Here is a 144179-nt window from a genome sequence, read left to right as displayed (position 1 = left end):
TCTCTGTTTAAAGTAGTGGTCAGATCACTGATGCTTAGAGTTTAACATTTAGTGTGTGTGAGAGGAGGGCTGACTCCTGTTGATCTGTGCAAGAGCATAGAATTCTTTTTGTTCGCTTCTGTACATTATTGCTGCTGCATGAAAAGCATAGTCCTTGCAAAGAAAACTCAAACAGTTCAAAGACTGATCGGGAGACTCCTTTCAAAATATGTCACTTTTTGAAGGAGTCAGCATAGTGAAGAGTCCAGTGGCAACTAATATAAAAGTTCTTTCTTCTGACAGCTTTATTTTTTAGCCACCTGTGTCTCCATCGCTTGAGCAATTCAAAATATTCTACAGAAAAGCAACATCCATACGGAGCTTATTTGCTTAGCCAGTTGGAAAGAAAAATTTAAAAAGTACCTTTTAAATTACTCTGATGGTGATGAATCTTAAGAGGAGTGCTAAAATTTAGCCTTGACTAAAGATTATCTGATTTTTTATAAATCAGAAGTTGTGGGGCAAAATCAGTACTTTTTCATAACTTTAAGCTTTTTGCTTTTGTTCCAAATAGTAAAAGATCATTCACTGTTTCATGAACAGAGAAGCTGTGGCTGAACTAGAAAACCATTCCAGTGTACATTGTGTTGGGTTTTTTTCTGAATCTTGGGAGATATTTGAGAGTTGAATATGTCTTTGGGGGGCAAACTCTCATTTTATTAAGTAGGGCTGAGTGAGTAACGAAAGCAAGAGATAATTATACATTTGAAAGGGAAGTGCTGTCTCTGTGGGGAGAATATTTTTTTTCTTAGAAACAAGATAGGGAGGCAAAAGCAAATGAGAATATAAATGTAATATAGCCAGTTCTCAGGTGAAAGGAAATTAAGTTATAGCTTTTCTACTGGCAGAGCAGGTGATCAGAACAAATCAATGCTGAGCATATGGCAAAGTAACAACAATTACTCTTTGTTATAATCAGTGTCTCCACATAGTTGCAGTCCCTATACTTGAGGCTGAAAGGGCCACAGAAGGCTTAGGTTTGACCTGAACTATGCAATTTCCACTTTGGGAACATATACCTACAATATCCATTGCAGTCTCATTAAGGACAAAATGTTACCATTTTTAGTATTTTAGTTCAGCTAAAGCTAAAATAACTGTAGGAGGGAGATGCTGAGGAAATCCCTTCCTGGAATCTGAAAGGCTCAAGTGACAGATATCCAGTGATGCCAATGAAGACTTCAGAACATTTCCAATAGACAAAATAGGTGTTGCAAAGCTTCAGTAAAATGACATAAAAAAAGGAATCTTCAGATGGGTTCTGAATTTTAGAAAAGTGCTTTAAGACCAGAGTTGCAAATGTTGAAATGGAGCAGAAGAATTCCACATCAGCAACACCAAGCCTTGAGAATGGGCAGTTCTATCAAGCTCTCTAAATACAGCAACAGTAGCACTCAGGGCCCTATAGCCTCCAGGCAGCATCAGTTTTCAGAACTTAAAATTACATTAAAAAAAAATCAAAGTCTTTTGTTCTGTTTGCCCTCTGAGTACAAGTAATTGCAGACAAAATAGGAACTGGCCCTGCCTATAGTTTTACAGAAGTCAAGTTATCCTCAAAAGAAAATAAAAAATATCAATACAGCAGTGTTGTGCTAGGCCCTGATTTAATTAACTGCCTCTGTCTTATGGGGAAAACTGGGATATATGTGACTGAGACAACAAACAGGGCAAAGTTTGCAGTAAATTCTTTATTGATTTCTCTTTTATATCTCTTTAGCGTGTTCACGTAGCTCATGTGACTTCTATACTGTAAGTGCAAAGAATATCTATCTTTTGGGCTGTTATTTTGTTTTCATGTTCCTACAACTGCATTAGTTTTTGTTTAGACATCATAAAAGTGGTGTCTTAATACAGCAGAATAAAAGCAACATAAAGAAAAAAAACTAATGAGAGTGGTGGCTTTAATAAACTCAATTTTTCAGAGTATAAAGTGAAAAGAATAGATATTCCCTTTATGTAAAAGATGCATGGTATAATTCTCAATCATATTTTTTTGTAATTATATGAAAATTTAAATGAAAAAGGTAATTATTATACTCAAACCAACCTAGCTTCTGTGATTATAGAAAAAGGATAGTTGTATACTTGAGTGAATTGAATTGTGCATGGAAATCAACAGTAGATGATATTCAAAATTCACACTGAATTCTTGAAGGGTACAGAGAGTGTCCATGGTAGATCAGATTTTATCTTTACAAGAAATTGTAGAAATTTATGAATGTCTACTATTTTACAGCTTGTTAAAGGGCTTATACTTGTTTCTTTTGTCTTGGAAATACTTAAAAAGTAGTGCAGAGTACACAATTATAACTAAGGAAGAGTGGAAAAGAACTGACTTATTCCAAAAATGGTCTTGACAGCTAACTCTGGTGCTACTGTTTCCAATGCCATGTGTTTTACTGTAAGAGATAGAGGGTATAGATTGAGAAGCAGAAATGTAATTCATAGAATTAAATGTTTCCCAAATAAATCCACAAAAACATTTTCTTGGTGTTCTGTTGTTGAGTTGATAAGGACTGAAGACTTCTGCCTTCTAAGGGAGGGCCCACTTGGGGTGTTAGAAAAGCAATTCCTGCTGACCTTGCTTCCAGCTATCAGATGCTTTTTCATCTTCGTTTTCAGCACTACTTCTGCCATTGCTTGTGTGATACTTTTTTAATAACAAAACAACAAAAGGGGCCAGAGGAGGCTGATCTTTGCAGAAGTTGTGACCAGAGGCAGGAAGGGAACATGAAGGCAGCAGGTAAGCAGCAATCATAACGAATGGAGTTCAGCGCATGGGTGAACAGACAGGAGTTTATTGGAAATCTGGAAGTATCTAACAGAGGTGATGGCAGAAAGTAAAGGTGAGGGAAAAGTGAAGGCTGAGTACTCTGCACAGTAAAAAAGACAGTTTCTTTCTTTTTTCTTTTTTTTTTTTTTTTTTTTTTTTTAACACAGGCATCTTTTATTTCAGAACAGAAGCAGGAAGCTACATATAAAGAAAGTAGTGTTACTGTGAACTCTAAGAGCAACAGCAACTGCTGCAGTTGGAGGATTTGTGACATTTATGTCTTTAAGGAAGACACTCAGACTACTGAGAAAACAGCAATACCATTCCAGATAGGGAAGTGATGAAATTACTTGAACACAGCTATGATTAAAAAAAAAAATTAAAAAAAATCAAACTTTAATGACTACATAGTGGCAAGTGATGCTTGAAGAGCTATAAGCCAAATCTTGGCTGCATTATAAGCTATGTGATCTCAGTGTTTTCATGCTTATGTAGAGGAGTCCATATTAATTTTGTAATTATATTTTCAGAGGACTGAATGATTGATTGCATTAACAGCTTATATCTTCTCTTTTTACTAACAGTTCTCTCCATCACTCATTAGTCTTTTTAAAGCAAATAGATCTTTGGTGATTTGGTAGATGGAAATGTGTCACTCTGTGTCAATATTGAATCAGTCTCTCCATAGGATGACATGGTATCTGAATCTGGTTAATGACATGGCACACAAGCAATACTTAATTAATAAAAAATAATGGTGTGCAGTGACAATGTGCTGATGCAGAGGAGCTCAGATGAGATGTATGGAATTGACATCTTGCATTCTGTTAGACAAATCCTTGAGTTTGCCAACTGAAATATAGGCACTAATCTATTCTCCCCCAGATTTCAGGGACACTTGTAATTTTTTTCTGCTGTTAGAGGTACCACAAGTTCAAAAGCCTGGACCTAAATGTCTTTGAACTATTTAATCCCCTTTTCATTTTCTTTGCATACTTTTAAAATGGAGATGAAGAGTGTTTAGCCAATGCTAAGATTATATTTCAAAATTTTCTCACAATGTGTTTAATGGAGTCTTAAAAAGACACATATTGAAGTGATTACTGAAGCATTAGAGGAATTTATAGTAGCTTTAATAGACTTTAGTTTCAGCTGCATTCCCTAATTTATTTTCCAGTTTCTGAATATTGTTTTAGAAAGAGGAGTGTTGCCCTTATGTTTCCTGTTGTGCTGTAATGCTTTCTATGTGTGTACTTTGACTTTCTACACTCAGAAAGCATCTCTGGGTATTTTTTAATCCATGCATTTGATTTGCCACTCTGAACCCCCTTCTTGTTGATGTCAGTCTTCTGGAGAGAAGAACACTCATTAGCTCTGCTATGAGTATCAAGGCTCTGCAAAAAGGGCAATGTTGTGTAGTGAAGAACTTTTTTAATATTTCAAACAATTTTTAATATTTTATCTATTTTTAATAGTTTTAGAACTATTTAAGCTTGAAAGAAGCAACAAATTTTCCTTACTTTAGATCCAGTGAAAAAGTGCATATTGGTTTTGGCATGATGAAAACAAGCATTGGTTTTGGCATGATGAAAACAAACAAGTGCCAGGCAGGACACTCCATGTTGCCTTGACTGATGGCTAGCAATTCTACTGAAGAACATTTGAAGTATAAGGGTTTGTTCAGGGCTAATCCCAAGGGAGGTTTCTGGAGTTAAAGATAGCTGACCTTTAATACAGGTCATCTCCTTAGCAGTCAAACCAAATAGCCTCAGTGACAATAGAGTGACTTAAAATTTAAAGCTCATATAAAAAGATAGATTTGAATTGGAAGTATATTCATGAAGAGGAGCTGACACATCCTTTGATGTTTGACTGTGCTTACTTTTAATGGCCTTAGTGTGAAACCCAGAGAAGACCTTCCTTGAATTTCTACGAGGTTAATTTACTTGTAACATGGGATGAAATTTAGTCTGCTTCTTTCATTTAAATAGAAGGCCTTTCGTTGTGTTGCTGTGGGTAATTGATTGGTAACATTGAGATGGAAAACTCCCAAACAGGTACTACAATACAAAGAGTACTGCAGCAAACAGCTCTGTCAGTGTGCCTATGTGACTCCCCACATACACACAGTAGATGTTTTCATGAATTGTGCAGAGGCAAAACCAATGTAGGCTTTCAGAATTTGATGATGTTGCTTTTTGAAGCATGTATGTGCTGCTGTTATGAAATGCAAGCCCTGATAAATGGGAAGGTTAACGATCAGGAAAACTATGTTTTCAGATTACTGATTTCCTGCCTTACTTTCTGGACTATTTTTTCTTCCTCTATTCTGCAGCTTTTGCAGAAGTGTATAGTAGCTTAGGTATGAGCTGCTAATAGTGAAATATGGTACTATTCATCAGAGGAACAAATTCCTCTGGACTGGTGATATATTTGCTCTTGACTTGTGTAGAGTTATAGTCACAATGTTTTTATGCAAAGGGTCATTGCACCGCCTTGTAAATATGATGTGTCTGTATCTGATGCTAAATACATATATATTTGAATGTAAAGTGTCTGTGAAGCATATATATCTTGGATAAATATTTACATTCCCTTCATTAGTCTCCCTTTTCATCTGTTATTCATGATACTAAAGTTAGCCTGAATGGGTACTTGTTTATTGGATTATTATTTACAGAGCTGACTAAATGAACTTACATTTAGGCAACAGATAGTGCAACTGAAATCTCTCTTACTACTAAATTTTCTGGATAATACTTTATATAAGTTCAAGTTACCAACTAGTATCAATATTCATGTAAGTAGTGACAGATATGAACAATTCATACTAAATTTTATAATCTTGCCCTAGACATGATTTTTCATCTAATGCAAAATTTAGACTCACATTTCTTATTTGCCAAATATCCTTAAATATTAAATAAATACCCGTGTCTCAGATGGTGTGAGCAAACTAGTATTGAAGATTTTTCGACTGAGGAAAGGAAATAAAGAAGTTTATTTTTTGCTTTTTAAATTTAAACTCTACTCACTAGACAGCTAGAAGGCATTAATTATAGTATCAAAACATACCAAAGTAGTTATTGATACTGAAAATCATTTTGTCACCAGAAGAGGATGCTTATATAGCTATGCAGGTGATAAACTAGTACCTGCACAATAATAAAGTGATTACTGTGAAGAGACATTTTTAATTTTAAGAAAATTAATACCTTTTCTGTTGCTTTTTGTAATTCCTAACTTGTTACTTGCTGGTGTGGTATGTACATACAGAAAACACGTGCCTGTAAAAGATGCAGACCCACGCTTTTAAGACAATGTGAGCATAGGTGACTTCTGCCAGTGTGGTCATCGGTGTTGTGTTCCTGACAATACATTTTTTTCATTTTGCCCTGGCATTTTGCCAGATTGAGTTAAGCTGAAGAAATGACTCTTGTCTGTTTTATCAGCACAGTTTGTAAGTGCTGCATTGCTCTGAAAGTCTTTGTTGCTACAGACCTGATCTAATTCACAGAGGAGTTTATAATATTTGTATTAATAATAGAAGGTATATGGGAAGGTATTAATTTCTACTTTTCAGCCCTTGAAAAACAAATAAAAAATGTAAATGCAAAATTTTGAGAGAGCTCATCTTAATGAATCTAATTATGTACCAGATACATCTTACGCATGTGTTAATAACATTTTAATATCTGGCAGTATTTAAGACTTTATTCAATGAGGCATAAATGTGACTTTGATTCAAAGAGCTGCCCTATCATGCTAATAAGTAAAATTATGGTCTGTGTAAATATAGTCCCTGAGCAATACAGATAGTCTTAACAGAGATGCTGTAGTTAAAATTTATCTGATACTTGAACCAGTAGCTGCATTCAGAGGTAGGAAAAAAACCCACCTGAGTGCATTCTTGATGCACAATTCCCCATTGTTTGGCTACAGAAAAAAAAAAATCTGTTACTTGGGGTTCAGACTGCTTTCCCTTCATGGTTTATTTTGTGCTTTATTTAATTTTGCTCCATGACTGTGGGGTTGTATTGTTGGTGTGGTTTTTTTTCCTCTCATATATATTTCTTCTGTTCCTCTGTGACTTGAACTTCTTTGTCTGTATTTCTGAACCTGTCTAACCAGTATCCTGTTGCTGGATTCAGTGATACTTTCATAAGGAGGGGAAGCAGTGATGTACTTTTTACATGTTCTCTTTAGCCCCAAAGCCCATAATATTTCTTGGTTAGTTCAGTTTTATAGTGAGTTGATTACCAAGGAGAAATTTTTCTTTAAAGATTTTTGAGTTTATTTGGGATCTGGGAGAGAAACACTATTTTATTCTTACATACAAAAATAGGAACTGTACTCTCTAACTCATAACTCTCGCCTCAAAGTGTATGGCATTCATTTTTAAGAGCTTGCTCCTAACTTTAGTGACTTCAAGAGATGCTATACAGTACAACTACTTATTTTAAGTCACTTCAAGGAATATTTCTGGCTTTTGCAAACCATGATCTTGATGCTGTTTCTCATCAAACAGGTTAATTTGAATAGATCTGTTATATGAGAATTTTAATTTTCGTTGTCTTGACTCTCCTGGCAAGGTAATCAATGATGATACTCTCCATGCAGACAGTGACAAAATGAAGTATATACTCAGATAAATTAAGATCTTGCACATTATGAAATCTAGTTCAGCCTAAGCTCCAAGTTAGAAGAGTCACAGGTTTGCTTTCTTACTTGAGCATCTTGTTCCTCAATTTTTATTTAATTTGTCCATTTCGAAATATCTAGGTTTAAAAGATCTAAATTCAAAGCATGCTGAAATCAATGGAAGTTTGTATCAATTTTTTTGGTGTCTCTCTTCAATTTTATTTACTCTGAATTCAAGTTTAGTGGGGTTGCTTCCTATGGTTTTGATTTTACTTGAATCAAATTTCTTTTGTGGTGCATCTTCAATTCCCTTGAAGGTGGGATGCTTTTTAAAAACTATGGAGTTGGACTCAACTGCTAAATCATACTGAATGGGAGAGAGAGAGAATTAATGGAATTTTATTCTGCTGTGTACAGATATTCACCTGAAATGTTTGCTGCTGACAAGCTTCGAAACTACTGAAACATAACTGCTGTCTATTCCTCTTTCCTTTTCCCCCCTCTTATTCTGTCTCATAAAGCAATCAAATCCTGTTTTTGGAGTCTACCTTGACATGCCAAGTGCGACGCCTTCTCTTTGCTGTATCTTCTGCCATTACTCTGTGACATAATCTTCACATTCAAACACTTAAAGACTGAGAGAAACTGAAAAACTTTGTTCTAGTCTGCCTAAAAACTGATAAAAATGCACTGTACAGGTTTTCTATCCCTTCTGTGATTGTGTGGTGGTTGGTGTTTCCCCCAAAGAGGATGATGAATATGAACTCTAGTTCTCTGTTTTGTGGTTGGTTTTATGGATGGTTTTGGCTCTGCTAGCCACAGTTTCCAGTTTGTAAGATAGCAATATATTCACTTAGTTAACTCTCATTTGTATTTTAATATATAAGATTATACGTGCAAATAATGCTGATAGTTTTAGAAAAAAAAAAAAACAGAAGAAAAATGAGTTACTGTGATTTCAGAGCAGGGAATGTGTGGAACAGTGGATTGAACCCACAGTATGAAGTGCAGTAATTGCTGCTGGTTTCATTTGCATATTCTGTGAGGTAGGATGACAATATGCAGCCATGCAAGTGATGCAACTTAATTCTTATGGTCTGTCCCATGAGTGTAGAAGGGAATAAAAAAATGAGGTGTATTGGTGTATTCCATTTTTTTGCAGCAAAGTGTCTCCTAAGTTTCATGGTTCTACTAAATTACTGCTGAACTACTGTTACACTAGGATAGATCCTCAGAACTATTTTGTCAGCTGCTACAAAAAAAATCATGCTGGATAGGTTGAGAAATAGATCTACAGAGAAGTAGTGAAGTTCAGGTACTTGGAATTCTCTCAAAGTTTGGGAATGGAATGAACTTGGGAGAGAATGGGCTCTTCATTAGTTTCCTTCCAGGGAGGGTTGGATTTTTAAAATTCCTGTCTTTCAATCTGAGACATTGCTCTCATGCATTTTCCTGAGTACAAGATTGCTTACCAGCTTTTAGCTAGAGCTAGTCCTGCCTTTCCCATGTCCTTAATTTAATCCTTCTGCCAGAAGGCACACCTTTTCTCTGTTTTTCTCTTTTTTTTTTTTTTTTTTTTTTTTTTTTTTTTTTGCCAGCAACAGCTTTAACTCCAGTTATCCCTGCAGGGAATCTTTAGTCCTTTTCCCAGCTTTCTCTAGATTTGTCTTTATCTCAGCCTTAATTCTCAGTTGCACTTACCCCATTACTAAAGCTGTGCCAGGGATGATCTTTGCTCTTCCAAGCCCCTTGATTTGTAGGCAAGATGAGAACCTTCCAAAGCTCCTTCTGTTTCTTTGCAGTACTAAAATGCAGGGAAGATTAACACCAAGTCAAATGCCACAGAACTGCTCACACATATTGGATCACTATGACTGAAGACAATCATGGGTGAGGGGGCACTGATGCACTGGAAGGGCTGAATTGATTAATTGACTGTCCTGTTTGGGTTTTTTTAGAGCTTAAAGTGCAAAAACTGATATTATCAGTGATTTACTCCATCACATTTCCTTGTAGGATGTATTTATTTCTTTCCTTGCTTCCTTATGAGATCAAAGCCAGCTCATGTCTCATGTTTTCAGATATATTGGTGTGTTCATGAGCAGTGCTTTCCACATTGTCTAGTGTATTCCTCAAGGTTTGCTTCCCCATTGACACAGCCCAAGCCTATGTGAATTCTTTGAAATACATGACACTCTGTAGGCCACCTTTGAAAAATTTTTATTGCATGCTTTCTTGCGTTTGCAAGGGTCATATGCTTATCTTCAAATTTTATTTTTTTTTTAAATATCATCATAATATAGTTGAACTTTTTAATCTCTTCTGTTATGGTCAACATTGATAGACATAAAAATGCAGTTTCTTCTGATGTAGAGACTGTTGGGTTCTCAGTCAATCTTCAATTTTCCGTATTTTTAAGAAGTTATTTACTAACTTCCTGAAATTCTGATGACAAATTAAATGGAACATAAATCTATTTTCTGACTTTCAGACTTCACATAACATTAAGGAGCTCCCCAAAGAACACTAAAAAGTTTACTGATAAATCAAGATTTATTTCCACTCTCTTCTTATTGACTTTACATTTTTTGTTTTTAAGAGCCAGTGCAGAATTCAATATCATAGACTGCAAATTTTCACATTATTGATTCATAAGCTGGAGATGCATCTCTTATACTTAAATGGCTGAGCTTTGATGAAAGAACTAATTTTCTTCAATCACTATTCTTTTCAATATAATCCATGTATATTTTTTGCTTTTAAGACCACTGCTATTGGTTGATCAAATTTTTCAGGAAGATAAAGAATTTTACATCATGGTAAATAGCACTGATGCTGTATTAATAATCCTATCATTAATATACCTTCTAAATATTAATCAGTAAGTACACTAACAATGCATATCTTTATGTTTTAATAGCTGCTAAGTTTTTGGACTTCATTTTGGTGCATAGGTCAAAAAACACAAAGAGATTCAGATGCTGCTCATTTGCAATTCTTTCCTCCAAGAGATTTCTCATATATGTGGGTATGTTCCAACACACTTTCCAAAACAATCAGATATTGTAATTGTAAATGCTCAAATATAGGTTTTTCTTCCACCCCCCTATCATTGAGAAGAGCTTACTCACTGTGATTTTGCTTTTTCTTTTCCTTTTTATTAAGCAAAGGGTGGATAAAATTCTCACATTTCATTGTTAAATGAAAGTAGAGAAGGTCTGTAGTGATTAACAGCTTAAGGAAAAATAATAATTACTAAAAATCTGTGAATGGATAATCTGTAATGAAAATAAATTATTTTTGAAATTTATAAAGTAAATGGTTCTACTCCATTTTAGCATTAAGATTAGCTTTTAAGATATTGCAGTAAACATAATGCAAAGTTTTAACTTACTGCTCACTTGAAATGGACTGGGTTTTTTTAAAAAATTATACTTAAAAAACCTCAACACCTGCCTAAAACTGTTTATTTTGGTATCCTGAGTATGGTTGGAGTATTTGACATATCAGACTTTATAACAAAACATCTACTAAATGCCATTGCACTTTCTAATGATCCATGAAGACCATGAGGAGACTGCTATAAATCATACAGGAAGGAAAACCAATGTTGTTCATATGGATGGAGAAAACAAGGGTTTGAATCCAACTATGTGATGCCCCCACATAACTCTTCATCTTCTGATTCCTTCTGGTAAAACATGCTGTTTTGAAAACTTCACCTTGACTGAAATCTTAAAAAACAAATAAATGGAATTATGATTTGCTGACTTTTGCCCAAAATGCTTGTAAAAATACCTGAGGTATAAACATGTTCTTACAGAAGGAAAGGAAAATGCACAGTTCTTATGAGAGCTCCCTGAGGATTTTGTGTTAGCCTTTGGATTCACACTGAGCATTGAACCAAGCCCAGCAATGGGCTAAGTTTAGAATGGCTGCAGCTGTTGGCAGACTCCAGCCAGGGAGTAATTTGCTCACAGTCTTTTACATTCAGTGTGCCTTCTCTGTGTCTGTGTTCCTGTAAGCCTGTTTCCTGGAGATTTACAGCTCCTGTGCTACCTGAGCTTAGTGTGAACTACCCAGGGTAACAGCTGCATGTGCTTCTCTTAATGGTTTAGACTCTAACATGTGAGTAAAGAGGAAAAGTATTACACAGCCAATTTCTTGGAATTACTAGGTCCTTATATTTATTGTTGCATAAGCTACAAATGACTGAATAATGGATATTAGATGATAAATAAATAAAAAATTCTAGTAAAAGGATTTTAATAATATTTAAAGTTATTCTCACTGTGTTTTGGACATGGGACCAAGACCTGCTTTACATGAATTTCCATGTGAAGTTTACTTACTTAATTTCACTGGGAGATCTCCTCATAACAACACAAGTCAGCCTAATCAAGGGGCAGAAAGTAGTTTACAGTTCCTTGCCCTTCTAATGCATACCAAAATTCTCAACATTTTCTGTAGTTGACTGCAAAAGACAAATAGCTAGGTATTGGCAAACTGTTTTTAGATACCTCTGAGGGCAGGTTTAAGGCTTTTTAAGATCTTTCCAGCTGTATGAGTGCACCTTTAGATTCTGGAACAGGACTTTGGATTCTGTGCTCATGTTTTATAAGCTGTTAATAATGTTATAACTTTCTGGTTTTTAGCATGGCCCAATGGAAAGTAATACACTTAAATTAATCATATATTTTCTTTCCTTCTGTTGTCTCCACCAAAAATTGCTGAAAAACTTGCTCACAGTATTTAAAGAGATTTCAGTTACATAGATATCTAAATATAACAAGCCCCTTTAAAAGTACTCTGAAATTGTTGAGAAGTTGTGTTATTTGCAGTTCTGTGATTTGATTCAACTGCCTGTATCTGGAGAAGCAACTTGGGATAATGATCTGGAGAATACTACATATAAGAATTGTAAATCAGCCCTTGTGCTGGTCCATGCAGCAGAAGGTTGGGGAAGGTGGGACTCTGAGATCAGAGGGTCTGATGTTTGCAAGCAGTTTAAAGGGTATCCAAGAGAAAAAATGTCAGCAGCTATTTTCTGAGTAGTTTTTAGACAAGTAAAAAGTCAAAAGCACCTTGTGGTTTTTACTTCTGCCCTCTGAAGTGCTAAGGCTTTGTTCTTAGGAGTTGACCTGGTATGTCTAGAAAGTCGGAACTTAAATGTTGGTATGAGGTTTTGAATGAGCCAGAGTGCATTATGTGTGGACACAGCATAATTTAAAGTTTTTTTTTTTTTTAATTGGAAAGTTAGAAACACTATCGGAGAGAAAGGGCCTTGCTTACTCAGTGGAAGAAAGTGGTCATCATAGATTATGTGACTGAAGTATATATATCCATTTTGTAACCATCACAATGCCATTCACTGAGCAGGTGAAATACTGACCTTTGACACTATTGATAAAACTTTTCTAACTCAAAGTATCATTAGCATGGACTGCTCCCTGAAAGGAAAGATAGCTAAGAGGAGATGAAAATGCCTGTATTGTGCTCAAGCCATGCTAACAGATATACAATGTTAATTAGTGCCCACTAAGATGCTGGTGCAGTGAATTGAATAACATGCAGCTAATTTCTCCAGTTGGAGAGCTGATTTATGCTGGAAGCTAGTGCTGATCTGCCATATTCCTGAAGCACTGGGATCTGTGCTGCTAGCTGCCCTTATAGAGATGATGATGAATTACAAGGGAAGAGAGAACTATGGCTAACTCCAGTCTCTGTCGCTTACCCACACTCTTGTCCTTTCCATGTTCTCTGCCTCCTGTAAGCAGAGAGATTTCAAGAGATTTTGTAAAAAAAGCAACTTACTACACTGGTGCTCTACCAAGGTTAGTAAATATTTTAATTAAGATTAAATTGTTGAAAGTGAATAAAAATATATCCATGATAATTTGTTGGGTATGCCAGAGACCAGAGATAAAATGAGAGCAGATCTTGGAGATAAGATGGGATGAAAAGACATAACCTAGGTGGAAAGGCAAAGTCCAAAACATGCAGGTGGAAGGCAGGAGGCGCTGGTGTCTGAATCTTGCATGACTGGGCAAAAATAGAGGCCTCTGATATGAAGGAACCAGGATGAAACCAAGGCTTTTTCATTAAAAGCTTTGCTTGAAGGTGGCTGCTTTTTACTTGCTGACCTCATACTGAAAATGAGCAAACCTGTCTAATGACACCACACAATATGGGATTATTCAGCTATATCATAACAGCTTCCTATCTCTTGCTTCATCTGCTACTCAAGGTTGCCCATTTATTTTAGAGTCTTAATGTCCTAGGTAGGGCTATTACAAACTTTCAGGCTTATCTGAGAGCCTAATATGCCCTGCAACAACTTTGTGAGACATAATATGTGACACTGAAAGAACTCAACATGAAAAAAATTGGATTTCATATGAACATCCAGTAGTAGCCAATAAGCTTGTTTCCTACCTATTCCATTTTAGCAAGTCATCCTAAACCCACCTAGATTTTTGTCAAGATGCTAAGCTAACTTAACTTTCCTGTAATTTTTTTTTAATTTAAAAGAAAAGTTTATTTGCCTTTAAAATTCAATGTGTGTGTTCATTTTGGGGGTCAATGGATCCGAATGGGTTTGCAAATATATTCCTTCTAAATGTGGATTTTGAAATAGAAACAGTGGGTTTTTCATCAGACTGAAAAAAAATACATTTCATTTAATTTTAAAAGGAATTTTAGATATACTGTTACCATCGTTATGGTAATTTTCATAACTGAAACTGTTGGCCAGGAAGATTGACTCTGTAAAAATAATTCTTATTGTAAATACAAAGTGAAAGATTTGTGCTAACTTGGAGGAAATGAATAGGCGATTGGGTGAAGAGTGGCTGCATGAACATAATTTGAAAAGAACCTTTTCTGTGAGAGAAATTCTGGACATCAATTGATGTTTTCAGTGCTTTTTATTTCATGGTAGCAAACTTAAAAGTTCATTGCACCATCCCCTTCCCCCCCAGTTAGATTTACAGGAGGTGACCCAAGTGCATTTTTACATTTGGGACAGACCTGGTAGATCTTTAAGGATGTTTAATTTATGTGATTCCTTGCCTTCATAAATGCTGAGAGGACTAAATGAGAATTAGAGTGATGATACATTAGTGTTCTTCATTTTCAAGCACTGAGCTTATACAAATAGCATTCTAATAGATCATTGCACAGCTGTAATTTAGTATATTTTAATGATCCTTTGATCTTTGACATTTGGGGTCTCCATGTATTGGAAATAGCTTGTAAGTACTTTATTTCTTATAGTGATGAAAGCCAAACATTTCTGCACTGTACTTTCAAGGCCAGAAATGGTGATGTGCTGATCACTTCTGCATCAGCATCTGCAAGTTGCATTTAGCAGAAAACTGATGAACACACAATTCATATTGAAGCAAACAGAAGTTTGGAGAAGAACTCATGAGTTAGTTGCAGTCTATTTTTCTGGTTGGATCTAAGTCATTACTGTGCTGAATATGGTGCAAATAACAGTTCCATTCATGGAACTTAGATCACCTAGGATTTGCCTGAGCTACTTTTATTTTATTATTAGTGAGGAATACTTAATATCTTTGAGTCTTTAAAATGTAAAGACAACAAGCTGCAGAGTCTTTTTTTTAGAGTTCTGTCTTGTTCAGCCTTGTTGACTATGAAATTCTTTCTTTATTCCTTGTCTCTAGTCACCAGAAATTTCTGGCCCATCTTTTTACTGTTGCAGGTGTACTTTGCATTGGTTCAGAATTCATATGAACATCTTTTAGATATTTTTGACTCTTGAATCTTAGTTTTTTTCCTCCTTGATTGACTGCACATGAACCTTGATGGCAGGAGCTGCTACTTGCAAGAGACTTTAAGCATGTAGTATTCTCTGCAGATACCAGAATTATGTGTGTTTCCTTGTATACATCCCTCATGACTCCTCTTCCATTAAACTCACCCTTAACAGATCCAAAATTCATCTCAGAGAGTTTGTGTTTTCAGTAGGTATTTGGGCATTGTATTAGGCTAAAAGGGCAGGTTTTAATGATCTTGTCTAACTGCAGGCTTTTTCTTTGGCATTGTTCAGGGCTGCAAACTATTCCTAGAGAAAAGTATCAGGCATTCTTACATATTGACTCACAGAGGTTTTCTTCCATGTCCTATACTGTAGTAACCATGAACCCTCCTAGATATTTTAAATTAGTGACATATTCATATTGTGATTAATATCCCAGTCCTATATTTTTATAATTTATTTTAATTTTATTTCCATTTGCTTGAGGTTTGCAACAACCTTTTCTGATCATTCACCTACAGTGACTAAATTGCATGGTGAATTGTGACCAAACTAATTTAAATTTGATTATAATGCAATGATAATGCTTCCTTTGTATTTTCATAGCTTGCGGAAACCATAAAAGCTATAATTGTATGCTGACATGAAATGGGTCAGGACTTTCAGTTCATAAATCTAATTATTTATGAGAGTGCCTTACTATTAATTACACCAAGGGTGCTGTATTATAGCCATGCAAAAGATAGCTCTTGGTAAACTATTCCATGTTTTCTCAAAAGCTGTCCAGTCTGTATCCACATCATGGTTATATTCTGATGATGTTTTTCAGTAGATTGCTGAGTCTCACATTTCATAGCTCTAGCATGGAATGCATAAGCTTTGATTTCCTATTTCACTTCATCTTCATAGTCTGGAAGACACTACAGATAGCTAAGTTAGCATATTACTTAGAATGAAGAAAGCCCATTTCCCTTCTTTCACATCAAAAGCAAAATGTTTTCTTGCACTTTGAAAATTTCTAGGTCCTGATCCTCACTAAAAAAGATGGAGCTTATAAACCTACCTGTCGACCTTTTGTTTAGTGACATGTGACTTTCCATTTGATGGGTATGATTAAAAGTATTCACGTTCTTAATGACTGTTCTACTCTATACATATTGGAAGGAACAAATGTTGTAGAAAAAGGGTTCCAGTAATAGTTTTTCGCAGTTTGTCTTTCACTTCAGAGGGTCAAAAAACCTTTGATTCAGCTGGTGAATAAAGGTAATTTCCCAAGGCATGGGAGCTATTACTTATTTATTTTTTTTAAGCTTTGTTCCTGTATTTATTTTATTTGACAATCTCATTTTCCAGGTTTGTTGCCAAAGGCTAGAAGTGTCCTGCCCTCTTCAGTGACAATCTCCATCACTCACTCCTGAAGGTCCTTGTGAGAAAGAATACCAAAAGATCTCATGGCTTGTAGCAAACAATGAAGTTACATCTCTAGTGAATTAGGTAGATGCAGGTGGGGATGTCTCTGATAGCTGTTTAGTGGTGAAATGAATCATATAAAATATCAGGAAATTGAGCCAAAGACGTCTGCTGTATTTTAAAAAGATATGTACAGGTACACTCACTGACTTTTAATTTAATCATGGCAGAATGCTTTTACACTTCTCCATAAAATGAGCAGCTTTAAAAAGTGATGCATCTTGCTAAGTGAATGTCATGAATTTAATAACCCTTTGACTACAATAAACCTTTAACCTGTTGGTATGAGAACTACAAGTTACTGCCTATGTATCTCAGGTCTTGCTCTACTTCAGATCCGAGCATTTTTCATATGACATGTAAGCTATTCCACTGCATAGTTAATAATTCTGTATTTCACAGAAAATGTCATAATAATTATGCTTGTCTTTATGGGTTGCATTTAAAATCTTCTTTTGATTTCCTCCTTCACCACGGTCTGTGCTTTGCAGTATTCCATACTTTATGCTTCTTTTTCTCTCTGCCCCTTCAGGTTGTGTCTTAGGTTGTAAGCTCCTCTCACAGCATTGCTATGCTTAGAAAAATAACTTCTCCTCTGGAGTGACCACTTTTGAACAGATTTTTAAATACAATCATCTCCACTGGCTACTAGTTATACTTGAAGATGAATCTTAAAAAAAATCAATTAAAATATGACTTAGTAAAATGAAGGTCTTTGTTTGTTTGTTTTAAAAAATATTTTGTTTTCCGTGTAATTTTCAAAATTTTCATGGTTAAAAAAAAAAGATCACGTTTTGACCTGTGTATCAAACACAGTATGCTTCTAGGTCTGTTTGCCTGATCAAGGAAATTCCATCAATTGCATTTAAGAGATATATTTCAAAATGTCAGCAGTTGAAAGTACTTTCATAGGAATCAGATTTCTGATACTAGACATCTATATATCAGATGAAACCTACCACTATCTAAAGGATAAATGGAACTCATGCAAATTCAGGTTAATGTACCTTTTTGTCTAGGAAGAATGACAAACTATTGTAGTAATTTGTTCAAGGTGTGGTGGACTCTTTATCTCTTTGGACATCTTTCTGAAATATTTCTTGAGCTATTTTTAGCTAGTAGTTAATTGCTTGAAGAATGATGGTCTGGATCAAGCACTAGGTGAATCTTCATATTTATTAATCTGCTGAAGAGTCCTGAAAAAGAAGCTGATGCCAACGCTAGGAAGTCTTATAAAATACTTAATCTTGAAGTGGATTTTGATCTATGTGATCTATGGTTGGGAGGCTGGGCACAAAGCATCAACTTTCTCTCCAGTTACCAGTCCTTAGTTCCCAGCATAGCAGTGCTTGATTTAGCATGCATTCCACTGGTGGCCCTCTCCTTTATGCAGTCTCTGCAGAGCACCTGATCTGAGCCACTGCCAGACACAGTGTCACCACAGGGACACACAGAATGGCTCCCCTCTTGAGCCTGGCACTGCTACTTGCTCCTTCCTCACCCAAAAAGTGCCACCTGGTTTGACTTTGAAGCAAATAATTCAGAGAGCAGTAACTAGAAGTGACAGTGACAGCTTTTCTACCCCTAGGTAATATTTATAGTACATCATTCAAAGCTCTTGGCATAACGTGTACATAACTTAGCTGAAGTCAGAGTTAAAAAGCTTTGTTCATAAGTTGAATTCATGTCTGTGTAGGAAGTAAAATAAATTATTCTGAGTTGTAGTGACAGTTTTAGAAGACTACAAATTAGAACATTTTTCTTAGTGAAAAAGTTCATTTAGTAACTCAATTTTCTTAACATTTTAATTTAAACTTTAAAATAACCCTTTGGGCGGAGACTATGTATGAGAAATTTCAGCCCAATAGGGACTTTTTCAAAGTTAAGGGTAGTGAAAATATTGCTGAGGGTGGAATTACTTCTGTAGAACATTACCTGACTGTACTATAATTACCTTTCTTAAATGAGACTGCAGCATTTCTGTTTTGAAAATGTCTTTAGACTTTGGAGTTATCTCTCAACTAAGTTGAATTCTCTGCTGCTTCATGCTTGTCTCTGGCTGAGCAGCAAATAGGGGATGTGTCATGTTTTTTTGTTGAGTGAAAGCTGTCCAAATCTTTGAGGTAAGTTTTATTTTTGAAGGAAAATCTTTATGATTGTAAAAATAAGTGTATACTTTTAATTCCAGCTAGTATTTCGTTCTGCTAATTTTACATTTTCCACTGCATTCTGCTAACCAAGTAATTCAGATGGCTCAGTAAAAATTTAATGTTGTTCTTTATCATGCTTTTAATTTTTATCAATCTCATAATAAATATAAGGAAAAAACTAAGAAACTTTTGAAGTATGAATATAAAAGTGCAAAGTGTTTTAATGAAAATATTAGTCATATATATTAGCATATTTCCAAAAAGAAATATGAAGTAATTAATGTAGTAACACTTTAATTTCAATACGTTATTGTACTCAAAATAAGGGGAGTAAAATTAAGCAGAATCATCATGAATACTTGAGTGTTTTCTAACAGGGCGAATAAATAATAGAGCCGTACAGGATGATAATGAGAACAGAATAAACTGAAGCTTTAATATCAGAATAGTGCGTGTTGACTTTATTAGATGTTTTGCTAAAGTATTTAATCAGATTCACATTAAAAAAGATAATTAGTAACATCTGTTATTATCATGCCAAAACCATAAAGCAGAATCAATTGCATCTTAAACATTTATATGAAGTTTCTGTTGGAATCAAGAACTCCATCAATACATGGAATGAAGCTTTAAATCGCTATTCATGTTTCAAAGAGAAAGAGGATGACAAAAAGTGAATAATTTTGTTGGAAATGTCTTCTTCAGGCCTTCTACTGTTACTTGCTATGCTCCCTACAAGAGAAATGGTTCAGTCTTTATTTCTGTGATTTTTGATTGTACAATTTGTACAATCTATACACCTGACAGCATTCTGACCAAGCATATACAAATTCTATAAACAATTTTGTTTCTGGTCTCAAAGAAATTTCTGTCAGATGATAGGCCAGCACTTTGAGCATAGAAGTCTCATCTAAGGTAACCTGTATTTTATGACAATGAATCACAAGTAGATTTTCTGTGAGTTTCCAATTACTGTGTTTAACAGAATCTGCAACATCAGAAACAGGTCTTTGCTTTCTCTGTCAAAGACTTCATACACAGCTTTAAAAAAGCTCCAATTGCATAAAGGAGTAATAATTTTCAATTTTTTTTTTGTTTGAGACTTGCCCTGAACACTGATGTTGGGGAAAGTATTTGATATTGTTTGCACATATTTCTTAAGCTTTCTGTAGGTTATAATTATCTCTGTAGGTGGAAAAGAAGGCTGTATTTGTTCATGCTCAATACACTCTTACACTAGGTGTGTTTTACTAATTTAACATTTTAAGTATTTAATTGTCTTTATAATGGTTCAATCAGCCATATGCCTCAGAGGTTATACTGAGAACTTGTTTGATCCCCAGCCAATGTTTACCTTCAGCTTATAATGAGCAGTTAGTAAGTACTCACCATCTGTTCCTGAGAAAAGGGAAATCTTCTCTCCCTTAGTGGACAAGTGGGAAAATAATCCAGAAAGCTGATTATTAGTTCATGTAAGTAGATAATGGGCCAAATTTTGTTAAGAAAAAACTGAGAGAAAGCAAAATTCTTACTGCTAGTCCAGACCAGCCCTGTGCACCAATACACAGAGTACTAACTAGAAAATAGATGCTGGGGCTTCTACTGCATAGCCAGTCTGAACAACTTCTGGATAACAAATTCAGATTAGATATTTGGATTTCTTTTAATCATAAGGATGATCAAACGCTGAAATATGTAGCCCAGAGAGGCTTGACTATTCAACCTTGATAGTCAAAACTTGCTTTGACAGGGTCCTGAACAACATGATTTAACTTGGCCCTGCTCTGATTAGAAGTGTGATCAGCAGATGACCAAAGATTCTGTTCAACTTAAATTGTTTTTTGATTCTATGGTTTAGCTACATGATATAATTCCTCCAATTATGTCAATAATTTGGTATAAATCTGAACCCCTGGAATGGCTATTTTATTCTGAGGTGAAGTAGGCCCAATACATTACTCAGTTATTTATTCTCTGGTCTTCACTATTCCTTGAATCTGAAATATATTGAAAAGAAGTAATGTGAGATTTTGTGGCAAAAAACTACACTCTTGTTTCATTTCAGTAGTAAGAGAATGGGATATTTGTCTTACTTGGTGCTAAGTTTGAAAGTTGAGAGTTTAAATTAGAAGTCCAGTCTTCAGAAGGCTCCTGTATTGTCAACAAAAAACTCTGAATAATCTGTCAAATTTCATTTTGACTATATATATTGAGCACTGTGGGAAACAGTCACACAAAGACAGCATCTTGTATGGAAAAACAGGAGTCTTTATTTGTAGAGTGCTTGCAAGAATAGGCAAACTACTGGTCTTCATAAAGTGAATGTTTATTTAAAAAAACTGTTACCAATTTAAATTTCAGATTTGTATTGATGGCAAGCCTGTGAAGGACACAAATGAGTCTAATAAACTCTCTTTTATGTACCTGATAGCTGACATGTTTGAGGTGACTCAGCTAAGGCAGGGCAGACCCCTATATTTTAATATGAGCTGACTTTATAACCAATTTGCCCTACAGGTAGCAATTTCTTCTAGCAAGTAACAAAAACATTATCTTTCACTTTTTATGACATGAGGTTGTCATAAACAAACTGTGAGTCCTACAGTGCCAGGACCATTTAGGTCAAGTCACTAAATCAGGAAGAAATGCCTGGGCACAACTATATTGTTTAGGCTTTTATTTTCTGCTGTTTGCTGATTATCACCTTGTCTTTAATAGTTTGACTTCATGATATTCATCACTCTGGCACTTACTGTCATTCTTCAGCGATCCCTTGGATCTTTCTAAGATGCTACTCTGTGTCAGTATCTTTACTCTTTTACTAACTTTAACAAAGCAGGGTCTAGATTCATGAATTACAGTTAATATTAAACTACTTTTACCTTTTTGATTTATAACACAGGAAATATAGTGTGAACTATGTGTTTGTCTGTTGTAAATCTTGATACATTGTTTAGTTTACAAAACTGTGAGCTTAAAATGCAGTAATGGTTAAAGATTTATACTTAAATTGACAGAACAATGCAATACATCTAATGTTTCCTCTTTAAAGAAATAATGTTCCAGCTTTATGCTTCCCTGAAGAAAATGGTCCAGCTTAAACCAATTAAGGTTTGTCTGTTTTTTATACTGCTAAAATCCAATTTTATACAACCATTTAAACAAAATAAAATTTAGGGTATTGGTTGGCTTGTGAACGCTCAGCAAGAGAATGTGAATTGGTTAAGAAAATAGACTTTTTAATTTTCATACTGATTCTTAGCTATTGAAAATCTAATTTGAAAACTCAGTGTCATCTTCATACATCACACAGCACTTGTAGTGGGAGATACAGACTGACAATTAACTTTGAGGGGATATGATGCTATATAAGACATTTTCCTAATAAGATGATCATTTGTGCTCACGCTTTGTAAAATGAGGAAAAAAAAACAAAAATACTTCTTACCAAATTACCACAAAAATATTGCTATTTTCAAAATGTAGTTCAATGATTATTGTTTTGGGTGTAATCTCTCTACACACCTCATGCACAGCATTCTGAATTTCAGTTTTTTCTTTGTCAAGAAGTTTACTTGCTTCTAGCACAGAAAATTGTTGTTCATTGGGGATTGTCATTTATTTTCCCACAAACTACTCACTTCAGACCTATTCTGTGTGTCTGTGAAGATGATGTAGATGAAGCTTAGAGTGATGCATTGCTGCCAACTGAAAGGGTAAACAAAAAAGCCTTAGGGAACTTTGCAGAAGGAAATAGCACATATTTCCTGAAGGAAAAGGTTCTGTCACTGGGGAAGCAGAAGCTCTGGCAACCATGGTGGAGAGGAGCATCCTCTCTGCCCTGCTGGAGGTGTTCCCACTGTGGGCATGTGGCAGTGCTGGCTCTGCACTGGAGGGATGGTTATTGCTGCTGGGCGCATGCAGACATCCCCCTGGCTGTGCAGGAGCCAAGCACAAGGTAGCAGGAAGGCATTGCTGAGACTTCCCAAGGGAAGGGAAGGGAAGGGAGGACAGAAGTTCTCACAATTCCCTGTGATAAATCTAAGCATGTAACTATCTTTACTCCTCTGCAGTTCTCCCGTAAAAATCACATTTCTCTGCATTCTTGTTTCCCTGTGAGACTACCCTTCTGATTTTGGTGCACCAAAGTAGCTTCAAACTTAACTGAGTATCAATGTGCCTGCAGTCACTGTTCTCTGCTGAGTTTTTTTCATCCCCTTCCCTGTAGTGATCTAAATGGTAGAAAGGGAGAATATTTTTGATGCTGTTTTTCATTTGCCATCCCCACAAGAGGAGGCTGCATATTCCATTTCCTTGACTGCAAGATATCTCAGCTGCTACCAGCTTGGAGTTGCTGAGTATGTGCTTGTGCTGGAAGCTGTGACATACACACAGTTAATGCTCTAATCAATATACCTTTGATGTACCAGAGAGTGGCTGTGATGTCACATTTTGCATCAAGCTATGAAATTTTACATTATTGACACAGTTTAAATTTTTATCTTACTTTCCTAAGCTATTAAAAGGGCATATTTCAGGATTTGTTTTGAAAATAGTTCTCACATTGTTCTGTAAGTGAATCCTGATATTACAATGACTGCTGATAAATGATCAGACTTCTAAAATGGAGAAATATAAGGAAGATGAAGACTTCATAAAAAATAAAAGTAGACTTTTTTGGTGCCTATAGCAATTAAATTGGTTTGCTTTTAAAAAATTTAAACCTCATAGAAAAAAGATGAATTATTGCATGGAAAATGTAATTATTATTTGTTATCATGTTTCTATAAAAAGAAAACCTGAGACAAATTATTTTACATATAGATTAGATGGTCAATATTGGGACAAATACACTTAAGACATCTCTTTATGTTTTCTAAAAAAGATCTCAGCCTTGTCTTACTGCAGAAGAATCAGTGTGTATACATTACTTAAAATTGTCATAATTTTTAATTGGGGAGAGAACTCTATACTTCCTCTGGCAAAATAAAATAGTTTATTAAAAAGATTTCTTCACAGAACTTAACCATCTCTCAGCTGTATGGTATTGCAGAAATTTTAAACAAAATTAGCGAATCCTAAAATGATATTTCTTTTTATTGAAGAAAAAAAAGGCATTTTAAAAAATATTTTATTTTGTTTGGAGCTCCTGGTGCAGACACTGGGGAATCTGGGGTCATGTTAATTCTGTTGGTAAATTTTGGTGTGACTTTGTATTTGTATCCAATCTATAAAACCATGGTAATAATTAATTTCTGTCCCCTGTGATCTATTAATCTCTGTGATTTATGAGATTTCAGAGGCTGTCCATTGGATCATGTTTGGAACCTCTGCTTCAGCTCCTCTTTTCTCTATTGCTCCTTGATGTATCCATTCTCTAATGTTCCTGTATGTTTTCTTCTCTCAACAAAATTCTGATCAAAAGGATAAAGAAAAATGAATACGAGAAACTGAGTAACAAATTCCATATAGATGAACCCTGAGAATGATTTGCTCTACTTTATATTCACAGTGTGAACAGGAATATGATTAAAGAAACTGTGTTTAATAAAATATTTGTAAAGATTTGGATGATGAGATGTTTGTTGTTGGGGTGGTTTTTTTGTTGTTTGGGGTTTTTTGTTTGTTTGTTTTTTAGTTTTCTTTCCCTGAAGTAGCTGTATGCTTGTAGTAGATCATGTTTTACATTCCTCTGGCATATTTTAATTCAAGTGTATTCTCACTATACAATTCCATGCCTGTTGGCATCAGCCCAATAGCAGGTAATAGAAATATTAATTCTTTTTTACAGGGAAAGTTCCTGTTGTGAAGGAGCAGTATATTCACTCCATGTGGTAGATGATGACTGGTTTGGTACAGAAGGAGGTATTGCTGGTTACAGCAATAAAAGTGCATTCAGCAGTTACTGTATGAGAGACTTGTTAGTGAGTGGATACAACAGTTTGCTTTTTCTGCTATAAAGCTCCATTACTCCGTGATTGTTTGGCATGAGAAAACACTTTTATTTTGTTCTTTCTCCCTGCTTTATGTCATTAGTGAATATAAAGGCAAAAGGTCAGGGTGGGAAGCACAAAATGTCAATTTTGTGTCCTGGGGATCCTGCAGTTCCCTACTGTGGGAGAGCTGCTTCCAAGGCTGCTCATACAGGGAAGGAATTACAGCTGTGCTCATCTGCATGCTCAGGAAAGGGCAGGGCATTCTGAGACCCTCCTATGTGCATGGAGGATAATTGAAAACTCTGTCAGAAAAAAATTAAAGAAATTATTTTGAGAAGACAAAAATGTACCCTGAATTTTACAAGGTGTTATAATCTGTTATTACAAATATCTAAATATTTTCTATAAAAATATTGGAAAAGCAAGTAGTGTAGTGGATTTTGATTTTGTCATATTACCTTTTCTCGTGTAGGATTTTCTGTCCACCTGACAATGAAAGAAGCTCAATTTTTTAAAATTGCTGTAGCCAATTCTAGATATTTGAATTACTTGAGTATCTACCTGAGTGTTCGCTTATTTGGATTGCAAAAGAAATTACTAGGTCTTGTATAAATATTTCTGCTATCATACAGATTAAAGCTGTAAAAATTTCAGGTCATTTGAAACAGTGGCAAGATTTTTAAAGGTTTTCTTTTTAAAGAAGAGTTTAATCTAGATTGATAATACTCGTATGCAATTTGGTAGTTACTGAACTTGTGTAGTTAAAATACTTAGTAATGGATAAAAGGAATTTTTTTGATGTATACATGCATATATTTAGATAGCAATGTAGAACTAGAGAAAATCCATCCTCTGAGACTTGCCAACAGCTGATGTAGTGGAAACTGCTGTTTTTCTTCATGAAGCCAGACTTGAGACACACTGCTTTCACAGATTTTGCAGCAGAGGAAATTAAGACCCTCCAGATACTCATTGTGATATTTGCATAAAGATGAACCACAGTAAGATTAATCTACTTGATGTAGAGAGACATTGATTACCTTCTGTTTAATATTATGCTTTTTTGAAGTGGCATCTAATTATTGCCCTTGTGTAGCAGAAATACCTTTGAGGAAATGTGTCAGCTGTTGAGGAAATGTATCTGCCTATTCTTCTTAAGAACATGTTAATTGTTCTTTGGTGGCATTTTGATCCAGAATGGGCTGTGGGAATTTTGGAGATTAAAAGTAAATATAAAGTTTGTAGAAAGATATTAGCATTGTTGTAGGGCTAGTCTGTGTAGTTTGTTTCCTTCAGTGTCTCTTCAGTATAATGAAATTGAAGAAGACACAGGGGAATAGTATCTAAATATTGTGTCATAATGTCAATATTTATCTTCTGGATTTTTCAACACTGTTTTTCTCAGTTCAGTTCGTTGCTCTGTTTGGTTCCTTGTCTGGTTTTCCAATAACATGGGAAAGTGTAGAGTAGAACATATTTCTCCTTTTAATTTTTGACTTTTCTTCAGTAATACCTTTGTAGAATTGAGTGGTTTGCCCTAAAAGTAATGGGTTTTTGTGCTCACATAAATACAAATGCTGCCCTGTAGTTGCATAGCTTTTAACTTCTGATTTCACTTCATTTGCTAACTTTTCTCTCTGCTCAGTGAATGAATTTACAATATCCTTGTTTCTCTTAACATCTGTGCTTATGTTATTATAAAAATCTTAAAATCTTCATCAAGTGACAACTCTGATTTCCAAGATGATGCCCTAAAGTTTACTAAAGTTTTCCAGCTTCCCAAAGGATCTTTTAGTAGTTGGTGCTCCTTGCCAAAAGACCATTAAATAGTGGATAGCCCAAATTTCATGAAGTGGGCTTGAAGGATTTTTCTCATGGAAAATGTTTAAGTAAGTAATTGCCAGCAGTGATCTGTAATTCATCATGTGGTTTTTTTTGTATCTGCTTTAGTGTCATTTATGAAGGACAAAAAAAAGTTTGGTAGGCATATCTCAAGGAATTATTACTTAATGGATACAGGAGCTAATAATATAGAACTGATATTTTTTCCAGTTCTTTGAAAAAAAATTATTGTAATTTATCTTAATAAGATCTAAACTTTTATTAATATTAATATATCTGACAGGATCTACTTTTAAAATTGTTGCCTTTTTTGCTTAAAGAAAAAGAAATATTTTTTAAGAGATGTATCACTTTTGGGTTTATTGTGTGAAAACCACAAGTTCTTATTTCTGGGAGGACAGTGATCTATGAATAAACCTAGATAAAGATGGAAGTATTTAAAAAACACCAAATGCTTCTTTATCCTCCTTCCCTGCAGCTCAGCTTTATCAATACACAGACAGAATTTTGGTCTGCAGTTTTTCATTTTTCTGATAGATATCTGCAAAATTTTACCCGAGCAGGCATCTTCAGATTGGAAATATTTTGTAGTTCACTTCTTCCTTTACATTCAATTGTTTCTTTGTCTACTCTTAGGAACATGTAGATGAAAATAGTTTGGGAGAGGAGAGAAGCTGGTATGGTGTTTAGCTCCTTGCTGGGTAACATCAAAACAATAAGACATGAGTTCAGTATAAAAAAGTTAATAAAACAAAAACAAAGTTTAAAAAGTTAATAAAAAATACAACAAATTAATACATTAATTAGGATGTTGTTAGGTTGCTATCTCCAGTAACAGGAATAACAACTTTTTCAATTTAGATGTACTGTTTTGAGGAGTTCCTGTGCTTCTTCCTCCTTTTTATTTTTTCTAGATACAGAATGTTTCCAATTCCTTCCACTTTATGAATTTTATTTCTCAACCCCTTTCAGGTTATGACTCATCCCCTTTCTCCTTTGCTAGTGCTTGGCAGTTTTCTCTCAATAATCCCTTATAATCTTAGCTAATATTATTGTGTGTGACATCTATTTTTTGTGAAATTTATTTTTTCTTGGAAAACATAAACAAAACTGTTAATTTTAAAATTACTGGGGGAAAAAAAGGGTAAAAATTGCACACAATTTAAATTTATCTTTGACCTTTCAAAACTTCTGTATATTTTTTTCCCATTTTTCATATTCCCAAACGACATGAATGTGACTTATTGAACATTTCAGTTGATACAACATTAAGTAAACAAGACTTCAGTCTATATTTACCAGAAAAGTTTACTTGTATTTGCCTTTAAGTTAGCATGCTTTTAACCATTAGGAACATACTGTCAGCCATTAGGATTTCTAAAATCCATGTCTCTATACTGAATTTAATTTTTACAAAGCAAATGTTCATGTTAAACAATATGGGGCTGAATTAGAAACTATTGCTGTCATTGGGAAACAGCAGATCTGTCTGTTTGCTCTTCCTGTGCTTGTCCTGAATTCAGCATCCTGAGCTGTTTTGTGAAGGAGTAAACAAGGGAAAATTGACTTTGACAGTTCGTTTTGTCTTCTGAATTTTCCAGAGGAGGTTTCAACTTTACAGATGCTTTTTCCCTCACACAGCTTATGCACATGAAGACTTCAGCCAAAAGAGATCTGCTTATATAGAAATTAAGTTTTAATAAGATGCTTTGCAGGAGAGCTCACTACACAGATCCCATTGCAAGACAGGAGCTGTCGCAGACATCTTTTTGTGAAAATCCTTTCTTAGGATTTTTCCTGCTGAAGCTGAGAAGTTTCAGCAACAAAATGTAAACAATTATTATCTGCTGCTGTGGAATGCAATGGGTTCATCTGTTATTGACCCATCTTGGGTGTTTATAATTAATGGCCAATCAAGGCCAAGCTATCTCAGACAGAGTCCGAGAGAGCTGCCTTTTGTTATCATTCTTTTCTGTTCTATTAGCTAGCTTCTGAGAGGAAACATTTCCTTCTATTTCTTTTTAGTATAGTTATAATGTAATATATATATCATAAAATAATAAATCAAGCCTTCTGAACATGGAGTCAACATTCTCATCTCTTGCCTCATCCAAGAACCCCTGTGAACACTGTCACAAGGAGCAATAGCTATTTTTACAAGTGCAAATTCTGTGAGCTAGGAAATGTGCATATAAACCAACTCAAAGTGATTTCACCCTGTGTACAAAGCTAGTCAACTGCTTATTATCAAATTTCACAACTGACAGCATATGTTACCTCTTTTTTGCATCAAGTAAAAGAACACCAAGACACAAGAAAGTGGATAAGGGCTAAAAGGGAAACATAGGACTCGCATTATAAAATGAAGAAAAGACAACCCTGGAAACTACTGACCTGTCAGCCTCAGCTCTGTGCCTGAAATGATCATGGAACAGATTCTCTCTATCATGTTTTCCTGTGAGAACAAGGAAATATGAGAGATATTATGAAGACAGAATAAAGACATTTCCTCATATAGGTACAGGAAATGGGAGAGCATTGACTGTGATTGAAAGCTGACATTAACACTGAATAGAAATTAGCTAAAAACATGTGAGGATTTTTTTTTTCTGTACAAGCTGCATTTATTTGGTTTTAAATAACTCTTAATTCTGAGTACTGTAATATTGTTGAATAATCTGTTTTAATGATCCATATCCAAATCATTTTTTCCTAAAGTATAGTAACATAAATAAATAAACACCAGTGGCAAAACATGGCAGCATGAATTCTAAGCATGAGTTCTAGTACACATATGAATGGGGGAAAAATAAATAATGAGTAAATGCCCCTCTTGTTTGGTAGAGGATTCTCATTTAGGATGTACTTTTGTGGGAGGAGTATAGGAGTACAAAAGTTTGTAAGTGTAGCTATTGGACTATGAGCAGAAATTGTAGGTAAGGGGATTGCCTGCAGAAGTCATTGGTTCTTAAGAAAATACTCTCATTTGATCTTAGCCACTATGTTGGAACTTCACAAATTAAATATTTTGATTCATATGAAAACTTTGTATGGGTTTAGGTAATTTCATCCCCCTCCTTTATTTTAAATAGGCAGCTAAATATCTAAATAATGGTACTAACTTTCTTTCCTGCAATCTTTTTTTTTAATGGGGAAACTGAGATACATGGAAGTGAACAAATTTTTTTTTTTTTTTTTTAAGAAATGAACTATTGTTTGATAATTTGGGCGTTGACTTTTATTGAAACTTCTGAGTTGACCTAATCTCTGGATGGGTGAAAATCCTGCAACACTGCCAATGCTTGCATCAGTCAAGAACAATAATGTTTCTTGATGGCAGTGTGGAAATGTCACAAGTCCTAATTAAAGGGCACGTTAAAGGAATAATCATTCTTTCCTGTATGTTGCACAGGTTAATTCTCTAGCAACTAACTTCACTGGTCTAACACAGGCAGTAACATCAACCTGCACTTCGATTTTCACTAAATAAGAGAATTCCCTGTACTGGGTGCTTCTCTTTGTAGCTTTAAAATGGAAAATTAAAATTAGAAAAAGATGTATTCCGTAAGTAATTTGATAAAACTTTTTAAAAATTGCCATTCCTCTGGATAGTCAAGTCAAGCTTCTGTCAATCCTAATCCACTTTAAAAATGATTAATGCTAAATTTGGACATTCTACTAAAGAAACTTGAATTTTTAGCAAAAGCATCTTTTGTGAAAAAATATTGTCAGCTGTCAAGAAAAACTATTTCATTGCACAACCCTAAGTTGTCCTTTTGATTTAACTTTGTGGTATGTGTTAGGCTATTTTACAAAGCCATGAGCACTTGCATAATGGGTAACAATTTTGCAGGACCACTTTTGTAATTGATGTAAAACTACATGAAATGTAGAAATAACTTTGAGAACTCAATAGACAAATCTTTGGGATCCCAGAGTGTGTGCACATGAATAAACATTTGTGAGTGCAGTCTTTTAAATGTAAGCTAGAATTTGGAGAAAATCTAGAAATTTGTTTTAACTTTATTCTTTTGTTTCTCTGATGAAATTCTGTGACATTTGCATATAAGTGTTACTTGTTGGATAACCTAAAATCAAAGTCACATGCAACTATTAAACCTGGACATAAAAGAAAGATTACAAACATGCTCAAAATGTTAGTGAAACCATGTCTGCCCAAAACAATTGAGCTCTGTAGCTGCTTTGGGGATGTTGCTTAGTACTGCTAGAGGAAACGCTCTTGCTTACTTTTTTCAAAGTGAGTCATTTAAAGATATACAGTTGTATTAAGACTTTGATAAATGTAGAGCTGTCTTTAAGGCATGTGAAAACTGCTTGTGATGCAGCTGGATAAGTTTATGAGGATCCTGGAGAATGCTGTACAACAATTTTTTTATTATTATTATTCATAGTATTCTTTTGGCCCTAAATAATGTATTATGCATAGAGAATGTACTGGTGCAGCAACAACAAATAGATCAACTGAGAGAACACCCTTTGCCTGAGGTATCTTCAGAACTGTGAATGGGAAGCTGGATGATGAATTGGATAGTCCGCTTCAAAGGACAGATATATAGTGTCTGAATATGAAAAAGCATAAGTGCATGAAAACATGCCACAACTATATGTAGTGCAGGCTGCTCTCAGTGATAAAACAGTTTACTATCACCTTTACTACCAATGAAGTATGTCAATTTAGGGGCTGATGTTCTGCCTTATTTATTGGAGTCTGTATACATCTGTATATAGTGCAAGGTTTTGCAGTGCCTATTGCTAAAGGGTAAAACCCCCAAATCCATTTTTGTCTGTATTGAAAAGTAAACCTGCTTCCTTAAGTTCAATTTGCACCCAAAAACTGCAGTATTATTTTGATGCTTGCCTTTTTTGATTATTTCTGAAATGCACAAAACATATGATCTATTCTAACCTTATTCTAACTCTTCAGTTGGAGGACTGAAGTTTCATTAGCATACTTCTGCCAGTAATGCCAGTAATTTTCAACTTTCCTCACAGTACCTTGATTTAACTTTCCACTCTCCTGTTTATTTGAGGTTTTAATAATCTTTATGTAATTTTTCTTTTTTTTGGTCTCTGTTTTAATTTTGTTTCTTCCTTTGTCTCTGGAGATTAAAATGTGTGGATATTGAAACACGCTCTATGTTCTTAATTTTGCTTGCTCCTCTGTTGTGTCCTGCCCCGTTGCCACACTGCTCTTGATGATCTGTTGTTTCATCAGTTTAGACTGAATTCTCTAAGAGCAGTAAAATGGAATAAGAGGGGTTGGTTTTGCCTGCTGTGTGGAAATTGCATTGAAATCAGCCTAAACTAACAACAGATGATGACTAGCGAATCAGGTGTTAAAGAAAAAAAAATCCTCCTTAAATTTAGGCTTAAATTTGAACCAAATGGAAAGAGAAGGACTTTTTTTCTCATCTCAGAAATGTTTAGTACTGTACTTTTTCATGCCTATTCTCTAGAAGGTTTGAATGCATTTAATGCCCTTTGGAAAAACAGTTTGGAGAAGATAGCAATGATGATTTTCATTGCCATTTCTGAAGTTCAGTGGTCAGGACATTTGCTTGGGGCAAAGGAAAACATCCAAATCTCTTCTGTGAGCTGGGCATAGTCTGCTAAAAGACTGCACTCATGGCCACCACAACCCTTGTAACTCTTGAGATTGCTGGGGGAATGTTTAATTTCCAATATGCAGCCAAAGGCACTCTAAGATATTTTGTCTGCTGTTCTGCATAACCACCTGTGTGTTTACTGCTGCTATTGAAGCTGTGAAGGCAGCAAGGTGTTGCAGGGTGTTGTTCCTTTTCAGATATGCCCCAAATCAATACCAGGATTTCACAATCTTGGTTGACCTGAATGTGGTGACTGACCATGGGACAGTACTTAATCTTAAAGACAGACATCTCTAGAAATATACAGACACCTATTAGAATGAAAGCATCCGTGTGGAGGAATCACCACAAAACTTAGAATTATGAATTATTTTTGATCAAAGTAAATATGTTTATGTTACACCTAGCAATTTATGGTTTTGTATGACTATAGAGTAGAGATAATTCACCATCTGACATATTTCTGTAAGAGAACTGGCCACAACATCGATGAGTTTTAGGTGTGCTGAGAGCTCCAAGCTTTACCAAAGAAAAAGAAAATGAAAAAAGGTATGTGAATTCAAAAGTATCAGATAGGTAAGCAGAGTGTTCTGTTCTAAGTGTTCAATATGTTTTCAGGAAACAAATTGTAAACTGTCTATGCAAAAATAATTTGGAAATTTGGAGTAATAAAATGTTGCCTAATTAATTTCTTGTTCACTCACTGAAAGAATTTGCATATTTACTTTTGAATAGTTCATGAAGGAATAAAAGGTAAGAGAAAGCCTAAACCTTGTTTATTTACATATTTACAGGAGGGAAGAGCTGTAGATTCAACTACCTAGATCATGTAAACTGAGAGATACCAAAAAGCTTGCCTCGGAATCCCTGTAAAAAGACAGTGTTTGGAAATATTAATGTGTTCAGTAGTCATAAGATATATGTAAGGATTCTGAATTGCAAGGTGACATTACTTGTGAAAGAGCAAAGAGCAGTGAAGTACTCTCTAGTAGCCATTGGCAGCAGTGGAGCAATTAAACACTTTACAGACAGCAATTAATTGTATTAAAGGGCAGAGCCTTAAAGACAGCATTTATATTTGTAGGTATCTAAATTTATGATGATGGTAGTTGTGAATGGTATGCTTAGCAAATGTCTGTAAATGTACTGGCTGAATATCTGTAGTGAAAAATGTTTCTGTGACTCATATGTGCTTGTCTCAGTCTGAACCCCAAAAATTCTGAAACCAGAACAGGCCTTATTTTACAGGCTTCTACTCAAAATGCATATTCATGCCTTATGCTTTCTTCTTTCAATGGATACCTGCTGTGCTCCATCAGTAAGATCAACTATTTTTCTTTGTACTTAAATGATTCATGTGCTCTTCCATATAAGTAAAAATAAATAATTAAAGATAATTTTCTTCTGGAGCTGTGACTGGAAATATCAGTCTGCTAATACCTCATTTATGCTTTCAAGTAAGTATCTTTTAATTAAAGGAAAGTGAGCTAGTGAACTCTGTAGTGTGTTACTGACTCATCTACTACTAAGATTTTTATGTAGAAATATTTGGTGCTATGTAATGATATAAATCAGTGTCATAGCTCTACATTGATGCAAAGTAAGCAAAGCAAAGTTCTGGGTTTATTTATTTATATACTGAATTCAGAATTTAAGTGCATTTGACAAAATCCATACTAGCATTCCTGGAAATGACTTTATTATGATTACCGCTTTTCTCTGCACAGGGACAGAACAATATTGCTTCATTTCCTGAGTGACAAGAAGGTCAGATAATAACTACCTAGAAAACATCTTCCACACTTAGAACAAAGCTGTCTTTTCTGCAGAGAATGTGTAATTTCTGCAGAAAGAAGATAAAGAGAAAAAGGAAGTATTCTCCTACTGTTGAGAGCATTGAAGTACATCTGCACTTTACAGGACCATTTAAAAATCTTTCAATTTAATAGGGAGCTTGCTTGATTCAGTAAGTATCAAAACCTCTTAAGACAGACAATTTGACATCTCTTCCTAGTGTGTGAAAGTAATTCATTTGAACCAAAGACTCCCATTGTGAGACAGGTTTCTCTCAGCATCTTAAAAAAAGATAAATAAAAAATTGAAAAAAAACTCTCAAAGAGAGGTGCAGGTTTTGATTAGATTTTTAGCATGCTTTTTTTTAACTCTTTATCCCCAGGTATGATTTGTTTTCAGTAATTTTTTCTTTATTCTTTCTTCTTCATTGATTCAAATGGTCTTGTACTATTTCCTTATTAAGATTTCTGTGTTCTTTTCTAGAAGGAAATAAAAAAAAAAATGTAAAGCAATATTTAAAAATGCTCATGCAGCATTCAAATTAAATACTAATATATATTTTTGTTTTCTAGAGCTTATCATTCCTTCAATTAGTGCTAGAAAACCTTTTTCTTCCCAAATATTATGAACTCAGTAACTTTTTGAGCTCCTTAATTTCTTTTTGATGGCCAAATGGTCCATGATTGGAGTGGAAACTTTTGTTTACCATCTCTGAGTAGGATCCTGTTCTGTATTTTGTGGATATCTGCATGCTCCATCTGTTCTCAATACCAGAAATCAGACACTTTTACTATTTCTTGCCACTCTTAGGCCACCTGTCTCTTTCTGGTTTTCTATTGTACCTTTATCCACAAATATTGAGGAGTATTTGTTCACTCATGTTCCTTGCCTTCAAGATTTTCCATTCAAAAAGTTGGGAAAAGCTTGGTAGTGCATATAGTAGAAGCTTTCTAGCATGGGAACTGATTTCAAGTAGGTGGATTGCAAATTTGAGCTGTACTAAATCAAGGACTCATCTTGTTCTGGTTTTGGTGAGAATTTATGAAATGCCTTTATCTGTGGTTCTGCCTTGTTACGGTTGGAACAAAAGAACCTAATACTACTACTAAATCAAGCTCGAAATATTCTTCACACTTATTTTGCTATCTGTCTAATTTGGCTTATCTTTCTAATTTGATTTTTTTTTTAAAGAAGACTAGGTCTGTGTTCCTGAAACACTGGAATTGCTGTTAGAGTAAGTAAACTAGTTTTGTGTGTGTTTTCTGAAATATGACTTCTGTTTGTAACTCATACATTTTTTGAAATTATGGTGCTAGTGGGTGCTACAAATACTGTCTTTCTTTACTTTATAAATATAGTATTACTGTTAATGTTTTTTCTTATTTTCAACCATAAGATGTGGTCTTTCAGAAGCAGTATTTGTACTAAAGCTGTAGAAATATTATCTAGGTACTTTTAGTTTGTGATGCAAACCAGACATTAGTCAACATTTCAGAGTAAAGTAAAATCATGGCAAAAACATGTTTGATTAAAAAATGTTACATAAACAAAAATAAATTAGCAAGTAATGTTTTTTAGTAACTAATAATATGGTAGAATGTTTTTTAATATATTCAAAGTATAAAATATACCAAGAAGAATAAATTAGGGTTTCATCTTGTAGAAGTTATGCAACAAGTTATAGAAGCAGAACACAGATTCGGTTTTGTGGATCACACCAGGCCAACTCATGGAGTGGTGAAAGCAGAGATTGCTTTCTTCTGCTGAGTACAGAATATGATCTGCACTCATCTTGTTGCTGATTAATCACTTTTTATTTACTCAAACATTTTTTTCTGTGAGGTTAAAATAGAATGAAGATTTGCAAAAAAACCGGAAGAAGTTTTATTTTGATGAAATAATCTTTGGTCTAATATATGTCCTACAAAGAATAGTGAAGTCAGTCAAGGCAGGCATCAACATCTCTTATTCAGTCACAGTGTTAAGACTAAACCTGGCTTGTTTTAAAGCATTGCTTTATTTCTCCTTCCCTAAATTTAAACAAAGACCTTTTAATGTCAGTATTATTTAAGCAATATTTAGTTACAATTAATGATTGTTCATGCAATTTTGTGATTCATGCTCCTTCAAGGATAGATAAGATCATCTAGTCCAGCCGATGTTCTAACTGTTCAGCTAGATCATGGCAGCAAGTGCCACATCCAGTCTTTTTTTAAATTCTTCAAGGGATGATGCCTCTACCACCTCACTGGGTAAATGATTCCAGTTTCTGACCACTCTTTCTGTGAAGTATTTCCTTCTTACTTCTAACTTACATCTAGCTTGATGCAACTTGAGACTGTGTCCTCTCGTTCTATCCGTTGTCGCCCGGAGAAAGAGGCCGACCCCCAGCTCACTACAGCCACCCTTCAGGAAGTTGTAGAGAGCGATGAGGTCACCCCTGAGTCTCCTTTTCTCCAGGCTGAACAACCCCAGCTCCCTCAGTCGCTCTTCGTATGGCTTGTGTTCCAAGCCCCTTATTAGTTTCGTTGCTCTCCTCTGGACACGCTCAAGTAACTCAATGTCCCTCTTAAAGTGAGGGGCCCAGAACTGGATACAATACTCCAAGTGAGGCCTCAGCAGTGCCGAGTACAGGGGAAGAATGACCTCTCTGTTCCTGCTGGCCATACCATTTCTGATACTGACCAGGATGGCATTGGCCCTCTTGGCTACCTGGGCACATTGCTGGCTCATATTCTCCTCACACCCTCCAGACAAGCATGGAGTAGTTTCAGTTGCACAACTAGCATTTCACAGCAGTGCTTAACTGAACAGGAAATGTTACCTTTCTGAAGGTGAATGTTTTATTCATGTCTTTTAATGGGACTTTCAGGCCCAAAAAATGCTTACCATAAGTCGATAGCCGTGCTCAGATATTTGCAAAATTTTTAGAGCAATTTTTGCCATGAAAAAGGATTGCATTTGTCTCCAGTTTGGTGTCTTTCCCTCTGTAACTTTCCTCAGTGGAGTGTTATGGTAACGAGGGTGATGTTCAAATTTCTTTTCTGAACCATGTAGAAATACATATTAATACTGACATTAATATTTAAAAAATACAACTCCTCTCCAGGAGGACTTTCACATTGCAAAGCAAAGCTGCGCTCTGTGGCAGAACTGTTTCTAAATAACATCACAATTTAAAAATAAAAGTAAAACCTGAAAACCCTTGTCAATGAAAACTTTAATCATAATGAATAATAACCAACTATCTTAAGAAATAGGGTAATATTTTCTCAGGAAAAATCAGTCTATTAATTTTTTTTAAAGGCCCCAATAACATATCTGTTCATTATAATAGCATTTTATGTTGAACATGCAGGATTAGTTTAATAAAAAGGAAAAAATATCAAATAAAAGTTTGCTTTATTAAACTTGTAAGATGTTTTGAAGGCAGAAGCAGGCAGAAGGAATGTTATTAGAAAATTTTTTGATCCTGATAACTTTGTTCTCTTTCAACAGAAAAGGTTAATGCCTCAATGTCTTGAGAAACTAGCTGTGATAGGCAATTCAGTATTTTTTCAAAGACATTGTATTTTTAAAGGAAATATTTTTATTCTCTTTCTCTTTAGGAATGAAAAGTAAAACCCAAAGTATTTTCGTAGATCAAATAGTCCTGACTATTTTTTTTAAAAAAGCACATATACAGAAAATGTGTTTAATTTGAATTCACTATAATTGATAACTATATGAAAGGTAAAGCTTATTTTTTGAGGTTACCAGCCCTTTTAGCAATGATTTAATCTGGAATTTCAAGTAAATAATGAACTGGGAACCAGTGAAACCCCCCTTTCTTACCTTACTCTTCTCTTCTAATCTCTGCAGAGCAGCCAAGGCTTTATTTTCTCTTCTGCTTTGTACAGCTAGTTTCTTCTGCCTGTATTCAGCTGGAAAGTTCACTTCCAAAATTCATGGTCTATTCCTTTGCTTTCTTCCTCTTCTATAAAATACAGGCTGTGACAGTGACAATTATTTGGTGTCTCTGTTCAATGGCTGAAGAATATTCTGGCATCAAACTCCTCCATGAGTCCTGTAGCTGAGCTTCTCACACTTCTGCTGCAGGGAGCCCTGATTTCAAAGGGTTCAAAGGAATAGTGGTGCCAGTGTTGGCTCTGGCAGCCTTGCATACTGGCCTGAGGATGCTCATGGCTCCTTGTGCTGCCTCCTATGTTATTACTGCTAAGATGAGGAATGACTGAACAGGCCATTGCAAGGCAGGACCACTTACACTGAAGAAAAAAGTTTCTTTTAACTTTAGAGTGCTGACACTTGCAGAGCTTTCATGTAGATTGCAATATATTTAAATAGTCTTATGGTCATGCTTATAAGGCTTGTCTGATTTTGATTTCCTTTTTCACTGTGTGGCCATTATCCTTCTCCTTACTGTGAAGCTCATAGCCACAGAGCTCAAATAATCTTTTCAGTGATGTTTGTGTGGGACAGTGACAAGGAGAAGATGCTTAAGGAAACAGTTAAGAAAAATGGCATTTTAGAATGATCTTACTGTTAGCACATCTTTGCTTTTTCTGGCAATTACTGAATTAGTAATTTTCTGAGTTAATGGTGAAAGGCCAACTATGGTGCATAATTACTCCCACAGACTTGTATGATGAATCTATGGGTCTTTCAGATCTTTCCTGTGTTTTCCACATCCTATGTCTTGTGCATATTTGTTTTGCAAATTATTTGGGTAAGATATTGTGGGTATTGTGTGGGTAAGAGTACTGCTTTCTTTTGGTTTAAACCAAAGGCAGGCTAAGTCCTATCTATTCCCAGCTCCACAGGCTTTCTGTGTGACCTTGGCTAGTCATTGTGAAGAGAGATACAAAATAGAACTTGAACAGCTTAGTTTTAGCCACCATAGGTTTTGACTTTCTGGCTTCTGTATGTCAGGGTAATCTAGAGGCATGTGTAAAATTCTTGCACTTTCAGGACGTGCCCATTTTTCAAACCAGTGAAACAAACAAAAAAATCATATAAGAGATGATGAGGTGTTTCCAGCTGCCTAATGGGGGGTTTTCACTTAGAAATGTATGTATTATGGCAACAGACTAATAATATGTCTGCAGACTGAAGCATTTTATGAATCCAGCTTTGTCAAAATGTTCCTTATCCTGGGATTTTATGATTGGGAATCCCAAATTAACTTCAATGAGCCTGAGGCATTTGGTGTCTGATCACCAGCATATGAAAAAATCTTTGAAAAATACAGCATTCCTTTAAGTGCAGGTTATTTATACAGATTACTGAAGTCAGCTTGAGTATTAGTTGGGGAATTATGAAAACTTCCACTTGTCCTCTACAGAAAAACTTAACATTAGTATAAAATGAAAAGACTGTGGAGTAAAACTTGTATGTTTGATTTGAATTTTGTTTTTATTATTGAAGATGTGTGGGGGTTCTGCTTCTCAGAATGTCCCAGTTACTTTGCTCAGAAATCCTCCAGGCTCTTCAGCACAGTGAAAGAGTTGCACAATAAAGCTCATCCCTCTGTGCCTTCTCTGACTGCACTCAAATTGCTTTCATCTGTTTTATGAGTCTGTCTGCTCCCCCCACCCCTTCCCAATCTTTGACTTCCCATTTTTGCAGATAATGAAGTTTCTTTAGTGACATGGTTCAGCTCAGACCCGCCATGCAGTTTGAGTACTCTGTTTTTTGTAGTTGTGTTGATTATCTAAGAGAGCTCAGTCCTGCTCTGTCCGTCAGTGATTTTTACTTGGCAATGTATCTGGAAACTAAAGATGTTGTGAGGCCTGGTCAGCAACATTCTTTGATCTGGATAACTTCTATAGAGCAGGACAGATCTGTCTGAAGATGTCAGGCTTTAGATGCTGCCAGATGTATTTTTCCTGCAATGTTCTCCTCACTGTGTCTAACAGTGAGCAAGTCTTTAATGAGCAAGTATCACTCCACAATAGTAGATTGCTGTTGCTTACAAAATATATGTTTTTTGTAAATTTTTTTTTAACCCAATGGGAATGTCGTCACCAAAAGTATGAGTAAAGGAGTATGAGAAGAAAGGAAACATTTGCTGAAGATGGAATGTGACAATTTCATCTTTCTTTTGAGTAGAGAACAATGATGGAATAATTTCCTTTTTGTTGTCATTAAAATGTTCTGAGCTTTGGCACAAATTTAAAGTTAGTTCCTGTATTTTATTTTCTCCCCTCCCTCCCTCCCTCCCTGCTCCCCCCACCAGGCTGGGAGATGGCACTTGGAGACATTTCTGTGGCAGGAAGAATTTTGAGTAGTTGCACAATTCTAGGATTCTAGCAGGAAAACCTGGAAAATAAAAATAGACCAGAAATATGTAATAATATTTGCATGCAATTAATTTTGTTATGGTTGACTCTACATGCTTTTAATCCCAGATATATAGAAAAGAGTACATGTAAAACAAACAAAAAATCGAACAAAAGAATTTATGAGAACTTTCTGACTGAGAATGATGCCCAGATGAAAATTTGAAAATTTTCTGGAATAAATACCAGTAGTCTTCTTGGTAGACAGCCAGGAAAGTAAAAGGCTTCTGCCTTAATGCATCCTGAGCATGATGCCCAGTCAGGCAGTCAATGTTGCATTATTTCAGGGAACCTTCAGATCTACTGAAGTTAGCATATGCTTGTGTATGAATTAAACCCAAGTGGGCATCCTTTAAATGGGACATATTTGTTAGTATAGATATGATTTTTTTTTAAAGTATATTTGGAGAATTTCCTGTTAGGCTTCATCCACTTCTGCTAGACTACATAATTACTCAGGAGCATATACATGTTCAACCTTTTGAAACATTTTCATTGTTTTAAAACAATTCTTATGAAATGACTTCTGAGCTACAGGCCAGTCATATCTGTCCATGACTTATTGTGCTGGTGATGAAAAGGACAATGTGATATTAGTTCCTGGAGGTTGTCATGTAGATGCTGCTATGATACAGCTCCTTTTTTCTCATTGCTTTTTGTGACAGATGTTTGGCTTCACCTTGAAGCAAATTGCAAGCTGAAAGAGTAGGTGACTTTAAAAGAGCGGGCCATTTCTGATTTCTTGCTGCAGTTTGGAATGATCCATATTTGTATATAAGAAAATTAAAGAAACTCATCAACAATGTGTTGCAGTGGATATTTTTTATTAAAATTGCTTCATTTAGAAAAAACAAATCTTTAAAACATTGTTTTGATTTTCTCTTTTTTTAGTAAAACTCTTCTTCATCATGACTGTGGTCTCATGTTAAACAAATTACCTAGAGTTTTTGTCTTCAAACTGAAATAACTTGCACAAATTTAATAAATCATGAACTGCCACAATAAAAAGCAGTCTAGCCTTGTCTAAAACTTCTCCCTATTGGCATAACAGAGACATGTTTTCTTCATAAATTAGCAAATGTAGTTAATTCAGGGAATACTCCTGCAAGCCTCCAATGTGTATCTAAAGATTTTGATGGGAAAGGATGAAAGGGATTAGGAGGCTCAAATTTTTGTGGTGTAATTGAAAGTCACACGCTGATTAAAAAGCAATGCAGTTCATAACAAATGCAGTTGCGGGAGATATGACCTTGGAGATGGGAAGAGATTTTACTCTCAGTATTTACTCAGGTTTTTCAAAAGTGTGGAAGAGTTGCTCAGTTGCTGCTGAAAGTGTAGTAAAGTTAGTGTCCATTGTAATGCTGCTAATGTTTCTGTAAATCAGACATGCTGCTAATTTGAGTTTATAGGCTTTTAATTCTATGCAGCATACTTGTGCACTATCAATTCAGAAAGCAGTTTTATGTTCTGTGTAAAAGAAATGCGATAAATGCCCACAGAGAGGAATTCAGCCACATGATAAGAGATCAAATTGGGTCTTATTTAATATAATTAATATAATAGGCAGTTATATATATTAATAATTAATATTTAATATAATATAATACAAACAATAATCAATATTTAATATAATTAATATAATAGTCAGTTATATAACAGTCCTCTGGTTTTGCTTCTCAAGAGCTGGTGACCTGCACCTTCTACTGAAATTTTTTTGTTTTTATCTCTGAAACAGCTTAGCCCGCAGATGCAAGAGGCAAAAATTGTAGAAATTTTAAAAGGACAATAATACAAGAACCATTTAGTGACTTGTGATATCTCTTTATAGAATAATGCATAAGAAAATTTCAGTTTGAATAGTTGCATAAAATCTTTGTTGTTTGACTTTCCTTCAGTTTTAGTTTTTTTTTTTAGAAAAAGAAGGCATTCAGGATTTACAATACCATTTAAACAGGTTTTTTAGATGTTGTGTTAGAGAAAAGAAAAATAATTTGTCGAAAGAAATTCCTGATGTGTCCTAGAGTCTGATGAAGGAAAATGCTTTACAAGTACAGTGTTAATAACACAACATATCTAATCCAGTAGAGGGAGCTGGAATGCTGTTCTGCTTTCTCGGTGTTTGTACTAGATATAGTTGTTTATCGAACAGAACTATGTTTAATTCCAATATGATTTTTATCTTTAGAACACCAAATTATTTTCATAAGAGTTGTCTTTAAAAAAACTAGACAGAGTTGTCTTTCTTATACCTTTTCTGTCTTTTCTATATCAAAGAATCACTGAAGGGGTGAGGTTGGCAGAGACCACAGTGGTTTGGACCCTCAAGCAGGGTCGTCCTAGAGCACAGGGCACAGGATTGTGTCCTTATGAAAATCTCCAGTGTGGGACACTTCACAACCTCTGTGGGCAATTTGCTCCAGTGCTCAGCACTCACACAGAGAAGTTCTTCCTCTTGTTAAGGTGGAACTTCTCATGCATCAGTTTCTGCCCATTGCCCTTCGTCCTATTGTGGGCCACCATCAAGAGTCTGGCTCTGTCCGCTTGATACTTTCCCTTCAGATACCCAAAGACATGGATGAGATAATTTCTCTTCTCTGGACAGACCCAGCTCCCTCAGCTTCCCTACTAAGAGAGATGTTCCCGTCCCTCAACCATCTCTGCTGCCCTCCCTGGACCTGCTCCAGGACATCCATGTCTCTCTTGTCCTGAGGAGTCTTTCATGTTGGTTTTCTTTAGTAATTATTATTTATACCCCTTCATAAGAATTATGAAACAAAACCTGTAAGGATTAGTAACCTACAAAATTGGTTCCTAATCTATATACCTGAATCCTGGATACATGAACACAGTATATCCACAGAAGAAAATATACTGAGTAGAAAACTCCGAAAAAAGTATTAAGCCAGCAATACAAATGACATGCTGGTAGGTCTGCTGTATCACAAATCTGAGAAATATATTGACGTCAGTTGTTGCAGCTTGTAGGCTTTTCATTCTGGGTTTTGTTTGGTCTCATGTCTTGGCAGATTACCTGCTTATGTAAATTTGCTTACTGTTGGCAAGAATTCTTTACTAAAGAATTTAGATCTAGTCTTTAGTCTTAATGTCCAGCCATGCTAAAGACTGAAGTTTTCATTACCAGTATCTGTACTCCAGATTGCTTTCTTTCCGCAAAACACTTACGCTTATTGTCATAGGCTGCTTTAGCTGGCAGCTTGGATTGGAAGAAAATTCATACTCTTCCTAAAATTGCCCAAATCCTTTGGATAATGTTCTGATGAAAAGTATTTTAATTATAGCTAAAAATATAATGACAAAAGGCTTTTGCATTTTTACTAATAAAATGAGAATTTTTTTGATAATGTAATGGAAAGTATTAGTCTTAGAACAAACGAGATTGGAAGAGACCTCTTGAGGTCATCTGGTATGGCCACCTGCTCAAGCAGGGTCACTGACTGTGTCCAGGTGCCTTTAGAATAGTTCCAAGGATGGACACTCCACACCCTACCTGGCCAAGCAGAATGTGCAAAACAGGACATAAAACTAATAAAATAAAAGGTAGCCCATGGTACTGTAAAGCTTGTAGCACTAAATTATCATCCACAGTTGTATCTAATGACTCAACAATTCAGGCAGCTTAGTGTGGAATTGTAGCTAATGGGGTCACATTGAGAAAAGTGAGTGGTTTTGTAATTTAAGTTTTGCATAATTAAAAAAAAAGATGCAATTGAGTGAATTTTTTAAAGTATTAAACCAAGATGCAGAACCTGCAGAAATCAAGAGTCGTATTGAATAAAGCATAAAAAGTGATATTAGAGATTTTTCTCTATATTGTAAAAGCAATACATTTGCTTCTTCCATTTGTTTAGCAAGAAAACAGTCCATGGAAAGTAATGACTTTATCTAAGGGATTTTATTCCGAGGTTAAAGTCATAAGGGTTGAGCTCTTTTTATATTTTTCTTACTTTTTTCCTTTATATTATCAGTATATAGGTTTCTAAAAGATAATTCTCCTAATCAGGATTAAACACATTTTAAAATTAGAGTTCTTTTCCTCTTGAAGGAGCTTGTGCACTGGCAGGAGGAGCAGTTGACTTGTACAGGTGTGAACCTCCCTGTCATTTAAGGGTGATTATTCCATAGCAATACATATTATGATGCGTTAAGCTTTAAAAATGTGACAAATTAATACAGCACTGTGATAAACTGACAAATTTGGGGTTTATGTTGCAGGAACTGTTGAGTCTCTTGGTGTTTTACTGTGATATTGTTATGGTGGTAGATATTTTATAATGGAAAGTTTGATGTTGAGGGACTGCAGGTGGGCATGAAAGTAGTCTTTGATTTGCTGTTTTTCAAAGCACTCTTGTTATCTAGGAAATTGGCAGCAACTTCGAGGTAAAACCTTAAAAGTCAGAGTTATCTTTCTTTTATTTCATTACTGCAGTTTCAGGGACATTGAGTAATAAATGCAGATATGAATTTAATTTGAGTTTAGCAGAGAACCCAGACTTCATCCTAGCCACTCCTTTCTACTGAGGATCTGTGCTCTGAGACATGTTGTGACTGCTGTCCCTCTGCAGAATTAACGCTGGACTTCAAAGTAGGCCAAGTTTCTGATTTTTTTGTATAGAGAAATTGAACTGAACCAGAGCTACAGGATAAAGTGCAACAAGGGCAGAATCCATTCTGTAACTGTGGCACACCTCTCAAATTTAAATTTTGGGAGGAAGGTGTGATCAAAGTAGGAGATCAAACTTGCCTTAGCCTATTTATTTATTTATTTATTTTTAATTTATTTATATATATTTTAAAATGAGATTACTAAGAAGGATTCTTTCTTGCTGTTATGCTATGTTTTCATATGCTTCCATCTATGGAGCCATTTGGAGGTTATTTTTTGGAGGCTGTTTTACATCTGCTCTGATTAAAAATAAAGTTACCTAGAGCTGGATGTCCTGTACTCTGATCTAAGTTTTGATTTATAGCCTCTCCCTAACACCTCATAGTATTCAATATGTTAATATTTTAAAGTACACAAATTTTAAACTTAATATTTTAAAGTACACAAAAGATGCAATTACATAAGCAATGCAATATTATTTTGCAGAAATGTAGACTGAGTACAAAATCCACTGGATAATTTATTTATTGGAACTCTGTGGACTACTGACAAATTAATCCAAAACCACTAGAAACATGGCCATCAATTCTTCATACCATGATCACTTACATCAAAAAGCTGTTTGCAATTACAGAATAAGTCAAAGAGCAACACTTTCCAGATCAAAAGCAATGAGTCATTGTTTGACCTTTGTTTAACCTGAATTCAGTAATTTAGTAGATTTCAAGCAATGCAAAACTAGTGATAAAACCATGATTTCTACTTATGAAATACCAGCCTCATTGATCAATTTAAAAAGCACTTGGATGTTGAAAATCTGGATTTAACAAAAGTTCTTAAAATACTGTTTATTGAAGAACGTGAATCTTTAAATAAATTATGACTTAGTGATACAAGCAGGAAGAAAGGAAACTAAGATTCAGAATAATTAGGGTACATCAGATACAGAATGTGTGTTTTTATATAGTTTTTTATAGTTCTGTAACAGACCATATTTGCCCAAAATCTTATTATTATGCTTTTCCAAGCAACTATGTGACAGGCTATAACTGAGAAATTTATTGCATTTATACTACAAGAAATAAAGAATTGACTTTTCTACAACAAAGTGTTTTAGATTGAAGCATAAGCATTTATGTGTCCCTGTATACAAAATATCACAAAACCCCAAATTTCAGCGTAAATTTTTTGTGCAAAATCCACATTAAAACACAATCCTGATAATGCTTTAGAATCTATACTCCATAGTCTTATTGTTATTTGAAGAAATCTTGTAGCCAAAGAAATGTAATTAATCTCTAGCCCTTTGAGACAGGCTATGTAGGCAGGCAAGAATAGTCCTTGCACATATGTGCCATGACCCTGGATTTGGTGAAAAAGTCTGTGGGGAGAGGATGGGTGTTTGAGAATAAGAATTAAAACAAAAGTGATGTTCAATTTTGCATTTTGTTAATGGCTGGTTCTCTGATCATCTCCAGTAGATGAAAGTATTGAATTCATACAGCTGAGTGCAGCTTCTGTGCTCCATGCATTTTTGTGGCTTTTTACACTTCATGTCTGACATTGATGGGAGAGAGGAGGAAATGTGCCAATAATCATAACACTTTACTCAGCCATGGAGAAAGGCTGATGTCATGCAGATGAAATTTCCACAGTCTTTGTGGATAGGTTTTGTGCCTGCATAGTTCAGAAGACAGATTCTTTCAATGTTGGGAGATAGAGATCTATGACATAGTATTAAAGAACATTTCTCAAAGTCTTAGACATGGAAAAAGCTGGTGCTTTGTGTTTTGCAATAACATTGAAAAACTTTTTGATTTGGTCAAGTAATTAATTATTTCAGCATACCACTGGTTAGAAAAAAATACTTACCTTTCCCTTTTATAGGGAATATTTTATATTGACAGAATGACTTTTGTAAAAGTTAAACATGTTTATATTTCATGTGAATTTAATCAAGAGGAATTTTTCTAACTATCATAACTTGAAAATTTAGAAGATGAATTAGTTAATAATATTCAATTTCTAAGGTGAGAGATTATTGCTACCACTCTGCTTGCAAGAATAAAGAATTATTCACCTTATGAGGGAAAACAGAATACAAACAATACCTTCATTTATTTTTATCTGCCTTTTGTTGCACTAGAAATTTTCCCTTGGGCTATTTTGCTATGGGTATTATTACTACTGCTGATTTTTATACATCTCTATCTTCCCTTTTTTTCACTCATTTCTAAACCGGAGGTAGTTTGTGTCTTAAAAACACTCTGTAAATGTTCTACCTGAAACTTCTCCTTCAGATTAATGTATGATACTTCAGTCATTATTGGGGTGTAAAACATCCCTGGATTGGGTTCTAATTGCAGACAAAGCAAGGTATGAACTTATCAGGTTGCAATATAGTGGGAAAGGACATGTCTGCATTTAGGGCAGCTGTTTCAGGTGTTGTGTACATTAAATGTAATGTTTAGCACATACACATCTGACCGGCACAGATTTTAGCATCCGTCCATTTTTAAAAAGAATGTTCTGTTCTGCTGCTTTGCATTTTAATTAATCCTTTCTGATTTTTATGTGCTTTCTTATTCCATGGAGAGGTAGCACAGCTGTACTGCACAAACAAAGACAAGAAAAAAAACAGTTGATAGAAATCTCTCTGATTCTGGATATATTTATTCCTTGTGCATGGGAAGAGATGAGAAAAAAAATTTTAACAGATATTTTTATTTGGAGCTCTCATATTCTGTAGGAAAGGCTTCATGAATAGTTTCCCAGAACGCTGGGAAGCCCCTGCTGCTACTTGCTTGTAGAAATATTGCCATATATGAAGACCCAGTCTCACAAGCATCCCACACTTTGCAAGATGGTGACATGGTGCTCTGTAAGGCTCTGTAGGCATTTGAGATTGCTTAGTCACCTCTAACTTCAGATATTTGTTTTACATAAAACTCTTCTGGTGCATGTGGCATGACTAGATGCCATGGAGAGTGCTATGGAGGAAGTCTTCTTGTCATCCAGGAGTCAACAGTTGGGTAAATGACAATCAGATAGACATAAGTATATAAAAACTGTTGTCATTCATTGTGGTCTTGTGTAGGGGGATAGAATATAAACAAATAGTGTAGACAGTAATCTTACCCCTAAGGAGTTGCAGCTGGGCCAATTATCAAAGATTGGGAACAGGCCTGACTTCAACAGGCCACAGCTGTAAGCAATGAGGAGAAGATGCTATAAAAGAGTGGCGTGGCTGGGTGAGAAGGGAACTGGAGTCAGTTGGCTGCTTTGTGAAGAATAAAGAGTCAGTGCTCTGAGAAGATGACCATGAGAAAGCACCATGAAGGTATGGAACTTTTTCGATAAGGAGACAAAAGTATGGAACCTGTGCGATAAGATGACAACAGTCTTGTGCTTTCACTTGTATGAGCCAGGAGCAATTATAGATCCAGTCTTTGGTGTGCTCTTAGGAGTTTTCATGTCCAAAATGTTGCAGATTTGTTGGAACTCATGCCTAAACCTTTGCTGAACACATAATACAAATCCTTGGATTTCAGATGGGGCTCTTCTTTTTTGGCTGTCATTGTTCAGAAACCTTAAGTTGAATAGTTCTGATGTTCCTTGGGTTATTGAAAGGGAGAAGAAATAAGACAGTGGGAACTGTGAGTGCAGTATTCATGTAGGCCTGTTGCTCTCCACTTTGAGGTAAACATATATCTTCTTTGTAAAAACCTGGATGTTGTTTGAGAAAAAAGATTTTTGACCTTTCATTTTATCTTTTATTCTTAAGATATTTGGCTCTGACTTCAACAGTAAGAGTGTCAAGCTGTTTTCTGAATTCCTGTTATCTCTAAAAAGCAAAGTGCCTTGTGACAGATGTCACAGATGGGAAGTTGAGGAAAAGAAGATTTTGGAGCAAACTTGAACCACTTCAATAGAGCATTAAAAAAGTCTGGAATTGAGGTCAGGTCAGTGTCTGGTATACATGATTTCCTTGAATATGAGCAATTGTGACTACTTCTTTTGACAGTTTTTCTCACACTTAATGTTTTATTGTGTTTTAGTAGCCTGGCTGATTATCACAAACTTGGGCTTCACTTTGAAGTGTTGTAAGGACATTTATGCCTTTACTACTGGTTGTCAGATGGGGTAGATTAAAACCTTTTATAGAAACAATCTTTGAGTGAGGATGTGGGTTTCTTAATGTTATTTTTAAAAAGCTCTATTTCTCTACGTAGTTTCATACTTTGTTTTTAGCTAATTCTAGTGCTTTGTCTAAAATGCAGTTTGGTTTTGGTCTTAGAATGATGATTTCTGTAGAAAAAAAAATGTTAGAAATCTCTTTTCAAATTGTAAAACTCCCTTGCTGCCATGTAGGTTGCTTAGAGAGGTAGATTTCTAGTTCTTTGCAATTTCAGTGCTATACTTTTCCTCAAATTATTTTTTTTACTTGTCTGAGTTTCTCCCTGAAATCTGCTCTAGATATAATGAATCCAATCCTTAGATGTGAAGGCTGATTTGATGTGTGTTGACTCCAATGGAAAAGCAAATTGATTTTTTTTTTTTAAGAAGAAAGACTAGCAGCAGCCTGGCAAGTTGGTTTTGTATTATTGAAGTGGTTTTTTTTTTTTTTCAAGGAAAATTCTCATTTCTTCATTCAGACAAAATTGTGTTTTTCTGATCTGTAGAAACCCATGTATCTGTGCACAGTATACAATCTTCAACTATAATTCTTTCCTGTTGTATTTCCTTTCTGCACTGATATGAGTGTGCATATTCCCCTTCTTTCAAGGTGATCACTGTGTCTTCTCTCTTCCTGCTGAAGGAGTTATGCTTTTTGTTATTTCTGAAACAATGGAAGCACTTGAATGCCCCAGTCCTGCAGTGTCTGGTCAGGCAGACCAGGTGCATGTTCTCTTGCATTGGTTGCACAGAATATCAACAAAACTGAGTCTTGCATTGCTTCCTACTGTCCTCTGGTCCTTGCTCTGACACTCTGATCTTTGACAGATTGTGATGTGCCTCTCCTTATGACACTGAAATAACTGAGAAGATTTTCTCTACTCAGAACTTCTTATGAACCTAATGTTGCAGTGCCTGAGCAGTTCCTTTTCTGTTACAAACAGGTTTTGGGTTTGTTTTGATGCATAAATACTGAGAAAATACAAAGTGCTTAAATCTTTAAAATATAGCCATGTTTTCCTCTAGCAACATTTCTTTTGGGAAGTGTTTTCCCTTTGCCTTACTAATTTTCTATTAATCCTTCAGAGAGTAGAAAATACTGGAGTCTATTGTGATTTATATTTCCTTTGCTTTACTTTTACTACTTTTGCCATTAAAATGATGCAATGGAAAAGTATGATCTTTGAAGCTCAGGGCTTCCAAACATGCAGGTGGTTTTATTTTCCTGAGTGAAATGTATCCATGTACTTTCACCCAAGTGAAATATAAGTAATATATCTGCTTTACTTTCATTGCAGTTTGACTTTTCTTATTCCTTTGAGTTCCTCAGGATGTAGTAGTTGTAGTTAAAATGCTATAATTAAGCATTTTAATAAAAAAGCAGGGGCTGACTGGAGAGAGTGGAAAGAAAGCTGCTTAGCCAGGTATCATTCTATATCTATTAATTTCTTTCTCATTTCAGGGATGTTGTGTTGGTTTTAGTTTTTTGTCCTCCTTAACATCAGTGTGGCTGTGCTTATGGTACTTCATGGCACTCCTGCAACTCAATACTCTGGTGCTGCACGTTTAACATAATATTGATTAATTAAATTAAACAGAACTGGTTTTGGTACATGTGGGTGGAAGGAAAAACATGCCATAGAAAAAAGGATTCAGGTTGTTAAAGGTAAAAGTGCTCCTGTTGTAAACAGTGTTGCCTTCAGTCAATCCCTGTAACGGTCCCAACTCCCTCATTCACATGAGCAGCCAGTAGTGTAGTTTCAAAAGATGGTCTCTTTTTCCCCTACTAAAAATCTAAAATATTTTTTTCTAAAGGTGTTTTACTCATCAGACAAATTGATTCATGTTCACTTGTTCACACAAAATTACTCCGAAATGAATATGAAACAGGGAGCCCTAGGAAGTCACCATATTTTACGATATACTCCATCAGTTGCTCAGACCTTCTAACCTGGAAATTTGTTTTACTTTACCTCTCCAGTTACAAGCAATTGATAAAAGATACTCTGTCAAAGTTGTCAGGGTGAGAGGGATTCCAGGTTTAAGCTACATGAATTTAGACTGTTTTGTGGTTCATTTAATATTTGTCTATGAAATTTTCCTATATTTGCATATCTTGCATTTATTGTCCTATGGCAACTGCAAAGGAGAGGCTTCTATTTAACCTTCTAGAGCTCTTTTTCTGGCTTATCAACATAATTTTTCCTTTCTTATTTTGTACTCCAAAAATACTTGGGAGTACAGGTTAATTTTTCACGTTAACAGGTTATAAAATCTAAAGATGAAATTATCCAAATGTATTAATACACTTTAGTGGTGAACCAAAAATGGATTAAATCCACTCTCTCTGATAACACTCAGATAACTGAATACCTAAGGACTAAATAGATGAATGCCTGTTTGAAACTAGATTCATGCAGATGTTGCCTTCATTGCCTGTGGAAATATCATCTGAGAGTATTTAAAAAATCTGTAGATGTAAAGATACCCCCATTTGCTGCCACTCTTCCATTTGGTCTGGAATTCCGACTGGTTTGATCTCAGTGGTGTTAATGATTAAAACCAGTTTGTACATCTAAGTAAAGACCTCCTAAAGGAGCCTTCCAGGAAATCAGACATTGCTTTGGAATCTCCGGAACATGTGTCAGGATCCTGGGCTCCTTATTCATATTTCCTAAGGCCAATCTTGATCTATCTCTCACCCACCACTTTTCCCCCTTGATTCTTCCCAAAAATGGTGGTGTCTGTTACTTGTCACTTCTCTTCAAACAGCTTATGCACCCAATGGGTTTTCTCTAAAGAGAAACTTGTCTGTAAATTTATCTCTGTCCTTTTGTGGGCTAATGAAATCTTTCAAATCCCCTTTAGACTCTTCTCTGTTTGTTGAAGGCAATAAGCTCAGGATTCAGAAGATAATTTCATTAAGCCCTAGAAACCTGGAGCTATCCTGATTTTTTTTTTTTTTTTTTTTTTTAGGTCTTTTATTTTTCTCTTCTTTTTCTACTTGTTGTCACAGCCAGGCTGTAGCTGTCAACTAGGTTTTAAAGGACATATCCACTCCCTGTACCTCCCTCCTCTCCAGCATATGCACAGTTTTAATAACAAAGTAGAATTAGAGATTAAAAAGATCAGATAGTTAATTTTTCTGTAGATCACAGGCATATCATCAACCTATCCCTGTCTTTTGCTTCATTAAAATGTAAGGTGCCCCTGAGGAAAGTTTCTTGTGCACTGGCACTCAGAGATGAGTCCTCTGCAGAAGCATTCGATGATGCACTGACACTTGGCCACTGGCTCAACCTTCCCTTTGTACTGGTCAGCAGAAGTTCCTAGCTGCCAAAGTTCGGAAAGAAAATAGACTCCTTTTCCATGAAAAATGCTAAGAGCATTTTTGATATATAAAGTAATGTGAATGTCAGATCAACTACTTTGATACCTCTGTTCCTATGAGTAACTCCATATTCTCTCTGGCATGGGAAAAGTTTGTTTAGTTAATTACTGTTTCCTGTATGTTTTTGTTTATCTTCAAATGCATGGGAACATAAACAAAAACTAGAATTTAAAACCAAGAAGTGTTTAATGCTGATATAGCTTATTTCAACTAAAGGATTAAGTTATCAAACCCATGGTTATTCTGGTCTGTAAAATTGGAAGAGATGTGCACTGAGTGCATCTTTTAACTCCTTTTGTGTAAAGTTTTTCTCATAGGTTATTGAATTCATAAAGTGGTCATCCTTCCCAATGTTCAGCATATGGTTTTTTAAATAGGAAATTTAAAATTGAAGTCTATAGATAATGGAATAATTATCAGGAATATGAACACAAGTTCAGCTAAAATTTCTGCTATTTTAAGTCCAGGAGAGATGTAAGTCCTGTTGCAATGCAGCAAACAGCCAAAAATCTCAGATTAAAATTCCAGGAGGACTAAAAAGAGAAATGTACTGCAACTAGAGCTAGAAGTTTACAGTGAAGTCTTGAGGTTTATCAATTATTAATACTGACTATGAGCACTGAAAAGTTCATATGGAAAGTATAAACTTTTTCTCCAGCTGGAGATTCCTTGGAGTGAACTGCTGGTGAGTCTGTAAATATTATTGATGCTTGGAATGAGGAATGTGCTATAGTACTGCGAAGTACCACTGGGACAACAAAAAAAAACATTTGGAAAGGCTTTTGTTATAAGTGCTGTTTCTGATCCAGTATGTGTTCCTGCTTGGGTCTAGGAGGACGCTGAACACTGGAGATCACATAAGCTTAAACAAAACATGTGTTTTTATGTCTAGCACTCTGCTTACTTGATTTTTTTTTCCTCTCTCTCTTAGACCAATGATATTAAAACTGTGAACCAAATACAGACTGTAGATATATAGCTTATGTATCATGGTAACGCTTCAAGGCTTTTTTCCTTATTCATAGAATAAATATTTTCTAAAAATACAGGGTTCAAAAGAAATTTAATGTGAAGAACAGTAATTCAATTAGGATCATGAGAGAAAATTATAAATTCAAGTACATGAAATCAACTTAAGGTGGGCTACAGAAAAGAAATAGAGCATTGTTACCTGAACAGATTTTCATAAAAAAATTTAACTGGAAGGAAGGGTTAGCCTGTGAGCTGTTTTTCAGCTGTTCATTGTCTTTCCAGACAATAACAGAAAGAGTGCAAATTCTATAAACAAGATTACCATTATGTTCTTCTTTTCTTTTCTCTTCTATCAAAGACTGTATTCATCAACCTTGTATATGTATTAAAAAGTCTAATGCTTATTACATTAATAAATCTACAAATTCATAACTTCTCTGCCCTCCTAGTCCTGAAATAAAACAGGTTTTTTATACTTACTATTTTTCAGGTATTTTCAAGGGGATTCCAATGGTAGAATGAAATGGATACTTGGTATGAAAACCTTTCTTGAGAACAGACTTCCATATTGTCAGTGTGTATCGGGAGACTTTGCTTTCCTGAGTCTCTTGTTTCTGAAAGTAATTTCACAAAACAAATACTACTTCTATTTATCAATTTCCAGGGAGTGTGCCATGCTTTGAGAGGCTAGGGATTCCTGGCTAATGTCAGGTTATACAAAAAACAGTGCAGAAACTGGAAAATGAAAGCAGCAGTATTAGTCAAATTCTGAAGCAAAGGGTCATTAAGGAAATAATTTACTGAAATGGCTATCTCTAGTCTATTACCCACAAATTGCTGCCAGGCACTCAACAGCCCTCTGTGAAAAAAGAAGGCGAATCACTCACTAAGAATTTTTAGAAGAAATTAATCTTTAGTTCTCTAACAAAATTAGGTAAACCAAGGAGGCTGTGTTGTTTAAGATGAAAGATACCAATCTTTCTCTTTTGACCCAAATTAGATTTTTTTCCATATGCAAATGTTTTTTAGAGAAGATCCCATTTTACAACATAATCAGTCTTCACTTTCACCCAATGCACCCTTTCTATTGCCTGCAAAGATCAATCTTGCATAGTTTTGGTGTACTTAGCTATGGCATAACTTTTTTTTGTAGGGGAGCATATATGTTCTCCTTGATGCAAGGTATATTGAATTTTTGAATATGGTTAGTCTTTCACATTTTGCCAGCTTTTTAAGCCATATTAATTCCTTCTCTTAAGATATGAACAAAACCCTTAAATATAATTTATGCCTTGCTGAATGCCATGAAGAATGCTGTTATCATGGTACAACTTAATGAAACTAAAATAGGTATAATGTGTTGGATCCAGGTAAAAAACTTACTTAAGCCTGGTGTCTGATTTTTATTATGTAGTTGCAAAACACTTTCCCATGTTTTTAAGTAGTTGCATTATTTTTTCTTTTTCTGACTAATACAATGGGAACTCTATTACGGACACCTTTTTAAATAAACTCCTCAGTCAGGGAAATCTGCATAATTAGCTTCACTAACCTGGGAAAAAGAGGTGGAGGAAACCACTCAATTTTGTACCCAGCTTTGTATGTAAACAAAAACCCCCAGTCCTGTCAATATATATGGAGGGCTTGATTTGTTCTTCAAGTATCTAGCAATGGTTGTTTCTAGATAAATAATGGATGTTCAGATAACTTTTACCAGATGATACTCACTGAGTTTATAGGAAGTTTTGTCACATATCATCAAACTTTATGTTTTCTCAGGAAAACGTGTAAACATCATGCTGTGTGTACTTGATTGATTCATTTTTTTTCTGGATTATGCTTCTGTCTGTGCCCAAAGCTTGTTAACCTTTACTTAATTTGACCTGATGGGCTTGTTTGACTTGCTCTGAATAAACATATCAGTTGGGTTGTGTATATAATATATATATATAGGTACTTGAATCAGCACATTGACTTACAGATGGTGTACTTAGAGTTATGTATAATAGAGCTGAAAAAAATTAGCTGAATTTATCATTTAAACACTGAGGGGCATAGTTTCATTCTCTACCAGTTGTCCTTCAATATGTCTTCAAATAAATTAGTAAGTAAAATATGCCAAGAGCTTAAGGTTAGCTGGACATGCTGAAATAATGCTCTGTTTATTTTCCTGTTTTTTCTGCTCATTGTCTCTTATTCTTACCTCCCTTGCCCTCTGATATATTTTATTTTGAAATTGTAATATCATTGACTGTTCTGTTTGCTTCCCAGCAACATTTCTCAGCAAATATGTTTGACTCCCAAGTGACTATGCTTATCCCTCCTCAAATTTATCTCAAAATGCTTGAATGTGACTGTTGCTGTTTTTTTCAAGATTTCCTTCTTAAATTTCTGAATCTGTTTCAACACAGTTCCAGATTTCTCCACTATTGTGAAAACAATGATATTAAAATCTGTTCTTCCCATAATTCATTTCATCAGAAGCAACATAAATTTTAAAGAAGTATTTTGAGAAGCTCTCTGGGACATATCCTCTGGAATAAAGTCACCACACAGGAACATGATTAAAAAGAACAGTGTATGCCTTACTGCTTCTGTCATATCATGGTGGACATTACACGGCGTATCTATGTTGTTTTGAAAGGATTTGATGGAATGTAAAAGATATAGTAACAGAAACAAGGGGTAGATAGAGCTGTTAATAACCACTTTTCTTCACCAAGATAAACCAGCCAAATTCCAACTGGAAGCAGTTTATTTGTCTATTGCTTCTTCAGGTACTGGCATCTAATAAATGTTTGGCTTAAATCTTGAAGAAAGACCCCTATAAAAGTACGCAAAGTTTCCATATAATTTTTTTCCTTCTCTTTTCCTCATGATATTCTGCAACTTCAAGACTTATTTACTCTAGGCTTAATCCTTAGGTAAATTAACTTTGCAATCTAATCGGGCCTCCAAAAGTTAGGAAGAGTAGGATGAATGTACAATTTTCCCCACAATGCCAAGGATTATTGTTGTGCCCTATGAAATAAATCTCTGTACTTAGAAAAGCTATTACAGCTTAGCATGTGTTTAATGGTCTCAGACACCTCTGTGATTTTCACTCTCCATTTAAATCAGTTCAGGATCAGGCGTGCTCTGGGAGAAGTGTAATCTGCATGTTAGTACTTATGCAGAATGAATGTTAAGCAGACTGCATCCTTTCTATGCTCATCTTTCCAATAGTTTCCTTTGCATGTCTTTTAAAATTACCATTGTGAAAGTTTTTGACTGGGGGTTGTGAAAATATTAACTTGATCTTGTAATTTTCTCCAGTCCTCTTCTGGTCTTTCATATTTGGGAGGTTTTAAGTGGAGCCTCTTGATTATTTCTGTCCAGTGAAAATTTGGATTAATAATTTTGTTGATCTGCAGCTTTTATTATGCTGGTATCACCTCCTTGGTTGTGCTTGGGATGTAGTGCATTTTTTCTCAGGTAATTGTTTGGTTTGGCCTGATTTTCTCAGACCATTTCATGTTTTCCCTTTCATATAATAGTGTTTATGTTTTGCTCACCTCCAGATCCCAGATGAGTTATACATGTCCATATATTTATCAAGAACATTAAAATGGTATTAATTTTGAAAAAAAATGGTTGTTTTATTGATGTCAGTAAATCTTTACTTCATTTTAACATATAGTAGAATAAAATATCTCTTTTTTTTATGGGTTCTTTTGGTGGCACTGAGGTAGAATATTCTGTTTATACTTTTTTTTCTCTATAAATGTGACAGTTCCAATAACTACAAAATAGTGTTTTGAGAGAACACTGTTCTCAGTTGTTTCTGTTGAAGATTTCTAATTATATTTGAACATTTATATATGGAATAGGCTGTATGACTGTTTATTTCAAAAACTTCAAACTTTTCAAATGCCTACTTCTGCTTGTCAGCTGCTGCTCCAATGGTGTTTAAGTTTTCCAAATAATGACTTTTTCACCCCCATCAGGAATGGGAAGCTGCAATTACGTTGCTTTTGGAGTATTTAAATAGATGATACAATGCATAGTGTTTTACTTGTGAAGACTAAAGGCACATACAAAACAAAAACTGCAGGAAAAGGTTCCTCTGGCTACACATGGAACCTTTGCTTATTTATTTTGGATATAATGGACTTCTAGAATACAGTCCTGGACAGAAAAATTTCTAAGAAAATGATACTGCTTGCATCAGTAGTCAGCTCTCAGGTAAGACATTAAACTTTAAAGCCTTGAAAGTTATTTGGTAATGAATTTACTAGCTGTACATTTAAATGAGTGAGGGTTTTTTAGGAATATAGCCATTATTTAATTTTTTTAAAATGCAGCTTAACTATTAACTTAATAAAAATCCCAATCCCTGAAGACTCAGCATGTGCTTGTATGAAGAAAGAAATGATTTCTCCTTGACAATGTTTGAAACAGTCCAGTAAAATTCAGTAAGGTCACCTACAGATCCAAATAAATTTTCACAATAAGGAGTCATAATGTCAGTATTTTACAGACAACTTGTTGTAGAACCCACTGCATCTTCATCTATTTGAAATAGGAAAAATATCTTTTCTTCCAGTTGGTATGATACAGTAGTTAGAAAATATTTCCCAGTATTTGAACTTAGGGTAGGACCATCATCAGAGTCAAATATAATAATATCACTATTAAGGTGTTCCCGTGGGCTGCATCTTGGCATTAATTAACATAAGATACTCATGCATTCAGCAGCCAGTGGTAAAATTCTGCCTCCTGCTGAAATTTGTTTCCTACTAGACCCTGAATAGTCTTTGAATACTCTAATTTTTAAAATAACTGTTGGAAGATGGATAAATTCTACAATATATAATTTTAATTGGCTTTCTGGCAGCAAAAATAAAATCTGACACAAGGGTACAAATATTGCCAGTGCTCAAAGGTTAAAAACAATGAGTAGCTCTCTTGTGGGGCTTATTTACATTCCAGCAAGGATAGGTCTGCATAGAATTTTTGAGAAACTTGTGCTAAAAATAGAAAAGTACATTTAGTAGTTCATTGATTGCTTAAAATAGGGAAACATATTACAGCTTCTGCTGATAGATGTGGATAGCATGCAAAATGTCAGTTATACAGACCATTTCACAGTTCAACTGAACTCGCCTTCCTAGAGTTAATTTATCGAGAGGGGCACATTTATTTTACTCTTCTGCATTTTGTTTCTTGGTTAGTTAAAAAAAAATCTGCAGTTGCTGAAGCTCTTTAGGATATTATGCAGATAATAGAAGCAAATTGACAAAAAATATCTACATCAAGTCTTAGCCACCAAGTAATTCTTCTCAATTATTTCTTTGTCAAGACAAATATGTTTTTGCATGCAAAACTTGTTGTTGTAGTTAATTATCTCTGTAGATACAGCACATCAATAAGGTTTTAATTAAGAAGTTCTCTGGTTATCTCTTTAGCAATCTGTTTTGGAATAGGATTGTAACTGCTAGGTAATGAAGATGCTGTGATATTTCAACACTAATTTAAAGACAATTTTCCCATCCAAGTCTTTGGCCTTCTCTTTCAGAAGTTAACATCAGAAAGCTTACCAGAAGTTTTCCACATGAAGTTATTTTCACTTGTCAGTTTTTGTAATGATAAACATAAACTCTTGGAGATTAGATCACTAACTTTCACTGATGCTGTAAACTGATAATTCTCATGGAGGAAAAAAGATCCATAGGTTTATTAATTAATAAAAACTATCAGAATACTCTCAGATTATTTGTGTAAAAGCAAATAAATTCAAGGTATATATTTACAACATTTAATATATTATTATGTAGAAGTACTAATTAAATTGACTTTTTAAATTTGCACCAAATCACAAAATATATGGGCAGGATATCAAGTTAAAATTGCAGTAACTTCTATAGGTTTTTATTTTAGTCAGTATTTCCTTTTACAAAGAATATATGAGGAGTTTACAGCGAAAATAAATGTGTTTCCTTCAATAATTGATACTTATGTACTCTTCACCATACTAAATAAAATAAAAATGAAGGCCATCTTTTTCTCAAGGCACTTGGAAAAGTGATCTGAGAGCCCCAAACCAGCAGTGCGGCTCTGAAGCAGAGTGAACAGTGTTAAAACCACCAAGTACATTGAATATCTATTATTTGTATATCCATTTTGAATCTCTATTTATGGGTACCACAGAGACACTCTGCAGTGCTCTTATAAATTATTTTAACAATGGATCCACTGACAGAGTTGCAGCTTAAATGTTTGAATTTGAAGTTGTGACTTCATTAAGGATAAATTAAGTTATATTCCAACTATTTGCCCCTTTGATGCATTTTTTCAAACTCTGAATAAAAATTTTTATCTTCCTGAACTAATGCTTGGATGAATCAAGAAACCCAAACCAAAATGACAAAAATGCAGCTCATGATATATGTCAGCTGAGATGATGCCTTTTTTTGGTGCTGAAAGATGGTGAATCCAGGCAGAAGTTTTTAAAATCAGTTTCCCTGTTGTTCCTTTCACTGTCTGACTCTCAAACTAATTTGCTTTTTTGCTGCCAAAAGCAGTGTTTCTATGTTTGTTTTAGACACTGTTCCCAGGATGAGTACTACCCCCTGAAATACTATTTTAGCATATAAACTTTACATGGCAAGACAGATTGTTACAAGGAGGGCATCAGCTACTGCAGTTTTTTCTGTAGCTCTGTGGTATGGGATCAATGTAGCAATTATTCAGAGTCAGCACAACACAGGTTTGTGGCTCTATGTACATACCTGTGTTGACTTAGGAGTGCGTGAATCCCAGAACAATAGAGCAAAACTGATTACAGCTAATGAAATACCTGAAGAAATGGTCCTGCATCTGCCAGGTCAGCTTGTGTCAATTCTTACAGCTATATGCAAATAGTTTTTTTTGAGTTTTTCTATTTTACTCCAAAACTTCATGCAAGATGAGTGACTTTTCTAGTCAATTACTTATGGCTTTATTTTTTTTTTATAATGGCTGAGGACTTTCTGTTGCATAAAAATGTTTTGGATTTTATGTCTATAAGGTGACATTAAATTGCCCATGAAGTAAATATGCATTTGGGATTTATTTTTATTATTTTCATTTTTTTTATTTCTTTTGGCCTTTAACTGTGTTTTACCAGTTACCTCTACTGTGTGGTTAATTTCCTAAGAAAAGGAACAGTTCCAGAGTATTTTCTCATTAAGTGTAATATTACTCTACAAAAATATCATTTTCTGAGTGAAAAATCTGTACAGTAACTGCAGTGAAATCCTGTTATTTGTTGCCTAAGCAGAAAATCTATTTCTTTGCCATGAATAGATACTTACAGTAGTCACCAACAGAAGAAAAACTACTTGGCTTTTAATGGCCACATGATGGAAATGTTTCTTAATTTCTTGTTGTGCATTTTAGTTACTGTCTAATGTTGCTGTACCTCAGAATAAATGTTTCTGTTACTAATGGAAACACTAACAAAAGTGGACTCAATTCCCCTGACTCAAGTTATCTATACCAGTCTCTTAAAATTATGCATTAAAGTCCTTATCACGTGTCTTACACTTTGGAAGAAGTTTATACATCTTGCTCTAATTAACATTGATCTTGTTCCTGATGTACTGAGCTCTCTGTGGAGTTCAGTCTCTTGAGCTCTGTCCAGAGAATTAGAGGTGGGCATATTCCAATTCAATATTTTATCAGACCCTTAACAATCTATTTTCCCCTAATTCCCTTGCTACAAATGGGAGCATAGTGTTGACCTAAAGGAGATAGTATAGAAAATATGTACTGTGAAAGAAAATACCACGTTTTGCTTTTTTTCCTGAGATACTATGACCTAAGGATAGAATCAAGACAGAGGTCCATCTCTTTCGTTACAGATTTCCATTCTCTATAAATGTTATCCACATAAACAGTGGAAGTAACAAATATACTAGTACTGTGCTATGAAGTAACACACCTGTATGTAAAAAAAAAAAAGTCTTTTTTTGAAGGGTGTGTGATTTCTGTTTGTATGGTGTAGAAAGAAATATGCAGAGAGATAAACACAGGGAAAACAATGGGTTGTCCTGGTTCAGCTTGATGAGCTCTGATTTGGAATGATGAAAGGCAATGTATTAAGACAAGTAGGGTGTAAAAATGTTTGTCAAAGGGGTTTCTGTTATTTATATTAAGTGTCAAAGGCAGTATTAGTGTATGGGACTTATTTTCCAGTAAACATTTTCTGATTAATTGTAAAAAACCAAAATTTATTTTCACTCATGTAAGTATACTGCAGGATCACCACAATGATCTGTGAATACTTATAACTGAAGATAGGTCACTTCACTAGTGAGGGTTGTGTCCATGGTCCCACTACAAATTCTCATTTTTGTGTGGAAAGGGAAGTCAGCACAATGGGCAACAGGTTGAGACAGGTCTCAAAAATGCTGAGCCTTGTTAGTGAACTTTGTTGTACATTGTTTGTTAACTGGACTGTCTAGCTTTGTGGAAGTGGCCAGAATTTTTAGGCAGTGAGTGGTTATAGGGGTCAGTTAGGTGCTAGGATGTAGATCCAGTGGAGTATGCTCCACTGGATGATGTCTAAAATGCTAAATAATAAAGGGAAACATTAGCACAAGATGCATTACATACCTTTTTGAGCCTCCAGCTTGAAGATGAATGGAGTTAACACATTTTTCAGTGAAGGTCATTCTGCACGATTTGTGCACCAAGTTATAGAGCAGGTGATGTGTGCATCCTTTCAATTATATATTTTTTTGGATTTTGCATTCATTCCTATCTTAGCCTTCATACCTTCCTTACTCTGACAATTTTCAAAGCCAGCCTTCCAGAATCAACAGGGGTTAGTTTGTTTAAGAAGGGGAGAACTTCTTTTTTAGTTATTTCCACCAGAGCTGTTCTGTTTTGCATGGGATTACAAGAATACTGTTTCATTGAAGAGAATCCTTGGGCCATAAATAAAGATCTGTAGATCTCTTGTGTTGTAACCACAGCCATCTGACAATATCACTTAAAGTAGTTTAGCTCTATTTCAAATCTGGTTAGGTTTTTGAGCTAGAAATTTCTTCTGGCGTCCAGCACATGACTTTTCTGATGCTTGCAAAGTATTAAAGATCTAACCAAACAATGTGTTGGCAAACTGGTCAAAGCACAGGAAGTGAAAAGTGGCTCTCTACCTGTGCAGTGTTTAAGTCTTGGAATTATATAGGAGCGCAATAATAGACTCTGAGTAGCCCAGGTCTTAGGGCTATAGGGTATGCCTCATTTTGGGATTGAGAGGCATTTGATGTGAAACTGATATGAAGCTGCTCAGTGCTACATCTCTTAAGATGCTGCTGGACACGGTGTAAGAAATGTGTAGGTGAGACATGCTGCTCTCAAGTGGTCCTGTATAACCTGCTCCAGCTGACCCTGCTTAAGCTGGGAGGGTGGACTGAATAGTCTCATGATGTTCCTTCCAACAAAAATGGTTTTGTGGCCTTCTTCTGTCTTTCAAATTGCTTCTGAAAGCAGTTTGTCAACATCTGTTTTAACGTGGGATGAATCTTCCTGTAGAGAGACATCCCTAGAAATTTCTGAAAATACAATATTAGATATCTAACTCTGAGGCAAATACCACATGACAGGAGTACTGATTAAACCTAAATGTTTGGGGGACTGTGGTCTTTCAAATCTCAATGCTCAGATTTTGTTCTGTGAATGAAGGGGCCTTGTACTTTAAGCATAATTGTTCAAAATGGAGCTGCTATTATTTCTGCAGAGTGAAAACTGTTTTGGTTGCTCTACTGTACTCTTAACTCATGGTTTTGATTTTGAAATATTTTACTGGCTGCTACTTTGTAATATATACTGCAGTCCTTAGGTAACTAAAGGATGGAAGAGAAAATGATTTCTTAAACTGTGAAATATTACTACTATACAAACACAGCCAGCTGGTTTGAATAAGTGTATGACGTTCGTTAGGAGGCAAACTTTCATTATATGTGTAATGATAGCAAAAGATCTGTTACAGATTTGTGGGTTAATGAAGTATGTGAATAATTCTATTACTAGGCTGCAACCCACCAGACCACTCGGTCCTCACTAAAGGTAACATTACAGTGGTAATGACACAGAAGAGTAGACAAAAGAGAGGTTGACTCATGCCTTCAGTCTATTTCTGAATCATCCTTTGAATAATGCCCTACTTTTTTGTTAAAAATGACCAAATGCCTCTCTGGTGGAAATATTAAAGTCTATGCCTCCTTTAGTTTCAGTATCCCTTCCACATTTGATGATCTTCAGTCACAATGAGGACATAGAGACCTGCGTTAACTAGAGATAAAAGAGGTACCTGTTGTCTTTGTGGCATGATAACTGAATCAGTTATCATTCCATAAAGTCTTGGATAGGCTGTTAGGTCTCTTGACTATTCTAAATATAAGTTCCAGGGCTGCAATAAAAGCTGGTAAATCCAAGATTTCCCTTCTAAAGTTGTTCCAATATATGAGTATCTTTCTCTAAAACATTTTGTCTTTGAATCTATTTGAGCCTCAGATAATTACTAGTACCTAATGTAAGCTTTAAAGGAGCAGAGGAATGTAAGGACAGCCTAACTTGTATAAGCCTGTCCTCTTTTGTCCATCTTTCCAAACTTTCTCATCCTACCAGATAAACAAATGGTGCTAAATTTTGTTATGAACACCTGAATGATTTCTCAACCCTGTTATAGAGAACAGTTTCTGAAAGATTAGGAAAGTGATGACTAGATGGATATGCATTAACTGATTAAAATATAGAGGCTTATTGTGAGAAACTCCACCAGAACAGCTGTGAACTGTAGTCTATCTTCATGTGACAAAGCTCCAAGCAATCATAAAGTTTTGCAGTACTGAAAAATGAGAGTTGTGAATTTAGTAATTTTAGTATCTAGCTCTTTATAGGTGTTGATAACAGGTTTGGCTATAGCCCAGTTAAAGATAATAGAGGAGTCATTTTCTTTAGTGTTTTTTAAAATTATTTTTTCATTTCAGTGTTAGCATTTATTCTCTTTTCTATTCAACATGAAAAACTTGGAAAGTGTTGAAAAGAGATGAAACATAATAGAAGAGCTATCCTACATGTGAAGACATACAGATATCAGAACAAATTTTGTAAGTGACAGAAAGTTATAGCAAATGTTAAGAAATCAGGACAATAAAATATATTGCACTCAAAGACTGAATGGAAACCATGAAGCATTAGCTGCTGATATCTAGGAAAGGAAACGAACAGGAGTAGAAGGCTAGCAATAGCAATGGACTGTCATAAAGGGTCTAAATATTTAGAATTTGATCGTCAGGTCCTTAAAGAGAATATATACCTTATATTCCAGAGGTGACTTTGAACTAAAGTCATACAGAAACATTTTCTAGCAGAGCAATATGAAGTATACTTTTCTACTGTATTTGCAACTGTGATTTTTAATCTTCTGATTTGGGGGTCTGGTTTTTAAATTAGATGACTGCACATTTTGGAGACAATTTGTTAGAACTGAAAGGAAGCAGCAAAGCCTTACTGAAATGTCTTTAGCAAACAGCACACAGCAGGTGAGCATAATGCATCCATCCATCCATTCACCATTTCAGTACTATGTCTAATGGTATTGTCTAGCTCTTCAAGCCTTTTGACAAGCAAACAATATATCAGCTTCTCAGCCTAGGCACTTTCAAAGAAAATTTTCTAACCCTATAAGCAATATACATAGTGGAAAATCATCTGCTTGATAACATTTCTCCCATATTTTTGAGTCACCAAGAGTTACAGAAAAGAAATAGAAACATGTTTTAGCTGTAATTTTGCAAGCAGTTATTTAAGGAAGGCCCCTTCACATGCATGTTTCTGAGGAAAATAGCACCTGAAAAGTAAATTGCCCCCAAATTTGGGCTCAAGAAGTGACCAATTTTTGGTTTTATTTTGCAAAGCACTGAGACGAAATATCTACTACAAAAAAATTAAAGAACTACCAAAAAGGTTATTGGAGCTTAAATTGTGTGTAGTTATTGATTTTTGAGAGTAGATGAGCCCTAACAAGCACTAGTTAATGTCAATTATATTGCTAAGGAGAGCAATACAGTAACTCAGTCATATGACCTGGAGATTTCACATGAGAAATGCAAACTTTACAATAAAGATCTATCTTTGTAAAACTTCTAGTCATTGTTTTAGTTACAGCATTTTAGATTAATTTTTAAATCTTTTTAGCTTGTTTGTAACTTCTAACTCAAAGATACTTATTTGGTATATAGCATACAGAGATTTTAAGTGTGTGTAACCTCTTTTTGCAGCTTCTGTTCTTTTCCCAGGGAGAGGTAATAGGACCACTTTTCAATCCTAGAGGCAGGGAAATGTACATGGCCTTGTGTGTCACTGTAAATGAAGAGATTTTGCACACTAAAAGTTTGCCCAGCTAGAGATGAGGTTCATCCACAATTCTGTCCCTTAATTTCCTTTCCTTGTGAAAGAAATCACATCAGTCTGTTACAGAAAACAGGACTTCAAGTAGAGACCTTGCTCCAAGGCGGGATGAACCGTATTTGTGATAGGCATTTGTTCAACTTCCTTCTGAAAATAACCAGTGATGAAAATTCCATGTTCTCTTTCAATATATAATTTTCCTTACTACTGAAGATTTTTTCATGTTATTGATGAAATCTCTAAGGAAAAGCATTCTGTGTTCTGAATCACTGATCATTCTCAACACTCAACTGTCCTACCACCATTTTATTTGCAACCCTGAGTTGCTGTGAGCAGACTGGAAAGTGTGCTAATCATTGCTTGTAATGATTTCAGCTGGGTAGTAGGAGGGTTATTTCACACTTTAAAATGAGGTTTCTCGTGTGTGTGTGTGTGTTTCAGCAGCTTGATGTTCATGAATCCTGATCACATTATGATTCACTGTACCTCCCTTGCTTCCACAGAGTGTGGTATGGAATTTTGGCTCCAGCCTTAGTACACTGCACCTTTTTCTATGTGCCTTCTCCCAGTGTAATGTGTGGTTCAAATCTCAATTGATTCTGTCTGATGTGTTTGCTGCTGCTTTCAGCTTGCAGATTGAATGCTTGTACTCTCCCACCCTAGTCATTAAAAATGTACTGAACAGTACCAAGAGAGGGACAGACTCATGCAAAATCTTGCTTTGTGTGCTCCCCCATCTGAGAACGAGCTACAGATGACCTGTTCTGAGCAAAATTATCATTCTGTTTCACTTATTTTGTGGTAGGAACATGTTATGATAAACAAGTGTCAAAAACCTGGATAAAGGCAAAAGATCTTCCTCATACTGCATCTGCTGCTACACAAAAACCTAAAAATCTCTTGAAGAAAGAAATTATATGAGTTAGACATATTTTGATTTTCACAGTGCCCATCAGTCTTCTCCTTTTCTATGTTTAAAGCTTATTTTAAAAATTTTTGACAGTATTTTCCCAACAATTGGTATTTAACTGGTCTATAATTTTCTTGCTCTTACCCACGTTTACTGCATTTTAATGTACCCAGGTAAACTTTCTGCTCTTCTCTGCTCCTCTAGTACCTTACTAATTCTCAAAAGCAAAACTGAGTTGGACTCTTCTAAGACTTAGGCTGAATTTCATCATTCTCAGTTGTGTACTCAACTAAGAATCACTAGCCAATTCTATACCTTCTGTGTTTGCTTCTGTGGTTGTCGACCACTACTGATGCTAGCTGTCAGCAAGTTTGATTTCTATCAGATATTTGCTAGAAGCTAAAGCTCATATTTATAAATAAAATTTTCATATTATTTTTTGTTTTGTCTGTAAATTACAGTTGCTTTTCACTGAGGAATTTGTGAAATATTTTTCCTGCTATCCTCTGTGTCTTATGCCTTTTGTGGATGATTTCTTGTAATAGCTTGTGACATTTTTCTTACAGCAGAGAGCAAGCTTTGTCCAAGGGTTTGTATTTCTTCTTTAGTCTTCATTCAGACTACAAAATGTGGTTGTGTGGTGCAGGGATTCCTGATAAGGTCTCAGTCTAGCAGGTGGAGAAGCTGGTAGTCTCACTAGAGGGCACAGTTACTTGTTATTCACCCCTTCAGTGCAGTGGAGTCCCAGTGGGTGTTACCTGGATGCAATGAGAAAGACAAATATCTCTGGCAGAAAATAGTGCTCTCTGTGTATATGCATAGAAAAAAAAAAGAAAAAACTGAGAGAAAATGAAAAAGAGAAAATGAAAAAAAAAAATGAGCTCACTGAGATGAAGTCATGGTTTAATTGATCCCACTGAATCCATTTGTTTAGTTATTTAGAACTATTCACCTACTGATGCTCCCCAGGTAATTATCCAGCAGTAACATTAACTCTTCAATGCTTGCCAATACCAGTAGTACTTACTATTTTCCAAGCCTGTACTGCTTCAGATAATTCTGAGTAGGCTCATTAATACTTGTGAAACTGTATAAGAAATCAAGATTGAGAAAATTATGCAGAAATGGCATCTTTTATGACCTCCTTCCAAAAATTTTTAACTGCATTGATTTTCTTTAGTGACTTTGAATTAGCTGACAGTATGGAGCTTTCTTCATCCTAATTTGTGATTTGAAAATTTTAGTATGAAATTATGAATGTCATTTCCCCCAGTGTTCTCTAGGGGAAACTGGCCACTCATGTCTTGGATATATGTGCTCTCTGCTGGGCAAAAAAGTTAGCTGACAGGCTGTGGGCAGAGAGAGGTTATGGATGGAGTTACATCCAACTGGCAATTGGTTGCTCACAGCGTTCCACAGGGCTCAGTGCTGGGATCAGTCCTGGTTCATATCTTATCAATGTTCTGGATGAGGGGATTGAGTGCTCTATCAGTAAGTTAAATTTGCACATGAACATAAATGAGGTGAGAGGAGTGTTGACCTGTTGGAAGGTGGGAAGGCTCTGCAGAGGGATCTGGACAGGTGGGATTGATGGGTGGAGGCCAGGGGTATGAAGTACAATAAGGTGAAGTCTGGGTGCTGCACTTGGGTCACAACAACCTCTGGCAGTACTGCAGGCTGGGGGAAGAGTGCCAGGAAAGCTGCCCAGCAGAAAAGGACCTGGGGGTGCTGGTGACAGGGGCTGAACATGAGCCAGATGTGCCCAGGTGGCCAAGCCAAGCCTTTATCAGAAACAGTGTGGCCAGCAGGACCAGGGGCGGGATTGTTCCCCTGTACTCAGCACTGCTGAGGACACATCTCTAATTTGGTGTCTGGTTTTGGGCTCCTCACTACAAGAAAGACATTGATGGGCTGGGAAAGGTACTGGAGCACAAGTCCTGTGAGGAGCAGCTGAGGGAGAAAAGGAGGTTCAGAGGGAGCAGACAACTCTCTCCAACTACCTGAAAGTTTTTAATGAGGTGGGGGTCAGTCTCTTCTCTCAAGTAACAAGCAGTACTTGTTTGAGAGGAACAATCACCTTAAATCGCGTCAGAGGTTAAGAGTTTACATTAGGGAAAATTTCTTTCTAGAAAGGGCTGTTAGACATCGCAGTTCCCTGTTCAGGGAACTGTTTTTGTCACCATTCTTGCAGGAATTCACACACTGTGTAAATCACACTTGGGGACATGGTTTGGTGGTGAAGATGGCAGTGTTACATTAATGGTTGGACTCAATTATCTTCAAGGTCTTTTCCAACCTAACTGATTCTATGCTTCTACTTCTTCAATATGGACAAATGCTTTTGCTTTATAATTTTTATACACTAAATATTATATATTTAATAAGCACACTAGCCACTTTGTCACTAAATAAGTACAGAAATATATTCAACATCCAGCCATTCATAAAAATCTAGCCAGGAAAAGAAGTGCCTAGTAAAGAAAAGTTTGATATAAGTTTAGCACTATGAAATCCTAAGATATAATTTTTATTATATCATTATTGTAAATCTATGAACTCTGAAGTGGATAGTTTTAGTGTTGTGTCTCCAGAATGCAAAATTTGTTAAAGTTAACCTATTTATTGTAGACACCAAGTGAGAAGAAAAAAGATAAAATCTGTTATGTGTGCAACTGCTGCTGGTTGAGGTTTTTATTTTGGTATTGTGAAAGTTGTGTTGTTTGCAACACCTCCTAATTCTGAAGTATTTTTTACATTTCATCTGTCATCAAAGTGAATATATTCCTGACTTTTTCCAATGCTTCAACATTTTCCCAAGAGAAGCAGTTTTGCTTTGAGGACCATCAAAAGATTCAGTGTTTGTTTGGCAAGACTTTCTAAATGCATACATGCCTAGAACTGAATATTCCTTCATATGAAACACTAAGGAGAGATTTAAGAGAAAAAGAGTTCATGGAAGTAAATCTTGTTTGCAGCAGAAGTGGCTGAAACAGTGACAACTTTGTGTAGATATTTTTTAAACTCCCCTTTCCTAAATCAGTAACAATTCTGCCATATCGATCTGGCTCTTAATGTGTTGATGGAGAAAACATTGCCAGGCACCTTTGCTTTTGCCACAAGCCCTGTGGAAACTAGTGCACATCTAATTTCCTGCCTGTGTTTGGGGGAAAACAGGAAATGTTCTGTTCTCTGATGCTGCCAAGCACTAACATTCAATCTTCCTTCTGGTGTTGAACTCAGCAGGCACGTGGTGCTTTGGGAGTGCAGTGGGGATGGACATGTGGCTGCTCCTCTCTGTGCAGGACTAGGATGCTGTAAGTGGGATAGCAATTAAATGAATGGTTTTTATCTTGTAGTGGCAGCATTGCCCATGCTGCTCTGCCAAACTCACTAACACTCCTTTCTTTTCAGGAGTGTATTACCAAAGGTATGAGTATCTCTCCTTAAGATTTGTAACCAGAAAAAAGGAAATGGTTACTGTGCAGTGTTTATCATGTGGGTAAAGTAGAGAGCATTTGGTCCTTAAAAAGAGTTACACTGTAAAGCAATGAGATTCTACACTGACTCTTATTGAATCATTGCAAGAGTGTTTTTTAAAATAAAGATGTTTCTGTCTTATTACTTAACTGGCCTCTCATTAAAACTTCTCACAAGCATCACAAAGGTAGCTCTAATGTGTGGCTTCAGTACTTGCAGAAGAACCAACTTGCCACAATTTGATTTCAGTCACTGCAATGCAAAGTTTATAGCTGCTGCCTCCTGGTCTCTTTAGTCTGGAGCTCAGGGGTAGTATAAAAACTGGATGTGTCAGCCTGCCAGGTGGGGCATGTTAATGTGTAAAACACTGCTATAAAAGAAATGGTGAGAACATGAGTAGTAAAGCTGTGATTGTGAAGAATTTAATGCTTGTTTTAATCTTTGTCAGGTTCAAGTTTATAATTGTATTCCACTGCCAGGCTGTAGTGTTGATTTTTTTTTTTTGTTCTGTTTTGTTTTTGGGGTTCTTGATTTCTTGCTTTGCTTTGGTATTATTTTGCCTCAAAATTGGGGTTAGACTGTTGTTGGGATTTGGTACTTTTAAAAAAATAATCTTAGGCATAAGAAGATCCTTCCCCTCACCTCCTTCCCCACCCCAATCCCTTCTCCCCCTGGATTGTGTACTTGTCTGGAAAAAAAAAATAATTAAAAAACGTAGCTAAAAATACTGTTAAAAAAGACGCATATAGACTATATAGTAATTAAATTTTAGTTAAATCTTGAGGGCAGGGACAAGTGTGAATTTTGTGTGTTTTCCTCTGTTCTTTAACATAGACACTCCACCACTGCACCAGTCAAAATCCCGTAGAAAGGACTTAACAAATGAGGAACCAAAAATTACTATCACTTCATTTCTCTTCAGTTCAATAAGGCTAAAATAAATAAACAAAATGGTACCTTGTTTATTTTGTCTCTGAATATGTATAAAACAAACAAATAAACAAGTTAACAATTATTTATTCCAAACATTCAATTGCACAGAGATATTCATAAATCACCCCTGCTTTGTTTTTGAACTTTGACTGATTTAGCCTTGTTAAAAAGATCAGAAGGGGAAAAATAACCTCAACCCAACTCCTCTCATGGCTTGATTTGCTCACTCCCCACTGCCCATTGCCTGTAATGCTGCTGCTCAGGCTGTATTTTAAGCTTGAGCCTGTGGAGATGCCATTCAAACTTAGTGTTTACCAATGGTTACCACAGAGTGGTAACTCAGAACCCTTCTGAGTTTTCCTATGCTTGTCTCAAATATCTCTCAGCATGAGTAAATTATAACTTTTAATGGTGAAACTATAGTTCAGCTTGAAAGGTAAATCTGGCAATTTATGTGAAAGTTGCTTAGTGGTTTTTGTGTTTTTTTTTTTTTTATTGGCTTAGGGTATTTCACATGATCAAATAGGAAAATCTTTCTCAGTGGAAATAATTTGCAGAGTTTTGCAGAAGCATGAGGTGTATTTTAGCTGAGATCTATTATCTAGCTGAAAAAAAAGAACTGAACAGCTTTTTTATTTGAATCTGGTCATCTGTTTGAACACAATCTTTTATCTGCAATAGTTCTCATAGGGATATTTAATTTATTTATGAAATTAAGTATTTTCATTATCTTCTGATTTTCATATGGAAAATATTTGTTTTACGGAAAACTGATTTTGCTACTTATGGATAGATTGGTGAGCACTGTATGCTATGCTTATGAAGGGAAACACTGAGAATATAAATCTGGAAAAAGCTAAAGCCTATCTATTTCTTCACTCAGACTTCAGACAGCGTCTGTTTTAGATTGCATTAGGGTTCATGCTGTCATTCTCATTTCAGTTTGTTGGCTGAATACTTTTAAATTTTTTGTTGGCCTGAAAAGAAAGTCAAATGCTTCTTAGTTTTGATAAACTTTATCTCAGGATTTCAGAGTTTCAATAAAAAGTAGACTTTCTAAAAACAACATATGTATCTTTGATACTGGCATGCAATTAAGACACTCCTAAATAGATAAATGGTTTAGGAGTGTATAAGATATTATGCTCTTATGCTCATGTTTCTGTTGTGGCATTATAGGAACAATGGTATAGAAGCTTTGTTGTAAGCAGATATATAGTTATTTAGTTTAAAGTATGTTTCCAAACCAATACAGTCTCCTACTGGGATACATTAAATTTTATAAATTTTAAGAGGAGGTTTGAAGCAATATTTTACCCTTAAAACTGCCTGTTTTAGTAGATATCCTGACTCAGGTCTTAGAATAATGTTTTTCTCCGAAACTGTGCACAGGTTATTGTGATCTGATTCTTAGGCTTAGGGCTTTGTCTAATTTCAGATCACTTTGGGCTGGGCTCCTTGCAAGGGGATCATCACCAAACAGACCAGACTGTGTCATTTTTCAAACAGCAGAGATTGCAGGGCACGTTCCTGAGGAACCTCTCCATTTGTGATCCTGTGTTTCCTCTGATTTACTCCCATTAGCTGGAAACATAGAAGGTACAGAAAAACTCCCTCTTTTTTCTTTATGTCAAAGTATTTTCTTAACCTGGGAGTAATTCTCTGGACATTAGTCAGCTTAGTATAGATTCTGGCATAGCAAGGAGTCTATAATGTTTATAGATCATTTTGGTTGTATGTTATGGGTTATTTGTTATATATGTCTTAGCAAGCTTAGCAGTTGCTTGACACAAATATTTGAGTAGTGCTTTCTAGAGATGGAGGCTTCAAGATGAATTTGGTTTATTGACATAATTTTGCTTTGCTGCTGTCATGGGCAGGCTTATTCAAGTACAAAAGTATGCTTTTATTTCATCAGGAACTGGTATTTGTTTCTGTACCAGAATAGATTAAAATATGAAGTGTAGCTCAGTAAATTGATGAAAACAAATAGTGCCTTTTATTTCCTGGTGATAAATAGTGATCTAAATTAAGATCACAATTAAAATACATAATTATTACAACAATTAAAATTGAGAGCAACAGATGGCTTATTACTTAAAATCCTGTTTCACAAATCAGACTGTGAGTGTTAAAAGGCACTAATTGCCACACTTTAATGTTATTTGGCTGTAAAATCTGTTTAAAGTCACAATCATGATAACAGTATGTGGAGAGATATGAATTAAGAAGAAAAGGGAAAGATATGCATCTATTTTAAATACACATGCAATTGCTTCCTGTAGCCTAAACAATGCACAGCACATAGAACTATGTGGTCTGAAGAGGGACTGCTACTTCATGTCTCCACTATTCCATAACTTCCACCAACTGTGTAATGCACTTCTAAAGGGCTGTCTAACAATCCAGCCCTGTGGGTGAGTGGACAGGTAACAGAGAAGGAGAAGTGGTTCTGCAGTGATGTGCTTGATCCACCAGCCACTGATCACCTTTCTGAGAGACAGACATCTGTATCTTGGCCAAGTATGGCTGGGATATGTGAGACCCCAGTTTGCTTTCCTGCTCCACAATAAGGTCGTGTGTCCTTGCAATGAGATGGTATTACTGGCTTTTAACTGTGGGTGTGTGTAATTTAAGGCTCTAATGGGAACTTCAATTGTAGACTGATGACAAATCTTTATTTTCTATCAAATTTATACTGGATTTTTCCCCTAAACTGTAACAAATAACTGTATACATACTTTGCCAGGGGGACTTTTTTTATTTTTTAATTTTGTCCATTTTTATGATTAAATGTCAATAAAACTTACATTTTCCTCTCCAACTTCTTTGTGCTCTAATAGTATTTTTACAGGAGCATAAAAATTATAAAACAGGAGTACTCACTTTCACAGCAGGAGTTAGGGGCCAGAGACAAAGCATAAAATGAAGTGAAAATTGTATAAATTTTCTAAATATAAGAAGGATAAATCCTTTTTGTCAGTTTTAAATTGAATTATTTAGTTGTGAGATTACACAAACTGGACAAAAGCAACAATTTTTTTTGCGTTCATAGCTATGGAAAAGAATATTGCAGAGTGCTTAGTAGAAAAAGAGACATTTAAAGTTCCTTTGGGGAAAAAAAAACTTCTCTCTTTGCAGATAAACTCAGAATTAATTTCACAGTGCCCCTTGTGTATAACATCTCAGAGGACTGTGTATGAGAAACAAAAGATAGGATGTGGTCATGAGACTTTTCTTTTCTCCCTCTCTGATTTTGGTGTCCAGCTGCTCTGCACTATGAAAAGTGAAAGAAATAGTGTTGAAATATGAGCTAGCTCTGGCCTAGGATTGCTCAGCCAGATCTGTCTACAAGGAATTGAATTTTCAGTAACCGAACTGTGGTTCAAACTGTGGTGCAGACCTTGCTTGTTTTGCTGCTTCTTTTATCACACCAAACAAGGTATTTCTGTGCTCAGTCTTAGCTTTATTTCTTAAAGCAGGGAATGTAAAGCCAGGCAACAGAGGGTACTGTTTAACCTTTTCTTCACCCTTGCTTGCTCAAGGTGTCTGAGAGTGCTGAGTGGAGCAGCTGGGGCTGGCCAAGAGAGAGCCAGGAGAGGTCTTGACTCAACACGTGCAGGATGCTGGGGAGCAGCTGCTGCCTGCAGCAAAGAGCCTCTTCCCCACACCAGGTCCAGGAGAGCCAAGCTGCCCATCGCTGCTGCCTCTGGGAGGAGGGAAAGGAGGTCAGTGATCATTTCCCAGGGAGCTTTTAATCCTCTCTGCTGGCTGCTGTCATTCCCAGTCATTTTCATCCCTCCAGCAGTGATGACAAACCTGGTTCTTCTAACTTGTCTTTTCTTGTAGCTTTACCCCATTATTCCTGGGGTAATATATTTATGTTGCAAAAAAAGTCTAGCTATCTTTGGCTCAAATTTTCTTGAATTGTAGTCCCAGGTTTATGTTAGATTTCCAATGAATAGGAAGACATTTTTTCCTGCTTGTCCCACTTTCTATACTGTCTGGGAGAATACTGAGTACCTGCACTTTGTTGTGAATCTGTGCAAAGTGTTTTATATTGCCTTATGGAAACACTGGGACTTGGATCTTGTCTAAGTATTGAAATTTTTTTCTTTTAAAAAGACCCATACCAATAAGGCAAACACCGGCTGTTTACTGAAGAAAACTGTGTCCAAAATGGAGTAAAACCATTCTAAGATTGGTGACGCAGAATTTTGATTACCTGTGTGTGTTTTCTAAAAAACCTTATATTGCAAAACAATGTCAGCTGGAGTTTTATTGGTAGGGGAGATTCATACAGATGAAACCACAGACTGTTTTTTTGCAGGTTAAAAGCATATGGTGAGTTTAATTTAAATCCTATGGAAGTCCAGTCACATATGGAGCTTGGTTTGATTTACAGGTTGTATTCTGTAGCCACTTTACAAAAATTGTACTCATTTTTCATGTTTAATGGCCATATGTCTCTACTGCATTATGAGACTATGTGGCCTCCATCTGGTGGCTAATTGAACACCTGAAATGTCTTGTTACTTAATAATTAATGATTCTTTGTAACTAATCAATACAATATCTGACTGATAGAACATGAGTTCAAAGAGAAAGGAGGATAGATTTTTGGTAAATGACTTACTATTTTTGTGACTCTTCCATGGGAGTGACATGACCACAGGAATGAACTCTTGCCATTTAACTGATTTTTAAGTCAAGAATGACAGAGTCCGATAAAAGTAAAATAATGTACAAATTAAAAAATTGAAATGCATACTGAAAGGATATCCTATGAAGTTAGAGAAGTGTTCTGATTACAGAAAAAAAAACTGAGTATATCCTTACACAGGCCAGGGTATATAAACTGAAGAATGGTGTTAGGTTTGTATTGAAATGAGAATGTCTATGGAGCTTAAGTCAGTAAATGAAAATGAATATACCTATTTCTGACTATGATTTTTTTTTTGTTCTCAAGTTTCCACACAGTTTGACTATAAAACAGGAGTTAAATTTATTACCCTTTATTATAATGTGTTTAGGAGTGAATGTTCTATATTCCTACTACAGATTACACCAAAAACCTGAGTAATTGTTCATTTAAATGTCTATCTTACAGGACAGCAGTGGGGAAACTAGGTTTCTTCTGCTGTGTTTTCTTTGTACTGTTGAGTTCTGTACATATATCTTCAGATCAGTCAAAATCAGAAGCAAAAAATGCTACATGTAAATAAGCCTCAGTTGAATGGTAACACAGTGAAAGCTGCAAATTTCCTCTAAAGTTTTAGTAAAAGGGTTTGTATTTTTGAAATAATGGAATTTTTTTCTCATGGCTATTCAATATTTTCTGAGAGGTGAGTTATGTCCTCCAAGCATATCCAGCAAAGGGAACAAATAAAGAAACTCAGTATTAGATAAGTTAAATGTTTATTAGCCAAATCAGTAATGTAAAATAGTAGCCAAATATAACATAGACATTTACTAAAGTGTAAAATATTAAATAAGTATAAAATAGATGTTCCTTTTACAGCCTGCAGGAGGTGTTTGCAGCATTCAGGTGCCAGACACCACCATGTTACATTTGTCTGTGTGACCTTGATTATGAGGAATATGCAAACCATGACATAAAAGTTCTTGTCAGCACTTGTTAGCACAGCTGTCTCAGCAGAAGGAAGAAAAGTAAAACTGGAGTCAGCATAGAGGAGGCCACAATCATAAACTTCAGGTAACTCTTTGCTGGAAATGCTCTGAATGATTTATTTTACAGAGCAGCTGGTATCTTTATCAGGAGTTTTCTGTAGCCAGGGTGTTTTTTCCGCTAACAAGTGGGAGCAAGGCTTTATTTTACAGGCTTAGTTTGTTGTGCAGTGCTGTGCTGTTACTGCCTGTGCTATGGTTTAACATTCCCCCTTTGGCCAGGGAATGGAGAATGACTGACCAGTTTCCAGTAGCCTTAGCCTGTTTTTGGATGGTGTTCTCAGTGAGATAGCAAGCTCTCTGAGAATGGCTCCTGGAGGTTTTTGGCTTTTTTGGGTTGGGGGCAAGAGGCAGTGTCTAAGAAAATAGTCACCTTGAGAATTAGTGGTTTTGCTTGTCTCTACAACTAATGCTTTTTCATTTAAAACAAAAAAATATTTTTAGAGCAGATTGAAAGCATGTGAGAGTGACCATAATAACCTGGTTACATCACTCACCTGGCTGACAAACCATCAAAATGAACTTGAATACAGTTAATTTTGGATCTCTTCTTGTAGTTCTGTAGCATAGTTAATGCTTTCTGAATGCCAAGAGAAATTGTTCCTGCTGAGACTGAAATTGGTGGCAAATGCACAATATATGATGTACTTTATTTCTTTTCTTCCTTTTTTGCTGATGTGCAATAATAAAGTCGGTTTTATCTGATGCAGTTTTGTGACTGTGTGCAATGAAGGCACTGGTGGAGAAACATAAATGATAATGTTGTCTTAGGAAGAGTTTTATTTACCCTGTTTTGTCCAGTTTGAATGCCCTCATATGAACCAGGTCTGACAAGGTTTTCAGCATTTTCTGAGAATGTGAAACACATAAATGCTCTCAAAATCTTCAATGAACTGACCAAAATGACTGATCAGTTTTAAAATGTAATGGCCTTTGCCTTGCACTTTGATTGAAGTTAGGCCAAATACCAGTAGGAAGTGAATGAAGTTTTCCTGAACAAAGTATTTCAACTGCTTTTTCAATTTCTCCTTCAGTCTATCAGAGGACAATACTGTAAAAGTATTGAAGCTTGAGGCTTTATAATTTGGAAACAGGCATGAGTGCTTACTGCAAACATCTATGACCTTCATTCCTGGTAGGAATGAATTCCCCTCAAGAAGACTTTAGAAGTGTAGGAAAAGAATGAAACAAAAACATAACTCAAATTTCATGTAGAGCGTAGCACAAAGGTGTTTAACAACAGTTATCAAAAAAGCTTTCTACTTTAAATAGTCAGTGCAATGAGGGTTTCCTAGACTTCCCTTGAGAGAGAGGGGAAAAATGAACCCAGAACATGAAAAAAAGCCCCTAAACATCAGGAAGGTAAATATCTTGCAAGAGGTGAAAATCTGACACTGTGACTTCTCAGCTGAATGTAATTCAAAGAAAATTAATACTCTTTAGCTCTTCCATCTTTTATTAAGTTTACAATAGCAGAAAGAGGAAAAAAAAAGGTTAAAAATTGCTAAGAATTAAAAATGCAGACTCCAAATTAATGTGAATGATAGTAGCAGTAGATGTTTTGTTTCTGATCAACAGTCAGTTCTGATTTCTGTCTTCCCTAACTGTAGCTTTTAGAAGTAGTTTGCACTTTAATTTTTCTTCCCCTCTTTAAATGGGATATGGTACCATTTTTCACATAAACAGCTAAAAAGGGCTGCTAGAGGATAGATTTTTGTATTGGTTACTTTACAGTCCTTTTTTTGTCTTAGCTGAATAGTGTTCAGCACTTTCTGTACTTGTCTTGTGAGGTTGCATTTTGGAGGGTATTTTCTTTCTGCAAAATTACTTCATTTCCTATCACTCCCACTTTTTCCTGTTTCAATTTTCCCAGGGAAAATGATTTTTTAACAATTCTTTCCAGACTTGTTTCACTTTGGAAACCTTAAGCTTGCAATGAATGATCTAAACTTTCACAGGTGAGTTTAAGGAGACTGGTGGGAATCTACCACTGAGTTGTATTCTGTATCTGAAAGCAGTGCATTGTGCTGGCTCACATAAGATGTTAGATGGAGTTGAAGTGATACCTGGATGCCTACAGGGTAGGTTTGATTACTAAAATCTGGTTTAAAATGAAACCGGATGTGTTGTAAATTCTCTGCTGTTTTGAAAAGCTACAACCATTTTTCTTGGCAGGACGGGGTTTGTGAGCCACCTGCATGGGTGTTCCTCTGCCCCCCTCACTCTCTCCTCTGGATGTTTCTCCTTTCGGGCTGTTCAGGTGTTTCCTGGGGATAATCTTCAGCTGGGTCAGGTACAGATTTTTTTCTTCAGGAACTGTGGCAGCCTTAGGGGAACTGTGTTCCTCAAGAACAATATCCACAGTTTAGGAGTAGATAAGAGGAAGGGGCTTTTACAAACGTTATATTTCTCTAATGGATTTTTCTAATGGACAAAATAAAAGGAACCATTTCTTCTATCTGCTCCACAATAAACTCAAGACCTCTTTGACCCTGATATATAGTGCTATGGTTTAGTTGACTTGGTTGTGTTCAGTCAAAGGATGGATTTGATGAGATCAGGAGTCTTTTCCAAAGTTAATAATTCTATGAAGAAATAAAGTTTATTTTGAAGTGAAAATTCTTATATTTTTAACAAACCAATCCTGGAAACTATCAGCAGTTCCAAGAAATATTTGTAGATCAGAGCACCATGGGATTAAACTTTGATTATCAAATGTGTGAAAGTTTGCATTGTCACATAATTGTGTGGCATTATTGAACTATATTTAAGTACTTTGAATTACATCTACTAAAGAATCTACTGGCATTCTAGTATATTAAGAGAAAAATTTCTTTCAAACAGGGAAAGGCTATTGTATGAAAAATTACTTTTCTGCTGGTACCAAGAGATAAATTACACGGGTACATTTGATTTTTTTTTTATATTTGATGTTTTTCTTAAAGGATATAAATATCCATTCATGTATAATTTAATGTTCTTATGGTTAATGCATGAATTAGCTCTTGAAAGATAGGAAGAACAAGTTTACTTAATTAAAAATTTTATTCAAGGAGGGGTGTATGTGAGAGGGGTGATAATATGCTGCCTTAGAGATTTTAGAGCTGTAGATGTCACGAGCATGTTGCAGTGTAGGTGGGAAAACACATGCATTGTGTATATTTGCTTTGCTGTCTCAGGATTCTGTCAGAGAAGTTAATAATTCCTCATATCTGACAAATAAAAGGGTCTCTTTTCAGACCCCACTCTTATTTAAATTTCAGGTACAATCCAGAGTCTTAACTTTTCATGTTAGAAGAGCAGTACAATTCTTGGAGTTTTGGTAGCTGTCAGGTTTAATATCGGTTCAAAAACTTATTTCTCTTGGGGTTGGCTTATGAATATGACCAGTTAAATAAATAATTCTTGCTCTCAGTACACACTAGCACAAGTGATGCTTCTGCCTTGATGGCCAATAGGTGTGCTGGTTTCACCCCACTCCCCCTCTTCAAAGTGCCCTTCTGGCAGGCACTATGGTTTGTTGCCATTCTCATTGCTGAAAGAATGGCTGAGTCTTCTGTCCTGCAAGGCTCTGAGGCAAAATACCTGAAACAACCCCAAACTGATTGCCAATCGTGAATTCTTTATCTTCTGAATTATTTGATGAAGTTCACATATGAAAATCTGTTTCCTCTTCACTTTGTTGTATCTCATTCTGAACTAAGAACCTGTCAAAAAGTGGGAGTGGAAGGAAAACAAGTCATGTGTTATTATGTGCAGGGAAAATGCATCTAAATTTAATCTCTCTCTTCTGCCTGGTCTTTTTAGCACTAATAATGTCTCTTAACCAATAAAAACATCCACACAATACAATTAAAATAATTTAAATTAAATAATTAAAATTTAATAAATAAAATTAAAATAATATAATTTTAAAGATAGTAGTATAAATTAGAACAACAGAATGCTCCTGACTTTTTTCAGTGCTTGCTGCCATTGATGCCAGAAATTACTGTTGCCAAAAGATATCTTTTATCACAGAAAGATAAACACATAAAAGATTTAATCTGTTTGAAAATTATCTGTCATGCAAAATTTATGAAATAAATTAATTTTAAATGCCATAGTTGGTTGTTTGGAGCATAGATGTCCTTGCCTCTACAGCTGTGATATTCAACTGAATGAGCCTTATTGTTTTCAGCTTTTAAACTCACAGTGGAAGCTTGGATAACATATATGATATGATTTTTAACAACTACAAAACCATAAAGGGAGAGGTTGTCGATTGCAGTCTATTTCCATTACATCTTTCAAATCTGTACTCAGTTTCTGTTTGAGGTGGATGTTTATCTCTGTAAATATATGTAGTGTGGTCAAAATGGAATAAAAAAGATAGCCAAATGGTTTCAATACATTTTATTTAGATGCTCGAGATTATGCCTCATAAATGGGTCCCATTCTATGAGAGGAATAATGCTGTCAAGGGTAGTATACGTCATTACAAATATTGTACAGAGTGATTAGAGGTACAAATGAATTTTATCTTAGTTGACAGTGACATAAGTTAAAATTTCAGTGCAGAAATATATGTAATAATTTGCTGGTTCTTTGAATTGTTTTCATGTTTAATCTATTTGAGGATAATTAATTAGTTACTCATATCAATTAGAGAGAAAAATACTAAAAATATGTGATATTTTTAATGTGGAATAACATAATGGTTTCTGTGTTTTGGTTGTTTTGGTTTTTTGTGTTTTTTTTTTTAAAGGCGAAGTCTTTAACCGCTTGGGCTAGGAACCAAATATTAATGCATCATATCCTGTAAAGAATAACATGAAATGTATTAAAAAGTTCTGAAATGGTTTGTTTCAGTTATACAAGTCACATGTGTACCCTGAGACCTTGACCTAAGTGGACTGAAAAGATTTTCAAACCTGCCTGTTGAATGGTATAAATGGATATTAAAAACCTGTTTCCTCTTTGGTGCTCTGAGGGCAGCTTTTGAATATATGACAGATGGAATTTGTTTTATTCCTGTCCCACTGTCAGTGACTGTAATAACTGGCTATGCTGGATGAGTAGGCAGGGAAATCAGAGTGGGAGTGAGGAAACCAATGCTATATTGTCCTTGAAATTTCCTAGTGCTGCATGAAATTCAAAGCAATATAAATATTAAAGTAGCATTAGTCTCACTTATAGGGAATAGATAGTGTTGCATTTCAATCTAATTTTTCTTGTCATGTCATTTTCTCTGTCATATGTTGCTAATTAAAGATTACAGGAGAGAGCTCCCTTGAGGTAATGCACAGTTATAATCTCTGTTTGAAAAAGATTTGCTTTGGATGTCCATTGGCCTTTCCACATTTAAAATGTTTTATGAATTTTCTGTGCATGCTGGGGCCTTGACTAGGTGATTTTCATGTTCTTGAATGAACATGAAAACATGAACAATCAACATTTTCTCATGTTCAGGTACATAAGATTGTTATTTTGAACTGTGATGGCCCTATTATCCTTTAATTGTTTAAAAGGAGAAGCAGTTGTCTCTTTCAAGCAACTGCTCCTTATACAACAAAAGAAACAACCACATCAGCTAAGTTGTTCACAGAGGCAAGGTCACAGTAAGTTGTAATACAAAATACATGACTTTTTGAAGAATAGAAAGTTTAATTTAAACAGTGTTATACAATGAACAAACCCCATTTTTTACAAAATATCAAGCTGTTATGTTGAATGCAGAAAGTTAGGCCAAGTGCTAGATAAGTTTCAAACAGAGAAATGATAAATGACTGTTGTATGAAAGCAGGAGAGCTAAGATAAGAAAACCAAAAGGGACGGACTTGGTGGACAAAGTAATTTTTTCCATTTTGTAAGATTATATTTATGAATAAGTGTCCCCCAGGACCAGAACTGAACACTGGTGCAAAATGTGAAATTAAGATCTCTTTATGGACTATTTGTGGAATTTTGATGTCATCCTCCAAATTTTACAGCCCTTTTATATGCTAATCAATAGTAAAGATTAGAAATTAAATGAATAATAACGAATTTAAATAACACTTAAATGGGACAATGATATTTCTGATCTATTGAGGCCATTTCCACAATCCTTATAAAGCTTTTAGTTTGGCAAATATCTCTGTAAAATGAAAACTGGCTTTCTTTAGAGCCTCACAAACTGAATTTTCGTAAGTCATTAATGCAGTGGATTAGACATAGATTATTAATTAATTAATTTGAGTGATGCACTTATTAAATAATTTCTTTCTTATCAAGTTGGATTCTGCTCTCTGCTGCCTCTGAAGTTTCATTATTACTGGGAATAATTAGGAATTCTTTAGCAGGTAACAATAGTGTAACTATTTTGCTTTACGGTGCTTTGAACTTTGACATTTACTTAAACTAGCTTTGAATATCTTTTGCCTGATTAGATAGTAATTTTAATCCCCTTTGCTAGCAGAGACCCTTTGCACAAATAGCTGAATAACAAGTGTTGAGTGTAGACAAAAGGGACGTAATGAAAGGAAATGTCTGATGGAAATGCACATTACTCAGCATCTCAGGGAGGGAGGGCTGTGTCTGAGTGCATGAACAATATTGCTAAGGTGAAATACACTGGTGTAAGCTTTTTTTAGTCATGAGAGTCACACAGGAAATTTAAAGGAAATTATCTTTATAAATCTGTCTTTGATCTTCTTAATCTATTATTCTGTGTTGTCTTGCTCCCAAGGAGAATGCATGTGTGAAATATGAAATTAGGTGCTTTAACGGGCTTTGAATTAAAGTCCTCTTGAAAATCCATTCTGTATGCATCTACATGTTTGTGTAATTGCTTGGCAGACCAAATCCTGTGAATGTAGGAGTAAACCTGCTAATGGATTTGCAGTTAAATTTTCAGAGTAGCATTTGTGTATGTTGTCTGCTTTTAGGTAATATGAAAAAAATGAAAAAAAATAAATATTTCCATCTTGAATTCTATTATCATAGTTTTTGGTTGAAAATAATGGTTCTTAGATCTACTGAGAACAGTAGTGTATGACAGTAAATTCTAATTTTCTTACAGTATTAAAAAATTTTTGTGACTTTCTGTAATATTAAACTGAATAATTTCTTATTGAACCTTAAAATTTTATTTACTTTGTTTTACTAGCAGCTTTTGAAAGTATACTTGCTCCATATGTATCAGTAGCCTAATTTAAATCAAACAGCTGTGGCAAGTAATTGTAATTAAACTGCAACCTCTGGTACTATTGAATGGACAGGAGTATTTGAGTCTGATGTGTTCATTGATGTGTTCACAGCCTGAAGAAGTTTAACAAAAATGTCACAATCCGTGAGTAACATCTAGTGTTTCTCCTCTAACTGCATCATTCTGGATTACTTTAAATTAACCCTAAAATCTGTGCTTTGTCACATATGACATCCTGACATGATTAATTTTCTTAGGGGATAGTGCGTGAGCTGGTCAAGAACCCAGGAAGATTTAAAGATAACATTGTAAATGCCATAGTCAGCACTGGCTCTGAATTCTATAATTACTCATCATTTGTATAAGGAATTTCATAACTTCTGTGGTGGAAAATTTTCTCTGTATTTTGTGTGGATATTTTTATTGGTTAAGAGACATTATTAGTACTAAAAAGACCAGGCAGAAGAGAGAGATTAATTTTAGATGCATTTTGTCTGCATGTAATAATTCTGCTAATAATTCACTACTTCAAAGCATTGAAGACAACATAAGACACAGATTTTAGGAATGGAATAAGTCTTGCAAAATGTATCCAGCACAATTTACTTTTAATTTACTGAATTCAAGGACTTAGTCTGAGACTCAAAGTCACACAAGGCAGAGTGCATCTTGTGTCATTCTCATTTTGATAAGAAACTGTCTGACATTTTGAAAAATGTCCTACTCTAATCACAATCAGAATATATAAAAGCTCTGTGATACAGAATTGTTTCCTTATTCACACTGGACTCCTGTTCATAAGCTATTACCTGAGCTGTGGATTTTGGCTGATAAAGTCAGGCTGAGGTTTTTTTCCCCTGAATTTGTCTTCAGCTATTGTTGAGAACCATATTGGCAGGATAGTCAGGTGCCCAGAATGTGAATTCTCTTGGGAAAATAGAAACAAAATTATTAGGATTTTTGTCCCTATAGGAACAGTTTTCCAAGGATGATTCAGACACCTGATTTTCTTAGGAGATGGTATTTAATACTGATGTAATCTTACAACATTTTATTATAAAATACAGATACAGCATATCTTTGCATATCATTCCTTGTAAACAGAGAGCATACTAAGTGAACAAGCAGAAAAAAAAAAGAAAATTCAATGTGTTAACTTTAGCATCATTAAACTATTTTGACTGATGAGGCTCTCTTAGAAGTGGTATTAAAACTGCAAAGCTGTATCAGCTGATTGAAGGAATCAATCTTCCATTAGTATTTTGCTGATTTTACAGGAAATAATGCTGAATAGGTAGTGTAAGCAAGACCATCCATGACTGAGAAGGACAATTACACAATTTATATGGCCTAAATAAAAGAAATGTGATGGCTCCTTGAAGTGGAAAATTGCTTTACGGTCAGTGTGTGAACTTCACTTTTAAATATATGCAACAATTCTGGTTTTGGAAGACCTAGTCTAACTCCATTATCTGTTAAAAAAAGTGTCATAATTCTAATACATAATAAAATGAAATTATTTACAAAGACATCAAAGGAAAGCTTGATTTTGATATTATTTCTTTCTTTCAAATGTGCTCAAATAGCTCTTCTCCCCTTGTCTGAAAGAGGTTCTAGTGGTCTTCTACCCTCCCATGTCCTCTTCAAAGCAGAAGTCCTTGAAAGCAGAGGGTAAGGTCTGTGTACCTTCTTTAGATAGCAATACAAAGGCGTGACTTCAAAATGGAAATCGTGAGATTCCTGTAAGAGAATTTTGCTCTTGATAAATTCAACTTTGTAGTGTATAAAATTCCTCCCCCTTTCTCCTTCACAAGAGTAGATCAAACTGCATTACTGCTTGAAAGCGATATCCCTTCAGCTCCTTTTATCTGGCATATAGTTTTGAAACTTTGTGTTGTTTGCTTTTACCTGATATTTGTCAGTTTAAAATTTGCACCTAGTGGTTTGCCAAATTATTTTATACCTATTATCAGATTTCTTCATTTGGAAAATATAAATATTTAATTGTACCATTACTAGATAATTCTTCAAGAGACATCTGAGTATTTTTCTATCTTCCAAGCTACGTAGTAGGTCTGTAGAAAACTCTTGTAAGTTGTCAGGACTCTTCTAGGGCAACAGCTTGCTAAGAGTTTATCAAAACTCAGTTAAGCAGTTTCATTTCCTTGCTCATCTAAAGATGATAATGTGAAGAACTTTTGTCCATTTTATTTTTCTTTGTGGTATTTTTTTATTCCATAGAATAGAATACATTGCCAGTTTTCCCCTGTAATTTCCATTATGAATAGGAGGTATTACAGATAGGATTATTGATTTTGGATTATCCTGGAAATTAGAGATTAATTAGTCATTCACTGTGATAGTGTATCATTATTTTTTTCTCATATTTGTGCAACAGCTTCAACAATATTGTGTGGAAATTATATAAAAAAAACTCTTGAATAAAAAAATTTCCATATTTTCAGCATAAAGGTATAGAGAAAAATATAGAAAAACTATTCCTAAAGGATTCAAGATTCTGAAGTATATAGCTTATACTCTAAGGAAAGTATCTCTGTATATATGTATTTCTTCCAATAGAAAGGTAATATTGAGTTTTAAAGGGCTGTTAACTCTGCTGTGGAAAGATGTCACTAGAACAAATGGGTTTTAATGTGTGAGCCACTCAAAATTGTTTGACACTGTTTATGCAAGAAAGAGCTAGCAGCAGGACAAGTAAATAAAGTAAAATATTAGTTTTTGCATTTGCTATATTCAAATCAAACCCAGATTTTTGTTTTTCTGGAACATGTCAGATGAGAACAAGTTATACTTGAGTTAAACACAAATTTATGATATCAGTAGCTGAGGCAACCACGCAAGATTCTTGTTTCAAGGTTTATTGTCTCATTGCTGTTTTACACCTGCCTGGTTTTTTGACAATGACCTGCCAGTAGGCTACTTTAGGCTAGATGAGAAAACAGAAATATTTGTATGTTCATAAAGGGAATTCCAGAAGGAGTGACTGTATGTATACTAAGATACAAATGCTTCGAGAATATGTATTGCTTGAGAGTGAAAGAAAAGGAAATGAAATCTTGCAATTTCAATGAGGATTAATTTGGCAAGCTTTGGTCCATATCCCTGCGCTTCATGGCATCCCACAAATATAGATGATTTTCCATTCAGTGAAGATTAATTTTTTATTTTATGTTTGGTAAGTCTTCTTGTACAATTCTTCTACTGTCTTTTCTGTATTGTTTCAATTTTTGAGTTTGCTACTTCAGTTAGGTTAGTTTTGGTAAGTTCTGGCCCTTTTCATTTTATTTCATTTCATTCTGATCTATTTGATTGTAGTAACTTTATTTCCAAATTTTGGGATGTTTTTAATCTGTTTAATCCATAGCTAAGAGGAGAGGAATTGAAATGTTTTAAAAAGCAATGGACAAGATATTTTTCTTCAAGAAATCAGTTGTCAATTACTGGAAAAAAATTGAGATTGCAAGTTTTATATGGTTTGCATGGACAAGCTTTGGTAGTGGAGGGGGTGGAATACAGGGGTGGCTTCTGTGAGAAGCTGGTGGCAGCTTCCTCCATGTCCAGCAGAGCCAATCCCTGGTAGCTCCAAAGATGGATGTGCTGGTCAAGGCTGGGCCTGTTGGAAACAGTGGCAATGCCTCTGTGATAACATATTTAAGAAGAATAAAAACACTGTATTGCACAGATGTGGTTGCAGCCAGAGAAGAGCAAGATGAGAATAAGTGAGAGGAGCAGCTCTGCAGACCCCGAGGTCAGTGGAGAAGGAGGGGCAGGAGCTGCTGCTGGTGCCAGAGCTGAGATTCCCCTGCAGCCCCTGGAGCAGACCACGGTGGGGCAGCTGCCCCTGCAGCCCATGGAGAGCCACGGGGATGCAGAGATCCACCTGCAGCATGGAGGAGAGCAAGTGAACGCCTTAGAGCAGGTTTTGACCCTGTGGAAGACCCAGGATGAGATGGGCCCATGGCGGGCAGCCTGTCCTTGAGGGGCTGCACCCTGTGGAGGAGTGACCCATGTGGCAGCAGTTGCAGGTTACAGAGATGTTCCCTGTTTGCTGCCTGGGCAAGCCAATATTCTTGGTTTAACAAGATTCTCTTGGTAATTTCTAAGATGACAGCACATAATTTTTGTTTCATATTTGAGGTATACTGTTGCCCACTATTTTTGAAACAACATATTTATTCCTACACTATCTTGCTTCCAAGGCATTTTTTTTCTATGTTTATGTCTAAAATAATTATCTTGAATTCAGACTATTTCTATGAGATCTGAGGTCGTTCTTAGTTTAATATAATGACATTTGAAAGTGTAGAAATTCCTTTGCCAAGTGTCTTACAATATTATTAAATATTCTTATCACAGGTAGCCAATTCTAAAAACCTCACTGTAAGTTGCTGCCAAATCATTTAATGAACCATGGAATAGACACCTGTTTTAGTGTTCTGTTTACACTAAGAGGAAAAGAAAAATGAAAGGACTGAGGCTCTTTTAATCGGCTTTAAATTCTTTCAGATTTGAAACATTATTACAGTTGAATGACAATTTTCCTCTACATGTCTGTATTGCTCATCCATCCACTCAGTAGCTGAGACTGCAATTTGCATCCCAGTAAATTTGTTCTCTAATACTGGAAGACGCTAAATTAAAAGGTATTTAAAATCCTTGTGCAACCCATCTACTTTGAGACCTTATCAAGTTTTTAATAGTGAGGAGAAAAGAGAAAATGTACTCTTGCTGTAATAACTCTCAACTTTCTTTGTTTTTTGCTCACTGATGATCATATTATATTTCTTGTACTTCTCTTTTGAAGTTTCCTCGTGCATATGGAGTACAAGAATTAATTTAATTTGTCTTCGGAGCCTTGTTCAAATGTATAAATTTGTATCGTCAATTGCTTATGGTTCAGCTGCTTTCTTAATTGATCTCTCCCACTGAATATTTAAGTAATATTGTGTTGTTTCCATTCACTCCCAAAACAATACTGCAATCACTGACAGTTTTATGTTCCTAATGATATTTTAGTACATTTCTCCTTGACTTCATCCTATTCTCTTTTAAATTATGTGTATTCAACCTGTCATTTACTAACTTTCATGTAACAGAAAATATGATGTAATCCAGTAGGATTTCAATGTTTACAACATCTGATTGATCTTAAATACTTTATTGCTTTTTAATAGCTAGATGCATCCTGAAACTGAATGTGTATCCTTTGTTAAATCCCCTATTGCTGTAAAATCAATACAAGAAATTTCATCATTTTTCCCCATTCTTACAATTAATGTCAATATCTTCCTGATATTTCTTCTCAGAAATTCTTCTGTTCTTTTTATTCTCATTCCTGAGGCATTAGATGTATTTATTCAGCTATAAAACTTAGTGGTGTTTCTGAGTTCCAGTTGCTGGAAAATGAAAGATAGTTAATGGACATATAACAATACCAACCTCAAGTACTATTACAATGAAAGTTGAATTGTGGAACAGTTATCTGCAAGCCAGTGAGGTATTAAAGTCATATTTAATGGTAAGTAATCAGATCACATGGGGAATAGTCAGGGTATCACACACAGCTTCTGAAAGCTGCGCAATTTTAACCTTGAACTTGACAGAAAAACAAATAGCTGTTCTCTTGATCTCTTTTGTTCAAAGCACAAAAACTGAAAGAAAACTTCACTACAATTTCTTCATCATGTAGGTGATTAGCAATGGTAAGTCCTAATTTTTCTAATAATGGGAGTGCACTTATGTAGTGTCTGCAGTAACCTCCACGCTGCTTCTAAGGATTTTATTCTACTCTCTTCTTAAACCTAATTTTTATAAACTTTCTTATTTTCCATTATTTACCTCTGAAATTTCATGTGCCCAGTCTTTGTTCCCAGAATCTGCTGTAGATATGCTTTTGTGACTGTTGTTTAAAAACTGGAACTTTTGAAAGAGATTTGAAAGTTTTATGAGATTTGTTTAATCTTAGCCTCATAAATCATCACATAGATCCATCTTAAGATTCATTAACTAGCTCTTTCTTGATACTATATACTATCAATAGCATTTACACATTTTATCTCTATATGATGGTATTCTGACATGAAATTTGTGCAGATTTTCAGAACAGTGAAAATTACCTGGCAGAAATTATTTTCTTCCTTTGGTGCTCCGCTGGTTTCTTTAAGCATATTGCATTTGGTGGATGTGGGTGTAGGGGTGTGGGTGCAAGGCTCCTTGATGACATAACCTCCAAATCTTAATTTTCAAATTTAGGTTTACAATTTTATACCATGCAGATTTTGTGCTAATTTACAGGTTGGTTAATTTGATTTGATAATTCATTTTAGACAGAGAATTGCTGTTCCTGTAACTCCAATTGCTCTATCTTTTCTGAATATTGCATGCTCTGCTCTCGCACAAAGAGCAGATTCTCACACATTGATTGTCTGACTCCCATAAGTTTTCAACACATATGATATATTAATCTGGTACTTTATTCTGGATCACACATTCCAATTCCTCCATCTTTTTTCTTGGGCTTCCAGCATTTACAACGTGGAAGGCATGCTATTGATTGGTTACACTTCTTGTCACTCTTTTAAAATGGTATTTTGCTTCTTATTTCTATATTTGATTGTTTGATTATTTCTGTCCTGACCTATCCTTTTTTTTTTTCCTGAGAATACAGAACTTTTTTGTGTTCATATTTACAAATGCTATCTTAAACCCTGTGTATTTGCTCCTGTCAGCTTTCCCTCACTACTCAGTTCACTGTCGACCCTGCTCATTTTAATCATCAGCACTTTGGTTCCTTAGAGGTGAATTCATGTCCTTTGCTTATGTCCAGAGTGCCCTCAATTCCTGAAAAATTGAATAATCCTCCTTTTACAGCAAGTTCTGAAAGTGTGTGTCCATTGCTGTTCCTGGACAAGTGTGGGTACTAATAACACTTCAGAGATTCTGGCAGAGACCTTGGTTGTGTTTTCTAGAACTGTATGTTTTGGGTCTGAAATTTTTCCTCTTGCCTATTTCATTAATATACGTGGAGAAAACAATCACATTATTCTCCCTGGCCTTTCCAAGCTGGTTCCTTTTAATGGCTGTACCTTCCTGTCTGTCGCCTTCAGAAATCCAGAAGCCTATTTGGCTGAGGAAGGAGGCTTCCACCTATCCAAAATGTTTTCTGATTCTAGAAGGACATTCTTAGTCTAGAATGATACCCATCTGTGTCTTTTATTAGTCTTCTCCTTGCTAGACTTTGATGTTTCTGAGCATTTCTATGAGCCTCTTCACCCCTGAAATCCTACTGCAGTGAAACCCCTAGTTACCTGGTCTTTTTATGTAGTCCTGGGTCTCTGCTCATTCACTGAATCTCTCATTGCTTTGGAGAAACCCAGAACATTTGTATTTTGGTAAAAGAACTTATAATGACAATTAATTGCAGTCTTTGCACAAGATTGTATGATACAGTAACTTTTATAGGGGCAGATTTTAGTTATACCTGTTATATATATATATATAGTTATATATACACAATGACCTGCATGCTCCACCTCATATGTGAAAGCCTTGCTCACTAACTGAAACATGCATGAAAATCTTCCAAAAAAAATCACTGCAGAATGTGAGTTGGGGAGAAAAAAGAATACATTTAAATTTATAGCAGAAAGAAAAGTAACATAATGGAATGGAATAGGTTTCAAGGGACTTTGAATCCCAATATATTTTACTTTTTGTCTTTTTGTTAGTAGATATTTGCTGTCTTTACATTTTCTTTCTATGTTTAAGAAGTATTTAAAACTCGCAACCTATGATTATGTTCCCCTCTCTTCAAATAGGTGGGCTTTAGTAGTAACAGCTCTTTTTAGAGTTTTAAATTCACACATTTATTTGCATATGCATATTCCTAAATCAAAAATGCAGATTGCTTATATGTCTAAGCAAATTAGAGTTTATTACATGCAATAAGAACTTAATCTGTGCCTGCTAGTTCTGTTCAGGTATCATGTCCATTTAGACACAAATATCCAGTGGATATCTGTCTCATTGTGTCATTTAAAAATGCCTTCTCTCTGTCACATGTGGTGTCATTTCACACCTACATAACAAGAAAAAGCAAAAATTTTCCGGTTCAAGTTGGGAAACCATGATAATTTATGCAAAAAACTTTTTTTTTTAAATGCATGTTTTGCTTTACATTCATATAAAGAGGATGTGAAGTAAAAAAATTCTGTGACATTACTTTCTCTTTTAAAAACTTTAAAAACACATAGATATATGCTTAAGGTGTAGCAGTAAATATTGAATGCAAAATAGGTTTTTGCTTTTAATTTGTGAATGTGATTATATTTTTTACTTTATATGATTGCATATATATATATATAATTGCATCAAAGTATGCGTTGCAATTAATACACATGTAATTATAATAACTGGTCACATCAGTGAATATTTCAACATGTGCTTTATTGCCATAGTGTCATTTTCTCATAAAAATTCCTGTTGCAAATATCAGGCAGGTCCTGGTATTTGCACCTGCAGCACGTTGCCACAGTTTACAATTGAAGGAGAACAGGACCAAACCTGGGATCTACATTTGTACACAAAAATGTTTATAATCTTATTATTTCATTCACCCACGTAGCTTTAGGTGCCTTTGTTTTGTTTTGAGGTGTTATATTTTGTTTTTCTACTGTCCTTCCAACTCAACATTGTCAATCCCAATTGGATGAATTGTTCTGGAAATCACTGTCAATGGGCAGCCTTATGACATTTATCATATTTTAAAACTATTTGGAAAAGCCTTTTGCTTTTGGCTAAAGGCTAATGAGGAAGCATGTCTTGCCTTCCAACTTCTTCTGTTACAATCAAACTAAAAAGATTTATTTGCAACATTAAATAATTCATAAAGCTAATAAAAAATCACTTCTACATATTACTTATGCCAATAAATTTTATTCCCTTAGATAAAGGACATTATTTTGAGATCTTTGACATTTAAAAAGACCTTAGAAATCCCTAAATCCAGTACAATTTATACTGAGTGATTAACACCTATGCTAAATAAAAGGACATAATGATGATATACTCCTTGGTAGAATAATCATTAAAATAATGGCTTCTGTCTTTTCTCCCAGTGTTACTCAATCATAATAATGTAAATTTTAAATCACGTGGTTTATAGAAATTCTCTCTGCAAAAAGAAATGGGGAGGAAAAATAATCCCTTTTATGTGTGCATATTCACAGTGACTTGGATGTTCCTCAAAAATAAGTCTGTATAAGATAGGCATGACTATGCTTAAATGCCACTTTCAGTGCTTTTAGCAAAGAAAAACATATCTGTCCCATAACATATTTAAAGTTTTTACCTTTTAAATTTATTTAAAACATATTTAAACATATTTAAAGTTTTAAATTTTAATTTTTTTTTTAATTTCAACAATATCAAGAATAGATAAGTGAATGAGATTAATAAGGACTCTTCTAGAAAACAGATACTATGTGTTCATGGTTGAGGAATTTCATGCAAATATTGATGAATGCTCATCCTGCATGTGGGATAGAGAGGGACCCTGCTTGATGGCTGAAGTCCTTTGCAGCCTCTGACTGATGGAACTGAACATCATGACAGACTGTGCCATCCTTCCTGATTAGGAGGTGCAAACAGAGTGCAGACAGTTGCAATGCATCCTCATTCTTTTTCAGTCTCTCACTCGAGCTGGAAGGCAGGCACTTTCATTTTCTAAACAGTTTACTTCCAGTGTCATTCCTGGCATCTCTTTCAAATTTGCCCTGTACTTCATCTGTTGTCTGGTGATGTCCTTTTCAATATCTGTGGCTGTATAAAACATGGCCAGGGTTACTGATTATCCAAAACTGAATTCAGAATGACCTAACTGATGGCATTTCAAATTTCAGCAAACTTCAACAGCCATTAGATTTTAACAACTGCTGTTAGAAACTCATCAATCTGACATAGAAGACAAACTACATGCTGATTTGTGAATCGTTTGATAAACCCATGGATTTCACAGCTGGACTGGCTTAGATATTTGTACACGTAAATTTTTTAATAGCAAATTACTGAGAAATTTTAAGTTCAACTCTTTCTTCTGCTAGTATTCTCTCTGCTAGATTTTATGATGGCTTCTGCCACAGATGTAAAAGTTACATCTGCAAAAGAACTTGTAGGATATAGTTGGTCATGTCTACTTTCTGCTGTCTTTCCTGTCAGCATTGCCATATGCATACCAGTGGTTAAAGTGCATGGAACTATTTGCAAGGGAATATGAAAAAATCCTTGATGAGTCTGATGATCAGCACTTAGCATTAGCAACACCATCATTTTTGTTGCTTCATTCACCTGCAAAACCCAAAGGTTAAAAAGCAGCATGAAAAGAATAAAACTTTCAACTGAGATTTTTTTATGTGATTTTTTTAAAAGGAAATCTTTCCACAAACCTTACTATTTAAAGGACAAATCTATGAAAGAGGCTTCTGACCATGAGCATATATAATGAACACAGTAATCTTAATTATCCCAATAGTCATTTGTAACAGCTAAGAGATGGTGAGTCTTCCTGCAGGGATAGTAATGAAACTGCCAGCTGGGGTGGTGGGCAAAGTAAGGAGAATAAATTAGGTTTTGAAACTCCCTGACCCACCCCATTTCCAACTGCTTTTTAGATGTGGTTTATGGTCTTTTCAAATGTTCTAAATGAATCAGCTTTTGCGGAAGTTAGATCAGGGTTCACTCCAACTCCAAATGAAATCTCAAAAAAATTTAAAATAATTAACCTGTTAAACCTGGCTGCTGGGTAACATGCTGTTTCTACAAGGGTTTGCAGGGCACTTCATGCAATTCACTCCACAAGATGCTCTGAAACACAGGAGGGAAAGATATCAGCTGACAAAACCGGCAGCAATAGATTGAGGACATTGAACCTGTTATGCTCATTTTAAATTTTGTTTAATGGGAACAGTTTTTTCTATCTAAGACTATTTCTTATGTTTTAATAGAAGTGACTTGAGTTCCAGTGTGAAGGAAAAGTCCAAGTGAACTGTGTTTCTTTTTAAATGAAATTGTCTTTATCTTGTAGCTGCAGTCTGGTAGAGAGTGAATTTCATTTGAAAAGAGAGGACAAGACAAGAGTGACTGAGTTTAGCTTTATTCTAAGTTTATTCTAACTTGTTCATTACCAACATTCAGTGTCTCTCACAAGTTTAGGAGAAACTTGATATAGAGACTTTTTCATTAGGAAAGGGTCTTGTAGAGGAACACCATAGTTCACAGATACTGGTTTCTCACAAAACTAGCAAAGGGCTTGCTTTTTCAATATATTTAATTTTAAAAATATATAGATTTATAGGGGTTTTATTTGCCATACTGCCTCTAGCAGTACTTCTATCAAAGTAGGAGGAAGTAATGATGTTGATTGGCACCTTCATGAATGGATATAAATAGAGGCAGAAAAAGATTTTACCAAGAATTTTTTTAAACTATCCAACTTGTGAAAGTTTATAAATGTCCCTCTCTCTCTGGTGCCTCTTTAGATCTGTTCAGTTATTTATCTTATCATTAATTCAGTGGGAGTCTGGGTACACTTAGTGACTCCTTGAGTGCATTTCCCTCCCTTGTCCTTTAGTCCATTGACCTATTGCTTTGGGCAGAGTTGATTTAAAAATTGTGAGTTTGATGCTGTCCCTATGAATTGCCTAGTCTGAAAAAGAATTTTTATTGTTTTGTATTTATTTATGTGTGATGACAAGGGAGGAGTGAGGGGAAGCTGTGACTTTAAACAGCTTATACAAGTTACTTGAAATGAAAATAAATTTAATGAAACTCTCATACATTGTAATTAACTTGGAACCCAGTTTCTCAGAGGGAAATAACAGGGGCATGTCCATGGAAGCTTGTGGACTCTCCATCCTTGGAAATGCTCAAGGCCAGGCTGGATGGGACTCTGAATAAAGTGATGAAGTGGGTGGCTTCCCTGCCTGTGGTGAGGGGGTGGAAATAAATTATGTTTGAAATCCTTCCAGCCCTAACCATTCTATGATTCTATGCTAAACCAGAAATCTGACGGTTTTTTTTCAATTTTTTTGATCCTGATTTTTTTCAGGGCTAGGCACTTTAGAATTAGGAAGAAATTCTTTACTGGTAGTAACTTCAGACCCTGGCACAGGCTGCCCAGCAAAGCTGTGGATGCCCCATCCCTGGGAGTGTCCAGGGCCAGGTTGGAGATGGCTTTAATAACCTTTGACAAGTAGGAGGTGTCCCTGCCCATGGCAGGGAGTTTGCAACTAGATGATCTTCTCCCTTCCAAACCAGGCATTCTATGAATATAGGTTTCCTAAGGATTTAAAATCCTTAGGAAATAGGAAAATAGTGATTGTTGTGTGTTAGTGACTGGAAAACAGATGGATAAATGAAAAATAAATAACTCTGAAACAGCATCTGCAGATGCTGGCTATCAGTCTAAGCTTGTAACAGCTCCTCTTTCCAGTGTGAACTGCTATTTTGCCAAGTAAATGACAAGTAATAAACACTGATAAATGGAGTATGGAAGTCCTAAAATATATTTTGTATTTCTCTTGGCTTCAACTGATAATAAATTGATGTTTTTAAAATTACAACTTCACCCATTAGTATCAGAATTCCCGTTTTCAGCATGAAACTACATTTCATATGTGAATATGATAGCTGTTTTTTTTTCATGATTATATACACTGAAAACCAGCTGGTTTGGTTTATGATTAATTATTAGGATATATTAAATATTACTGTCTGTTTTTAAACTTTCAATGCCTTGTACTGGAAGGAGAACATTTACCCGCAGGTGTCATATAGTTTAAGTAATAATAATGGTGCATCATATAAATAAGCAAATATTTATAGAATTAAACTGTAAAATACGATGTGGCACAGCAAAATATTATCATACATAAATTATATGCACCTTGAATAAATGTGGGGTTTTTTTTAGTTGTTAAATTATATAACCTTTCCATGTAACTGCCTGGGACATATTTTTTTTTACTGGTGCCTATTCACTGATGGTAAGCATAATGCAAAAGCTGTTGTGAGGTAAGCAGGATCTGGTTTTGAGCATTGTGGAATGCTGTAACACTCACAGATGCTGTGCGTGATAAGAGACCAGGGGCTATGTCTACAGCAGTTAATGCAGAGGTGGTGATGCTCCACAAGTGTGATCCTAGCAGTATTCATGGGAAGGGTGGGAGTATGACAAATTGATGGAGGAATACAGATCAGGTTCAGAGTGTTAGCACATATGGATAAAATGACCAGAGAGAAATACTGAGACTACAGAGTTAAAACACAGTTTGCAAACCTGAGGCATTGTGAATGCAATTTTTCTGTCTTCGCTGTTTAATCCTTATTTCTTACATTTGATTGCAAATAGAGAAAATTAAGCATATTAATGATAATGTAATTTGGGCCAGCACAGAAATCATTATAATTGTGAGATAAGTGGAACATTGAAACCAGCAGTTCAGGAGACACCTTCCTCACTGGCCATTTTAAAGATAATCATGGTGACTGAAAGTGAATGAACACGAGGTTCTTACCTGTTCTGACAATCCTAAAATTTGGCCAAAACCAAAACCCAGTGTGATTTGAGTTGTGCAACTTTCTCTATTTGCTTAATGTAACTTAGTAGGATGGATCCTTTTTTTCTCATCTGCATCTTTGTTTTCCTCTTCAACATGTGCTCTCTGAGGAAATTATGCAAAGGCTGCTTTTCTCTCTACTCCCTGGCTGTAGCCTGTTTGACAAAAACAGAAAGTCCAATGCTGTTAGAAAAACAACAGTCTTTCACATACCCAGACTTAACCTTCAGTTTTCTTTTCACCTTTGGGAAACAGGAGGGCAAAAAGCCACTGCAAACCCCTTATGCATTTCACTTGTAGCAGTAGGAATGCTGCCTACAAGTTATTTTAAAGAAAGGCATGTTGTTTGACTCAAATGAAAAAGAACAAAGCAGAAAAAGTGTTTAGCCTCTGATAATTTAAAAATTACAGGTAAAATGAGTGCAATATAGGAATGTTCAGATGTTGGGAGTTATCAAGCTCAGTATCTAAGCTTGAGCTGTGTGCAATATCAAATTAATCATGCAGTGACATATTTTTCTTCCAGTGTGCTTGGAATTTTCCAATGAGGAATTTTAGTGATACATTTTTCTCCCTGCATTTACAGCAGACTACAAGAATTTTAAATAATGACACCCCTTCCCAAATTCTGGAAGTTTAAAAATATTAAATATGTATTAAAATGCTAGTGGGAAGAGTTATACATACATGTATTAATTCCATTTTAATAAGAGAATAAATGCAGTAAGCTACAAATAGAAGGGTGGGAAAGAAAGGTGAAAAATTTAGTCAGGCCAACATTTTTTGTTATTCAAGTGTTGCAATGTAATACTACAATCTAGGTATTGATTAAATTTTATTTCTGCTAATCAGTTCTTTCTTCTGTTTTGGGAAATAATTTCTTGATATCAGCAGTAGTGCTATTGTGTGAATTATAGCTTTATTAGTTAGATTTATTCAAAATCTTTCAGCCTTAGGATGAAGGCTAAACACTGGCTATATAAAACTTTACAACTAGTAAGAAAAGAATTCAGTATAGAATCCATTAAAAAGAAATTACTTTAGTCAGAGCATAAAGCTATGCTTCATTCGTGATTTCTATGAGGCTACTGGGCAGGATACTTAACTCAGAGCTCCTCAGGTCAATTCCTGCCTTTAATACTAACCTGCAGCTATGAACATGTATTATTAGAGAAATGATGTAATGGAAAATCACCCTGATGTGAAAGCATATTAGAAATCACAAGTGAAATGGCTCGCTTGGGGCCTTTGAATAACAAAGCAATGGATGGCTGAAAGTTGGGAACACTTCAGCTCCTTTAAGGCTCATAGATTATGTGGATTATGTGGTTCAGTTCATAGTATCTAAGTAGGTTTCACTTTCTATTGCTTCTGAGATTTGTCACGAGATAACTGGTTGCAAACATGGCTGAAACTTTATAGAATGCCTTACCCCCAGAATAAGATGGACAGTGGAACTAGGAAGATCTTATTAATTTGCTGGTCGTTTTAGTTGCTATGCTAAGCTCAGTTTTAAAACTGTATGAACTGATTTGAATAACTAATCAAAGTTAATACACTATCCTTTAACATTTGAATGATTTTCCTGAGGAAATGTGTTTAAGAAATAAATCTTGGTATAGTCTAAGTATTGTTTAATAGTTTAAATGGATTTTGACAAATTCTGTAAAACTTGTTAATTACCAGATCCAAAATAACATGAAAACATATAAATTTTTAAGTGTAATTGTACAAACTATCCTTGTATTCTTCATCATTTGAAAAAGAGATCTGCTCTTTTTGACAGGTGATGGCAAAAAAAGAGGAGAGCAAATTACTTACTACAGCAACCTCTGCAAAAATCAGCTCAATCATAGAGAAGTAAAAGTGGCGAGGTAGAATTAAAAAAACTCAAATCAATTTCCAGCCACATAACAATTCAAAACTTGTATTAAAGTGAAATTGCCTGAAAATTGTAACTAAAGACATAAATAAATGATATAAATTTTTTTGGCCAGTGCTTTTATGATATTCAATAAATGAATTGCAGAACGTTACGTATATTCTTGCACAAAACCTAAATCAAAAACAGTCACCTGACATTCCATCTTCTCCTCCAGTGGCTTTGAGACACTTGACAAATGCAGTGTAAAATAAATTACATACAGAGAACTTTGTAGTAAAATTGAACTAAGAATCTGAGAAAAGGACATTTTTTTTTTTTTGCTTGGGAAATGAGTTTTCTGAGACTTATTTAAGAAATTTTGCCAAGTAGGGTGAAGGCACTCATCACAGAATTGGTAAATATTTAAAACCGCAGTTTCACAGAATAGCCTTCTAAAGCAAAGCAATGGAAATCTATTAATGATTTACAGTGATAGTGTTAAAATTATTGGCTGAAATAAATCATACTGTCTTACAGATTTTGCCAAGCTGGGATAAATGTGGCTGATTTTCTGTTCCAGCTTCACCTATGTTCAAGATCCAAGAGCAAAGGCACAAACCTTTGCAACGATTCAGTGATACACTTCAACTCTACATGGAAATTCTTAAGGAAAGAGAAACTGAAATGTCAGACTTCACTATCTTACACCAATGGGAAAAGGGAGACGTGGAAAGGGAATATGGGATATTGTGCAAGGTACCACACAAAATAATCCTTCTGTTTCATTATTTGGCACTCTCATATATGATGCTCCCTTCGTTTCACAGTAAGCCTCTTACAGGCAGAGGATCTGATACTCATCTTTTAAATTCAGTGGGTGTTTTGCCTTCTGTGTCAGTGAGAGTTGGGATGAAGTTGAAACCAATTGCAGAAGTCATGCCGTGAGCCTCTAAAAGCAGTCAGTGGCTGCTCTCAAAAACAAATCACTTGCTGGGGAGAAAAGATGAGTTAATGTGCACAGCAGCATCCAGCTGAAGACAGACCAGCTGGAAAGCAAAAAACCATCATTGGCAGAAATGCAGCGTATTGGTATTCCTTTAATATTTTAGGGTATGAAATGGTCTTAACATAATTATGGAAACAAAGTCCCTTTATGAGCTATGGAAAGAGGCTGACAGAAAAGACCACAGATTTTAAAATTCTGGTTGTGAGTGAATCAAGGACTGGCAGCTGGGACTATAGCTATGTGAATAGTTCATTTCAGGCAAATTCTAGGTGATTTTCAGTTTCCTATATCCCTCATATCTGACTAAAATAGAAAAAAGAAACCCAAACCCCTCTTCTGCTTCACTTTTGAAATGAAATAGCTACTGAAATTGCTGTAGTTTTTGTCAAATAGCTAAAACTACTGTTGCTTTAGAAAAACATAACCTTGGGCACAGGAAAATTAAAGAGGGGCAGATTAAATCACTTTGCAGTTCTATATGCCTGTTGATGGGAATAAGCCCCTTTCTTACTGAGAAGGAAAAGAGAGTCAAAAATGTTATTTTCTGCTTAAATTTCATATTCCTGGAACAAGCCTCTAAGCCAAATCATTTTTGAAAGCCAGGCAGGAAACCAAAGACACTTGCTTTAGTATTCTTGAAAATATTGTAAGTTACATAGTAGGGTAGTTTTGCCTATGTTTTGAGTTGGATTGCACAGACCATTCTTTAAGAAAGATACAGTAAATTAATCTGTTCAAGAGTTATTTTATATAATCTTTACAATTGTGTGCTTTATGCTATTTAGAAGAATAATTATACACACTACATGTTAGGTGGATTGCTTAGGAATTTTGAGATGCTGAAAATTTGTTTCTGATGTTTGGAAAGTTTATCTTTATTCTACTGTTTTTGGTTTTTTTATTCCCCCTACTTCTAAAAAATGATTTTGTAAGGCCCAATTAGTATAATAAATTTTTCTATTTTCATTATAATATGGTTATTTTGTCAAAGAACTATTGAAGGGCTTATAAAGCAGGCATTGTAGTATTTTGCACTATTCTCTTGATTATCATGTCACTATTACATCAGATTGCATTGTACCAGGTTTATTTTGGAAATGGCTTGTGTGTTCCATAATTATTATTATTGCACATGTTTCTAGAGCTTTTGTTCAACATGTTAGAACTGAATATATTAATCACTTGACCATTGTGCAGTTAATTTCTGCTCTTGGCTCAGTAATCTAAATCCAGAGTAGCTCCATTTGCTACTTTCTGACCAGAAAATAGCCCACTAATGTTTTTTCTATAATGTTCAGAGTACTGTAAGATTTCTTTGATCTGCCATAATAGCTCTTCTATATTAATATCTTGGTAAGTGTTTCCAGACAAATGATGCCCTCATTTAAATGCAGGAGATCATAGAAAGGGTCTTAAGGGTCCCATGCAGCTTCTAGAACATTAAAAATGTCCTTGAAATACTGTGCAAGCTCATGCAAATCCTGGCTCTGTGCCTCATTCCAATACATGAGGTTTGAGAATGTGGCAATGAAAATGTGTTGGTTTATAAAGTCAGGACTTTGTTCTCTCAATGATAGCCTTAAAGAAATAAACAATTTTGTTTGAATCTCTAATGTATATTTACAGTAGTTAACTTGGTTGATTTTTTGTTTCATGTTTATGTCCTGAGCAGACCAGAAGCATTATATTGTTTTAAAAACTGTAATAGTCAGGTAATAATATTCAATTAGATCTGTAAAACAAACTGCCTCTGCAAGGGCACAAAATCCTTATTACAGGAATAAAGATCTCATTCAGCTTTACCAGAAAGGAAAAGGTAGGAAAGGAGAAGGGTGTCTTTTTAATTGTTTTGGTGTTTCATTTTAAATTTCTTCAGTTCTGAAAATTATTGAAGACCATTTCAGCATCTAATCTAATTTAGGCAAGTCTCAAAGAACAGAAGATGGGGGTGTGGCATTGGCCACAACCTTGTAAAGATAGTATTCTACCGGTTTGAAATTTGGCAGTTTATGTCTGTTATTGTGTTTGTGGCATCTATTTCCTTATTGCTCTAAGCAGGGGACTTGATGGAAGCTGAAGCTCTACTGAATGCGTTGAGAGACTGTGTGGCCTGTTACCTGCCCGTCTGTGGGGCTAGGAAAGTGCTGTCTTGCTTTCGGTTTATGGGAAATGGTAATGGCAGAGTGTGGGAGCATTCTCGCTGAGAATCTGAGATGAAGGGAAGGAATATAAGGAAAAAACTACCTAAACCATGGCAAACCATCTGTCATGGGAAGCCCCATCCCACCACCATGGATGCTTTTACAGTCTGCTCTGCTGTCATGAACTGCTGGCTTGATATAATATGAGCAAGGTTCCTTCTGGACAGGCATATGCATTTAGGAAATGAAATCAATCAAATGAAATTATTTTATGAACCTTTTTTTTCTATTCTAAACATTTGTTTCAATTCTAGCCCAAAAATTGAACAACCCTTGTTGTTATGTTCTTATATGCTAAGTTTCAAATTAGTTATCATTTTCAGTCTCTCCTGAAAAATCAGCCTTTCTTCAGTTTTATTGCTTTGCTGTAACAAATAATTCACGAGTGCTTTCTGAAATGCCATTAAAATGTGGAGGAACTGCAAGGTTACTTTGCACCTTGAGAAAGACAAAGCCAGTTATAATGCATTAAAGGATACCTCTTCTGCCATCTGCACACCCTGACACTTCTGTAAAGTCTGAAGCTATTTTTTCTGCAGTGAAATATGTAAACAGTTGACTTTAATTCTGCTCAATGCCTGAGCTTCTATTCCATGTGATGTTATTTCTCCATCAGATTAACTATGCCCTTTTGAGATTGTATAAATCACAGTTTATCAGGAAGGACAATGGAAAGACATTTTGTACAGAGGGAATTTGGTATGCAGAAATAATCTTTTACAGAATAAAAGCTGCATAATTCAAATTATATGTTTAGTCACAGGAAGTTCTTGATTCAGATGAACAAAAAGTAATATAATTACAATGCCAAATAACTGACAGACGTGATAGACTATCTTTGAGCTGCAGAGGGGAATGGAAAGTATGGGAAAAGGGGAGGTGGAAAATAGTTGGTACACACAAACCCTTAGATAGACAGGATCTATCACAAGGGCTATCTCCCCAAAGGCTAGCTAAAAAGAAAATAATGCAAGGCAAGAATAATGCTTAAAAAAGCTATAAAGTGGCTTGTACCATTTCAGTGAGGACAAGACAGCTTTGTAACATGTAAGGCTGAGCTGTATGTGGTACTGGAAGATCTCATACACTCACCTCTGTGCAAAATATGGTCTTCTGTGGCAAAGAATTTCTGGGCTTTAAAAAAAATCTCTACACTACTCATAGCTCCATGTTTTAAATGTGAATTTAATTCTACTCTTAACAATATTTTCAAATAAACCCAGGGATGTGTACTGACTTCCTTAAGGGCATGATACTTATAATCTAAAGAAACCAATAAAAAGAAAAGAGAAAAGTTAGAAGGCAAAAAATTCAGTGAATAGTTATTTCAACTATAACACCAGGAAGCTTTAGAAAAAGTGTAAACAAGCAGCTGGAATGTGAAAAAGAAGCTGAACAAAATGTTCACAGGTTTGTGCTGATTTTCCTGACTTCAATTTTTAATTTTTTTAAAATTCCTTCAGACAAAGAGATTCTAGAAGAATGAAACTATTGCTAATGTTTTGTTCAGGAATTTATAATTTAGTTCTGGATTGCTGACTAATATTTGGACTGCTGGATTCTTTGGGGCTGGGAACAGAAATTTCTGTTTCTATCTCTGGAAAAAAAATGTTTTTTTTTTTTTTTTAAATGAAGTGGTTTCCCTGAAGAATTGAAAAAAGCCTTTTCCATTGATTTAATTTCTGAATATTCTCTAACAAGTAAATATTCCATAGGTACTTGGATATTACCTTTTTTCCTCTTTTTTGACTTTCATTTTCTTCTAGAACACATTTGTTACTCTGCAGGGTTTTTTGGCTCTCTCTCATCTCCATCCACCAGCACCGAGGAATATCTCTCTGTCTACCCTTATCCTGTGAATGATGCTACAGTTTGCAATGCCTGCTTCTATAAAGAGTTGAACTATTATAACCATCCTGAAAGTAGAGTTGCTTTACACTGGATTGCAGTATCAATGTTAATCTATATGAGGCCTGGGTATATTATTACTGAAATAAACATTAGCTTTGCAGGCTCAATGTTTGCCACCTGTTTAAAATCCACTGAGCATGAGGCACAGCCAATGATGTACTTGTTATTTTTGTTATAACATGAGAGAGTTTTTTTCCCAAGTGTCCTTATTCCATTTATTTGTAAGCTTTGTGCAGGAAGTTTCTGATCTGTAAGTCAAATTGCTTCTCCTCCAAGGCCATTTATAATGGTTTAAGGGGCCTCCAGGGCATCATGCACAGAGTGCTCTAATTCCTCACTTTTGCAGGAATCAGAAAGTTTGCAATACTTGCTACAGATAAGAGATCTCAGAATTTTGTTGAACATTTGAGATCAGATATCTCATTTTCATCATATAAAGACAGAAGTTATGAATGGAGAAAGAAGCTGGAAGAAATAATTTTGTTGCCTCTGTTAACAGGGAGCATAGGTTTTCTGCTTATGCTGTGGATTTCAGTCTTGGCTGACTATTGGGCTCTTCCTTTTTTCTCGTCCCAGGTTATTGGCAAACGTGCCTCTGCATGTCTAAAATTGGTGTCATATGTTGTTCCTTATTTAAATTTTACATTTGAAAGTGTTAGGGGGAACCAAATTTCTGAAATAGAGACAAGGCAGTTTGGAGTGTTGGCAGGCTCTGTGCTGCTCTAAATAACCCCATGGTGCAGCAAGCAGAGAGCAGCTCGCTCTACCTGGAATAGCAAGGAAAGATAATATTTTCCCAAGGTAGGACTTGCATGGGTGTCTGATGGACCAGGAGTTTGTGATCACCTTGCCATGGCAATTGAGTGAAAGCCAGAATAAGGTAGTTTAAGTAAATTTCATCAATCTCTTTTATCTAAGAACAGATGAAGTATTTTTCATAAGTTGTCTACTGATTTTTCACTGTAATATTTCAAGTTAATCAGAAGCTAATGGAACAGAGTGTCAGCTCCTGCATTTGACTGATAAATAGCATGCTACCTCACTCCTGGAAGTTTTGTAAAAGTTACTCTCATGATGAAAATAAATTCTTGAGGTTTATTTTAATCAGGATTTTAGAAACAGTTGGTAGAGACTTTCAAAGTAATATCTTCAGTTGCAACTTAGAAGTTTAGTTCTTCTAAATGATGAGCATTCTAGAGGTCATCTTGTGTAACCTAAGGTTTTATAAATTATTTTTGACTAAATAAAAAAAGCTATTTCTTTGAGACTGAATCCAAAACCTACTGGGGGAAAACAATTGGGTTTTGATGAATTGTAATCTCCTGATTCAGTGTTTTACAGGAATTATACATGGAAAAGCATAGTAGGGAAATCCATGAAATTATTGTGACAGCTGAAATCAAAATCTCAATAGCTTCAAAAAGCATATTTTTGAAAAATATATTTTCTTTTCAGAGCTGAGTGAACATATGGAATGAGGCATGAAGTTTCATAATTTTCAGTGTGTAGTCAGTGAACTATTTTAATTTGGGATATTTGACACCACCATTCTTGTTTGCAAAGAGAATACGACTAATTAGAAACAGTCTAATTAAACAGCCTTATTGGCATTAAGGTTTCAGCAGAGATTGAACAGTTTTTATTGTGTCATTATTTTTGCCAAACCACAGACATATTTTTATTCTTCCTTTATGATCCTAAGGTTATAAGCAAAAATATAGAAAGCTACATGAAAAAGAAAGAGGGGAAAATAAACCATTTCCAGCCCTTCTGGAAATCAGAGGTTTGCATTATAGTGCAGCCTGAGACAAAACCTGCAGATTTACGAAGATCAGGTTTTTCCTCTGAACTCAAAGGTGTTTTCCCTGGAGATGGGTTCTGCTTCAGGCTCCTAGGAGAGAGTGTCTCACCCATGAGATAACAGATTTGCCTCTGAGCCTCCGTGAACCTGGGACCGGTCATTCACCTCTGTCTGCCCCAAGAGCCTTGCAAGGCAGAAGAAAGACTGATAAGGAGCTCAGGTCCTCTTTCTCCTGGGGGAGATGTTGGAACTGCTCCCTGGGAGAGCAGGAGCCACAGCTGGAGGTGCTCAGGAGCAGCAGGGATTTGCAGGGCTCCCTCCTGCCCGGCCAAACTCCCAGGGGCTGGGCTGGCTGTGCTGCCCCTGCTCTGGTTGGTGAGCCTGGCTGCTTTGGCTGCTCCGACCCCATGGTCTCACTGTGCTGTGGCAGGGAGCCGGCGTCTCATGTGACAAGGACCCTTATTTCATTCTGCTTGGCTGTTTCTATATTACCCCACAGGAAGCCTAAAGTTTTGAATGCTAAGATGAAGGGTTTTTCGAAATCTTTTACACTTTCTCTAGCATCAGTACTGAGAAAAAAAAAAATGCCTAAACAAAGCTATTCCTGACAGTAGGGAGTAATTTTATATCCTTATTTGCAAAATGACTAAGAGCATTGTTACTTTTTGCCTACCAAAAAGTGTCCTGAAGCACGTTTGTCTGGTTTGCTTTGCATTATCTGCTGCTGACAGTGTGAGCTGAATGGTGAGTTTGTGAATGTTCAAACCTTCTAATGCAATTACTTTGGTACGGGAGAAAAGGAAAATATTATGCAAGATACTGATCCTGCTTTATATTTGAACACGAAGTAAAGTCCTTTTGTTTAAGCATAAAGTACAAATGTTTACCTTGGAGCCTTGTATAATTTTAATTAAAACACATAGTCATGCCTTTGAACCTCTACCTCTGAGTCATACGAAATGGAATCTCAAAATTAAAATTTCTCTGAATGGTAGTTTGTTTTGCTCTATTGCTAATCTTAATAAACACACTGCAGGTTAGTCCCATTTCTAGTTTTCTGTCCGATCTTCTAAAAACTTATTCTGTGATCAATTGTGGTCGTGTTTCAGTACCTAGCTAATTCTGATTAGCATTATAATCTAGTACAATAAATGCAGTTTAATCAGAAATTGCAAATGAGCCTCAACCATATCTAATATAATCAGCTATTTTGCTGGCATTGCTTCAGCATCAGGATTGTCAAGCACAGAATGAGTTAGCTTTATGTATGAATAGCTTTAGGATATGTTTGATACTGATTTAGAGGAGAATTTGCATAAACAGTAATTAAAACAATTAAAAGCAAAACCCCTGTTGTATGCTTCTAAGGTTGAACAATTTATGGTCAATTTAAAGATGAGGTAGTCTGTCCTCAACTAATCCTTTCCAATCCCTCAAGGTGTCATAAGCACAACCTCCTGCATTGATTTTGTAGACAGTTGCTATAGGTTCTAAGCATCACAATAATTTACAGCAAGTCTAACTACTAAATGTCCATGGTTCAGTACTTCATGAATTTTTATAATTTTTTTAAAATTTTATGACTGAAAAATTTACTTTGGCATGGAGCATCTAGTTCCATTGAAAAACTACTTCACACTGATGGCATATTAAAAGATTCATAGGTTTTATTAAACTCAGGAGTCTGGATTAGGAACAGTAGGCAGAAAGTTTACATTTTTTGCCTTGGCAGACTTGATAACAAAGAATGCTAAGCATTAAAGGAACCTAAGAAACCAGAATGATATATTAGTTTGAAAAACTTTCAATAATAAGTCTGGATTACAAAATGTTTTCACATAAGATGAACAATAACTTGGCTTAGAGGCTAGTTTATTATAATAATTTTTCTTCCCTTTCTACTTGTTGAACTAAAGAAAAGATATTAATTCCTTTACATTTATTGTTTCAGTTATATTTATTGATGCTGAGATTAGCTCAGTTGGTTAAATCTGGGTGCTAATAATGCCAAAGTTGTGGGTTTGATGCCTGTATGGGCTATTCACATAGGAGTTGAATGATCCGTGTGAGTTCCTTTTAACTCAGAAGATTCTGTGATTAATGCATCCATCTGGAGTCTTGAATTTGTGTTATCAGAGCAAAATATATGAATGTAAAATGCTGGCTGTAGTTAAAATCTTGTGATATATATGGTAAAGTTTTTGAAGTCTTTAGTAAATCCAAGTGCAATTTAATATTTAGCCAAATATACAAGCAAGGATCCTTTCAGACAAGTAAGCAGACAACTGAGAATAGGCCACGCATGTTTATATAAAACACTAATGGAAGTCCATGCAAGTTGGACAAATGTTCCCATTAAAATTCCCATTGCCTTTCAAGTCCCACTGGATGATCATTATAATTCAAAAATCTCACAAGAGAGAACTTTAAAGTAGTTTTAATAATGACATTTTAATTATATGAATGAAAATATTTTAAATTGAAAAGGATATCCTTAAAGATAAGAAAGTTAATAAATAGATATGTTAATAGAAATTCTAAAATACAAAAATATTCGGTAATAAGCAGACTTTTCCCAAAGAGAACACGGTTTAATTATTTTTATGACACAATGTATCCTGAATGCATTCTACTTGCATTTAAGTCAAAAATGTGCCAGGTGTATAGGTGGATTTAAAAATCAAAAAAAAAAAAAGTAATACAGAATTGCACATTTGGATGAGAGCCACATTTGGATGACGTAACCAAATTATTAAGTCACTGGATGATGAAGTAGAGCCAAGAAAAAAATAACTTCTCTAGAGCTACAAACTTATAATATTAAGTATTGTCCTCCTTAGTTGATAAAACAATAAAAGAAATGGAAATAATGCAATGATTATTAGAATGGTAGTAAATATTAGTTTTTTTTGTTTTTGATGCAGAAACGGGTCAGAGGGTTGGAATTTCTTCTGTCAGTTCTTCTCACTGCCTTCCTTTTTAGTTTTGGGAGATAGAAATACCGTGTGATTTGGCGCTGAGAAAAATGTTCGTGGAGAAATGGGATAGCTCCATTTTATTCCTGTATTTTCTTAAAAGTAACCTGCATTTCTAGTTCCCAAGCTACAATATCTATGCAATATAAATTGCATCCTAGTAGGTTCTTTAGGCAGGGAGATGAATATGGTTGTGCTCCATTATTCTTCAGTCTTTACCATTACATTTGATTGCTTAGGCAAAGAGTACTTGAAAAACACCCACAGGAATTTGTTTTTCCTGTATTGTAACACAAATTAAAAAATAACCATTAAAAATATTCCTCTTCTCCAATCACATAAAAAAATGAAGGCTCCATAGAAGTAGAATAGAGGCTCTTTTGACCATTTCCAGTCTTTATATGAACAATTTGAATGCTGCATTTACTTGCACTGGGAGTTTTGTTTGACTTGCAAGACTTACTGTATGATTCTTTTAGCAGATCTTGCCTTTCATCCTACTCTTGGCGAGTTTGATCATTTATGTATGTTGTGTCCTTTTGCTTCAACACAAAATCTTCTGACTCAAATAAATTCAGTGCTCTGTAGGTCTTGAAAATATACCTGACATAACAGCATAGTACTCATTATACCTTTTACTTTAAAGCAGGAAAATAGACCGCATGTGCAATTCAGGCTTTTTGGATGTTTTAGCCTTTTTTGTTTTATTTATTTTGTTTTATGGTAAGATATCTTTTCCTGGAGTCTAATCCTTCAATTCTTATACCTCAATTTCTCTAACCTTTTTCGCATTGTACCACCACAGTTCCAGAATTTGTAGCTGGAATTTTTTTGTTGTTTACTCTCAGCTTTTTTCATTGTCTTTATTCTTCCAAATCTTTTAGTGAAATGCCTACATGGACATGCACTCTATAAATACCTCTTTATTGCTAAAGCAGGCTATGGACTTTAATGGGAACAAAATGGACTTTAGGGAATAAATTTGTTGTCCCACTTGCTAATTATACACAAAGAAGATAATTCCTTCTTTTTTTATACTGAGTGAACAATAGCTGGTTAGCCTCCTGCTTTCCTTGTGCACATTTTCAATGATGTTTGACACAACCTAAAGCAATATCAGCTGGTATGCCATTAACATAAAATAGTACAAATCATAATGTTGAAATGTAGTGCAGTGAAGAAAGAAAGTAATTGGGTACTGATTGACTCAACAATTGAAGCTATTAAAATTTGCCTTTTTTCCCCCCTACCTTTTAATTTTCTTCTGCTTGATAATGAAACTTCTTAGTTCCTTCTTTGTTATAAAAAGCAGTCCAATCTCTTTGTAGTTTAAAACATTTCCTGCTAATAACAGTGAATAGATATTTTCTTTTTTGTTCCTGTAGTATTTATAACTGAATGTTTTTATCTCAGTCTGAATCTTCCTGTCAGACTTATTCTGAAACAGAATGCAGGTGGAATTAGAAAAATGTAGCTTTTAAATGTAAACAAATGCTTTGCCTTAAAGGAAACCAAAAAATAGTGACTCAAAGCCTTACAGTAAAGAAAAAATGGTGATAGCTGAACAGTCAATCCATGTTTGTAAAGAATTTTTTACCTTTGGACTTGAACTTTCATCACTGAATTTATCTTTCTGAATTATTGAAAATTATTTACTGAATTACAGTTGAACCTAGTCTTTGACTAAAATTATTTAATATCTTTATTAATGTCATACCTAAAGTGCTGTTTTGATGATACTACTGATTTAACTTAAGTATGTCTTCAATATGACCGTTATTTTAATACAAGAACGGAATATATAGAATTTTGCATTTTTTAAACACCATTTACTTTGGATTATTGCAATTAATTGTGGATAAAATTACACTGTGCCTAATTCTGTCACCTAAATTCCTTTATAAATTTAGTGCTCAAACCATGTTTTTCTAAATGTGTATTTTTCAAGAGTTATTATAATTTTGCTGACATTTCTTTTCTTCACTTCAAAACATTTTCTTCCAGTGATGGCTACCCAGTGAAGCATATGCAGTTCTATATAGGAAAGTGCACAATAACAGCATTTTATTTCCTTTTATTGTAGTCTATTCATCTACACATTCACAGTAATGTTCTGCTTGCCTTTTTTCCTGCAACTCTGCTTTGTGTTTCTGGTTAAAATTATTTTCCATAACCTTCAAACTGTTTTCCTGATCAGTGTGCTAAATTATTGGGCCATTTGCCACCTATTGTATAGCTTATTTTCTTGCTCTAAGCCTGATTATTTTACATCTTACTGTACAACAAAACACCTTCACCATCTGCTATGTTGTTCATGTAAACAATCAAAATCTAACTCAGTTTGTGCCACTCAACCTTATTTGTTCCTTCTTGTAATCCTTTTATCATCTGCAATCTTGAACAGAGTGACCTTATTTCCATGTTTCTCTTGAACTGATTCAGGCACCAGGGAGCAACACAGTCCTACAGTCAGACTGCCATTTTTATGTTTCATTTCAACCATTAGGATGTTTCCTTATTACTTTTTATTTCTATTTTCCTTTTTACTTTTTCCTTATCTTTTCGGAAGTAGCTTACCATAATTATTTATTCCTTAAACCTTAATGTGCACTATTTGTCTCTGGGTTCAAATGCTACCAAATAAGCTTTGCATATCTGAATGTATATTTTAGTTTATTTGTTGGGATAATATCCTAATAGCTGGGCTTATTAGGAGAGCCTTAAACTAGATTTGATGGGTGGAAATGGATTTTCTCCTAAGTGTCAGAGAGAAACAAAGAAGAAACAACCTTCTAGGAAACAAAAACTAGCTATGATGTCAAGCACAATGAATCTAGTACAAAAAAGAAGTTAATGCCTACCTGTGCAGTGCCACTGAGAAAAGCAAATTACTCTTAAGTAATATAATGACAAACTCAGTATGCTCACACAGAAATTAGGCAACAGAGATGAAAATTCATAAGAGGGATTATGCTTTACTGGATGATAAACCATCTACTTAAAGTTCCAGATGTGTGACAAGAAAGAAAATGAGATGTGCACAAAATACAAGAGAACTACCAGTTATAGAAGAAAGATTTGATCTTGATAACAATCATGAAGTCTTCTGTCACTGGCAAATGACAATGAAATATTGTTTTATTTTCACTTCATATGAGGCATATGGAGAATTAATCTCTTAAGGCAGTGACTGTGTGTCCCAAAAGGAGAGCTACAGAATACTCCTGAAACTAGCTAAGCACATCCTCATTTTAAGCATGGAGAAGTCTAATTAAGGGAGAGTATTCTTTTGAGAACTTTACAGGTTTCTGGAGTAAGTCAGTAATTCAACATCCTTCTAGGGAAAAAAGCCTAAGTATTTCAAAGAAGACTCTCTCTTATTTTTCTTTTTATTTTTTTTATTTAATGTATGTAGTGCTCCACAGAATGAAATACAAGAAATAAATACCTAAAAGAAAGTTGCACTCATTTTAGGAATAAAGACTTAATTTCCTGGGGCTGGAGAGAACAATTTTTATACACATTGCCTTTGATTCTGTAGATTACAGAGTATTTTGATCTGGGTGCTCCTTTACATATATGAATCCCTAAAGCTGAATCCTCTTCATTTCTGTGTTGTGTGCATCGAGAACATTTACTCATAATGATAATCACATAAAATAGAATCTTATTTGTTTCAGTTTTAACAAAATGTAATTCAAACTCAATGGAAATGGTCAAATTATTATTTGTAGTATTAGTATACTCTCTTGATAACATTACTAATTAATTGCAAGGGTAATTTGCTGATAGGCATATTTAAATGACATTTACTAGTGATTCTTTGGCAAAGTTTTTGACTTATGTGAAGCCATTTTTTTGCTCACGTTGTCTGTGGGTCAAATATCACTGAGGGATCTATTTGTGATCATTGACAGCTCTATGTGAGCTACCAGCAACTTCTTCAAATTCTCAACAGGACATTTAAAGCCATTTAAAAAGTAGCATAACTCTTTTAGAGGAGATTCCTGGGGGTTTCTTTCCATAGCACAGTATTTTGAAAAGCCTGCTTTTTAAAAAATACCTGAGGCAGAAACATATTCTTTGGAAAATCATGAAGATTTATTATTCTACTCCTCCTTACATCCTGTGCTTTTCCCTTGATATTTGTGATTATTAACACTTTTTCATTGCAGGAAATCTTAGTGAAATCTTTCTCTTTTTTTCACCATAGGAATGGAATTTAATACAAGGTTAAGTTATATGTGTTAAAAAATGTTCCTTCCTTTATCTTTTGGTACCTAGCCAGAAAAATAAAAGGTGGTTTCTGAATATATATATGAAGTGGTTGGGATTTTATCAGCTTGCCTCTCATCTGCCTTAGAGAACAAACTCCTGCAGACTGCAGAAATAGTGAAAAATCCCAAAACAATCCTCCAAAGCCTCAGCATTTCTCGAAACCCCATTCAAGGGCTTTCAACATCCCTCCGCCTTCAGGAATTTACAGAGTCAGTGTTCCAGGAACTAATAACAAATATTTACTGTAAGCTAATGGAATCAGTTTTCTGCCTGCATTCTGCACTTGAACATTTAACTCAAGCAGGAGTTCCCTGGATGTGATCTCTGCTGCTTTGCATTTAGGTCCCTTCACTTAGGCCTCAGTTTTTGGGCTCCTAATGGGAACTGCTCATTAAATGTGTTTCAAACGTTCTCCAGGACTACCTTTTCTAGAACAAAGTGTTTCTTAAAAACTGATGTAGTGAGAATGAGATATTTTTCAGATTGCACCCCTGCTTTTTAAGATACCTTGGGAAAGGGTGTGCTTTTGTTTCAGGTAATTGGAGACATAAAAATGGAAGCAAACTGCTGTAATGAGTGGGCCTATGTCTTAGATGAAAAGGGCTAAATTTATGCTCTTAAATTTAAGAATGAAAATCAAAAATAAATTTAAGTTTTTGGTCACATTTTGGGGCTCAAATGCAGTAGTGTGACTCACCAAAGACAGTGTTACTGGAGTTATGTTGAAGGTTTCATGTCAGCCTTAAAAGAAAAATAGCGGTTCTTCTAAAATGATAATTCTCTATAGTATAGAGAAATATAGATATAGTAAATATTAGCTAGTGTTTTGAGTTTAGTTTTTTGTTGGGATTTTTTTTGGGATTTTGTTTTTGCATTGGAAATACCAAAAGATGTCTAAATCATATATGGTAATTAAAAATATGGGAATTGCTACATACAAAAACCAAAATGCCAAGTAATGTACAACACTGTTCAACAAATGAGGTGACAGCATTCTGAGAAAATGGAAAACAACATTCATGCACACAGGTATCTCAGAAAAAGACAATGAATCATTTGTCTTTTTAAACCAGCCAAAGACAGTAAAAGATGATGCTTGATAATAGTTCAAAGCATTTCCCATAACTATAAAGAAGGAAATGGAAAAGCCATTTAATGAAAACTGGAATCCTATGTAATCTAGTTAGGTTCACGGCCACTTCTAATTTCCTGGACATGAATACTTTTATGAATAGTGACCTTTCTACAGAAATTTCAAGAAAATTTCTAAAGTATTAAAAGGACGAAATGGCAACCTTTGGTGTCTACTGGTCCAGATAAGTGTCTTCAAAAAATTACAGTGTGCAAATGATATGTGCTGGAACTGCATTTTGATTCCACAGTAGTATAAAGCTAAAATACAACACTAGAGATGAGGAAAAATGTAAGTGCCACACACCTAATGCAGAAAAAATCTGGAGCTTCTGTACTATATGACCTGTCAGTGTCACACAACTTAAATCTGAAGGTTCAGCTTCAAAAATGACTTGAGGAAATATACAATACTTTGTCCTTTCTCTTTTTTTTTACTGTGTTTGAGTGGGCAAATCCCTGTCATCTTGGATGTTCTTTGTTTGTTCTGTTCCTTCACTTGCTCCTAAAGAAGAAGCATTAGTTAACAAATGGCTCAGGACTCTCCAATTTTCACTTTGTTTACTCCACAGTGCTTATTTGTTCCCTGCTTACCGTGAATCTCTTCACTAGGTCTGTCAACAGATGCAGGTCTTGGAATCAGGCCAAAAAAATCAATATTTTTTTGTTTTTGTAGGGATTTCTCCAAAATTCTTCATCTTTCTTACTACTTTGGGAACCGTTTATGGCAGATCATTGGCTTCAGTTTCTGAGCCCCTTTTTTGGAGCCATTTTGATCCTAAACCTACACTCAGGGGAGTGACATTTGATCAGGTTTTCTTCCAGATTTGATAGAGAGGTCACTGGGGTCTTCTGCTTGCTGTAGTGCTTAAGACCATTTGAGATAATGCAATGTCAGAAAAGGAGAAAGTCTTGAGCAAATTGGCCAAAATATCCCAGAACAGAGAAATAGCTAAGTCAGGCATCACTAGGGATTTTCAGATGTCAGGACTAGAACTGAGAAGATATCCTAAAACATCCCCAGGGGGAATATGCTTTGATAATCTTCTCTCTTTTTTCACTTTTAGTTTGATGAAATATGTTGGTTGCTTTTTAAAATTATTCAATAATATAATATTAGAACTGTTAAAATTTCTTCTATTTTGAGAAAGCTTAGTATAATAAATATTATTGCTATTCACTCTCTGAAATGCAGAAGCTCATATACTTAATTAGATATTTGAGGAAAGGCTAAATTTTATTTTTTTTAAATTACAATTTATTTAGTACAATTCTAATTTTTTCCCTTCTGAATAATTCAATCAATATATTTTCAGTATTTGACATGAATTCCCCATTTGTTTCCCTTGATAACACAGCAGTCACTGGTTTATGTTTTCAAAACACTGACTTATACATCAAGATTTAAAACTACAGACTGCCCCAATGCACTACTACATTAATACATTATTTTCAAGTAAATTTGTCTCATTTCCATGCAGACTACGGAGGGTGAAGCTTCCTTCATCATCACCTTCATCAGCTTCCTCCTGGCTGTCTGGAGTCCCTCTGGGCATGAAAATGTGAAAGGGGACAGGAGACCTACATAGATGAACAAGGAACTACTGTCAGCAGCTATGCATGCAACAGGCACAGGATGCCTGGGATGAATTTTGTGATGTCAGAGTATTCAGAAATGCAATAAGGAAGGCCAAGACTCATCTGGAATTAAATCTCTGTGAAGATGTTGAGGATAATAAGAAAGGCTTCTTCAAATATATCAATAACAAAAGAAATACTAAGGAAAATGTTGGCCACCTACTCGGTGGAACGGTGACTGTTGCAACAGAGGCTGCAGAGAAGGCCAAGATACCTTTTCTGCTGCAGTCTTCACTTAGTGACCCAGGAGACTAGGGACAAGGCCTGGAGATAAGAAGACTTTCCCTTGGTTGAGAAGGATTGGGTTAGAGACCATTTAGTCAAACTTGATATCCAGAAATCCATGGGCCTAATGGGATGCACTCACAAGTGCTGTCAGATATGTCAGATATCATTACTAGGCTGCTCTAAATCACCTTTGAAAAGCCATGGCAGTCAGAAGAGGTGCCTGAGGACTGGAAGAAAGCAAATGCCACCCTATTCTTCAAAAAGGACAAAAAGGATGACAGAAGAAATTATAGGCCAGTCAGACTCACCTATTCCCTGGACAGATGATGAGACAGCTCATCTTAGGGGGATGTCTCTAAACACATGGAAGAGAAAAAGGTGATCAAAAGTAGTCAGAATGGATTCATCAAAAGGAAACCATGCTTAACCAACCTTACTGCCTTTTTTGATGGAAGAATTGGCTGGATAGAAGGGGGGAGTGCAGTGGAAGGTACTGAGACTCTAGCAAGTTTTTTGACACTCTTTTCCCAGAAATTGTGGAGATATTTGAAAGCTGTCTGGACATATTTCTAAATAACATTCTCTAGGTGACTCTGCTTGAACAGTTACATTTGACTAGAGGACCTCCAGCAGTCACTTCCAACCATTCTGTGATTCTTTGATATTCAAGGTCCATTGAGCACATGCCAGAACAGCATTTTTTCCTCAAAACTGTGTAAATATTTTCAGAAGGGAGACTCTCCCCTTTAGAAAGTAATGACAGTAATGGATCTGAGGCTGATGCTCCATAGAGGTAAGCCTGGAGGTGCCTTAGATGTCTCCATAGTCACTATAAATTACTATAAATCACGTTCTGAGAGAAGGAACGACCGAGTACTTCCATTATTCTTGCTATCCTTGTTCTTTAGATACTCAGAAGGAATAGGGAAGACCATGTTTTTCTAGTAGACGTGTTACACTGCTTTGATGAAAAATGACTTGTTAGCTTCTTTTACTCTCACTATATTTGAAAGGTTTATGTCAGAGATCTCCAGTGAAGAACAGAGAAGACACTCCAAAAGATATGAGAGCAACATGCAAAATTATAATTTTTTTAACTACTCTAATTCAGTGAAATTAAATTCCTACTTATGCTATAAACCCAGTGCTATACTGTATTTTTGATAATAGAGAAAAAATATATAGAAAAAAATCAGACAGATACATAACCTTTTCAGAGATTCATACATCCATAAAATGGATATTGCTTCCTTTTCACCTGACCTGCATTCTGTAGATTGTTTTCATATGTGGCTCAAAAAATACCAAATAAACTCATTTTAATTCAAAGATAACCTCCCATCTCTGACCAAAACAATCATGCAGTTATTTTATACTATAGGTCATTGCAAGGAAGAAATATACATATACTACTTTCAAATGTGATGCAAGGACTGAGAAATAGAAATGATCTCTTTACAGATTTTTAAAAGAAGTTTTACATTTACCTTGACATTTACAAAGAGATATATTCGTGGTGTTTGTGCTTGGAAAATTTTACTGATTTTTCCTTTTCAGTTTATTGTATTCATACTTTGTGTTAATAAGTTTTCTTTTTAGTACAGAGAAGAAAATAAACTGCTTTGCAATATTTTTGCAAAAGGCAACTTTAACGTATGACTGAGTCGAATTCAGATTGGTATGAACACTTTTGTGGTATCAAATATTCCCTTGCAGCATTGTAAAAGCTTACCAATTTCTATACACTGGCCCAAGAAACAAAATGGCACATTTACATCTGAAGATAAAAATTGAGTTATGTCATACAGGCTTAATAAGTAATGTGTTCTGTATACTAACTGCTTAGAATTATTCAAATGCTATATGAGATCCAAATGTGACTTTTGTTACAACTGAACGAATCACCAATTTTACCTTGTCAGTAATATGCAACTGATATTTAGGATTGCTTTTTGCTCAAGCATAGCTTAGGTTTACATAACCTCAGTGGTAAAATAACCATGAAAAAAAAATCTGTTCAGCTGAATTCAGAATTACTAAATGATTTACTCTCCAATGACACCAGAAGGAAGGCTCATGGGAAAATGTTAACAAACAGTAACGTCACATCACAGCTTCTATAACTTTGTCCCAGCATGGCACACCACAAAGCAAGCTGTCTGCTAGTTTCATTAAATTATTTTGAAATTGCTTTTTGTTATGCAGTTGGGTACATTTTTCAGAGAACATTATTTTGTTTTTAAAGTTGAAAACAATTTGCACTGATTCAGTCAGTTTACCATGTATTGCTTTTAGGGAATATTGAGTTATGAGAAACACTGGAGTTCCTGCATGTTGCTAACCTGACTCCATCAATGCTTCCACACAAATTATAAGCACTGATGAACACAAATGAAGAGCAGCTGTCACTTCAAAAGCTTTCTTTGCAATAAAAAAGGAAAGGATGAGAGGAGGAATAGAACATTGTAAATTTAAGGCAAAAATACACGCTGTTCATTGTACTGTTGAAAATTCTAAAACCAGGCTGCCAGTTTTATTGATGACTTTGCATTACCACAAGGCCTTTCCACAATGTCTTATAATATATGAAGACCTCTTATGGTCTTTCTGGTCCTGTTCTCTACTGCAAGGCCATCTAATACTGTTACCTGTCTGATTTGCATGGATACCTACTCAGAGGAAAGGATCCCCATGTTGTCATCCTTTCTTGTTTTGTTGGAGGCAGAACAGGGCAGAGGGAGAGTTGGGCAAAGCAGCTGGCTTTATGTGGGATGCTGACAGCTAACTTGAAACATAAACCTTGTTATAAAGCTCAAACCAGCTAGTCACACAAAATGTGGTGGTGCACGCAGAAGGAGAAACGCTTGCTGAGATGGTACTGGAAGATCTTTGCATTTCTTATTATTATGGACACATTTCTGATACTGCCTGATGCTCAATAGACCAGGAAACTTCAAAGCACCATTGTGGTCTCCTTTCTTCCAGATTGTGTAAAGTGGACAAATAATAGTTTCAATCATATGTGGCCATGTCTTCTGCAGTTAGTGCCTCTGTAATACCCATGAGAATGCCAATTCTTGCCCAATCTGCAGGAAGAATTTCAGTCACAGATAATATCATCCCATTTATATATAAGGACTTATATTTTTCAGGATAGAGTCAGCTGGATTTCAGGGCAAAATGAACCTTTAAAGATATATGTTTGAATCCAGTGATGTTTCACATTGGCAAAAACTGACAGGTGATATAAAGATTTTTTTTTTATTTGTGTAAATATATGCTTTCTTGGTTATAGTTATTTTTCCAAGTTTTAATAGTATTCAAGTCTGATATTAATAGTATTAATAGTATTCAAGTCTGACTGTCCCATCTTTTCTGGACTCTGCTGCTAGACAAAATATTCTATACGGTGGAAATAAAACTATTGGTTTATATCAATTAGAAGAATTTATTCTCTTTATCACAATGTAATCAATGTTTTTTGGGGGAAAAACCCCAAGGCCCAAGCCTTTTAATTCTTGTGGGCTGTCTGTGTTGCTGTAGTCTGTTTGTTGCATTAAGGGTATAGAAAATTAGCATAAATTGAGGCTTTTCTGTCTCAAAGAATAGCCTCAGTTTCTCTCTGACACAAAGTGGGGCTGTGAGGGCTCCCCTTCATTGCAGACACCCTTCAGCAGTTTGGCCCAGTGCAAAGTGAGGGGCCCAGCCTGTGTTCATCTCAAGCAGCCTCATCAGCTCTGCCCCAGGGGCAGGAGCACAGAGCTCGGTTCTGGCCATTGACCACGCTGCTGCAGGGGCCACGGAGGGCTGTGGGGCAGGTGCCCATCCCCGCAGCCCGTGGAGGCCCTTCTGCAGGGCTGCACAGCACACTGGGGGATTGGCTGCCCCTCCCGGCCTTGCTGTGGCAGCAGACTCGCCCAGGAGGCCTCTGCCCCTTCATCCGAGTCATTGATGGATAAGCTAAACGTACTGGATCCATATAAACCAACAGGCCTCCAGGCAGACTCTGTGCTGCTGATCACAAACCTCTGAGAGTTGCCATTTAACCCTTTATTTGTTTATCATAGAGCATGTCCACCAGGATTGTTTCTATATGCAAATGCACTACATCAGAGGTTTACTTAAAATCTTATTGATTCTTCAAGTAGGTTCCAAATGCAGAACTGCTGTGAACTTAGAGTTGATCATAATTTTGAACTAGCACTTGAACATCAGCTTTTAACCAAAAGAAAGAACTAGAGAAAGTGATTAGTGGTCATAGTATTCAGCTCCGTTATCTAGTCTAACAAAACTCAAATTGCATAATGAAACTTATTAACAAGTACGGGTTTTATTCTGCTCTAGTTGGTACAAAAGTTTCAGATGTAAAGAAATTAATTCTTTACACCTTTCAGGCCTTGTTATCATTTTATTATTTGATATGTTGACATATTATGCTATATTGATATTTATGTTGTCAGCAACTTACTCAGAACCCAATCTATTCTGTAGCAAATAAAGCAAGAGCAACTGCAAAATGCCTTCAATAAAAGTAATAGATGAATACCTATTGCGGGAACAAACTTTTGTTGTTGGACCCAATATCTAATTTCTATTGATTAGTGCTTGATTATTATTATATGGACATAGGAGTTGCTGAGATAATTATTGCATGTGGTTTCTGATAGTTTAAAACTAAATTAGTTCTTAACCCTTTGGATGTTTTAGATCAGGCAAAAAGTATATCTCCTTTTATCCTGGGCAATATAACTCCATTTTAAATTCATCTTAACTTAGGAGGAAGATGCTCAAAATTTCCATGGCATTACTTCAAGTATTTTTATAATTTCTGTGTACCGCTCTTATAATTTCTAAGTACAGTTCTCAAAAAAGTACTGCTCTAGAAACTGCTTTTAAGTGGAGAGGTTTGTTTTAACACAGACAAAAAGAGTGGAACAGTTTAGCATCAAACCTGGAAGAGAAAAAATGGAACTCTTCCCCCTCACCCCAATAGTCTAAGATCTGTAGAAAATTTTGCTTGACAAATGTGAGCTTTTGAGATTTGAAATAAAAAGACTTATTAAAGATACAATAAATATTTATTTTTATATCTATTTACATTCACCTAATTTTTTTCCTAGTTGCTGATAGTAAGGTACTGGTTTCCATTATGCAGATCCTCTTGTCAATTTTTTGTGGAGCAAAGCCAATAGTAAATAAAAGAAATTTTCTGCAAATCTGAAACATTATTGGAAATGCATTTAGGTGTTTGATTTTATTTTGAATTATAAGAGATAAAGACATTTAGAATGATACAATAATTTTTTTTTATTGCAGAACCTTCTTAAGCAGTTCACATAAGACTTTTTGGTATCTGTTACATATGAATAATACAACAGTTTTAATTAGTTATGAAGAAGGAGGTTAGGTCACACATTATAATACTAAGTTGGAAGAAGTCAATTTGAGGCTGGGCTCACTTTCATATGTTAATAAAACTCTTTCTTTTCAATTTTTAGCAGAATATTATTATTTTTTGGTCATTACTGGATAGCTTCATGAATATTTATTTTCCACTTCTTACATTAATATTGTGAAAATTCATGTATTCACACATGATGTGGAATGAGATAACTTCTTTGGATAGTACAGGATATGAAGCCAGGCTTTTGTTTTCGAATAGATGACTAGGTGTGGAATAGCATAAGTAGAAAAAAATTGCTGCATGAAAAGTTTAATTTTACTGAGAGTTACAAATAAGACTGGCTGGAGGATACCTGATTTTTAAGTAATGTAGGACGTGTAAGCAGTTAAGATTCATCCTTTTGTGAATTGAAAAACAAGACTTTCAAATCTTATAAAGTATACAGAAAAACATCCACAGTGGCCTGTAGGAGGAAATAGCTGTCTTGAAATTTCAGTTTGTAATGATGGAACTGTCTGAAGAGTCATTACTTTGTTTTTCTTTCTAATATTCAAAATATAAATTGCTGTTAACAGCCAAGAGTAAGACTGCAATTTTATCCGCAAAAGGAAAGATTCAGTAGCTAATCCTCCTCCTTCCCAGCCATCTGTGGAAATGAGGAAGTAATGCAAGGTTCTACTACCCAAGCTGATCTCATTTCCATGTATCAGAATTGATTTTCTGAGAAATAAGTATTATAATGACAGATGGAGATTTTCTTTTTTATGCCTCTAAATGTTAATTATTGATATCTCAAATTCTCCATTATTAATTATTTTTTCACTTTATGTCTTTATAAAAGAATATGCAACCAAGAGATATCCATTCTGTTGTTGGAAGCATGTTTAATTTTATCTCAAGCCAGAAATCCTGAGTTTTCTTTATTTTTTGTTTGTTTGTTTGGGTTTTGTTGTTGTTGTTTTAATGTTGAAGAGGGCTTACTTGGTCATTGGCATTACCTAATATTAAAAAAAGTCATTAAAGGAATTGTGCTTCTTTGGGTAAATATCTGGTCAGGTCTGAATGTGAGCATTTGCTGGACTGTAACTGCATTACTCCGAACAGGGAAACCTCCAAATTGCCATTTTCCTGACCTGTGTCCTACACCACAATAGGATTGGATGTCATTGGGACTGCCTGGTGTGAGAAATCTATCTGCACATTAAGATGGGTCTGTGATACTTGTTATAACTATTAACCACTCCAAAAGCCTTTTCACTGACTAAATGAAAGAACTATCTATAACATGATTTTAACTATTTAATGTATTTCCTCTTCTAAGTTATGAATATCTAGATATTAAATACCCAAATCATTCACCAAACCTTTGAACAGTGTTAAGGTCAATGATGTAGTTGAATATATTTCGTTTTTTGTTTTTTTTTTTTTTTTTTAATGAAAGACTTTAAACTAATACAAAATGATGGCGTTGAAAAAGTCATGAAAGCTTCTGGATGCAGGACAAGGGTAAATGAAATGAAAATGGAAATGTAAGCTTTGTTCAGCATGAGCCAAAGGATTTTAGAGATGATATGAAAGATACATTAACATCTCAGGGGATTGATGATTCAGTCTTGAGGTCCATTCAGTCTATACTCATTTTACTGGGGTTATACTTTTGTAGTTCCAGTCAAATGGGATGAGATAAATCCTTATATAATTATGCTTAATGGTTAGATTTACCAGCTTTTCTACGTTTATCTTTTCTGTGAAGTAAAAGTAATTTACGTTTGGTAACAAATGTTTTCTCCTCTAATGGTTTATTTCAGCCTTTAATTAAAGCATTTTTTTCTTTCCTTTATCAACTGCTAAAAGCCTCAGATCCTGTTATCTGCACTATTTCTTCTATGTACGGCTCTTGAATCATGATTTTGCATCTCAACTAGGGAGGAGAAAGACACAATTATTTAATGTATCAAAAATACCTTAAATTTAGCTTCTGTTATTGAATGTTACCTTCCTTTTCTCTTAAAGCAGTTATTTTAGGGAATATGTATTTTAGCTCCAAAGCAATAATACATCAGAACCAAAAGGAAGATATTAATTTACTTTGGCAGCTGTACTTTCAAAGAGTATTTTATTCATTGTTCCTATAACTTATAATCTGAGTTCTTAAATGAGTGTAGTAAAAATTCCACTGTCCCCCTTTTTACCATAGGCTATGCCATCATTCAATTGCTTACACTGCTAATAACTTCTTCCTGATATCTGCCTAAACTTTTCTTAGCCTCAAGACATTGTTCTTCATCTGTCATTTCTTGAGATCGTGACTGAGATTTTTATCATGTAAACTGTCACTGTGAGGGCATTTGTAGACTGTTGGAGACATATAATATCCCCTTAGTATTCACCATTCTAAATTCTTTACATGCAGTTAGCTCAGTCTCTCATTACAGGATTTATCCTCCAGCAATTGTGTCAGCCTCATTTCCTTTGTAATTTCTCTATTTTATTTTTGTATTTTCCTATTCCCTTTGGGGGATAGGAACATGTAACCAAAGAAATGAATAACCTATAGTTTGTCCCAACACAAAAATGGTAGGACTGCATTAGGGCAGTAAATTCTCATGTATTCTAAAAGACCCTTTCCCATGTGGTTTTCTATCAGTCTAATAATGTCTAATTTGTGGCACCTTATTTGCACATATTTCCCTCTTTAATATTTTGTCTTGAAACATTGTTTCAGTTTTTAAAAAGCTACACAAAAATTTGAAAGTACATTTGATGATGATAAAGTAGCTCTTCATCATAATAAATTGCTCTTCAACCATAATGGTAATTGAAACCACTTTCTGATTATTCCACTGCTGGGAAGTTGAATTGATCTGATATATTGCACCTTTCATGTTTCATTAATGGTTTTCAAAATGCATCAGACAAGTGTGTAGGTTTTTGCATTTTATAATAAAAATGCAAAACTCAGGGAAAATGTGTTTAGGTTTTATAAAATCCTTAAACTTGAAACAAAATGCAGAGGTTATGCATTATTGAGGTTTGGCATATTTCATGCTGGTCCTTGAAATAAAATGAGGAGCTGCTGGGTTTTGACTTAGTTTTTGAGTTTCTAATGTTACCCGTGCTTTGCCTTCTATCTACTTTAGTATCAAACACAATCAAAATCCAAAATGCAACAGCTATGATCCTGACACACAATCTCAGAAACAAACATACAGTTGAGAATTGAAGAGAAGCTAAGTAATATTTATGACACAAGTGCAAATATCTAAACATATTTGCAGACTTGTATTGTTTCACAGAGTCAACAGTAACTTTCCCTGAATACCCATCAAATATATTCATACAGCAAAACCCACGCATGGTGAGCACCATTCCTATTGCTGTTGCTGAATATAGTACTTCAGGTGCTGGGTTGTGTGCAAGTTTCTAAAAACATTGCTTTGGGAAAGAAATACAAAAGAAACCCAGCATCTTTTGGGTATGATTTAATTTCAGAGTTTAGAAGCAGTTCAGAGACAGTTCTTGGGGAGCAACTGGGGCAGCAGCAGTGTTAGATGCTCAAACACACCTTGGCTGTGCTCCACTATGGCAGGGCAGCTGGCATCCAGTGCACAGGAGAAAGGAAACAGGAGCTCATGGAATATCCTCTGTCTGCTGAGGTCAATAGATATTAAGATGAAACTGTTCCTAATTTAAATAATCTGACCTACATGGTGCAGGCTCTCCCACTTTTCTAAAGTAAAATCTTGTTTTTAATACATTACTATTGAAAAAGAGGAGTCATGTAAATAAAGAATCCATTCTCTGCCACTCCAGTAGAAAAAAAAAAATCTTGCATAAACATTATTGTGATCTTGATTTTAAGACTTTTAGTGGAACTAGATTTATTTTTGATAAACTGTTCTACTGGCAAATTATTCTCTGTGCTGGTTTTGGCTGGGGTGAAGGTATTTTTCCTGTCAGTGGCTAGTGTGGGATTAGGGTTTGGATTTGCCCTGAACAAAGGGTTGATAATATAGAGATGTTTTTGTTATTGCTTGGCAAGGCTTACATAGAGCCAAGGCCTTTTTTCCATAGTGGTGAGCTAGCTGTGGATATGTGCGGGGACTGGGAGGAGACACAGCTGGGGCAGGGGAGCCAGACTGACCAAAGGGGTATTCCAGACCATGTTGTATGCTCAGTATGTAAAGTGGGAGAAAGGAGAAGGGGTGGCTGTTTGGAGTTTGCCTTCCCAAGTGTTACATGTGATGGAGCCCTGCTCTCCTGGAGATGGCTGAATACCATGGGAGGCAATGAATTCCTTGTTTTACTTTCCTTGTGTGTGTGTCTTTTGCTTTCACTATTAAACTGTTTATTTCAGCCCATAAGATGGGTTTTTATAGTTTCTCCCAGTTCTCTCCTTGATCCCACTGGTGTGACTGATTGGCTGTTTGGGTCTTGGTTGCTGCTTGGGGTTAAACCAGGACAGGCTCATATGCTTTTTTTGCCTTATTGCTAATCTGAATGCTATTAGTTCCTGGTTTCAGATGCTGAAATTTTTACAGCTTCCTTTCACCTTCCCCTGCTGCCAGTCCACTGTTAACTACTTTGCTGAACCAGTCACACTGTTTCTTTGCATTAATGTTATTTTCTTTAACCCCCACTCATTTTTACTGCTCCTTTGAAAAAAAAATATGTGCTATGTAAGGCATTTTTTGCAGCATAGTCTGGTTCTTTTTAGACAAATCATGGAAGCATTAAGATGAGTACCAAAGACCTCACCATGCACAGTTTGGTTGGATTTGTTTGTTTTTCTCATAGACAGGTAGAGGGCAGAAGCTCGAGCATCTTGCAAGGCCACCATTACAGAAGTGTTCAGCCTGACTTTTCTGAACATCTCTTTTACTTAAGAATCACCAGGTTTTTAAAAGACACTATAAGAGTTCTACACAGCCACACTAGTGATATTTAGGGTAGGCAGTCTTAGAGCGAGTGTATGGTTTGGATGCACTTTTGGGTTTATTGTTACACAATAAATTTATTTTCCTGACTCTTTAGGTCCTTATAAATAGTTAAGTTATAGACACATTATTGTTTTGTATGTACCGTTCTGTAGTAGAGAAAGTTAACTATCCTGATTATAATACTGTGTGATAATGTTAGCATCTGAGTGCTAAAATAGGTTGGACTGGTATTTGACAATTCCTCTGGGTCTTCACAGAGACACCATGTTCTCTTCTCTCCTGATTACAGAAAACTCTGAATTAGTTTTGAGTCTGTGTTGTCAGGATAGCTGTCCTTTCCAAAGTTACCATATATTCTCATGGATTTTATTTTTTTTCATAACTACAGACCAAAATTTATGCACATAAGAAAAGCTACTGAATATAACATTATAAGTGATAAACTATTTCAATTACTTCCCATTAAAATTCAGGAGGCAATGCAATAAATTTTCTGTGAGTAAGAACTTATACCAACTGACATTAGGCTAGATTTGGATTTGTATTCAGATGCTCATACCACATTAATGGTGTTGATTTCTCAGTCTGCAAGGAGCTTTAATTTTGTACAGAAATTAGTTTGATGCTCATGACGTTTCCTCCTGTATTATTCCACTGTAGTTAAGAAACCATAACTGCTCCTATTCTAACCTGTTTTCAGCTACAGACAGAATTCTATTTAATGTACAATGAAAGCACTGAGGATGTCAAAAACATCAAAGATTAAAACTTTGATTTTTTCCATCTAAAATAAATTTTGAGATTGTTGCTCTTTAAGACTTAAATCTAAAAACCCTAGTGTTAAAAGCTGGAATATAGGCCTGCGTTGCAGAAAACTCTTTAAATCAATGATGTAGGTTCTCATGATCAAAGTAACATAAAGTTTAACACAGGTCAACGATTCTATATATATGTTATAGCAAGACATAGAAATGGCAATTCTTTGTTCCTGTGTTATTCTCATTAACTCTCTTTCAGGATTCTTGGATTTTCATAAGTCATTGCTACAGCAAGTCATGGAACACATACAGCTTTTACATAAGAATTGTTCCTCTTTCTTTGGGGAAGCATCTGTGCATTTAAGCTTAAAAACTATGATAAAAACCATTATTAAATCAGAAGAATCCATATGGCAGAGATTTGATAAGTGGAGCTATTCAAGGGAAAAACAAAAAAGCCTTAATATTTTAATAGTGAAAATCTGGTGGAATTAAATTCTTACTTCTGTGTATGTCAAAATTGCGAAAAGAAAAAGTTTTGATCAGGATGAGCTGAATCATGACTATTCCCATTGTTGCATGTTAGAGACAAATCAGAGAAGGAAGAAAACCAAATTTTCTTCTCTGTTATTATTTTAGTTTGCATCCCCTGAGTATTGAATCCTGTGCACGTCAAGCATCTGATATCTGTGACTTCCCAGCTGGTTCCTAAGCACACCCCAAAAATAACACACAGGTTGTTAAATAATATTCTTTCATTAATCATTCTCACTGTGTCCAGTTTCTCATTATTTTTGTAATGTGAGTAAAGATAAGATGCATAGTTTGTGAATATTCCCTAAGATGTATAAATGTATATATAAGTGGATGAGCAAAGTATAAGGTGGAGGTCTACAGTAAATCTAGAATGCTTTCTTGCTGATCCCACCTGGTATTATAGGTAAAATTGAATATGTTTCACAGGTTTCCAGGAACTGCTAACTGTTTTTAAGTGTCAGCCATAAAAAATAAGGGTCTAAATAAGACCCTTATTTAGATTGAAATACATTTTGAAAAACTTTAAACCAGTTACTTTTAAAATATGCATGTTATTCCATAATACAGGCTGTTATTCCGTAATACTGGCAGAGATCTTGAAAAATATGTCTTGAGTGGTACCTGAGCAACAGAGCAATTACAATAATTTTTAAATAAATGAACAGTATGTCTTAGTTTTGATTTTTTTAATGTAGGTGTCAATGTTATAGACTTTTCAAGACAAATTTACTCAGGGTGAATGATAGCACAGGAATAGAAAATTCAGTGAATATGTGTTTTTGTATATATCAGTTTGCCCATTTATTAATTTAGTACCTCAACAGTACCAATAAACTATTCAATTGGTCTAGAAGTTAACCAATGGACTGGTTTGGCAAAACCAATAAAATGCATCATATCCTTATTGAGAATTTATTCTAAATCTAATTTTCTTTTTCAAGCTATTAGAACTAGAAATAAAAACAATCTTAGATTTTTAAGAGGGTGTATAACATGTCTCTGGAATATTGGAATTTTTTCTTTGGTCAAAAAATTTAACCAGCTGAAGGACAAAAAGAACTTTTCTCAGTGGACCCACCTGTAAAAATGAGGGCAACAGTTTATGTACAAAAACCCAGTTGTAGACATCTTATATCTAAAGGACTATTTGCAAACATATTCGTTCAGAGAAATGCTCCATTTCCAGTTCTACCTGCTGATCAAAGCACTGACCTCAAACGCAGCCCTGGGGTATAGCTTTCATTTAACAGTGTCTGAATGATCCTCAGGCAATCTGTGTAGCACTTTTGGATGTAACAGGCAAAGACTAACAACTGCCATTCATAGCACTTTTCTAACTTGTCTCCTGTCAGCACTTAAAAATACTCAGACATATGCAAATTAATTGAAGGGTCAAAATATGACATCCTAGGATCTCTTTCAGTTGTTTTACAGGATAAGGCTCAGATCATATAATATTATAGAGATCATATATGATATAGAGATTATGTATTCTATAACCTGAATGTTAGGCTGGAAAATAAACTTTGCAGTTGAAGGTGATCCTTTCTTCTTCCTAGCTGTAAAGCAGTGGAAGCATGCAAGGTTACTAATATTTTGACTTCAGAAAAAGGCATTAAATGTTAAACCAAACTTGTATATAAAACATAGGGTAAAAGTAGTAATAAGAAGATTCATTACTCCCCAAAATAAGAGGAGCTCCACAAATAATGCCTGTCTGATGAATAAGGATAGCAGCATGCACTTGTCAATTCACACAACATTGATTTAACAGTCTCAGTATCTTTTATCCTAATTGCTTTTGGATAATTAGCTTGTTTGCATTTACTGTATGAAGCCAGTAGATCTCACAATTTCCAGCCAGTAGAAGGTGAGTAGATGTAGAATTATCCTTCAGACCAAAATAAAAGCATATTTTACTTGACACAAATACAGATAGAGCTCTAAAAATGTTAGTTTATGGCCTAAAATCTGTTCAAATATTTGCTTCCATCACCTGTTACCTACAAAGCCTGAAACAATATATTAATGATAACATTTACTGAATAAAAGTGAGGAAAGACCTGGAAAAGAAGTTTTATGAACTTATTGATTTTATTGTTATAAAAATATGAATTCACACATAGCCTGTGTAATTGCTGTTATATCAGTGTAAAAGACATCTGAATCAAACCTGCTCTGCACTGGTTGTTAAATCTTCCTTATAGGTCTCATGGGAAGTTACTTTTATTGGTTCTGTAAATCTGGATTACTTTGCAATACCAACTGGTTCTTCAAACCTTTTATAGTTTCTGCACCACCCTGAGAACATTTTCATTTTACAATTTCACTTCAAGACTCAACTGCTACAGGATATAACATACAGTATTGGGTTGTTGCCATTTCAGTAATCTCCTGTGTAATCTGTGGAAAAGGTTTGGATTTCATCAAAACAAAAAAGGCTGTTTAACCTTCATGTTTAAGAGACTTGATGTGTGTTTTGGGACTGTTACTTGGTCTTCTCTTAAGTAAAATAATGCGTAAATACTGGTTTGAAAAAAGTATGACAAAATAATAATAATAATAATAATAATAATAATAATAATAATAATAATAATAATAATAATAGTAATAATTTTTAAAAGTACATCTCACAACTTTCATCAGCAAAATATTACAAAATGCTACTCTGCAGACTTAGATGGCATTCTTCTGCCATTTCTACCCTAAATTTAACTCATCTTCAGGGAAAAAACAGTCCAAGCAAGGGGTTGGCTTAGGTTAGGCTCTGTCTGCCTTTGAAAATCTGCCACTGTAGAGACCTGTTATGTAAATTTTCATATAGTAAAAAAAAATATTGGCAGTTGAAAGCAAAGTTTCCTGCTGAAGTTGTATGATGGAGGAATTTTGTGCTGAAGAAAAATTAGAGGAAAATTGTATCTGAAGGAGGAGTTATAAGTGACAATAAGGTTTAAACTTAATAGGAGAGAAAAAGAAGGGGATATTTATAGCAAATATTTTATTGAATAATAAACCAGCTACTACTAATTAGGGCATGGCAATTTTTCTTGAATGAAACAGAAGATTTGGATTTTGTCTGGAGTGCTACTGAAAAGATGCAATCATGGAATTACAGAATTGTATAATGGCTTGGATTGGAAGGGACCTTAAAGATCACCTAATTCCAGCCCCCCTGCCATGGGCTGGGATGCCACCTGCTAGCTCAGTTATTCAGGATCCCATCCAAACTGGCCTTGAATACTCCCACGGATGGAACATCCACAGAGAGAAAAAAAAAAAAAAAAAGATATTTGGAAATCTTAAGTTCTTACCTCCTGCTTTGTGTTCTCAAAAGTATGTGTACAAGATCCCTACCCCACTGTTTCCTTTAAGCAGATGCTCTTACTGTGCTGAGCACTGTCCCTCACAGGGAGAGACCACATAAATGTTTCACTGCATTGCAAAGTGGTCCTAGAGGTTTGGATTATTTTTTGAGCAATAATGAAGGGAAAAACTATTCAAAGGCAGTAACTTTGTTCTTTGTGGAAACCATCCCCTTGCCACTGAGAAAGCCCTTAGCCATAGCACGTATTGTGTCACATTTAATCATTCTTTGCTGAGGATGGGAGCATTAGGGACACTGCTCTGTTGATGGTAAGAAATGGTTGTCTCCTCAGAGGGAGAACTTTGTGCTTCTACTTCAATCAAGTGCAGCCCCTGTGACAACACTGGAGCCAAACCCAGGACCGGGCATAAGCTTGTTCTGTCTCAGCCATCCTGACTGCTGTGACAGGAAAGCAGTGATGGAAAGGGAGGGTCCCATGGAGCTGGAGCAGTGCTGTTCTGAGCCATCTTCCTTTTCCACCTTCAGTGGAAGCTCACTGCTCCTGTGACAGCTTGCCAGCCCCCAAATCTGAACTCACTTCTTAGAGTACTCAGAAGGACTGACTATGCATGTGTGAACAGAATGGTGTGAAAAATATTGCTTACCTGAGAGATATGCACCAACTTAACTGTAATAGGGAGCCCCCCTCTCTTTTTCCTCTTGCTCTCTTTGTCTCTCTCTGTTGACCTAAGTTCTGGACTGTCCATGTAGCAGGACCAACACAGGATCTGAGGACTGGTGACCTTCTTTCTTTTTTTTCTGCCTTTATTTCTGCTCTCCTGGGCTGTGTCTTGGCAAGGTGAGCTTATTGTATTCCACCCCTTACTCTGTACTGAGGTTTGATGTGAGGATTTGGGGCTTGTCAAGCTGTGATGTGAAACTAAGGGCTTGTTAGCCAACATTTTTGAGACCAAATATTGGGATAATAGCCAGAGGTAAGGTGACTATACTAACAAAGCATAAGGATTCCCTGACACTTGTACTGGTGTCGTTGTTCAGCCTGACAAGAATTTACAACTAAATTCAAGTCCCCTTGCAAGTGGATTACAGCAGTACAAAAGTGAGCTAAATAAGGTGATGAGATCTACCAGAAACTTAAAGTGTTTGAGGCACTTGCTGGGATGCAAGGAAATCTTTTGAACCTCTTTTTCAGCCTATCAGGCGTTGATAAATGTTGTGTGCTCCTTTCAGTTTTGGTTTTAACTTTAGGTGGAATGGGTAATGTTCATAAGATGACAAAATGGTTACTGCTGCCTAGTTGTCAATACTTTTTGCTCCAGTCACCTCAAGTGATTCATATGTTAGAAGCATCAAAAACCCTCTTTGTATGAATTGAATGAATACTCACAGTCAAATTATTGAAAGCCTAATGAATAAAGCAATGTGATAGATTTTTCAGGACTTTTAAGTAGTCCAGAAATTTAATGATGGTTTTTGTATGTCAATTTACCTTCATGCATTTTGTGCTTACATGTTTTCAGTGTTATATCAACAGATATAAAACATATTTTTCTGTAGCTTTTATTTTTTAGACATTATATTATCATAAAATGATGTAACGATTTTAAAATTACCTCCTGGGGATAAGTAAATGCTCTCTTTAATTGAGTTGTTGGCATTTCTTATGTTTTACTCTGGAGCTGGGGAGTTCATGAGTATCTGAGCATATTCAGCTCTAGATTCTGACATTTCTGACTTCTAGCCAATGAGGTTTAGAAAGAAGCCCCTGCCATTTCTGTGACAGAGTAGAATGTACACTGCACAAAGTGCATTTGCCAAGGCTTCTTTTTCAATGTGAGACTTTAAATGAGATATGTCTGCAGGGTAGGAACATATGGTTACTCCATGCAGTCATTTATAGGAACCATTTCCTTTCTCTATCACATCTGTGGCACTTTCACGTGGCCTATTTTTGTCTAATTTACTCAGCCAGAAGCTTTCCCTGCCTGTATAATGTGACCCCAACCAAGTATTTCTGGTTCCCAAAAGAGCCAGCTCCAGCAGGCCAGAGGACAAGCACAGAAGGAGGAGACTACTTTTCCCCCTCTCATAATTCTGTGGTGCTCCTAGCAGAATTTTCCATTAAGGATACAATTTTAGCACAAAAAATTGCAAGTAAAAAAGAATTGTTTTCAAAACCAAACTTTTTGCAAAGTGGGCCCAGTCAATATATCCTTTTCTGTAATTTTTGTCAGTTTTGACAGGAAGTAATACAATTGGAACATATAATACAAACTGAAAAATTAGAATACAAAATATTGCATTCTAATTTCAACATATTTCTTTAACTTCAAGTAGTATTTTACAGTTGCAGCAGGATTTTTGGTTTTTTTAACAGGGGTGATCAGAGAAATAAGACTTTTACTCTTATAAGTGAATTATTTTCTTTTTATTCTGGTGAAGACACTTGAACTTTCCACAAATAAGTGAAACACCTCCCATTAGAAACTTGAATGCCAGTGATTTGTTAAAAGAAAAATATCCTGGTAAAAGCTGATTACAAGTGAAAATATGACCTCTGAGAGATGACACTGACTGTACAAATTATTTTGTCCAGAGGGAGGATATAAAGACCTGAATTAGTATTAAAACCATAAGAAAAATATTAGGTATACAAACCACTGTTTTTTCAAGTTATGGAAAATTCAGAATAAAAGCTAAAATTCAAATAATTCCAATGGAATAAAAAGTTTTTTTCTTATTTCTCCTCTTCCTTTATTTTTTTTTAATACAATGATATTTAAAAATTACTCTAACCATAGGTTGTGCTTGTATTCTCATAGCTTATCAGCAAAGATTTTTCAGAGACAGTGTCCTTGTTGGGGTCAGATATTGATCTTCAGCATGTGAGTGTTAAAACAGTTAACTGAATTCTGTGCCAGTAAGAAGTTTGTAACCTGATAGCTTATTTCTGACCTTTCTTATTTTAAATTTTTATTTACTTTTGATTTTCTTGAATTAAAAATTCTTGTGTTATTTTCCTGTCTGTATTTATTCTGAGACTCCATGATATGAGCCAGAACATGTGACTTCCTCGGTGTGTCACTCATCATAAGAAGATTCTTTCCCATAAATAAACACTGATAAGTCTCCCTTTGCTGAGCTAGTAAATTTCCACTTAGAGCCACAAAATTTCCTTTGAACAAGAAAAGGAACTGTTGTATTTTCTGGGTTTTTTTCCCCCTGATAGCTTCTCTAATGCAAACCAAATGGCCTGGGAGGACAGAAAATTGTCCTGTGTATCTAATAAGTACATTTGTAAACAGACTCTGGTAGTCACAGCTTTGAGCTGCTGGGTCATGGCTGTGAGCATGCTTGCAATCCCTTTTTGCCATTTGGGAAATTAGAGCCTTTATGATAGGGATATGATGGATGGATATGATATCTGTGTCATATCCATGCTGGGGTGTTTACAGCTGGATATTTCAGGCCAGCTTTTGGACTGGGGGGAGTGAAAGATTTTTGCTGCAGGAAAATTTGAGAACCACTATGCAAAAGCAGGGTTTTTATAAGTTTGGTTTTATTATGTACCTCTACACATTACCTGTTCTCTTAGGAAAGTCAAAACATGTACGTCTGATGTAGAAAGCCATCCTACTACTATTTTAAACAGTGGTGTTTTTTGCTTTTTGTTTTTTTTTGATTGAAATATATTGAGTGCCATGACACTTAGAAAAATGCTGTCATTGGAGTTATCAATGCATAAATATGTCCATAGTCAAAACACAAATTGATACATTCTGCATAAATAGTAGGGATGTACTTTCTTTAAGAGGGCAAAATACTAGATCTTGCCTCAAAATGGAAAAAACCCCAACATGGTAAAGAGATGCATTAACCTTGAGAGGGAATAATTTTTGTATTTCCAAAAGTAAATGGGAATAAGTCAAGATTATGTCATGTGTGATATCACTTAGCTTTGTGTGCAATTACATTTATGTGCAAAATAAATATGCAATGAAGTATGAAAAATATATCTAGCATGCACATGTGTGATTCCTTGCAGTGTTTTTAAGTTTTATGTTTTAACAAAAACAGTTTTGGCAAAATATGTGTGCTTGTTTTACATTACCTCTGGTCTGATTTCAGAAATCAGCTACCTGATATCTTGTTTGCTTCTGAACAACAGATAGACTGAAATTACATAAGTTTCCAGAGTGTAAACTAACCTCATCCATCCATAAGAAGCATGAAGCTTCATAGCTTAACTTTGGCTTTGAGCAATGTAATGACTGAAAGCCAGATCCTCTGTGGTGTAAATTAAATTAATTCTCCTTCTCTGCCTTCGGTGACTCGCACAAACTCACAGCAGCTGAGCTCATGACCTTACACTCAGAGTCAATTTGTCCATAAGAGACACAGACAGTGCTGTGAAATGAAATGCATTTAGATTTTTCAGTTCTTCTCCTGACATTTTTACTCCTTCATTTCCTTTTTGCCTCACAGTGTCTTTGGGAATGAGGCAAGGGGAGTAGCATTTAATCCTGGTTCGGTAAAAATGTTGACTACAATGGTATAGTCATATATGACAAATCTGTAGCATTTATATACATATTATGCCTGTAGTATGGGGCTAGATTATGCCCACATCTCTGTATAGCTTTATTCTCAAGGTGCATTGCACATTTATTCTCAATGTGCATTGCAGATGCAGACCTGTACTTGAAAAGAATATATTATTTTATCATATTTTGCCAGTATCTCTTAACTTTTTGTATGTACCAGTGATATACCAATTAATCCATTAATTTAGCAGCATTTTCTTTATTTTAATATGGTATCTTCATAACTTACAAGCTAGAGGCACAGATTTTCATATTTTCAATTTTTTCTAAAGTGGATTCAGTACTCATTCAAATGTACATTTAGCAAAATTTTCTTTCTTTACATTGTACCTGCTTTACAGATGTTGTTATAGCAACTTTAAACAAGAACAAGATGTCAGTAAACATGACTAGCTACATTATTTCTCACCATCTGTAGTCAAAGGACTTCAGAAAATCAATGTTTTTGTTCTCCTCTCTAAGGACCACTTATTGTCAGTTGAAGTAAATGTGTTTAATCTAGATACTTTCTTTTGAATTTTAGGGAACTGATGATCTGCCTTTGTGTAAGAGCACAGGGTGATGAAAATGGTGATGAAATTGTGTGTCTGTTAAGAAGCAGCATTGGGCAAATTTTTCCAAAGTGTACCATTAGAGCACTTACTACACATACCTGTCTTCCTCTAAAAGCAGGCAACTTCCAAAAGACTTATTTGATTTTCTGATCATGCATCTAGACATATCATTCTTGGATAGATTTTTATGCAGAATTTTTAAGTTACCTATATTGGTACTAAAATTATTTTATTTGTCTAACTTGCTGAAAAGACAAATCAGTTTTCAGTAAAATGTGGTAATAATTATGTCCTTATAAAAAGTATATCTCAGTTGGAAAACCAATGTGATTAAACCCACAGTTCCTCAAATCATTCCTTCTTCCCACCTAGTTCATCCTAGAAATAATTACAATCTAGCAGTTACAATGTTTCATATTTGAGATGCAAATGCCATAGATTTTCTTCAGAGAAAACAATAAGCACAAAGGCAGTTGCAGTATATAATTAGCTAGAGTTAAGCAGACCTCACCCAGGCACTTTTCTGAAACTAATTCTAACTCTGTAGAATAATAACTGATTAGAATTTTAATTCTTGAAAATCCTTTTTTTTCCACAAGAAAACAATGTTAATAAGATGTTAGCTGTCAATATTACTGCAATGCCAAATTTTGTACACTTGCGAAGAAGCTACTGAGAAAATTGGAGTTTTCATTCAGCCTCCACATAACCCCACACCACTGAAGATATGAAGTAGCTGCAGCATAGTTGCTAGGAGACAGTAAAACTATTAGTTTTGGCTGCAACATGACCTAGGTCTGCCTCTCTCAGAGCATCCTTGTACCTTAGGCAAATCTTGCATGGAAAGTTCAAAAGCAGTAAAAAATTTTGTCAAGCTTCTGGGCCTTAACTAAACAACTTGTGAATTGACAGTATCAAAAGGCAGCTTAGCATAGGGAAACATATTTAAAAGAAGAAAATTCTTCAATTTCTCTCAAAATTATCTACCCACAGTCTTAGAATATGAAATTTGATATTTTCCAAACTCATAACTTTCCAATATGTAAAGCTGTTTTATCAAACTCACTGATAAACATGTAGTGTTCTTGTTCTTACTTGTGTGTCCTTAAATCCTTAATTCTACCTCTTGGAGAGCTTCCTGTTTTTCAAGTGGACAGGTTTCTTATTGCAGCTCTGTCATCTTACATGGAAGAAAATTCAATTTTAATTCATCCTAGTCATGCATAAAACACAACACACATTTCTAGTGAAATACCGATAATAGTTGTTGCTACTGGTTGCCCATGGGTTTGGTTTCTCTAGAAAAAATAAATTTGTGGTTAATATTACAGTTTGTGACTCATTGGGATCGTAAATTTTAAGGGAAGGATTATGCTGGACATTTTTTAGCATCTCTTACATTGTGTTGCCCAATGCATTTCTTCAAATTGTGAGATATGCCTATAACTTTTGATACATTTGGAACATAAGTTTATTTTTGATTCTGCCATATAGCTTTTGCAATTTATTCCATACATCAGTGCCTTTTTTTGGTGTCATCTCTGTATAATGGAATAATATTTCCTACTACACAGAATAGAGATTTATTCATGGCTGAAGATTGTTTGGATGCAATGGAGTTTGAAATCATCTAAGAAGGAAAAAAGTGAGGGATTCCTTATGAAGTGATAACAGCCATTGAAAGCAAACCAGAAGAACAGAAAAGAAGATAAAGGCTCTTTCTGGTAGTTTGAGGCCATAACAAAAATGGATGATACCATTTCTCTTTGCTCCTTGAATTTTTGGAACATTCTAGGAAATATAATCTATCAGTGGAGTATGAATATTTCCTTAAAGCTTGAAAATATAATTTAGAGCTTAAGATATAAAAGTATTAGTTTCATACAGAATCAAACTGAAGGTACTCTGAGCACCCAAGCAAGTGATTTATGATTTAATCAAGACATAGGACTTAGATTTATGATGGGTCTTTCAGAGGCTTGTTTCTTCTGGTGCAAAACTAGGTGAAGGTGTTATTGGATGGATTGTTGGATGTATGTTGGCTGGATTGTTTCTGTGAAGGAGATAGTGAAGTTAGGTTCTTTAACAAGCAGGGAGATAATAATACTAATGCCTTATTTCTGTGATTCTGCAATAACTGAATAGTGAGATCACATCCTGGGTCAATCTGTTTCAAAACTTAGCTGAATTCAGAAATACCCATGTTTAGCAAACTGAAAGACCAAGTCTGACTTCTAGGAAGGAGTGCAGATGTCTGACTTAGGCTTTTCTGGAAGATTGTACTTTGAGAACCTCTAAAACCTGGAGCAAATCACAGCGCTCCGCACTCTATAATTGTAAATCTCAAAACACTTTACAATTCTGGCCAAAAATTAATTATGTTTATTTTTCATAGCCATAAACTTTTTGGATTAGGTCTTCTGATATTGAGTGGATAGGAAAAGAGTCCATCAATTATTCTACTTTTAAAAGAATAATGATGATGACTCTGGATTTACGTAAGAATGTTGTCCAACAAAAATGTTGTCCAGCTAGCTGATTTATGAGTGTATTTTGAAAGGTGATAAAAATATAACTTCTGATGTATGAATGAACTTATTTCTCTTCTGGAAACTACCATAGAAAAGTGTTAGAGTCTCTGTTTCACAAGTTGCTCAGGAAATTAGTTTGGGTTTGCACTATTTAGCTACTCCACTGAAAGTTTTATGAATTATTCATAAAATATTTGCAAGGGTGAATTTTTTCAAATATTTTTTGGAAATTACACAAAAAGTCCTCTTCTAATTTCTTTTGAACGGAAGTGGGAATCAAACTTTTTCACATCTCAAATTAGGTTTTTCAAACACAGTAAAATTAGAATCAATCAATTAAATCAATCAATCAATTAATTTTTCTTACTGCAATGAAACAAAATATTCTCTACATTACTGTTGCTTTAAAGTCAGAAGACTGAGAAATTACAGTAATAAGAGAGGCAATAAGACAATTTAATTTGCTTAATCTGCAGAAAGTGCCCTCTTTATGTACTGTGCAAAACTAAAAATTCAAGACATGCAATCAGCTACATAATGCAACAGACTTGTCAAATTTAAGTGCATTTTAACAATACATTTTAAGCCCATTATGAAATTCAACATTTAAATAGAAGCCATAATTTTAATCTCTGGTTCACTGAGATTGTCACACTTACACAGAAATGAATGAAATATATTGGTTCCAACACTACTCTAATGATGGAAATTTACAATATTGTGGCTGCTCCACTTCAGAGATGATAGAAAAGTATTAAGACTAGGTTACAAGTAGTTTTTGCTACTGTATTACTGGTAAGCCAATTTCTTATCTTTGTGACTTTTTCTGAAGAGATTTTTTCATATGAAAGGGGCATTCTTCCAATATTTAATGTGTTTCTTTAATAACTATGAACTTTCAATTTATGCAGATTTTTTACCAGTCATAATAAATAGAAACCCATCTCACAGTGTGCAGAAAATATATGTAGTCTGCATATTTTTGAGCTGCTGGGATACAGTCTAAAATATTAAAGTACACTTGGGAAGTATCAAAAGGATTTATGTTAATAAAATATTAATGACTATTTACATATGGTGATCAGATGCTATTATTCTATGTCTGAAAAGCAATATATCTAAGTAGAATATTTTTCTGTTATTCTAGGAGAGTATAATTAAAATTCACTAGAAGGAATGCCTTTTGAAGTGGTCTGATTTGCCCCAGGGAAGAAATTCCAAAGGAGGATCCATTTGCTGAATTATGCTTTTTTGTGACAGAAAAATCCCCAAGCCAGCACTCATGGCATGGGAAGATTCATCTTGCAGGCCCATTCCTTCTTTATTCTTTACAAATACTGCATTCCATCCCTCACACAAAAATTGTCTCTGTATTTGCATTTATCTCATCTTTATTGCCAAGTTGAGGCAAGAAAGAAAAAATGGATATTTTCACTTTCTGGGACCTGATAATTCTTCTAAGACTTATCTCACCGAAACTGCTTTGATGGAGTTCTTTTAAAATTTAGAGACAAAAACATCCAGGCTTTCTCATTGGAGAAATAAGGGTATTTAAATTGTATTGCACAATGTTTGTTATAATGCAATTGCAGGGTTTTCTTTGTCAACAGGTAACTTAATGTATTTTTTTTTTAATCTTCGACATTGTTTTTTTCTGGTCTTTTTCAAATGCTATAAACCAAGGAAGTTAAACAAATGAGCTTTCAAACAAGTCATTACCACTGGAAAATCCATTTTGGGTCCTATAATTAAATATTATTGTTGTACCTATTTATTGTAACTACAGTTAGGCCAAACTTGGCTTCATTAACCTCTGTTTTATATCCATTAGGACATATAATGTATCTTTGACTTGGCTGGTTTTTGTATTCCTTTGACCACCTATTTGTGTTTTGTGACTAGTAAATGCAAACCACATAGTGGTGAGAATCAACCCCTTCCTCCCACAAAAACTATTGTATGTACTATCTTTGACAGGTAGTGTTTGTGGTAGAGAAAATAATAATAACAGATACAGAGGTTAAAGGGATTTGCTTTAAAAATTTGAAGAGCTGTTTTTCAGCAACAAGATGAAAGCATATTTTTTTCAGCCCAGCAGAACAGGATGAAATGTAATCATAAAATGCAAAAACCCCAGTACATTATAGTTCAAGGAATGTAGCAAATACATTAATTTATGACCTCAAGTCGAATTGCAAAAAATCTTTTCATCTTTTAAAGACAGAAAAATGTGAACAACCCAGTATACCAAACTGGTTGAAACATCAGCTGAGTTGCAGCTTACTTCATGGTTTCAAAAATCAATATTTGCATTAATTTCCTAGTTTTAAAATGCACTAAGTAATCTGATGAGATGAAGGAGGTTCTCAGAGAAAAAGACCATGTGAGACAAATGCTTATAGGCCATAGATCTCTGAGAACCTGAGGGAGAAATACCCCTAGCAGTGCATATGATCTGTTTTGTTATAGCAATTTGTAACTGAGTTGGTTGTCATATTCTCTTTTCCTCCCTCAATTTAAATAATCTTGAATGCAAAAATCCATTTTGAATACATATATATATATATAGATAGATAGATAGGTAAATTTCCTTACTGTCCCTTTATTAACCATTATGAAACATTCATTCACCTTGTTCTAATACATAAATCCTCATCTATAATGGACCATTTTAATATCCTAACAGGTAATAGGACTGGGAAGTTTCCCTGGGGTTTATCATTTGTGGCTAAACAATCTTTCATAATAAATTCTTTTATAACTATTTAAAAGAGTTTAAGTTAAGCTGCTGTTTCTGTATTCTCAGTGTGGAGTAAGATGCAGTAGAACTCTGACAAAGGTACCCAAACAGTGTTCTAAATATTGTTATCATCTCATCATAAAAATATACTCATGGGTAGATGATAGGTTCAATTTGTTTCATATGCCTTTATGGAAATTTCTGGAGCAGTTAGAGCTGCAAGTCAAAAAGCAGAATTTATGAGTGCTTATCACTGAAATCTAAGCTGGTTGTGATCAGTTGTACTCAAAAACTGTTTTACATATAGCATGTCATCTTTAGCTACTAACATAGTGGTAGAACACACAGGTCCCTTAATAAAGGAAAGATGTGGCACTCATAAATAAGGATCAGTGAACAAAAGAGTTTCCTGATGTGCTTTTCTGAAGAGTGTTCTTCCTCCATGAAAGTGCCTCTGTAGTAAATCTAACCCTTTAGGCATTTAATCATTTTATCTGGATGTCTCGTAAATGTCTGTGCCCCACACTGGGAGCCAAGTGATCTAACAGTAAATATCATGGCAATAAGATGATGAATCTTTGTGTCTTGATAAAATGATTACTTGGATTACTTGATTATCACTTAGGAAAATCATCATGCAAAAAGCCAAGGTGCTGGGAATATTGACAAAATAAAGAAGGGTGGGTGAAATACATGCCAACTTGTCCTTATTTTAAAATAGAGACTAAAGAATACATTTGAGACACTTATCTAGGCCCTGTAAAACTTGTATGTAAGTTCAAACATTGTGGAAAATGTAATCGCACCTATTAATGATCATTCATCCTGATAGATTCCTACATTTCCCTAAAATTGCATTGGAATAAATATTTCAATTAAATATTTGGAATAAATTGGAATAAAGTTTGTTCAGTGAAAAACAATTATTTAATGTAATAGAGGTATAAACTACACCAGTTAAAGATGAGGAAAAAAAAAATCTGTTTTTGTAGACTGTCAGGCAAGAACTGCAGGAACTGGAGTATCAGTAGTTTAAAATGTGTTTGAATATCAGAATTTTTGAATCTCAGCTAGTCATATTAGTGATTTTATATTCTTATATTTCTATATTAACAAACTATTTTAACGTGTCCATAGGTTGAGAAGGAGAAAAAATGTTTTTTTCTGAAAGTCTAGTGCTGCTGCTGAACATTTTTTGTTTAGTACACACAAGACAGTCATTGCTAGTCAAATATATTTTTGTGTGCACTACTTTCATGACAGTCATGAAGTTTTCAGGATTGATGTCTTAACTGAAGAACAGATTTCCTAAAGAGTAATGTAGTCCCCTACCAGTTACAATGAACAAATGATGAACCTTTACTCTGTAAAGGTTTTGAGCCTGAATTATAAATAAAGTACTTTAGGCTACAGCCCAACTTTCCATTCTCCTTGGGTCACAGGACATCTTTCCAAATGGTAAAGCAGCTGTACCAAAGATGATAATTTCCACCCACCCTGGGGAAACTCAGAGAAAAGATCATTGAAGTCACATAACATTGGTGTTATCTAGCTGGCTGAAGAAGCTACTCAGCACCAGGAAGACTGCAAGGCTTTTCAAGAAGTAATATCTTGGTAATTATACAAGATCTGAAAAGTACTTACTAGCTCCTGTTTAATATTACAGGCCTGTAACAACTGCAACTCAGCATTTTGATGCAGTTGTGATTGATTGATTCTAGAAGTCCTACAAGGAAATGAGGTAAGATAAGGTACTAATTGATGTGTAACAATAAGGCAAAACACTTGTTCTATTAGGAATTCTACAACTAAGCAGTTCTACCAAGGGACAAATTCATCTTACTTAATGGTTTCAAAGTGGGCAGTGGTTGAATCTTAGGCACAATTCAAGACAGTCACGGAGATGTCAGAAAAACTCATGTTAAAGATTTAGAGCTAGACAATCA

The 144179-nt window shown here is 35.2% G+C and overlaps 1 long non-coding RNA gene across 2 annotated transcripts; it reads left to right on the top strand.

Moving 5' to 3' along the window:
• The first annotated feature begins 48235 nt into the window (after positions 1 to 48235).
• On the top strand, positions 48236 to 99783 carry LOC132072433 (uncharacterized). 2 transcript variants are annotated; one of them, XR_009418315.1, is made up of 5 exons: positions 48236 to 48357; positions 48870 to 48979; positions 79181 to 79298; positions 79850 to 79908; positions 85451 to 85714. It is a non-coding gene; the product is annotated as an uncharacterized LOC132072433 (long non-coding RNA). The 2 variants fall into 2 exon arrangements; XR_009418314.1 differs by lacking the exons at positions 79181 to 79298; positions 79850 to 79908; positions 85451 to 85714 and adding an exon at positions 99594 to 99783.
• The last annotated feature ends 44396 nt before the right edge of the window (positions 99784 to 144179 follow it).

Source organism: Ammospiza nelsoni, chromosome 4, assembly GCF_027579445.1.
Source record: "Ammospiza nelsoni isolate bAmmNel1 chromosome 4, bAmmNel1.pri, whole genome shotgun sequence".
In the NCBI taxonomy this organism is placed as follows: domain Eukaryota; kingdom Metazoa; phylum Chordata; class Aves; order Passeriformes; family Passerellidae; genus Ammospiza; species Ammospiza nelsoni.
Note: the sequence above shows the minus strand (reverse complement) of the source record. Positions and strands in the feature narration are given on the sequence as shown.